This window comes from Vidua macroura, chromosome 18 (assembly GCF_024509145.1).
Source record: "Vidua macroura isolate BioBank_ID:100142 chromosome 18, ASM2450914v1, whole genome shotgun sequence".
Lineage (NCBI taxonomy): Eukaryota > Metazoa > Chordata > Aves > Passeriformes > Viduidae > Vidua > Vidua macroura.
This window is the reverse complement of record NC_071588.1, coordinates 12587560-12702561: the sequence shown is the minus strand read 5'-3', so window position 1 is coordinate 12702561 and position 115002 is coordinate 12587560. Positions and strand designations below refer to the sequence as shown.

The 115002-nt window shown below is 61.1% G+C and overlaps 9 protein-coding genes and 1 non-coding gene across 28 annotated transcripts in view; 5 read left to right on the top strand and 5 right to left on the bottom strand.

Moving 5' to 3' along the window:
* Positions 1 to 2578: 2578 nt before the first annotated feature.
* On the top strand, positions 2579 to 26619 carry AP1B1 (adaptor related protein complex 1 subunit beta 1). Of its 4 annotated transcripts, XM_053994130.1 has the most exons (24): positions 2579 to 2629; positions 7555 to 7672; positions 8809 to 8871; positions 9720 to 9825; positions 12296 to 12431; positions 13807 to 14052; positions 14798 to 14988; positions 15415 to 15636; positions 16632 to 16752; positions 16974 to 17069; positions 17783 to 17898; positions 18535 to 18700; positions 19552 to 19650; positions 20430 to 20689; positions 21078 to 21279; positions 22108 to 22128; positions 22389 to 22418; positions 22537 to 22686; positions 22833 to 22978; positions 23466 to 23595; positions 23882 to 23966; positions 24209 to 24295; positions 24559 to 24713; positions 25707 to 26619. In XM_053994130.1, exons 3-24 carry the CDS (start codon positions 8835 to 8837, stop codon positions 25779 to 25781), a joined length of 2877 nt encoding a protein of 958 aa, XP_053850105.1. In that variant the 5' UTR covers positions 2579 to 2629; positions 7555 to 7672; positions 8809 to 8834; the 3' UTR covers positions 25782 to 26619. The 4 variants fall into 4 exon arrangements, with proteins under 4 accessions (XP_053850105.1, XP_053850104.1, XP_053850106.1 ...); XM_053994129.1 differs by lacking the exon at positions 2579 to 2629 and having other exon boundaries at positions 7513 to 7672; XM_053994131.1 differs by lacking the exons at positions 2579 to 2629; positions 22108 to 22128 and having other exon boundaries at positions 7513 to 7672.
* On the top strand, positions 23073 to 23177 carry LOC128816603 (small nucleolar RNA SNORD125). The gene has a single exon (XR_008439966.1). It is a non-coding gene; the product is annotated as a small nucleolar RNA SNORD125 (small nucleolar RNA).
* An 819-nt stretch (positions 26620 to 27438) lies between the features above and the next one.
* Positions 27439 to 37499, bottom strand: GAS2L1 (growth arrest specific 2 like 1). 4 transcript variants are annotated; one of them, XM_053994134.1, is made up of 6 exons: positions 37194 to 37499; positions 34618 to 35308; positions 31976 to 32083; positions 31685 to 31781; positions 30610 to 30886; positions 27439 to 29248 (listed from the first exon to the last, which is right to left on the bottom strand). In XM_053994134.1, exons 2-6 carry the CDS (start codon positions 35296 to 35298, stop codon positions 28234 to 28236), a joined length of 2178 nt encoding a protein of 725 aa, XP_053850109.1. In that variant the 5' UTR covers positions 35299 to 35308; positions 37194 to 37499; the 3' UTR covers positions 27439 to 28233. The 4 variants fall into 4 exon arrangements, with proteins under 4 accessions (XP_053850109.1, XP_053850111.1, XP_053850110.1 ...); XM_053994136.1 differs by having other exon boundaries at positions 34654 to 35308; XM_053994135.1 differs by lacking the exon at positions 37194 to 37499 and adding an exon at positions 36576 to 36652.
* Positions 37406 to 58887, bottom strand: EWSR1 (EWS RNA binding protein 1). 5 transcript variants are annotated; one of them, XM_053994138.1, is made up of 18 exons: positions 58804 to 58887; positions 55798 to 55834; positions 55529 to 55580; positions 55024 to 55077; positions 53670 to 53793; positions 48264 to 48450; positions 45593 to 45760; positions 44759 to 44973; positions 43986 to 44166; positions 41262 to 41299; positions 40587 to 40619; positions 39843 to 39961; positions 39395 to 39524; positions 39149 to 39271; positions 38895 to 39072; positions 38477 to 38574; positions 37849 to 38122; positions 37406 to 37622 (listed from the first exon to the last, which is right to left on the bottom strand). In XM_053994138.1, exons 1-18 carry the CDS (start codon positions 58868 to 58870, stop codon positions 37583 to 37585), a joined length of 2118 nt encoding a protein of 705 aa, XP_053850113.1. In that variant the 5' UTR covers positions 58871 to 58887; the 3' UTR covers positions 37406 to 37582. The 5 variants fall into 5 exon arrangements, with proteins under 5 accessions (XP_053850113.1, XP_053850114.1, XP_053850115.1 ...); XM_053994139.1 differs by having other exon boundaries at positions 41262 to 41296; XM_053994140.1 differs by lacking the exon at positions 55024 to 55077.
* Positions 58888 to 60619: 1732 nt separating this feature from the next.
* On the bottom strand, positions 60620 to 71229 carry EMID1 (EMI domain containing 1). 6 transcript variants are annotated; one of them, XM_053994248.1, is made up of 15 exons: positions 71051 to 71228; positions 68667 to 68780; positions 68476 to 68579; positions 66253 to 66393; positions 66103 to 66164; positions 65855 to 65981; positions 65512 to 65610; positions 65174 to 65344; positions 64626 to 64712; positions 64486 to 64538; positions 64349 to 64402; positions 63766 to 63810; positions 63642 to 63686; positions 63071 to 63155; positions 60620 to 60842 (listed from the first exon to the last, which is right to left on the bottom strand). In XM_053994248.1, exons 1-15 carry the CDS (start codon positions 71182 to 71184, stop codon positions 60712 to 60714), a joined length of 1452 nt encoding a protein of 483 aa, XP_053850223.1. In that variant the 5' UTR covers positions 71185 to 71228; the 3' UTR covers positions 60620 to 60711. The 6 variants fall into 6 exon arrangements, with proteins under 6 accessions (XP_053850223.1, XP_053850224.1, XP_053850227.1 ...); XM_053994249.1 differs by having other exon boundaries at positions 65207 to 65344; XM_053994252.1 differs by having other exon boundaries at positions 66253 to 66339.
* A 2900-nt stretch (positions 71230 to 74129) lies between these two features.
* DTX1 (deltex E3 ubiquitin ligase 1) lies at positions 74130 to 85388 on the top strand. Its single transcript, XM_053994128.1, is given in 11 exon segments — positions 74130 to 74217; positions 75510 to 76275; positions 80229 to 80533; positions 80535 to 80890; positions 82889 to 82950; positions 83074 to 83235; positions 83447 to 83508; positions 83603 to 83761; positions 84259 to 84420; positions 84519 to 84608; positions 84966 to 85388. Coding segments are annotated over 10 exon segments (1842 nt in total). The 5' UTR covers positions 74130 to 74217; positions 75510 to 76016; the 3' UTR covers positions 85191 to 85388.
* On the bottom strand, positions 85361 to 94981 carry RASAL1 (RAS protein activator like 1). Of its 3 annotated transcripts, XM_053994125.1 has the most exons (21): positions 93932 to 94981; positions 92688 to 92744; positions 92486 to 92599; positions 92332 to 92393; positions 92122 to 92251; positions 91301 to 91382; positions 91034 to 91171; positions 90732 to 90820; positions 90508 to 90625; positions 90272 to 90425; positions 90024 to 90088; positions 89831 to 89943; positions 89479 to 89671; positions 89241 to 89378; positions 88212 to 88344; positions 87895 to 88070; positions 87420 to 87557; positions 86848 to 86983; positions 86666 to 86765; positions 86161 to 86225; positions 85422 to 85740 (listed from the first exon to the last, which is right to left on the bottom strand). In XM_053994125.1, the coding sequence occupies exons 1-21, from the start codon at positions 94504 to 94506 to the stop codon at positions 85508 to 85510; spliced, it is 3009 nt and encodes a 1002-aa protein (XP_053850100.1). In that variant the 5' UTR covers positions 94507 to 94981; the 3' UTR covers positions 85422 to 85507. The 3 variants fall into 3 exon arrangements, with proteins under 3 accessions (XP_053850101.1, XP_053850100.1, XP_053850102.1); XM_053994126.1 differs by lacking the exon at positions 86161 to 86225 and having other exon boundaries at positions 85361 to 85740; XM_053994127.1 differs by lacking the exon at positions 86161 to 86225 and having other exon boundaries at positions 86848 to 87030.
* A 654-nt stretch (positions 94982 to 95635) lies between these two features.
* On the top strand, positions 95636 to 99688 carry WSB2 (WD repeat and SOCS box containing 2). Its single transcript, XM_053994254.1, has 9 exons — positions 95636 to 95737; positions 95833 to 96004; positions 96757 to 96992; positions 97166 to 97297; positions 97581 to 97681; positions 97871 to 98043; positions 98258 to 98371; positions 98747 to 98854; positions 99053 to 99688. The coding sequence occupies exons 1-9, from the start codon at positions 95722 to 95724 to the stop codon at positions 99213 to 99215; spliced, it is 1215 nt and encodes a 404-aa protein (XP_053850229.1). The 5' UTR covers positions 95636 to 95721; the 3' UTR covers positions 99216 to 99688.
* A 408-nt stretch (positions 99689 to 100096) lies between these two features.
* RFC5 (replication factor C subunit 5) lies at positions 100097 to 102496 on the bottom strand. 2 transcript variants are annotated; one of them, XM_053994061.1, is made up of 11 exons: positions 102437 to 102496; positions 102277 to 102341; positions 102041 to 102177; positions 101881 to 101960; positions 101590 to 101663; positions 101294 to 101453; positions 101108 to 101189; positions 100899 to 101028; positions 100646 to 100723; positions 100507 to 100561; positions 100097 to 100369 (listed from the first exon to the last, which is right to left on the bottom strand). In XM_053994061.1, the coding sequence occupies exons 1-11, from the start codon at positions 102466 to 102468 to the stop codon at positions 100273 to 100275; spliced, it is 990 nt and encodes a 329-aa protein (XP_053850036.1). In that variant the 5' UTR covers positions 102469 to 102496; the 3' UTR covers positions 100097 to 100272. The 2 variants fall into 2 exon arrangements, with proteins under 2 accessions (XP_053850036.1, XP_053850035.1); XM_053994060.1 differs by having other exon boundaries at positions 100507 to 100723.
* A 4452-nt stretch (positions 102497 to 106948) lies between these two features.
* Positions 106949 to 115002, top strand: part of KSR2 (kinase suppressor of ras 2) — a 76155-nt gene continuing 68101 nt past the window's right edge. The window contains 3 exon segments of the mRNA XM_053994059.1: positions 106949 to 107125; positions 113345 to 113485; positions 114179 to 114329. Of these exon segments, the coding sequence (XP_053850034.1) occupies positions 106949 to 107125; positions 113345 to 113485; positions 114179 to 114329 (469 nt within the window).

Here is a 115002-nt window from a genome sequence, read left to right as displayed (position 1 = left end):
GGGATCCCTGGGAAGGGAGGAGGGAGCTCCTCAAGGGAGAACACATCCCCCGGGCAGGGAGCAGGACCACTGGGAATAAAGAACGGGAGCCCCGGGAAAGGAGCACGGACACTCCAGGACAGAGTGAGGACCCCGTGGGAACTGGAGAGCCCCTGAAGCGAAAAGGGACCCTCCGAGCAGAGAGCGGGATAAGAGGAATAGAGGGTGGGACCTTCAGAAAGGGAGGTGGGACCCTCAAGGACCCCATGGAGAGGGAGTGGGGACCTCTTGATGTGACTGTGAGCCCCCTGGGCAGAGAGAGGAACACTTGGGAATAGAGTGGGCTCCCCACGAACAGAGAGTGGGACCCTGGGGAGGGAGCTGGGACCACCCAGTACAGAGCAGGAACCCACCCCGGTGTGAAGGAGAATGGGGAACCCCGGGTGGCACAGACAGCTCCTCCAAGGGTGGGGCAGCGACCCTGGGGTGGGGCCGTCACTTGGTGTCCCCCCGGATCAGGCAGTGACTGGGGCTGGGGGAGGTGGGCTCCTGCTGGCTCTGGGGGGTGCCGGGAGGGTCCCCCGGGGGGGCAGTGGACACCCCTGCGGGATGCCGGGGAGCTCCCGGCAGGGAGGGATGGGAGGGCCATGTCTGCCATCCCGGCTGGGATGGGGATGGGGAAGGGGATGGAGACAGGGATGGGGTGGGGGGGATGTGACCCCCAAAACCTGCCCTTGGGACCGGGGCATGCACGGGCCACCCAGCCAATCAGCACCTGGGTACCACCCAGCCAATCAGCACCTGGGTACCACCCAGCCAATCAGCACCTGGGTACCACCCAGCCAATCAGCACTGGGGTACCACCCAGCCAATCAGCACTTGGGTACCACCCAGCCAATCAGCACCTGGGTACCACCCAGCCAATCAGCACTTGGGCACCATCCAGCCAATCAGCACTTGGGTACCACCCAGCCAATCAGCACCTGGGTACCACCCAGCCAATCAGCATTCACAGACAGCTCGGCCAGTCAGCCCATATGGGCCAGTGGCCAATCAGCAGTCACAGACCATCCAGCCAATCAGCATAGCTGCTGCCCAGCCAATCAGCACACACAGACCTCAAGATGTAGGCAGGCACTGAGAGCTCAGCCAATCAGCAGCCAGGCCTGGAGAGCCCAGCCAATCAACACACAGGTCCCTAGATCCCAGCCAATCAGCTACCAGGCCCATGGGCATTACCCCAGTCAATCAGCAGGCAGGAGCACAGATCCCAGCCAATCAGCAGGCAGCTCCATAGATCCCAGCCAATCAGCAGGCAGGAGCACAGATCCCAGCCAATCAGCAGGCAGCTCCATGGCTCCCAGGAGCAGCCCTGGTGTCCCCGCTGTCCCGGGTGGGAGCAGGGTCCCGCCCCGTCCCTTATCCCACCAAAGCCATGGAAGCAGGGCCGGGAGCAGCCAGGATGCGCCAGCACGGAGCACGCCCAGCCTCGGCCGGGCCGCTGGTGGCACATCCCGGGAGGTGCTGGGGGCACGGGGCCAGCCGGCACTGGCCACCCCTGAGCCCGCCCTGCTCCCGCGGGCCACCGCCGGTGACCCGCTCCCGGCCGTTCGCCACCAGCCTGCGGCCACGGGGGACCCACGGGCCGGGAGCCAGAGGGTCCTTCCCACGCTGGGGCCAGCCGGCTGAGCCAGGGGGACGCAGCCTGTGCAGGGTGTCACCCTGTCCCCCGCACCCCGTGTGACCCCCGATCCCAAGCCCTGTATCCAAGCCCTTTTCCTCCCGTTTCCATCCCAACCCCCGTCCCCGTATCTCTTTGCTCCATCCCACGCTCCCATCCCATGTGTCCAGCCTGTCTCTAACCCTGTCCCTATCCTGTGTCCCCATCCATGTCCCCATCCCATGTCCCCACCCCTATCTCCATTCCCTGTCCCCATCCCTATCCCCTGTTCCTATTCCCTGTCCCCCTCCCCTATCCCCATCACATGTCCTAATCCCCTATCCCCCTTTCCCATCCCATGTACCTGTCCCATGTCCTCATCCCATGTCCCTATCCCCATCCCTGCCCCCTGTTCCCATTCCCTGTTCCCATCCCTATCCCCCGTTCCCATTCCCTGTTCCCGTTCCCTATCCCCCGTTCCCATTCCCTGATCCCGTTCCCTATCCCCCGTTCCCATTCCCTGTTCCCGTTCCCTATCCCCCGTTCCCATTCCCTGATCCCGTTCCCTATCCCCCATTCCCATTCCCTGATCCCGTTCCCTATCCCCCGTTCCCATTCCCTGTTCCCGTTCCCTATCCCCCGTTCCCATTCCCTGATCCCGTTCCCTATCCCCCGTTCCCATTCCCTGTTCCCGTTCCCTATCCCCCGTTCCCATTCCCTGATCCCGTTCCCTATCCCCCATTCCCATTCCCTGTTCCCGTTCCCTATCCCCCGTTCCCATTCCCTGTTCCCGTTCCCTATCCCCCATTCCCATTCCCTGTTCCCGTTCCCTATCCCCATTCCCTGTCCCCATCCCGGTTCCCCCATTCCCGCTCCCGCCCCGCCCACCGTGACCCCGCCCATTTCCCCGCCCACCCGCGGAGGCCCCGCCCCGCCCCGGAAGCGCTCCCCGCTCCTCAGTTCCGGTGGCGGCGGCGGCGGCGGCAGCAGGTACGGACCGGGCCGGGCCGGGCCGGGCAGGGCAGGTACGGACCGGGCCGGGGCAGAGCCGCGTCCCGCAGCCGGTCCTGCCCCGGGCGCTTCCCCCGAGCTCTGCCCGTGCGCCCCCGGGACGGGCTCCCCGCCGGGGCTCGGGCCCCTCCTGCCCCCCGACCTGAGCTGTGCCCCTCTGGGACCGGCGGTGTCCCCGCTGTGACCCCGCTGTGTCCCCTGGCTCGGCCTCCGCCTCGCCCCGGGCCGTGTTCCCGGGCTGTGTCTCTGTTCTGACCCCGTGTCCCGAACTGTGTCCCCACGGTCCCCGCCTCATTCCGGGCTGTGTCCCCACGGTCCCCCCCTCATTCCGGGCCGTGTCCCCACGGTCCCCGCCTCATTCCGGGCCGTGTCCCCACGGTCCCCGCCTCATTCCGGGCTGTGTCCCCCTCCCCCGCCCGGCTGGGGCACACGGGGGTCCCCCCAGCCCCCAGCCCGCCCCGGGCCGTGTCCCGTGTCCCGCCTGTCCCCGCGCCCCGCGGCAGCTCCGTGTCCCAGCGCTGCCCTCCCGGCTCCATCCCGCAGGGATCGCCCCGGGCACCGCGTCCTGGCCGCGGCCAGAGCCCCGACGGGCACCGCGCTGGGGACAGGGCCCCTGGAAGGGCTGGGGGACGCGGGGTGAGCCCTTCACCCCCTCGGGTCGTGGCACATCTGTAGGGAAAGGCCTTGGCTCCGCATGGAATATGCTGGGAACTGGGCTTGGAGCAGACAGGGAGGCAGCTGGGCTGGTATCCTGTGCCCGCTGCCTCCTCCATGGAGATTTTGGGGGGGAAAAGCCCCAGAGTGGGTAAAAAGGAGCTGTGAGACAGCTCCAGCCTGAAGGAGCCGTGTTGGAGGTGTTGCTGTTGTTGTTGCAGGTGTTTTGTGTGGAGTTTTGGCACCTGTCAGGGGTCCCATCCCTGCAGCACTGGGGGCTCAGGGGGGTTCTGCGTCTGCTCTCTCCTGGGGTGACAGAAAATGGGATAAGCCTTGGATGAGCAGCTGGACTGATGTGGTTTGTGGCTCCCACACCCATTTGTGGGGTCAGACCGCCAGGCTGAACAGGCTTTGGCACCCCAAGGGGCTTTCCAGAGGTGTTGGGCCTTGCTTGGATCAAGCCAGGCTGGGAATTCCATGGCAGGAGGTGTCCACCCTGCAGAACCTGGCTTTCCCAGGAGGAGAACATCCCCTCTGCCACGGGAACCTGATGCTGCGGCCAGGACAAAGTCCTTGGTGTCCCTGAGGACGCTCAGCTGGAGTTTGGGGGGAGCCCCTGTGGGTGCCATCCCTGTTCAAGGTGATTAAAAATGCTCCCAGCTCACAGAGCATGGTGCTTTGGGCTCTGTGGCCGTGGGATCCTGGCAGTGTGTGCTGCAGGGGACGCCTCAGCATTGTCCTTTTTGCTTTTTCCTTGAGTTTATTCCCCAATTATTGGTTGGTGGGATGTATTGCTTGCTGGTGCCACTGCTTTGGATCTGCCAAGGGTTTTTTGGGTTTGCTTTGGGCACCTGCTGATGGCACAGTGAGTTTGGCTCCTACCCCTGAGTTATTCGAGTTATCCCTTGTTTGATGGGGATGGAGCCTTTTGGGATGCCCATGGGTTGGTCAGAAGCAGATTGGTGAGAGGATGTGGATGGTCCTGGGTGGGATGCAGCAGAATCACAGCCCTGAGCTGGAGCAAAGACTGGCTCCAGTTAGGCCAGAGAGAGGAAAAATATCTTACTGGGAAAGTGTGAGGGGCAGCTGGGAGGGTTTGTGGCAGAGGTGGGATGGGCACAGGGATGGGAGCTGTGGGATGGGCACAGGGATGGGAGCTGTGGGATGTGGGATGGGCACAGGGGTGGGAGCTGGGCCCATGGCTGTAGGATGGGAAACACTGCTGTGAGTAAGGAGGGAAAGAACAGGGGTCAGCACGAGGCTCTGGAGCTGCTGGGCTGTGTATCCTCCACCTCTGGTTCTCTTCTTGCACCCTGGGGTGTTTCTCTCCCTTGGCTAGTGCTTGTGGCAGCTCCTGGGGTTTGTCCATGGGGCAGGGATGTGCTCAGAGCTGTGTTGGTGTGCTTATTTTAATTTTCTTTTTCATTCATGGGGCTATTGGTGTGCATTTCATGAGTTTTATTTGTAGTATTAGCTTTATTACATGGTTGAGACAATAGGAAGATGGTAAAGCTTATGTGCAGCTAGTAGCAGCTGAAGATTTCTTTGTTGCAGAATATTTAAAAAACTTTTAGCTAATAGCATACTGCTAAAGTTTATAGATAATTATTCTAGCTAATTACTAAAAGTACACATATACTTGTTTCACACAGTGTTTGCTTGTCTTCTTTCTATTGATAATACACAGGACATTATTATTAAGTCTAAAACCTTCTGCTATCTTGCTAAGCATATTTTCTTGTAGACTTAAGGTCTATCTTAGCCAAGCTTAAGACTTAAGCTATTGTTTCATGCCCTTGCTTGCTGTTCTATTATAACTTTTCTCCTTTCAGACTTTGTAACTACAACTTAGCTCTAAGTTTTTTGTTCTTTCTGTTTCTGGGGGCTGCTTTTACAGCTTTCTGGAAGCCTTCTTGCCTTTACTAATTCCCACAGGGTGCCTTCACCACCTCACCCCTGCCTGGCCTCTGCAGTGCCCTGGAGCTGCCTCACACCAGCAGGGAACAGTTGCATGATTCCCCATGGCTCCAGTTACCCATTAATTTTTTAGTTTTCCTTAATTTCCCTAATTGTGCCACCTTGGCCCTCAGGTGCTTCATGCCAGCTGAGGTGTTTGCTTGTGGGAGTTGCCTTTCCCCACTAACCTCCAGCTGCCCCTCTGTTTTCCAGGTGAGCCCTTTCCTAGGAGCTTGTCCTTGGAGTTCTGCTCCTTTCTGCTCTCCCTGGCTTTGGGTGCCAGCCTGTCCCCCCTGAGCAGCAGGAATGTGTGTGCAGGGATGAACTTTCCCTTTCCCTTTCCCTTTCCCTTTCCCTTTCCCTTTCCCTTTCCCTTTCCTCCATCCCCTCCAAGACCTGGGGCAGGCTGGGCAGATCAGAGAATTCCTGGGCTGGGCTGGGCTGTCAGAGGGTCACGAAGGACCTGGGAGCTGTGGTGGGCTGGGATAAGCAGGGATTTGGGATGTCTTGGGCACAGGTTAAGGGCTGCATCCCAGCCCTGGGTCTGTGCTGGTGGAAGCTGAAAGTGAGACCAGAGGAGGCATCAGAGATGCTCCAAGGGCAGGAGCCAGGCTGGGAGAGCTGGGGATGCTCACCTGGAGAGGAGAAGGCTCCAGGGAGAGCTCAGAGCCCCTTGCAGGGCCTAAAGGGGCTCCAGGAGAGCTAGAGAGGGACTGGGGACAAGGGATGGAGGGACAGGAGACAGGGAATGGCTTCCCAGTGCCAGAGGGCAGGGATGGATGGGAGATTGGGAGGGAATTGTTCCCTGGGAGAGAGGTGAGGGTCTGGGATGGAATTTCTAGAGCAGCTGTGGCTGCCCCTGGATCCCTGGCAGTGCCCAAGATGTCCCTGTCCTGGCAGGGGATGGGGCTGGATGGGCTTTAAGGTCCCTTCCCAGCCAAACCATTCCATGGTGAAAGTCTTTGGTCAGCAGCATCTCAGCCTTCAAGGATGGAGGAATTATCCTAAAACAGGGTAGTAAAAGTAGCAGAAGAAATGAATTTTCCTGCACTCTCCATAAGTAGAAATGAGTGGCACCAGCAATGGCTCATTTGGCATTAGTGTCATTCCCAGGACCCCCCTGGCAGCACTCGGTGGGAAGCCCAGTGATGTCTTTGTTGTTGTATTTTGGGTTTAGGAGCCTCTTGTTTTCCCAAGGTAGCTGAATTTGGGAGGTGCTGGCTTGGCAATGGGAAAAATGGGGTGGCTGAGCTCTGCCATGTCCCTGAGCTGGGGGCTTGAGAGGCTCAGTAGAGCAGCAGTGCTCTGGTGTGTGTGGAGCTGTGGATTTGAGTCCCCTGGAGTGAATAAAATCGGGGATAAAAGGCTTTGGGTTTGTGCCACTGCCAAAACCTGTCCCAAAACCAGTCCTGAGGAGCCCAAACTGGTTATGGGGGGGCTCTGGGTGCTCCTCTCCAGCAGCTTCCAAATCCTTAGGGACACTTAACTCCTTGAATCCTGTTTGCCAGACCAGCTTAAAACAAGTTTGGTGTGAAGATGGGGCAAAATCTGAGCCACCACAAGGTCAGGGGTGGTCGGTACCCTTTGCTTTGCTGCTTGCTTTTTGTGAGTGGGGAGCTGCTCCACTCAGCCTCTCACTGGGACATCAGTGTGGAAAGGAGCTGGGTGGGAATTGCTGGAGCTGAGGGAGCAAACACCTTCTCCCAGCTCTGCATCCTTAAAAGCAGAGCCAGGCAGCAGCGCTGGCCCCTGCCCAAGGGCTGAGCTGTGGGAATTCACCTGCGGCTGGCAGCCAGCCCTGCCTTGTCACCCTGGCACAGCCTGGGGGACACACAGGGTGCAGGGTGCTGAGCACTGGGGTTTGGGTCCCCTCATCACCCTGCTCCGGGCCCTGGGGTGCCTCCTGCCCTGGGGAAGGTTGTGTTGGAGTGAGGAGCGAGGGCTGTGCCTTCATTCCTGAGCTGGAGGAGCTGCTTTCTTTCTTGGGGTTGCTGCAGGGCTTAAAGGAGTGGGGGAATGGGTGGATGTCTCAGCCTCTGAAATCAGTGGGGTTTTTTTCAGTGGGGTTGTGGATGGGAAGGCCACAGGCTGTGCTTTCCCTGGCTCCGGGGGAGCAGGGAGCTGCAGGGAAGCGGCCAGTGTGATTCATGTCTGCGAGCTGCCTGCACAAATTCCCTGCTCAGCTTCAGGTTTGCTTTCCAGGCACTTCTGCAGAGCAGGGCTGAGTGTGAGCCAGGTCCTGGAATCGGAGGGACTGCAGCGAATCCTTGCCTTCCTTCCTTCCTTCCTCCCAGTCTGGCAGGACGGGATCTGCAGTGAGGTGCAGAGAGCTGTGGCGCAGCCCGGAGCTCCCGCTGTTCCCTGGAGAGCCATCGACTTAGTGGGATAAAAAAGGCTCTGAATCAATCCCAGGTAACTGAGGCAGGGAGGAGCGTCCTGTCTCACGAGGGGCAGGGCTGTGGGAGTGTGGTGCCAGGCTTCTCCCTCTGGAATAGCACCAGGATCATGCTGCCAGCCCCCAGAGCAGCCCCAAACCCACGCAAACTCCTTCCCTCTCCTTCTCTGCCAAGCTGTGTGCTCTGCCCAGCGTGCTCAACCCCCAGATTTCATCCAGATTTTCTTTTTATCCCTGCTGGGGATCCCTCTCCTGCTTGGACAGGGAACAGAGGACACAGTTCCTCTGTGCTCCTGCTGCGTTTGGCTTTCAAGATGCTCATTTGCATTTTAAACCCATCCGCAAGCTCTTTTTTTAATCTCTCTCTTTTTTTTTTTTTTTTCACTTGGCTTTGCTTCCTGTATTCCTGCCCCTCCAAAACAGCAAGGCCACTGCAGGCTTTCAAGGACAAGCCTCTTGGTTCTTTCCCTGTTGAAGGAAAGATGGGAAAACCAGCAATAAAAGCCATATCCCCACTGACCTTTCTGAAGGGCTGCACATCTCCTTCCTCAGCCTGCCAAGCCCTAAATCTGCCCTAAACTGCCTGAATTGTATAATGGAGCCTCAAGTGCTGGCCTGAAACCTCACACTCTTGGAATCTAAAGCAGCCCTGCTGGAGCAGGGCTGGTTTGTGGAAGAGGCTCCCTTTGATCTGGCAGATCTGTGCCCCTGGGCCGTGCTGTCCCGTTGGGTTTGGCTCAGTTCCTGTCCCCAGCCCAGAGCTGCTCCCAGTAGGTGAGAGGGAGGGCTGGGTGTGAGTTTTCCTTAAGAAAGCATTTTTTGGTTGAGGAGAGGCTAATCCAGGGGAGATCACTGAGCCCCTTCTGCCTGGCTCTGTGCAGGATGGGATGAGCAAAGTCAGGGCTGCAGCCCTGGAATCTTCAGTGATTCCTTTCCTCCTCCACATCCTCTTTGGAGAACCACCTGATTCCCCATCATCACAGAGCTGCGAGGTGCTCACCCTCCCTTAGGGATTGGGCTTCTCCTTGTGACTCTTCCCATGAGATCCCAAACTCTCTCCCTCTCCTGGTGTTTTTCCTTTCTGGAGCTCTCCATAACAATCCCTGCAAGGAAATTATCAGCCCTGAACCTCTGTGCTCTGCCTCTCCTCCAGGGCCGTGCTGCTGGCTGGAGACCACCATGACGGACTCCAAGTACTTCACCACCACCAAGAAAGGTAAGGGAAGAAGCAGGAATATCACAGTTCATCCCAAAATCACCAGCTGGTTCTTACTCCTGTATAAACCAGGTGGGGAGGGTTGGGAAGCTCCTGTGGGAATGCCCTGAGTCCATGTGAGATGCTGTTGCTGACACCCCACCCTGCTCCTCGCTCTGGAGCAGCTCCTGGGCTGCTGTGGGGTCAGGACACCTTCTCCCCAGCCCCCTGACCCCAGCCAGGGCTGGTGGCAGCTGGTGATCGGCTTTAGCAGCTCAGGAGCTCCCCTGGGCAGCGCTCGGGGCCTTAAGCACTCTCCAGACCAAGGAATTAATGTGGAGAGAAGCCATGTGGCATCTTCCTCTTCAATCTGCCAGCCCAGAGGGGAGTAAGGAGCTCAGCGTGGCTTCAGGAGGGCACGAGGTGGTGCCCTGGGCTGGGGGGGATTTGGGAGCCACCCTTCTTCGTACAGCCTCGAGGAGCAGTGCCCAAAATCCACCTGCCATCATCCCTGGGAAGGGTAGGGCCTCATGGGGCTGTGATAACCCCCCCACAGCCAGAAATAGCCTCTGGATGACCCCATCCAGTGCCCCTGGGGTGCTTCTGGCTCCTGCAGCATCTCCCATCACTGTGGGGCTGGAGGAGCTGCAAGGATTCAGCAGGAGGTGAATATTTTCCATTCCCATGGGTGAGAGCTGAGCCCCCAGAGCAGCCCCAGCCTCGGGGAGGTGTTTGGGAAGGTAAATCCCTCTTTTCAGGGGTGGCAAAGGAACCCTGTCACACAGCAGGAGGGAGCTGTGCTCACCCAGCAGAGGGGTGGGGGACCCCTTCCACTAATCTCTGAGCTGCCACTTTTCCCATTTTTCCAGGGGAGATATTTGAGCTGAAGGCTGAGCTGAACAGTGACAAGAAGGAGAAGAAGAAGGAGGCTGTGAAGAAGGTGATCGCGTCCATGACTGTGGGCAAGGACGTCAGGTGTGTGCTGGGGCTGCAGCCTGGAATGTCCTGAGTGGGAAGGGACCCACAGGATCACCCAGCCCAGCCCCTGTCCCTGCCCAGACCCCCAACAACCCCACCCTGGGCATCCCTGGCAGCGCTGTCCAAAGGCTCCTGGAGCTTTGGCGGCCTCGGGGCCGTGCCCATTCCCTGGGGAGCCTGGGCAGTGCCAGCACCCTCTGGGGAAGAACCTTTTCCTGAAATTTACCCTTAACTTCTCCTTCATGCTGTTCTCCCTTGTGCCCAAGCCAAACCCAGCTGGATTTTGGGTTCTCTTTTCCCCCTGTTGCTTCCAAGGGGGTTTCCATGCTGCTTTCCCCTCGGGATTCACCCTGGTACACTCCTGGCTGCAGCTCTACCTCCTGGAGTGCAGTTTGTGTCCACGTGGCCACCTGGCAGGTGGGGGCTCTCCTGGCTTTTGCTGTAATCTGGCTAAAAGAGGATTGGTCTGGCTGCCAGATCAGTTTGTTGGGATTATTCCCACTTCCTTTGTGTGTTACTAAAAACAAGCAGGACCCCCTCGGAGGGTTGGTGGCGGTGCCTGGATGCTGATAAACCCTTTGCAGCCTCCCCAGTCCAAAAGGTCAACAGCTGCTGCTGTTCCTGCTTCCCTTTTTCCATCTGGCTGAGCTGCACGTGGCTCCTTCCGTGCCTTTTCCTGCATGGACCTGTCCCAGCACAGGCAGCATCAGCAATTTGATTTTCATGGTGCATTTGAGAGTAAATGGAGGGAAAACACATTCGGGGTTGGGAGAACTGGGGCATCCCTGGCTCCCAGAGCAGCAGGGAGTGTCTGTCTTGGGACCACTGTGGAAATCACATGGGAATGGCAGGGGCTTCCAGTACTTGAAGAGGCTTAAAAAAAGAGGGAGCACAGCTTTTTACAGGCCAAAGGAGAATGGCTTTAAACTAAAAGGGATTTAGATGGGATATTGGGCAGGAATTGTTCCATGGGAGGGTGGGCAGGCCCTGGCACAGGGTGCCCAGAGCAGCTGTGGCTGCCCCTGGATCCCTGGCAGTGCCCAAGGCCAGATTGGGACAGGGCTTGGAGCAGCCTGGGACAGTAGAAGGTGTCCCTGCCCATAGCAGGGGGTGGAACTTGATAAGCTTAAAGATTCCATGATTCCCAACCCATTCCATGATCCTGTGGCTGTGTCAGCCCATTTTTTTTGGTGTGTGCCTGTTTCAGGCTGCAGGGAAGCAGTTTGCTGAGTTCACTGCTCCCCAGGAGGTGCCAGCAAAGCCCAAAAGGTTTAGCCAGGGGTGAGACCAGTCCAGGTGGGGATCAACTTTGCAAAACCCAGTTCCCTGGATTTAGGGGGCTCTGGGTTTGATCCTGTCAGGGCTGGCTGGGTTTGAGGAGGTGGAGAAGCTTCCAGGAGCCTTGGGACATCTGTCAGGGTGGAATAACCTCTGTGTTAGGCCTGGGATCTTGATTGCCTCCCCTGAGGTGGTTTAATTGTCTAATTGGTCTGTCTTTGGATGAAACAGCATCTCTGGTACCCCACTGCTCATCCCAGGATGTTCGGGAAGGGGAAGCCCCAGCTCTGTGCAGGCAGATCCCACTGCATTGCCCTCCATCCCAGCAGAGTATCCTGGTGCTCCAGACTCACCCAGGGCAGTGGGGCTCTTCCTTTTGGCACCATCCTGTGATGCTGCATAAAATCCTGGAATATCCTGAGTTGAAAGAGATCCACAAGAGTCATCCAGTCCAGCTCCTGGTCCTGCAGAGGACACCTCAACAACCCCACCCTGTGCCTGAGAGAATTGTCCAGCACCTTCTCCCAGGGCAGTGGATGTGCCCTGGAGCAGGGATGCAGCAGAGCCATGTGGGAAAGCTCAATTTTGATCCATCAAGGACTGGTTTTGATACAGATCCATTAAAAAAATCCACTGGGGGTGGGCATTTCAGCCATGTCTGCTGCAGGGTGGGCTCAGGTCATGGAATCATTGAATCATGGAATGGTTTGGGTGGGAAAAGGTCCTTAAAGCCCACCTAATCCAACCCCCCTGCCATAGCAGGGACACCTTCCACTGTCCCAGGCTGCTCCCAGCCCTGTCCAGCCTGGCCTTGGGCACTGCCAGGGATCCAGGGGCAGCCACAGCTGCTCTGGGCACCCTGTGCCAGGGCCTGCCCACCCTGCCAGGGAACAATTCCTTCCCTATATCCCATCCATCCCTGCCCTCTGGCAGTGGGAAGCCATTCCCTGTGTCCTGTCCCTCCATCCCTTGTCTCCAGTCCCTCTCCAGCTCTCCTGGAGCCCCTTTAGGCCCTGCAAGGGGCTCTGAGCTCTCCCTGGAGCCTTCTCCTCTCCAGGTGAGCACCCCTAGCCTTTCCTCCTAGGAGAGAGCTGCGTTCTCCTGGCTTTGGGGGCAGGTTATCCGTGGGAAGGGGGTCCCGTGGGCAGCGTGGCCGTGTCCTGCCTTCACTGAGCTCTCTGTGTTCCAGCGCTCTCTTCCCGGACGTGGTGAACTGCATGCAGACAGACAACCTGGAGCTGAAGAAGCTGGTCTACCTCTACCTGATGAACTATGCCAAGAGCCAGCCAGACATGGCCATCATGGCTGTGAACACCTTTGTGAAGGTGAGGGGACAGGGCTCCTTGTCCCGGGGCCACAGGGGACACCACGTGCCACCTCACGGCGCCGAGCTGCACATCAGGGAGCGTGGGCAGCTTTCCAAAGCCTCTCCCTTCTGGAGGAGGGGCTCTTCAAGCTCTAGAAAACTGATTGAATTTGTCCAGTAATGCAGAAACTCAGTTTTTGGCAGCTGTCCTGTGCCACTTGCTCTGTCAGGGGTGTGGGCAGCTCCCGTGATCGAGAGCTGCCATGTGACTTTATGGGCTGAGAAATCCCTCGTGATCTTCCCGTTGGAGCTGGGAACTGAAGAGTGTGTTAGGAACCAGGATATTGCCAAATCACTCAGTGAAAAGGCCTGGTGGGCCTTAGAGGGAGTTCGGGCTTTTCAGGGAGGATAAACCCATGTAATAATGTCAATATGCATTTCCAACATCAGATTGGTTTAGGTACCTGGTGTAAGTGATGAGGACATGAGATTCCTGGATGGATTGAGGAGTTCTGGGCATGAGAATTGGTGGTGTTGGAACTCAGTGAGTGCAGGACAAGAGAGAAGCTTCTCTTGGGTGACTTGTTCTCAAGAACAGAACATGAAAACCTCCAGATTTTAACCCAAATCCTCCTGGAGGACCTGAAGCCCTGATTTATTAAAGAAATGTGGATATTGATCTAGTACCGATATCCAACTGTGACGGACAAAAACTCTCTAACAGTTTAAAGTTAGAAAGTGTATGTTCATTGCGACGCCGGGCAGCGTGTGGGATAGCTCCCAAATACACACTGCACCTTTCAAATGATTACAGAGTCCTTTTATCCACACAAGGATTGAATACCCAAAATACAAATACATATTCATCATCTTGGTACATCCCATTCCTCGCTTCCTATGCTAATCATTCCCAAAGCTGTTAAGCATGCGCAGTTTGTTCCTTGAAATGGGTCGGTGGTCCCTTTCATGGGGAGGGGTCCCAAAATGAGGAAGTAAATGAAGCCTTCCTCATTCTGCCCTTTCTACCTTTTCAATGCAAATAGGAGAAATGAACCTTGGTAGAACTCCCATTCCTTGTCTTCAATTGGTTTCAGAACAGAGGAGACCCACAATTGTCTTATGTTCCTAAAAGCCATTTGTCAGTTTCTATATTCCTCATTACAAACCCAGCTAACTAACATTGTGTTGACAAGCAATCAATTATTAGTTAACTACTAACTCTTAACTTCATCAAGGACTACTCATTTATTTTAATTAACTCTAGTAAGGCTTATCTCTAACTAAAATCTTAGCTCCTCTAAAATCTCTAAATCCCTTAAAGTTTATGTTTCACCCCCTGGAGATACCTGAGGAGCCCAGGATATCCAACCTCTCCTCTCCTCTCCTCCCTGCAGGACTGTGAGGACCCGAACCCGCTGATCCGGGCTCTGGCTGTGCGGACCATGGGCTGCATCCGCGTGGACAAGATCACGGAGTACCTGTGCGAGCCCCTGCGCAAGTGCCTCAAGGACGAGGACCCCTACGTGCGCAAGACGGCCGCCGTCTGCGTGGCCAAGCTGCACGACATCAACGCCCAGCTGGTGGAGGACCAGGGCTTCCTGGACACCCTCAAGGATCTCATCTCAGATTCCAACCCCATGGTGATTGCTTTTTGCCTTCTTCACCTCCTCTTCATCCAAATGGCAGTCACTGCTCTCCCATCATGTTCGCGCCCAACTCCTTTCCTCCCACATTCTCTTCTTGGTGTTAATGAACCATTTTTGGGGAGTTTTTGCTTCTCGGGACTGCAGGCTGTGTTCCCTGCCCCATAACACTGTCTCCTGGACAGAAGGTTTCTCCTATCCCGTGGCTGTGTGTTATTCCTCTGTTCCCAGTGGGAAGGAGGCTGCTCCATCTGGCTCAGGGCAGAGGGAAGCTGCTGCTTGGTTCTGGTACCACAGAGCAGTGGCTTTTGCCTCTGGTTTTCCTGGCAGCTGGGCTTTGGCTTCCCTCCTTTTCCGCAGGCATGGGGAACTTTAAAACTGCCTTTCCCCAGGGTTTCTCTTCCCACAGCCTTTCCTGCTTTTCCAGTCTTACCCTGGGTGTAGAGTTGAGCCCAGGAGCTGTGTGGAAAGCTCTGGGGCTCCTGGGAGCTGCCTGGGGAAGGGAACTGGGCAGGAAGCCAAGGCTGATTCCATGGAACACGTGGGAGCCATTGGAGACGTGATGTGGGCGGTGGGAGCGTGCTGGTGGGGATGGCTTATCCATCCCCCTCAGATCTGCTGTGGGGAGGGAGAAGCTGGAGCCCAGATGTAGGTGGGATGTGAGGGGTTCGCAGCGAGGAGGCAGCTCCTCCCCTCACACCACATTTGGTGTCACCAATCCGTGTCCTGTCCCCCCTGGCAGGTGGTGGCCAATGCGGTGGCGGCGCTGTCGGAAATAGCGGAGTCTCATCCCAGCAGCAACCTCCTGGACCTCAACCCCCAGTCCATCAACAAGCTGCTCACGGCCCTCAACGAGTGCACTGAGTGGGGCCAGATCTTCATCCTGGACTGCCTGGCAAACTACATGCCCAAGGATGACCGGGAAGCACAGAGGTGAGGGGACAGGCACGGCTTGGCACTGCCCCTTCTCCTCTGAGGAGAGTCTTCATCCTCCTGACCCTGCTGCAGGAGGTGGGACAGCGGGCATCTGCTGGACCTGTGCCTTGGGCATGGCCATCTGGAGCCTGCCCTGGTCCCGTAGCGAGCCCTGGCACCGGGATTGAGCTCCTTGAGCTGCTTAAAATGTGGCTGCAGGTGACAATGGGAACCGGGGAGCACCAAAATGGGGTCATTGCCAGAGGGTTCTGCAGGGCCTGGGGAATAACCTTCACTGGGGCATTCAGGAGCCAGCTCAGCCTCTTTGGGAAGGTCCCAAGCACCGCTCAGCTTTCCTGCAAGTCCTTCCTCCATGCTGGCAGGAGTTTTTCAGCAGGAGGAAGGGCTGGGATCATTTCCTTTCCTTCCTCCTCGCCCCGGCAGCATCTGCGAGCGGGTGACACCGCGGCTGTCCCACGCCAACTCTGCCGTGGTGCTGTCGGCTGTCAAGGTGCTGATGAAGTTCATGGAGATGCTGTCCAAGGACCTGGATTATTATGGCACTCTCCTGAAGAAGCTGGCCCCACCACTGGTCACTCTGCTGTCTGCAGAGCCCGAGCTGCAGTACGTGGCCCTCCGCAACATCAACCTCATCGTGCAGAAGAGGTGGGTGTCCAGGTGTCCCCTCTTAGCCACGGGTGCTTCATCCCTCTGACTGCAGCAGTGCCACAGCACATCCTGTAGGGTCTTTTCTTCTCTGTTATTTAAAATCCAAGGAGAGTCATGGAATTATGGAATGGTTTGGTTGGGAGGGATCTTAAAGCTCATTTAGTGGATGCCTTCCACGAGACCAGGTTGCTCCAAGGCTTGTCCAGCCTGGCCTTGAATCAGTTAGGTGAGGGAATGAGCAGGGAGCTAAGCTGGGATCTCCAGTTTAATGTATCCTTTAGTTTAATTTATTCTTTATTTGGGGCAGCAAAGGATGGCAAAGCCAAAAGCTTTGAGACTTTGGAGTAGTCACTCCGTGTCTAAGGAAGGATTTTTGTGCTGCCAGCTGCTTTCTCCACAGTTGTCCTCTTTGAACAAGTGCTCAGAGTCCTTTTGTCCCTTTGCTGATCTAAAATCCTGGAGGTGGCTGAGGCCCCACACGTGTGCCTGGAGCAGGAGTGGCAGCTGGAGAGCCCCAGCCCAGTCAGATGATTTGTTCTCCTCCCAGTCAGCACCATGGTTGCCTCTTAAAAATAGCAGCAATTTCTGGGAGAAGTGGAAAGCAATTAGTGTCCCTGGGAGTGGGAATGTGGAAGGCAGCTTGGAGCTGGACCTGGCCTAGCTCTTTCTCAGCTTTGAGAGAGGGTGAGCTGGTGAGAAAGGTCCAGCCTAGCCCTGGGGTCTGGATTTGTGTCCCTGCTCCCACTAAAACGTCCCTTCCAGCCTTGGCAGGACAAACGTCCCCCGTTGCCTCACGTCTGGCCTGTGCTTGTAACAAGGTTGTGCTCTGTCCCCTACCTGCCAGCAAAGGGGAGCCAAGGGACAGAATCCTGGGGGATAACCACGGTGACTTGGACTCCTTGGCATCGAATAGGCCCCCAAAACTTTGGGATTGGGGTGGAAGTGAGTGCCTGTCCCCCCTAACGCTGTCTCTTGCTGTATCTTGCTCCCAGGCCCGAGATCCTGAAGCACGAGATGAAGGTGTTCTTTGTCAAGTACAACGACCCCATCTATGTCAAACTGGAGAAACTGGACATCATGATCCGCCTGGCCTCCCAGGCCAACATAGCTCAGGTCAGGAGCTGGGCTGGGCCACCCAGGGCTACCCCGGTGCCAGCCCCAGCTCTGCGGGATGCGGCCGGGAGCGGCTGTCCCACCCTGCCTGCTCGTGCTGGGTCACTGCCCCGCTCTCCTGGTGCCTGTGCCTTGCTGCCAGGCTCTCACTGTGCTGTGCCCCCTTCTCCTGGTGTCTGTGCCTTGCTGCCAGGCTCTCACTGTGCTGTGCCACCCCTCAGGTGCTGGCAGAGCTGAAGGAGTACGCCACAGAGGTGGATGTGGATTTTGTCAGGAAGGCGGTGAGAGCCATCGGCCGCTGTGCCATCAAGGTGGAGGTGAGGGCTGGGACACGGCGGGGCCTTGTGGCACCGGTGGGTGGGCAGGGTGGCACTTTCCAGCACATTATGACCATCTCATCCCAGGAATTTGCAAGTTGGAGCCTTCCCAGGCGTGGGGATGAGCCATGGTTGTTCCACAGGGATCAGTGGGGTGCCAGGAGGGTTTTCCATCCCTTTATCCTTTGCAACTGGAGCTGCTTTGGGATCCCTGCCTAGAACAGGGCCAGGAATGCAGTGGGTGATACCAGTGGCTTGTTGGGGACCAGAGTGGGACAGCAAGGGAGCTGATCCCCTCCCTGAGGGGCTGAGAGGGAGCTGATCCCTTCCTGGGGGCTGGGAGGGTCCCAGTCATTTTGCAAGAGGCTGGCAAGGAGCCAATCCCTTCCTGAGGGGCTGGAAGGGAATCCATCCCTTCTTGAGGGGCTACTCGAAGGCTTTGCTTCCCTGTGGGGATAATTTTCCAAAGGGGATTATTAAAACCTTCCCTGGAAAGGTGTCTCTGCATGGTTGGAACACTTCCCATGGCGAGAGAGGAGCCTGTGGGAATGTGCAGAGAGGATGAGGAGGAGCCACACCAGGATGTGAAGGGCAGACCACACTCAGTGTCCCCCCTTCTGCTGTGGGTTAGATCTGGGGGGGGATAAGAGGCAGTGGTGGGTTTGGGATGTGAGGGGGGGGGCTGTCCCTGTGTGACCGAGTCCCTCCGGCAGCAATCGGCCGAGCGCTGTGTCAGCACCCTGCTGGACCTCATCCAGACCAAGGTCAACTACGTGGTGCAGGAGGCCATCGTGGTCATCAAGGACATCTTCCGCAAGTACCCCAACAAGTGCGTGGGGATTCCCTGGGATGCGGCTCCTCCGGGATGCTCCCGACCCTACATGAGCTCTTCCCTTCACTCTGTGCTTGGGGGGCCACAAACTCTTGGTGGGATGAAGCCCCCGGAGCCTCTCCCCAGCACAGGTGGCTTTGGGGTTTTTTGTCCCCAGTGCCAGGATGGTGGCAGTCCCAGATCCAGGCACTGAAATGGAGAGGAGCTGCCAGGGATGTGCAGGTCCCTTGTGTCAGCAGAAACTGTTCCTGGCTCTCAGTCCAGCTCCTGATGCTGGAACAAGGGCAGCAGGAGGAGAGGGGAGGGGAGGGAATGTTCCAGCTGAGCCAGGATGAATAGGCAACTCTGTAATCAGGAAGTCGGGGACTAATAGTGGTAATAAATACTAATGAACTGAATAGGTAACGAGCAGAGCTCTGCAGGAATAGCTCCGGGTTCATTCAGGAGCAGGGAATGTGCTCTAGGATCAGTGTGGGCACTGCCCATGGGGCCAGGGGCCAGCCCCAGGCAGGGTGCCCTCGGCCACAGCTCTGCTGTGGGCAGTGGGACGTGCTCTGGAGTTTGGGTGGATCAGGATTTGGGTCTCCTGCTCTTGGTGAGCTTTCTCCTGCTCTTTGTCCTCCCCTCGGGAAGGTACGAGAGCGTGATCGCCACGCTCTGCGAGAACCTGGATTCCCTGGATGAGCCCGAGGCCAGGGCTGCCATGATCTGGATCGTGGGGGAATACGCCGAGCGCATCGACAACGCCGACGAGCTGCTGGAGAGCTTCCTGGAGGGCTTCCATGATGAGAGCACCCAGGTGTGCCAGGGGGACCTGCTGGCTCAGGGTGACACTGCCACAGAGCTCCTGCTAGGTGGAGCAGGGGACAATCTGCTCTGAAGGGATTGCTCGTGCAGGTGCTTGGGGCAGGTTTGGGTGTAGGATGTGGTCCAGGCTTGGGGTAACCTGGCAGAGTGGAAAGTGCTCCTGCCCAGGGCAAAAGGGGGAATGAGATGGGATTTGAGGTCCCTTCCAGCCCAAGCTGTTCCATGGTTCTGTGAAGTGCCACCATGGCGTTGTCCCAAGTGCCTTCCCTATTTCATGGTTGGCACCAGGCAGTGACCTGGTTATCCCACTGTGCCAGCACAGGATCCCTTTGGAGCTAGAAAATGAGCAGAGGGAGCAGTGCCTGCCCTGTTGCCCAGGGCAACTGAGGCCAGAGGGTTTGCCTGTGGAATTTTGGAGAGTTTCCAACTCTGGAAAACTCTGCAAAACACCCTGTAACCAAGTGACAGTGAACAGGGCAAAGTCTACAAATGCTTAGTAGCAAAGCCAGAGATCCAGACTCCCTGAGAGGCTGGGAGGGGAATTCCTGCTGCTTATCCATGTGGAAGTCAGAGGATGCTCTGGCCTGTGCCCTGTGGGGCCATGTAACCTGCTCCCAAGATCCTGCCCCATAATGTTGGGGTCAGCCTGTGTCTGAGGGTGTGGAGATGGGCTGGGAAGGGGCCAGGTGAGGTGCCCTGACAGGTGTCACTGCCACTGACATGGCCACCGTGCCTTTGGTCCCTTGAAAGGCAGGTTTGGGTTAGGTCCCGGGGGAAATCCATGTGTTCCTGTAAAAACCCAGTGTGACCTGTCTATCTGTCTGTCCCTGTCTGCCCCCACAGGTCCAGCTGCAGCTGCTGACAGCCATTGTGAAGCTGTTCCTGAAGAAGCCCACGGAGACACAGGAGTTGGTGCAGCAGGTGCTGAGCTTGGCCACACAGGTGGGTCCCACCTGGGAGAGCTTCCCAGGGCTTCCCATCCCCCGGGAAGTGGGAATGTGACAGCAGATAATTGGAGCTTAGTTCAGAATGGTTGGGGTTGGGAGGAACCTTAAAGATCCTCTTGTTCCAGCTTTCAGGGACACCTTCCACTGTCCCAGGTTGCTCCAAGCCCCATCCAACCTGGCCTCGGGCACTACCAGGGATCCAGGGGCAGCCACAGCTGCTCTGGGCACCCTGTGCCAGGGCTGCCCACCCTGCCAGGGAACAATTCCTTCCCAATCTCCCATCCATCCCTTTCAAACACCAACAAACGACCCACCAGTTTTCTCAAATCCATAACTCCCCCTAACCATTTCAACAACACCCATAACTCCGCCTCTCAACCAATCAATCACCACAACGCTATTCCACAAAAATTCCTCAAAGACTTATTAACACAACTCAAAAGCACAGGGAGGCCATTCCCTCTGTCCTGTCCCTCCATCCCTTGTCCCAGGTCCCTCTGGGAATGCTGGCAGTTGAAAGCCTGGAGAGTGTGGACACTCACATGGCTCAGGAGGCACCTTGTGGCCTCTTTGATCCCTGTGATCCCTCCAGGCAAGGCTTAGATGGGGAAAGCAGCTCCGCAGTAACTGCAGTTGCTCCGAGCCGCTCTGTAGTAGCTGCAGTTGCTCTGAGTAGCTCCACAGTAGGTGCAGTTGCTCTGAGCAGCTCCATAGTAGCTGCAGTTGCTCCGAGCAGCTGCGTAGCAGCTGCAGCTTCCCAATGGCTTCCCAAAGGACTCGGACAACCCCGACCTGCGGGATCGTGGGTACATCTACTGGCGCCTGCTCTCCACGGACCCCGTGGCCGCCAAGGAGGTGGTGCTGGCCGAGAAGCCGCTGATCTCGGAGGAGACGGATCTGATCGAGCCCACGCTGCTGGACGAGCTCATCTGCTACATCGGGACCCTGGCCTCGGTGTACCACAAACCCCCCAGCGCCTTCGTGGAGGGCAGCAGGGGCGTCGTGCACAAGAGCTTGCCCCCACGGACAGGCTCGTGAGTATTCCCGTGCCCCCACCCCGTGCTGGGATTTCCAGGGCTGTGGATGGAGGGGTTGGATGTGGGGCTGCTGTGGGGCCGCTGGGCTCAGAGCTGAGCCCCCATCCCCAAGGGAGGTTCTGTAACAGCAGGGCTCTGTGGCTTCAACCCTGGCCTTAAAAAGCTGAAGGAGTGATCCCAGTGGAAGTGATCTCCACTGGGATTGTAGAGATTCTCAAGTGATTCCCAGTGATCTCTATGGGAATGTGTTGGGAGGGGGTCTTCTTTGCCATTGAAGTGTTGGGAGCCAGGATGGGATGGTGGGTTCAACTGGGCCAGTTCCTGTCTGCAGTGGGACCTCCTGTCCCAGCTGGAGCTCCTCACCCTCTCCCATCATTCCCTTCAGGAGTGAGAGTGCTGAGAGCCCGGACACAGCCCCGTCGGGGGGGCCATCAGCAGATCAGCCCTCTGTCATCCCCACCCAGGGGGACCTGCTGGGGGACCTGCTCAACCTGGACCTGGGCCCCCCAGTGAGCGGGCCACCCATGGCCACCTCCTCCGTGCAGATGGGCGCCGTGGACCTCCTCGGGGGTGGCTTGGACAGCCTGGTACGTCCCAGCTCCCTGATTCCAGGCTATCCCACTGGCATCCTGCTGGGCTTGATGCTGGCTCTGGTCTGGGCTGTCCTGGGATAGGACAGACTTGTCAGCCTGGGGACATCTGGGCTGGCCCTTTCCTGCAGTGGGTGAGGACAGAGGGCACGGCACCCTCATTTATCCTGCCATGATCCACTGGAGGGGTCCCACCCACCACTTCCCAGTGCCTTTTCTCTCCGTTGGTGTGGATGCTCCCCCTCCATGTGCTGTGCTGCAGGAGTGGCTGCTCTTGGGGACCCCTCTCTGACCCCCAAACTGCTGCAGAGCTGGGCCAGGATGTGGCCACTCCTGGCCTGTGGGGTGTCCCCTGTGCCAGGAGATGTGGAGGTGACAGCGTGCCCTCCTGGGAATGCAGGTCAAGCAGTGGCTTGGCCTCGGGGTGAGGTGGGATGGAAACCTCTCCCTGTGTGGGAAACCTGCCCTGTGGGTGCTGGAGATGGGCCAGGCTCCCTGAAGGAACAGAGTTTGGAGTTCCCTCCATGACTCATGAAATCCAGCAGGTTCATCCCAAGGGGAGGCAGCATCGTTGCCTTTCCTGTTTTGTGACTCTGCAAGTGCTGCTCTGGCACCTTGTGGCTCCCGGGGATTGGTGATGGGCTGGGAATGAGGTCTGGCTCTGTCCCCTGGCTCCAGGACAGCCATGGACAGACGGACAGATGTGTCAGGACTAACCTCTGTCCTCTCCTCCCCTTCTCTTCTCTCTCTTTTTGTCTCTTCTCTCCTGGCTTCTCTCTGCATGTGGCTGGCTCTTCTCTCCACCTTGCCTGCTTCTGCTTGGAGATGGGGGACGAGTCGGAAGGGGTATGGATCACCCTCTGCCCAGCCCCGTGCCCACCCCTCGCTGCCCCTGCTCCCCCCAAGCCCCAGTGACACCTCACTTCCCTCTGGGGACAGCCATGGCCCCTCACAGCTCCTGGTCTGGGACCACTGGAGCATCCTGACTCCAGGCCCTTGCTGCCCCACACTGCTGCTTCCAGGGAGTGTCCAGAGGGGACATTCTGGGGACCCCTGTCCCCTGCCCTCAGCCCTGTCCCTGCTGATGCCCCTTTCTTCTCTTGCAGCTGCGCAGCGATGTGGGAGGCAGCCCTGCTGTGAGTGTGCCCTCACACCCAAACCCTCTCATTCTCTGCATCCTCCTCCTCTTCCTCCTCTTCCTCCTCCTGTCCCCCTCCCCGTGGTGCCCCCGTAACCCCTCCCTTGTCCCCGCAGATGGGTGGCGGCGGTGGCAGCTTCACACCAGCTCCCAGCACCACGGCGCCCACAAATGTGGGGGCACCCCTTGGCAGCGGCCTGGGCGACCTCTTCGACCTCACCGGTGGGGTGGGGACCCTCTCAGGATCCTATGTGGCCCCCAAAACGGTGAGTGGGGCAGCCAAGCTCGGGGTTAAGGGGGGCACAGACCCCCATGCCCACCCCCCACAGCAGAGCCCCTCTGGAGGAGGTGGGGGAGCACCAGAGGCTCTGCTTTGGGTGACACCCCAAGGGTTTCTTGTCTCCTGGCCCAGGTCTGGCTCCCTGCCATGAAAGCCAAGGGGCTGGAGATCTCTGGCACCTTCAGCCGCCAGGTGGGCTCCATCTCCATGGACCTCGTGCTGACCAACAAAGCCCTGCAGGTCATGTCTGACTTTGCCATCCAGTTCAACCGCAACAGGTGAGTCCCACCTGGGCTGGGTCACCTGGGACCCATGGGGACGCTGCCCAGAGCAGTTTTGTGTGGAAAAGGGCGTGAGGAAGGAGCTCTAAGGGCTGGGAACAGCCTCTGGTGATGACTCTTCTCTCTCTGATGGCAGTGGTGGTGATGAGCACCAAACCAAAGCCTCTAAGAAGTTGGCTGAAGAGGCTGTTCCTCAGGGTCTGACCATTGTCCTCTTGGTTGTCCTGAGGAACCGATGCTTCCTTTTCCCTCAGAGGCACTGAGGCAATGCTGCACACGGGTGGAGGAGGAAGGGGGAGATTTGGGGTTACCCCAGGGTGGGCAGGGCAGGAACCAGCCCCGTCCTGGACAGTGCAGGGGCAGCAAGGTGATTCCTGGGATGCCTGTGGAGGAAGGCAGGGAGCGCCAGGCTTGGATGGACAGCGCCTTGTGCCATCCCCTGCTGTCCCCACCCTGACTCCCTGCCCTCCCTGGTGTCCCCCAGCTTCGGCCTGGCCCCAGCCGCTCCTCTGCAGGTGCATGCACCTCTGGCTCCCAACCAGTCCGTGGAGATCTCCCTGCCCCTCAACACCGTGGGCTCCGTCATGAAGATGGAGCCCCTCAACAACCTCCAGGTGGGGAACATGGGGCTGTCCCTTCCTGGGGAGCTGGGGACGGGGCAGGTCCCTTGGAGAAATCCAGAGGGAGGTGTGACAGCAGGAGCCAGGTGCTTGTTGCAGTGACACCTGGCTCCAGGGGGAGGGGGATGGGGATGGAATAGGACACTTCGGGATGGGATGGGTGGGACATTTTGGGATGGGATGGAGCATGATGGGATGGGACATTTTGGGATGGGATGGGACATTTTGGAAGCCTGCTGTGGGTCGGAGGTGTTGAAATCCCTGTGTCCTTTCACCCCAGGTGGCAGTGAAGAACAACATTGATGTCTTCTACTTCAGCACCCTGTACCCCCTGCACATCCTGTTCGTGGAGGACGGCAAGATGGGTGAGTTGGGTGACCATGGCTTCAGCAAGGTGTGCTCTGTCACCTGTCCCTAGGTGCCATCCCAGCCCCTGGAACCTTCTTGATCGCACTGGGTGAGCCCCCAAAAGCAGGTGGCTGCCCTGAGCCTGCTGGAGCAGGTGTCAGGGTGACATGCCTTGGCTGCCATGTCACCCCTGCTGTGTCACCCTTGGTGGTGGCCACTCTGGCAGCTCCCTCAGTGCTGGTGTCCTCCCTCCCTGCAGAGAGGCAGATGTTCCTGGCCACTTGGAAGGACATTCCCAACGAGAACGAGACCCAGTTCCAGATCAAAGACTGTTCCCTCGGCGCAGGTGGGTCCCACCCCCTCGGAAGGACCTGGCTTGGGTCACGCTTAACTAACCCTGTCCCCAGGTGCCACATCCACATGGCTGTTAAATCCCTCCAGCACTGCCCTGGGCAGCTGTGCCATCCTTTCCATGAAGAAATTTCCCCTAATTCCCTAATATCCAATCTAAGCCTCCTCCATGACAAGGAGGGGAGGAGATGGGGCAGGAGCAGGTCCAAGGGGAGCAGGGGGTCAGCCCAGCCCCTCAGCCTCTCTCTCCCATCCCAGATGCTGTGAGCAGCAAACTCCAAGGCAGCAACATCTTCACCATTGCCAAGAGGAACGTGGAGGGGCAGGACATGCTCTACCAGTCCCTGAAGCTCACCAACGGCATCTGGGTGCTGGCAGAGCTGCGGATCCAGCCCAGCAATCCCAGCTTCACGGTACATCCCATCCCCTGCCTGCTCCCAACCCCCCGGGGCTGGGGGGCACATCCCTGCTGTGGGACCTCCCCGGCTGCTGGTGGCTCTGGTGCCAGCCCCGCTGTCCCTCTCTCGTGGGGAGGGTGACACTGCCTCTGTGGGGACAGCTGAAGGACACAGAGGGGTCCCAACCCAGCCAGCTCCATGAAACCCTGTCCTCGGAGCATTCCCTGAGCAGGGATCTATCCACACCTCATCCATGAGCCGTCCCGATGTCCTGCTCCCCCTGTCCCCTCCCCACCTCCCTGGCAGCCTTTGGGGTGGGACGAGCTGTGTCACCCTGACTCCTCTCTCTGTGTCTCCGTCCCCGCCGCCCGCCCTCGCCGGCCTGCCCGCTCTTGCAGGATTTGGAGGTTAGAGATTGGTTTTTCCCTGGCTTTGGGCTCTCCCTGGCTGCTGCCTGGATATTCCTCCCTCCCCCGATGTTTTTCCCTGCCCTGCCAGCCTCCTGGTGCCTCCTGCCTCTCCTTCCCAGCAGGGCTGGCACAAGGAGGGGGACGTTTCGGAGGGTTGAGATGTCCCCATCGCCCTCCTAGTTTCACTGGGGATGAGGATAGCTGAAAATCCTTATCCCAGAGGATTCTCCATGAGCTTTCCCTGCTTGAGGAGCTAATTGATTTGGAATGATGTAATATTTAAGCAAACACCTGAAGGGGCTCGTTCCTCTTTAGAGAGGAGGATGTTTTTGGGGAACCCTTCACCCTGGAGCGCCAGGCTCTGAATCCAATCCCGAAAGCTGCAGTGTTGCCCCTGCCTGTTCCCTGCCTGTGCTGCATGTGGCTGGCTCTGCCCTGGGAGGGCTTGCAGGGGTGTAATAACCTTTTTTCAGCTGAAATCAGGAGCTGGACTGCCCCGTGGGAGGGTGCTGCAGCATGCAGGGCTCTGCTTTGGGGCTGGTGGCTCTCCAGCGTGGGGTGGGATACCATGACCCGGCTCTTCCCTCTCTCCCCACAGTTATCCCTGAAATGCCGAGCACCAGAGGTGTCCCAGTACATCTACCAAGCCTACGAGACCATCCTGAAGAACTGAGGTGCTGCTGCAGCCCCTCCTCCTCCTCCTCCTCCTCCTCCTCCTCTCCCCTCCCTTTCCCGCCCGAGGGAGCAGGGCCGGATCCGTGTGCATGTCCCCTTTCCTTCCTGCCCGGGACCCAGCCCCTGGGATTCTCCCTGTCCTGGCGGGGTTGGGGGGAGCAGAGGGGGCAGGGGGGCTGTCCCCAGTCCCTGCATCCCTGCAGCAATCCATGTGTGAGTGATGCTGTGTCCTCCTCGCTGGTGCTGCTCCCTCCAGATCCCAGTTTCACTCTGTGGCTCCCAAAAGCCCCAGCTCCTGCTCCTGGCTCTCATGGAGCGCTGTCTGGTGGTGGGTTCAGCATTCCAAACCCTGGGAATAGTGGCTGGGGGGGCCCAGAGTGCCGTGGGATTAGGTGGCTCTGGCTCCAGATCCCCCTGGAGCCCTGGGATTTGGGGCTGGAGCAGGTGGGAAACAGCTTTGGCTCTCCCTGATTTTGTGCCCTGGTTCAGCAGAGCTGTGGGTGAGCCCTTCACAGAGGATCTCCTTCTCATGGGAGCCCTTCCCAAAGCTCCCAGAAGGGCTGGAGGATCCCAGATTTGAGGCTGTACTTAAGGTGCAGGTTAAAAAGGGCTTTTCCAGCCCCCTCCAGCCCCTGCCACGGGGCCAGGAGGGCTCTGAGCGTCCCCTCTCCCCCAGCCCAGCCCCACGGCTCCCTCTGCTCCCCCCCTGCACCCTTGAGTGCTCCCCTGGGGGGGTCCCACTGCTCCTTTTCCCCCCAGATCAAGCCATGGGTCCCCCCCCTCCCTCGAAGCAGGAAATCTCTAATATATGAAAGATAAATATATTGTAATGTTCACTGGTTTGAAGGAAATGTTGAATAAAGGTGACACCAGCCCACGGGGACGCTGCCGGGGAGGCCATGGCCCGGTGACCCCGAGGGAAGCAGGATCCTGGGAGCTTCCTGCCAGCACTGCAGGGCCAGATAAGCCCTCGCTGGGGCCAGTGGCCCCCTGGCCTCTGGCACGGCAAGGCCTGACACAGCAGATGGGCAGGGCTGGGCCTGGGACCAGGGACACGGGGCCAGTCACCCCCTGGGGACAGGATGGGCCTGGAGAGCTCATGGCTCCGCTCCTGGAGCCTCTCAGGGATCCATGGTGCCCAGTCTGGGTGCCCCGAGCCACTCCTGGGGCTGGGGACAAGCGTGGGGTCCCCAGAGGTGCTGCTGGTCCCTGTGGGGTGGGTGATGAGCAGCAGCACCGAGCCCTGCTCTGTGACAAGGCACAAATCACTGGTGCTGCTCTGGGACACCCCAAGGGCCACCAGCACCACACTGCCAGAGCAGGTGTCCAGGGACCACAGTGCACACCCTGCTTTGGAACCCCGAGTCACGGCAGCGTGGTCACCACCAGCAGGTCTGGACCTTCCTGGTGCCCCACAACCTGCCGTGTCCCCCTGGGCCAGCAGCCCTGAGGTGCAGGTCCCTGGCCACGGGGCACTTTGGGCTCCAGGGTCACCCTCTGGAGGGCTCCCAGTGGCTGTAATGGGGTACAGGACATTGGGACTCGGCCTCAGCCCAGCTCTTCACTGCTCCCACCCCTCCTGGGACCCCCAGAGCCTCCCTCCCTTGGGCCTGGGGGTCTCAATCCCCCTGCACAGATGACCAGACATGGTGGGCTCAGCTCCGTTGGTCTTTACTGGCTGGAGAGGACATGCAGGGGTGGGGGCACAGCCCTGTCCCACCCTGGGGACATCAACACGAGCTGTGAGCAGTGCTGTGGCCAGCTGGGGGCTGGAGAGGGAAGAGTGACCTCCTCTTGCCCTGAAATGGGGCTTGTGACAAACTGCATGTGCCCAAGTCCTCTCAGGGGTGGAGAGAAGAGAGACTGGAGAGGAGAGATGAGAAAGTGGCCAAGGAGGTGATGATGATGAGGCCAAGAAGAAAAGAGGGGAAGGTCAAGAAGAGAAGATGATGAGGGAAAAGGATGTGAAGGCCAAGAGGAGGAAAGACAAGGAGAAGGCAGCCCAAAGGAAGAGAGGAGAGAGAAGATGAGGAGGAGGATGACAAGAATAGCAAGAGGAGGAGGAGAAGACGAGAAGGTCAAGATAAGGAGAACAAGTGGAGAAGAATGAGGAGAGATGAAGAGCCCAGGAAGAGAAGAACTGGCTGCTCTCCAGCCCCACTGCCAGCTCTGCTCTGGCCACCACTGCCCTGACCGCACGCCGGCCCCTCCTGTGGAGCTGCTCCCCAGGGCATGGGGACACCCTGGCACCCTTTGGGCCCAGCTGGGGCTGGGGGCTCCTTGCAGGGCCCACCCCAATGCCAACAGTCACCACGTGAAGAGGTCCTGGCCCCCCCAGCTCTGTGGCCATCAGCGGGCCGGGCGTCTCCACTCAGGTGCCGCCTCCACCCTCCCCAGCAGCTCGGGGGCGTCCCCAGGGGCTGCCAGGAGCTGCCATGGCCATCGGCCCCTCACGGCCACGCGTTCTCCTCCAGCCCCTCGCGCTCCCGCGGGGCCCAGGGGGGCTCCAGGAGGGAGGAGGGGACGCTCTGCAGAGCCCCCCAGGCCCTGGGGCTGCCGTTCGGGGCCCGGTGGGCGCCCGCCCCGTACCCCCGGGGCGTGGGGATCCGGGAGGGCGCCTTGTGGGGCTGCGTGTCCAGCCGGGGCTTGGCCCAGGGCCGCGGCGGGGGCGCGGGGACCCCCGGCCCGGGGCTCTCCTCCATCTCTATCAGCTCGTCGTCGCCGGTGGCCCAGTCGGTGTCGGAGCCGGGGTTCCCCGCGCTCTCCCGGTTGTCCCAGGAGGCCGGGAAGCAGCAGCTCTCGTCGGAGGAGCTGGAGAAGGTGGAGCGGCGCCTCGCATCTGCCAGGGTGGGGTTGGCCGGCAGCGGGGGGCACCCGCCGTTGTTCCCGTTGTTGTTCCCATCGCTGCTCCCGCCCCGCCGCCCGTCCTCGGCGGGCAGCCCGTGCTTGGCGAAGACGTTCAGGGAGGAAGACGAGGATGACGAGGAGCAATAGGCCGAGTCAGCGGTGGCGGGGGGCGCGGGGGGGGGGCTCTCCGTGTCCCCCAGCTGCTCCAGCAGCCGCGTGTTGGCCAGGAATTCCTCCTCCAGCCGCTGGAACAGCCGCTGCTCCTGCCCGGGCTCCAGCCAGCGCGGGGCCCGCAGCCTCCGCGCCAGCTCCTCGGGGTCCCCGGGGCCGGGCCGGGGGTCGCGCCGTCCCCCGGGGCTCCCCGCGGGACCGGCCCCGGCCGCGGGGGACTCAGCCCGTGCCCACGAGTGCTGCCCGTCGGGCCGGCGGCGGATGAGCAGCAGCGGCGCGGGGCCGCGCCCGGGGCTGCGGGAGGCGCGGGGGGTGCGGGGGGAGCCCGGAGCGGGGGGGTCCGCGGGGTCCCGGCGGGCCGGGGGGCGGCGGGGGCCGCTCTGCGCGTTGGCGGCCGAGGAGTCGCTGTCGCCCGAGCAGCGCCGGGAGCGAGCGGGAGCGCGCGGCCTGGGGGGCGGCGGGGGAGAGAGGGGGGGAATGAGCACCCTGGTGTCCCTCCCCAGGGCACCCCCCAATGCAAAGCCTCCATGAACCCCCCCACTGATGCTCCCATTGCACCCCTCCTCACTGAACCCTGCCCATTCTCCCCTATGGCACCCCAAGTTCTTTCCATTGCACCCCATTTCCCTCCCCATTGCACCCGTTCATTTTTCCCCCTTTACCCCAATTCCATCTCACTGCACCCCACATTCCCCCCTTAAACCCCATTTCCATCCTCACTGCACCCCGCCGAACCCCACATTCCCACTATTGAACCCCATTTCCCTTCCCCTTGCCCCCCCATTTAACCCCCCCACTGAACCCCCCATTCAACCCCTTCACTGCCCATTCCTCCTCACCGCACTCCCCAGAACCCCATTTCCCTCCCCACTGTCCCCCACTGATTCCTCCCATTCCACCCCCACTGCCAATCCCATCCCCCTCCATTTCACACCCCACTGGACCCCCATTTCCCCTACTGCCCCTTCATTCCACCCCCCATTCCCCCTTGTTCCCCCATTGCACCCCAGTGAACCCCTATTGCCCCCCATTGCTCCCCTCCACTGAACCCCCACGAAATCCCACATCCCCCACCACACACCCCATTTCCCCCTTGCAGCCCCCCTTCCCTCCCCCTGCTGTCCCCACTATTCCCCTCCATTGATCCCCCAATGCTTTCCCCATCTCCCCCCATTTATCCCCTCCCACTGCCCCCCCTTCCCCCACCCATCACCTCCCAGTGCCCCACTGTCTGTCCCCACAGCCCCCCATGTCCCCACACCGAACCCCCATTTTCATCCTGCATTTCTCCTCCCCTGCCTTCCCTAACTGCACCCCAATTCCTCCATTCTTTCCTACTGCACCCCCATTTCACCCCAAATTCGCCCCCACTGCCCCCTCCACTGCCCCCTCAGTACCGCTCACTGTCCCCCCATGATTTCCCCACAGAGCCCCGTTCCTGCATTGCACCCCCCAGTGCACCCCCAATTCACCCTCTAGTACCTCCCACTGCCCCAATGATTCCCCATTTGCTCCTCCTTTCACCCCCCCACTGCCACCCCAATGATCCCATTTCCCCCTCACTGCCCCCCACTGTCCCCCACGATCTCCCCAGTGCTCCCCATTGCATCCCCCAATTCAGCCCAGTTACCCCATTGCACCCCAGTACCTCCCACTGTTCCCCTGCTGCCCCCAATGTCCCCCCCATCGCCCCCCCGTGTTTTCCCCGTTAATGCCCCCGTTCTCCCCGTCCCCTCCGTGGGGCTGAGCCCTTGCCGCGGGGTCTCGGCGCAGTTTTGGGGTCCCCCCAGCCGCCGGGGGGGCCGTACCTGAGCGTCCCCGCTCCCCGCGGCTCCGCGGGGCTCCTGGAGGGGCTGCCGGAGCGGGGGGGGGCACCCCCGCGGGGGGGCAAACCCTCCTGCCTGGGGGGCTTCGGGGGGTCCCCCCGGGGCTGGGGGCCCCGCTCCCGCTCCGCCCCGGCCGGGGGGGGCCCGGCGGGCCGGGGGCGCCGGGGGGTGCTGGGGCTGGAGGCGCGGGACGAGGAGGTGCCGGGAGCTGCTTTTTGGGGGGACATGCCCGGGATGCGGGGCTGGGGCAGGCGGTGAGCTGGAAGGGACAGGGGGGAGGTCAGCGGGGACAGCGCTCAGCACCCCCCTCTCCTCCCAGCACCCCGATTTTCCAGCCGGGCTACTCCCGGAGGTGGTGAACACCTCGGGAATCTGGGGAAAACCCCTCCTTTTTCCCCCTTCCAGATCAGTGCCCTGAGGAGCCCAGCCCCAGGGAAGGGAGCCCCACGGAAAATCAGGAACTGAAACCCTACAGAGAGACAGCAGATGGAGCCCCATGGGGAACCAGGGAATGGAACCTATGGGGAAACAGGGAACAGAACCCCACAGAAAATCAGGGAATGGAGCCCCATGGAAAATCAGCAAGTGTTCCAAGGAGAGCCAGGGAATGGAACCCCACAGATCAGGGAACAAAGCCCCATGGAGAACCAGGGAATGGAACCCCACAGATCAGGGAACAAAGCCCCATGGAGAACCAGGGAAAGGGGCCCCAGGGAGAATCCAGGAACGGAACCTATGGAGAACCAGGGAATGGAGCCCCATGGAGAATCTGGGAACAGAACCCATGGAGAACCAGGGAACAGAACCTCAAGAGAAAATCAGGGAACAAAACCCCATAGAGAACCAGGGTCTGGAACCCTATGGAGAACCAGGGAATGGAACCTCAGAGAAGATCAGGGAACAAAACCCCATAGAGAACCAGGCAAAGGGACCCCACAGAGAACCAGGGAAGGGGGCCCCAGGGAGAATCCAGGGACAGAACCCTTGGAGAGGCAGGGAATGGAAGCCCACAAGAAGCCCTGAGCCAGGAGCGTGCCGAGGCGGGGGTGACACTCACAGAGGGCAGCACAGCGACACGGGTCGTGCTTGTCCAGGTAATGTTCCAGTGTGTCCCAGCCGCCGCCCACGCGCACCATGACGTGGCTCCGCAGCACCTGCGGGCAGCGCTGTCACCCTGCCGGCTCCCAAAGGGCCACCAAAGCCACCCCAGGCCCCCGGCGTGGGCAGGAAATCCGGCTCTGGACCCCACCCACCTTCCCTGGGAGCGAGGGAAGGAGGAGGGTGGAGGGTCCCGGTGTAATGGGGGGACAGTGGGGTCGGGGGGGGACAATGGGGTGGCGGCTCTTACTCGGACGAAGATGAGCGTGTTGGAGTCGCCCACTTTGTACTTCCCCTCCGAGACCTTGACCATGGGGAACTGCGAGGGGCAGGAGCAGCAGCCCAGGATCTCCCGCACCTGCCGGCACAGAGGGGAGCGGTCAGCGGGGCGTGGACGCCCTGCTATAGGGTCGGTGGCGTCCAGAACTCGCCTATAGGGCCGGTGGGGCATAGACCCCCATTACAGAGCTGCTGGGGCAGCACAGACCCCCCATTACAGGGCCAGCAGGGCATAGACCCCCCATTATAGGGCCGGTGGGCATAGAACCCCCCCATAGGGTCGGAGGGGCACAGACCCCCTGTTATAGGATCAGTAGGTGCACACCCCCTGCTATAGGGCCAGTGGGGCCCCCAGTTATAGGGCTGGTGGGCACAGATGCCCCACTACAGGGTCAGTGAGCATAAACCCTGTTATAGGGCTGGTGGGGCATGGACCCTCCACTGTAGGGCTGGTGGGCACAGAAACCCCTGCTGTAGGGTCGGTGGGGCACAAAACCCCGTTACAGGGCTGGTGAGTCATGGACCCTCCATTATAGGACCAGTGGGTCACAACCCCCCCCCGTAGGGTCAATGTGGGACCCATTATAGGGGCAGCCCCTCAGACTGGCACACATGGAGGGGCTCTGTGTGCCCCCCATGCTGGCAGCTCTCCTCCTCCACGGGGAGCAGCTGGGTGGGCTCGGGTGCAGCGGGGCCGGGGTCTCCTCCCATGGCTGGGCACCGCCGGCAGGCTGAGAACGGGCACAACTCTCTTTATTTGGGGTCCACCCGCCCCGGGACCCCCGGGTGTGGGCACAAAACATCCCCCACCCCACTAATGCTGAACCACGGGGGATCCGCCCCTAAATCCCCACCATGGGGCAGGACCTACATCCATCCACAGAAATGGGGTAAATCCCGGGGTTTTTTTTGCCTCCCTCTTAAACTTGAAGGTCTGGCACAGGGAGAAGTGGAGCGGGAGGATTTGGGGGCCGGCCAGGGGACCCCCAGGGCTGTGGGGTGGCCGGGCAGTGCCGCGGTCCCCTGGCTGCCAGCTGCCGGCTCTATCTCCCGGGCTGACGTCAGGGATTAAACCGGGAGCCACGGGGGGACGCGGGGACGCGGCCGCATCCTGCCCCGGCCCGGGGCTGGGGGGGGACACGGCGCCGCCTCGCCCCGAAATTTGGGGTTTCTTCAATAATCCCGCGATTTTTGGGGGGGGTCTTCCTGCAGCTGTGCCCATCACAGCGGTGAGAGGAAGGAAGGATGTGGTCGCTCCGGTTCCCATCCGGGTGACACGGATAGCCCCAGCTGGGGAAACTGAGTCACGGAGTGGGGGGTAGGGAGGGGGCTGCAGTGTGTGTGTGTGTGTGGGGGGGTCGTGACCCTGCTGCCACCCTGGGGGGGCACCTGGGGATGAGGGGGGCCGGATCTTGCTCTGCCAGGCTCCTCCCCGGCGCTGGCGCTGCCCATAAAAGCCGATGGCGAGGAATTACGCAGCCCGGAAAAATGCAGCCGGGGCTGGCAGCGCCCGGCCAGGGGGGCTTGGGGGGGCAGCAGCCACGGGGGGGCCCCCCTGAAGCGGCCCGGGGCGGAGGGGGGGGGGTCAGGATGCTCTTTAATGAGGGACTTAATGAGGAATTGGGGTTTCAATTAAAAAAAGGCTTAGGGAGTCAGGGGAGGGCAGAGCCCCCCTGTCCCCCCCCGTGTCCCCCCCGTCCCGGATTAATCCGCTGCCTCACCGCGGGACGGATCCCGCACCCAGCTTTAATCCGTCCTGAGCTCCCGGCCCGGGGGGGTCCCTGCACCCCCTTCTGACACCCCAAATTGTGGCTGCGAGCAGCCGGGATGTTCCCACGTCCGTCCCTGGGGACAGCAGCCCCGAGGAGGGGAGGAGGAGTCCTGGGGTGGGGACCACTGCGAGTCACCCCCTCGCGGGGAGCAGGTGGCAGGGCGCAGGTGACACCTGTGTCCCCGCTGTGATTCTGGTCACAGCCACCGAAATAACCCCCCTGGAGTCAGGAGGCTCCACGCGAGCCTGGGTGGGTGGAGAGGAGCTCCCGTAGCCATGGAGAGCTGGGATGGGCGGGTGGAGCACATCCTATGGACCATAGGGTGGGCAGAAGGACCTCCCAGGGGTCACAGGGACACGTGGGACCTCCCCTGGACCACAGAGTGCCCTGTTGGATGGCCAGGAAGGACTTCCTGGGGGTCACAGGGACAGGTGGGACCTGCCAGGGACCACAGAATGCCTTGCTGCGTGGACTGGTGGGAGCTCCCACGGATCATGGAGCACCCCATGGGGGACACAGACAGGACCTCCCAGGGGCCACAGACACAGAGAGGACTCCTGGGAGCCAAAGAGATGGGTGGGACCCCCCCATGGACCTCGGTGGGTGGACAGAGACAGGTGGGACCTCCTAGTGACCTCGGAGTGACCACTGGGTGGACAGACAGGACCTCCCAGGAGACAGAAGGCACCCTGTTGGGTGGACAGAGGGGATCTCCCATGAACCACGGAGCTCCCCGTTGGGTGGATGGGCAGGACCTCCCACAGACCACCGAGTGCCCGCTGGGTGGCCAGCGAGGCCCTGGCCGCGGCCCAGCGCGCTGGGTGGCCGGCGGGGCCCTCACCCAGGCACAGGGCTCCCAGGGGAGCGCGTGTCTCACCAGCTCGTCCAGGTTCTTGAGGTCGCACAGGGTGATGGGCCGGGCCCGGCTGGGGTAGGCGCCCGCCTGGGGGTCCCGGCTCTCCCGGCGCGAGCCCAGCGCGCCGTCGGCCATTTGGTCCCTCATCTCCTCCTCGATCTCCTCCTCCATTTGGATCAGCATGGGGGCCAGCATCCCAAACTTGGAGCCCCTCCTGGCCACCTCCAGCAGGCAGAGGACAAAGTTCTTCTCGTTCTTTTTCAGCACCAAGTCGTTGGTCTCGAACATGAGCACGTCCTGGATGCCCAGGTCCTGCCGGCACCACTGGATGAAGTTGGAGACGTTATCCCGGGCGATGAAGGAGCCGGGCACCACGTTCTTGGCCTGGAAGACCACCTCGTTCTGGGGCACCCGCATGCGCGCGGCCGCCTCGGGGTGCCGCTCCTGGAAGTCCAGGGCGGTGCGGTTGACGTTGTTGGCATGGCGGCAGAGGTGACATCCCGTCTCCAGGCTCTCCAGGAAGGTGTCCACCTGGATGTCCAGGTCGTAGAGGGTGTTGAACCACTCGGCCAGATCCTCCTTCATGGCCTCCAGGTACTCCTCGCTGGAGCGGAAGGGGCGGATGCTCTTGGAGGCGGCCGACTGGATGTGGCTGGGGTCGGCCATGGCAAGCTGCCTGTGGGGGGACAAGGGGGGCTGCTATGGGCAGGAAACCCCCCAAAGCCCCCCCAAACCACCCACCAACCTCGGTGACTCCTCCGTGCCTCAGTTTCCTCCACACGTTGCCTATGGGCAGGAGTGGTGACCCACTGCCACCACCACCCCTCTGGGACCTGCCTGATCCCTGCCAGGACCTGCAGCACCCCCACTCCCCGTCCCTCCACCTCACGTGTCCCCCCCCCACAGCCCATGTCCCCTCACCTCATGGCCCTCCGCCATGTGTGTCCCCATCCTCCATGCCCCCCACTCCGTGTCCCCTCATCCTGTGACCCCTCCGCCCCCCCAGGTTAAAGAGTCCCTTGTCACCCGTGCCCACCCCTCGGTGGGGCTGTGGCTGAGAGGGGACATCCCTCCCCAACCCCGCCCTAAAAGCTGCCCAGTCATGGTGTTGTCCTCACCGCGGTGTCCCCACCCTGGGAGCAGGTGACACCCCGAGGGATGGCAGTGCCAGGGGCAGGGAGCCCCCCTTTACCCTGGTGGGGGTCAGCCCTGAGGGGCTGCACGGGGTGGGGGGATTGGGGGATTGGGGTCTCCAGCATTCAGCCATAGGGTGGGGGCTGCACCTGGGGGAGGCCCCCCGGCTGCCCCTGACCTGGGGTGGGGGTACAGGAGCCAGCGATGGCTCAGCAGAGGAGTCACCCCCTCCCGGGGGCCCCCGTGACCTCCACTGCCACCCCCAGCCCAGCCCCACACCCTGGGAGGGGGATCCTGCCCCCGGGGTGTCCCTGCTGCTGAGGGGGTGTCCCCCACCCTGGGGAGGGTCCCCTCACCTTGGGGGGGGGGCACTGCTACCCTCGGGGATGGGGGGACTCTGTTGGGGGGTGGTCCCCATCCCTCACGAGTGGGGGATCCTGTTGGGGGGTGTCCCTTTCCCCCGGGGAGGGGGTGTCCCTGTCGCGGGGTGTCCTTCCCTCGGGGATGGAGGGTCCCTTCCCCGCGGGGGGGGGTGTCTCTGCCGGGGGGGTCCCTACCCTCGGAGGGGGGGGTCCGTGCTCAGGGGTGTCCGTATCGGGGGTCCCCCTGTCCCCTGGGGGGCGGCTGTCCATCTCTGGGGGTGTCTCTGTCTCGGCCTGGGGGTCCCTCTGGGCGGTGGGGTCCCTATTGCGGGGCGATCCACCGGGGGCGGCGGGAGGGGATCCGCACCTGCGGGGACACGGTGCGGGGGGGGGGGGGGGGGGACACAGGGCCCAGGGCCACCCGCCGACCCCCCCGGCCGCACTCACCGCCGCCGCTCCGCGCTCCGCTACGGCCGGGCCGGGCCCGCTCCCCGCTGCGGGCCGGGCCGCGGCTCCCAGCGCCGGGGGGGCCCCGCCGCGGCCCCCGCCGCCATCGGCCGCCGGCAGCGGCCCGGGGGGCGGCCGGGGGGGCCCGGGGGGCGCCCGACGAGGCTCGGCCGCCGCAGCCCCGCGGAGCCGCCGCCGCCGCCGCCGCGCCCCGGCCGGGAAGTTGGAGGCGGCCCAGAAAGGGCCGGGACGGGGGCGGCGGCGGCGGCGGGCGGGGACGGGCGCGGGGGGGACACGGACACGGACACGGGGGGGGGGGGGACACAGGGGCATGGCCCGGAAGGGGGGGACACAGACACGGCCGGGGGGAGGAGCACAGGCAAACACGGCCGGGGGGCACGGCCGGGGGGCGGCACGGAGACGGGGGAGGCACGGGGGTGACACATAGCGACACTCGATGACATCCCCCCACGCCCGCCCGGGTGTGGCTCCCCGCTTCCATTGATCTGCCTCCTCCTCCCCCCACCCTCCCTTCCCCGGAATTCACACCCTGTGGGGAAACTGAGGCACAGCGGGATGCACCGGGCGGCTCCGTCCCTCCCCTCCATCCCATCCTACCCCGGCCCGGGCCCGGGGGCCGCGCCCCCCCGGCTCCCAGGGGTGCTCTCAAGAAAGGCCAGCAATGGTGCGGTTACAAACAGCGGGAATTTTATTTAAAAAAACAACCGTCACAACCGTTCACAGCGTTACAGGCGGGGAGGGGGGGCGGGGGCGCGTTAAACAACCGGTTTTATTTTCGGGGAAGGGGGGGAAGAAAGAATTCATCACGCTACCGTTGAACTTGGTTTTAATGTTTCTCCACAAACGGTGAAAAATACTAAAGTACAGACAAGGAGGACTCATAATGTTGTGGCCAACATTATAAATATGGAATTATAAATTTAAAACATTTTTTTTCTGGTTTAAAAAATAAATCTGGTAGTAAATGCGGCTCTGGGGGGGCGGCGTTAGTAGGGCCGGTCTCGGCGATCCTGGCGGTGTTCGCCCCTGTGGGCCGGGGGGACAGAGGTCAGTCGTGGGGTCCAGGAGCCCTCCCTGGGTTAACCCCCCACCCAGACAACCTGCCACCCATCCCACCCACTCCCCCACCATTCACCCCCTTGCCCCTCCACCCATCTGTCCCACCCCAGCTGCCCCCCACCTTGTCCCCATCAGGGTCTCCCCCTCTCCAGTGTCCCCTCCCATCACTCTCTGCCCCACCCTCCATCCATACTTGTCCATCTTTCCCGGCCCTCCGCGTCGTCCTCTGCCTCCTCCTCCCATCTGCTCCATCAGGGGTCCGGGGGGTCCCCCGGGGCCGCCTCCTCCTCCTCCTCTCCGGCCGCCTCCTCCGTAGCCGCCCCGGTCCATGCCCCGGCCGCCTCGGAATCCCCCTCGGTCTCCGCCGCGGCCGCCTCGGAACATCCCGCCGGGCCCCCCTCGGTCCATGAGGCCCCCGCCGCGCCCGCCTCGCATCCCCCCGGGGCCGCCTCGGCCGCGGTCACCGCCTGTGCAGGAGGAGAGACCCTGGCAGTGACCCCAAGGAGCACATCCCGCTGCCGTGTTCCCCGCCCCACGGTCCCAGCTCTGGCAGGAGCAGCAGGAGAAAGGCTGGGAGCTGCTGGGTGCCCGAGGGGATTCGGGGTTCCTTAAGGTTGAAGCAGTGCCCTGGGGAGCTGAGGTGCTGCTGACAGCCCCCTGAATCCAGGAAGCACAGGAGAAATCCCAGTCTCCGTGTCATGGCTCACGGAGGGATGAAGGCCTGGCAGCTCCTGGAGCTGGCCCAGCCATTCCCCAAGGAGCCTGAGGCCAGGCCTGGGGTGTCCCGCTGGGAAGTGGGGCTGTGAACCCCAAAAACGTACCTGGAGGAGGGAAGGGGGGTGGGAGGAACCCCTCCGGTTTGGGCGCCTTGCACTGGTTGCACTCTGTTCTCCAGGCAAAGTTCTGGTTTCCACAGCCCCTGGGTACAAATTCCAGTTAGCCCAGAGTGGGACAGCATTCCAGCTGGGGTGACATTGGGAAGCACGAGCAGGAGAGCATGTGAAAGGGGACACGAGGGCAGGACCTGGGGCACAGCTCCCGCAGTGGGGTGGGGGTCTGGCTGCCCACAGGAGCTGTGGTTCACCCGCAGCCCCCAGGAATGACCCCCCCCTCCCTCTGTGCCAGCTGGAAGCTGCTTCCTGGGAAGGCCCAGCAAGTGATTTTGGGAAAGGCCTCGCTGCTGGGGCCAGCTGCTGGGATGCCCGATGCCCCCGTGGCACAGGGGTGTGGGGTACTCACGGGTTGGGGCACTGCCAGTCTCCGGCGCGGTGCTGGACGCTCCCTCCGGACGGGTTTCCCCGGGATCCCCGCGGTCCTCTCGAGGAGAAGCCACCCCTGTCTCCACCTCTTCCCCCCATCCGGCCCATGGGGCCGCTGGGCCCGCTGGGGCCCCCTGGGCCGCCGGGTCCCCCTGGACCTGCGGGAAGGAGCCCCATTAGTGCTGGGAGCCACGGGAATGTCGGCAAGGCAGCTCTGGGGGGGCTGCACGGTACCTCCACGGAGGGGTGGGGGCATTCCCCGCTGCTCCCGGGGGGGCATCCCGCCCCTCAGGCTGTTCATCGGGCCCTTCTTCCGTGCCAGGGACACCTTCAGCTTGCTGCCCTGGAAATCCTTCCCTGGGAGGGACACAATGGCAGGAGCACCGGTGAATCATGGCCCTGCTTCACACACTTGCACCCAGGTGCTTCCCACACTTGGAATTTTTGAAGTTCCACCCCGAAATGTCCCGCAGCACTCACCATCAAACCACTCCACGGCTGTTTTGGCAGTGGACGGGTCATCGTAGGACACGGTGGCATCGCCCTTGGGCTTGCCCGTTTCCTTGTCGATGTAGAGGTTTATCATGGGCTGCCCCGTCCTCTTGTTCATCTAAGGGACAGTGGAATGTCACCCCAGTTCTGTGTCCCCACAGCCCAGCGGGGATTTATTCTGCTTTCCAGCAGAAGCTCATTCCAGGGACTCCAGGACAGAAGAAAGGGGCCCCAGGCCTACCACGGATGACAGCAACTGCCCAGACACCCCAAAAATGAAGGGACAGGCCCTAAACAGCACTGCCAGGCCTCTCCCAGAGCCAGACATGAGGGGCCAGAAGGATGTGAGCAATGGGCATGGAGGAAGAGGAGAAAGAGGACGAGGTGGGTGATCCTTTTCCCTCTGCCAGTGGGGGGGTCACTGGTGTCCCCTCACCTTGACAACACCACACTGTTTGAAGAAATCTGCCAGATCCTCCAGGGTCACATTATCATTGAGTCCCTGCACATAGACTGCAGTGCTGTCCGAGTCCTCCTCTGAGTCCATAGGGGGGCCTAGGAGACAATTCCCGGGGTCAGTGCAGGCAGAGGAAGGGCAGGGATACCCCAGGGCCGAGTTGTTTCCATCCCCTCATCCCCGCCAGGGCTGCAGCTTCGCTCTCTGGGAGTGACAGGAAACCCCGGGCCCAAGGGAGGGGACTGTCCTCCCCTTCACCTCCAGAGTGCCACGGCCAGACAGAGCCCACGCCCACCCACGTGGGAAGAACCCCCAGGTTATTTCAGGACACATCCCAGAGGAGAGATGAGGAAGACCTTCGTGCCCCTGGGCTCCCACACAGGGACATCCACCCCCCTTTTCCGATGCTGGAAAGCTGACGCAGAACTTCCAGACACGCCTGCGTGACAGGAAGGGACAAGCCACGGATGAAGCTCTGGGGGTGCTGCAGGCTCCCTGGAAGAGCTCCAGAGCAGCCCCCAACCCCCCTAATTACTGCAGAGAAGGGGGAGCATCTCCCAACCACGTGCGGTGGTTTTCCAGCTGTTTGGGAATGAAGAATTGATGGGAACAGCCAGAAAGGCTGGAAGTGGCGGTGGGGTGACACCGTGCTGGCCGCAGCCCCCAGAACGAGGACGCAAATGTCTGATTCACAACCTTGGGAAGGAGTTTGGTGGGAATTACCTAAATCCAGGTCGGGTCCTTCCTCCATGTGTCCTGCCAGGCGGGAGAGAAGCATAGGGAAGGGTGTTAGTGCGGGCCCTGCGGGCTGGAGAACCGACACACACAACACTAGCTACGACCTGCGCCGCACAAGCAGCGGCACTGCACCTTACTGGGCCATCAGGTGGCTCTTTTAGCACTTTTTCCAACCAAAAACCACTATTACACTGGTTTTAAGCATTTTTTTCCAACCAAAAACCACTATTACACTGATTTTTTTAGCAGCTTTCAAACCGTTAACCACTATTACACTGATTTTTTTTTAGCAGGTTTCAAACTGTTAACCACTATTAACGCTGATTTTTTAAAAGGTTTTACCGAGCCAATCAGTTTTTAAGTTCATTAATAAAAGTTACTTAATATATCTATATATATTAAAAAAAAAAAAAAAGATTTATTACATCCAAACCATTTCTTTTCCCCAAAATTACAGGAGTGGTTGCTCAACTCTTCCACTGTGTCCGCATACCCCTGGGCATCGCCGGCAGTACCCATTACAGTCTGGTTGCATATTGTCATTTTTAAACCACTTAAATGAATAAAAAATTACACTTCGTGCTAAAAAAAAAAAACTGACTGCAATTCTTTTTTTTTTTTTTTTTTTAACACTATCCATTGTAATGCTCAAAAACTTACCACCAGGCTTATTGAAGCCACCTCGCTCTCCAGCGCTGCTGGGGGGATAAACGAAGAAATGAAGGCCTTTCCCTTTACAAAGCCAGCACCGCTCTGAGCCTCTGCGGCTCACAGGGGAGAAGGGCACTGGCTAAACATCTCCAAACATCTCTCTGTCTCTCTCTCATCTCGGCACTAGGCCTTTCTTCAGGGCAGCTTGCTCAAATTTTCTTTACATATAAAGCAACCTTGGTGTGGTTTGAGGCACCGCTTTGCTGTCGGTGCCCTGGCGTTATTACTCGGGTATCATCAGTGCAATACTTGGCTGAGAAATGGGAGGTTGTTTGTAATCAAAGTGGGGTTTTTTTGTTGTTGTTGAAGAGCAATTTGGGGGGTGTTTCAGTGGTCAACTCCCTCCCCTCGGTGTGTCCACCAAGGTGCACCCTCAGCCTGTGGCAGCGCGGGCCCGCGGGTCCCTGACATTTAACAGCGTAAAAGGAGACAAACCACACGCGAGACCTACAACACAGTTCAGCTGACATCGCCCCTAAAACCCTCAAAATAAAGCCATACATTCAGGTCACTACTGAATTTAACAACTCTCTGGAGGGAGAACTTACAGAGTACAGCGGGGGCTCCAAGGCCTGGGGTGCAGCTTTGTGGACACACTCACTTTTCGGCAGGTGCCAATGCAAACAGGGCCACAGCTTTCACCAAAAGCTTTGGCTGAAGCATTCACAGCTAAAACTGCTTTGGAGCGTGGTGGTGAAGTAGGAAAATGCCACCTTGAGAAAGAATTTGGGCTGTTTCTTGCTCTTTTTTTGGGTGAGCCAGCAAGCTGTTTGGAAGGAGCCGAGCGGAGGAGGGAGAGCACCGTGAATTTTTCTAGCAAGTATTGCACCTCTAATACTGGGAGAAAAAAAGTCAATACAGAATTTTGAGCTGTTGCATGCAGCTTTGCCTCCTCTCGTTAAAGTACACACCATTTACGTAATGTCTTCTCTTTTTAAACATAAGATTTTTACACTTTTTTTTTTTTTCTTTAACGTTACACAATTCTAAAGTAGTAGTATACCCTCCTCTGGTTTTATTACCAAACAACAAGTATGCAGTTACCAAAGTTACAGAAGGATTCCGTTTATACAATCAATACATTGGGTTAAAAATATTCTATGTATATTTTTCCTCTCCATATGGACACCGTGTCTAGTCCCACTTTTCATTATGCTGCCGGCTGAGTACTGAGTACGGGTACTTTTTAAGTATTGAGGTGTTTACAAGGCTCTCACTTTGTAACCTGTAGCATATAAATGCGACAAAGCATGTTAAAAAGTTTTCCATTTTCATAAAAATATCAAATCATCGAGGCAATGAAAAAGGGCACGTTAATAACATCGAGCTCCTTACCTGCTGGAGACACTGAAATCCATCACCACAGCATGCTAAGGTGGGCCGAGTTCCCCTACCTGCCCTGGGTGTCCCCTGAAGCCACCTGTTCTATGGACATCACAAACTCTACGTCCATAAGGCTGGGGCAGGGGGGGACCCTTTGTAAGGGCCTGGCCAGGTGGGAAATCGTTCGGGAGGCAAATTTGAGCTGGGATTAAGGTGTGAGATCAGAGACAGGTGACAAATCTTTGGCAATGAGAAGCTTGGAAGGGGCTAGAAATTTGAAGATGTGATGATAGACATTTCAGGTGTCTACATCTACTTTCATCGTTAAGAGATCAATACAGCACGGCTGAAATCTTTATGCAGATCCCTGGAACTCTGTTCCACCCGTGCCAATTCCAAGCTGGAAGTGTTCCCACACAAACCAGCCCTTTCCATTCTTTCTTGGATTTCTCTGATAAAGATTTCATGCCACGTCAATGGGCTGCAACAGAGCTATGCAGAATGGAGCCATCCACTGCCAAACTGGGCTTGTCAGCGGGCTGTGCCACGGGAAGAAGTGGCCTCTGGAAGGCAGCTGCCATCACAGCCCCCCTGCCAGCACCGGGGTGGGCACGGCATGTCCTGTGCCACACCTGGGGACACTCTGCATAGCTCTGAGCAACGGGGTGAGGGGATGGAACACACACAAAGCTGTGAATTCTCTGAGGAGCCTTTGGGATTAGTTCTCCTCCCTCACCTCTATCAGAACGACCTCCACGGATGGGGACACACCTGAAGGCACAGGTGGCACCAAGCCAGGTTGTGCCATCAGGTGAAATGGCCAAACTGATTCAGAGCACCTGAATGCTCCGAGGGGGAGCAGGCCGGGGAGCCAAAGCACTTCTTCCTCTCTGGTCTCGGGCTCCTCCTCCACGTGGCACTCTGAGCTCGCAGGCTCCGCGGGAGGAGGCTGACACAAGGCTCCTGCCCTGCCAAAATCCCTGCTCCTGAGGCCCAGGGAGCATCCCCTGGAGCTGGTGGGAGGTTTGTGTGTGTTCCACCCAGAGTTACTGTTAAACCCCACAGAGGATTCCACCTCTGGGCGACCATGAAGGGAGCTGAAAGTGCCAGGGCCAGCATTACCCCCAGTTTCCCCCTCCCTGGGTGCCCAACCAGCTGCAGGACAAACCAACCATCCTGCTCCTGTTTCCCTTAGGATAATGTTTCCATGGATGACAAGCAATGCTGCTACACAGACATGTCCTCCATGGAAACACAGCTGGGAACGTCAACCTTTCAGTCCCTTCTTTTGCGTTTCAAATCCTATGGGTAAACCAGAATTAGAGAAAAGGAGAAAAGCTTTGCTCTTACCCCATTCCACCGCGTCCTCCTCCCCGCCCACCTCTGCTCATGCCTCCACGCTCATATCCCCCTCGTCCCCTGCCCCGGCTATCGGGGCCGCTCAGATTCCGGCTCTCTCCGGGGCCGGAGAAGCCTCCGGATTCCTGCCCGTACATGTTCATGCTGCTGGGATGGTCCTGGCGGAACGAGCCTGGGGAAGGGTGCAAACAGGTCAGGGAGAGGCAGCCCCTTCACCTGCCCTCAGCTCCAGCCACATTGCAGTTGTTCAGCTTGGGAAAATCCCCCTGAGGGTGTTGATTCCAGCTGTTTCTCCAGCCAAGGCCACCCCTGACCCATGTCCCCACGTGCCACATCCACATGACTCTTAAATCCCTCCAGGGATGGGGACTGCACCACTGCCCAGGGCCTGACCAACGACATGAAGAAATGTTCCCAATATCCAACCTGAGCCTCCCCTGGCCCAGCCTGAGGCTGCTCCCTCTCGTCCTGTCCCTGTTCCCTGGGAGCAGAGCCCGACCCCCCTCCCGCCTCCTGCTCTGAGCAGAGCCAGAAGGTCCCCCCTGAGCCTCCTTTTCTCCAGGCTGAGCCCCCTCAACTCCTCCCCACAAACATTTTGTGCCTCTGTGCTCCCACCTTTCCCCTGAGGGGATCATCCCAACCTACCACTGCCATTTTTCATCAACAAAGGCCAAACCCCAGCTCCAACCCCCTCTCCCTTCAACCCAGCTCCGAGTTTAAGATCCAAACCAAGGCCAGGGCTCCTTCCCAGGGCTCCCACTCACTCTGCTGACCGTAGCTGCTGCTCTGCTGGCTGTACTGGCTGGGGGCCTGGCTGTAGGATCCGGTGGGAGGTGGGTAACTGGTGGGAGGTGGCTGCTGGCCATAGCTGCTTTGCTGGCCATAACTGGTCTGCTGGCCATAGGAGCTCTGCTGCCCGTAGCTGCTCTGCTGGGAGTAAGTGCTCTGATCGTAACTGCTTGGCTGTGTGGAGGAATAGCTGGAAGAGAAAAGCGTTGGGAAAGGTGGGATGATGAGGCAATTCCCTGGCAGCGTGCATGGAGTGGCTCATGCTGGAAGGCAATGCAATTAGAGGCTGTATTTAGTGCAGTAAATCACTTTAAAAGCTGAAGTCATCCTATGGAGGCCAGTCTTGAGGGCTGTGAAAGCAAAAACCATGTGGCCAATCCCAATTTATTCACACCTCTAGGAAAAGGCACCAGTGCCAGGGCAAAACTCAGTGGTAAGGGAGGTAACAGGCCCTGGATAAAAGAAGCTCCTCTCATGCAGATGGGGCTTTAAGAATTTCAAAGTGTACGTTTTAGAAGTCACATTAAAGATCCTTGAAGGGAGAAGGGAGCTCCTGGGCCAAGCTGTATGTAGAAGGAGGCAGCAAAAGGTCACTCTAGGAAAACTCTTAAAAAAAAAAAAAAAAAAAAAAAAAAGTAGAAAATGTCTTAAACCCATTTGTAATCATGCAGAGACACTTCTACACTCAGCCACAGCCTCCCCATCCCCACCACAACAAGAAGCACAACTCCTCCTCCCAGACCACCAAAGGTCCTTTTCCATGAAATCCCCCTGGAAAGGCCCCTAAGCTGAGCATTGCCAAGCATTACCTGGTCGGAGGGTAGGAGGGAGGAGCAGTGACAGGCTGCATGGGGTAGCTGGCAGGCACCTGGGGGTAGCTGTAGTTGCTCTGCCCGTAGCCCAGGCTGGGCTGGCTGTAACCTGTCGTGCTGGACTGAGGCTGGCTGGTCTCTGCTGGTTTGCTGCCATCCTGGGGTCTGGGGAGAAATATGGAACAACACTGGTGCCCAGCCCCGCAGCTGGCAGCAGCAAAGGGCTCAGATCCCACAGCACTGAGGGTTGTGAGCTCTTTTTTGGGGTAGCATTAAAGCTGGCCTTGATTTGTGACAGCCACTCTGGCAGCAGCCAATAAATAGGTAATAAACACAATTTTAGCACTCGCTGCCTGGGTATTTGCACACTCCAGGAAAGGCCCAGGCAGTGTCCTGAACAGAGAGCATGGAACACCACAGCTCCTGTTCATCCCAAAGCCACAGGGTTCAGACCTGGGCTGTGGGGCTGAGTGGAGGATGTGGAATGCCAGCACGGCTGCTCCTGCAGAGCCCTGGGAAAGCAGGAGCTGAAGCAGGCAGCAGGGCAGGCAGTGAAATGCCCCATTGTTTGGTTCAGAATCCAGCTCAGGCAGATATTGCCTCATACACATTATCCCCCAATGATCCCATGGAAGAGAAAGGATGCTGGGCTTGGACTGGGTGACCTTTAAAGGTCCCCTCCAACCCAAACCACTCACAATTGTGTGTTTAGAATTAACTCTCAAGGCCTGAAATTTGAGAACCCTCTGCATGTGATTCACACATCCCCTTCTGTTTGTCCCAAAGTTTAAAAGCCGTGTGGATGTGGCACCTGGGGAGAGGGTTAGTGGTGGCCTCCATGATCTCAGAGGGCTTTTCTAACTCCAAGGATTCTATTAGTCTTTAATTTCTATTTGTTTCTCAGAGTGGAGCAAAAAGAGCTGCTTTTGCTGTAGAAGCTGGGAAAAATTATACACAATGTCAGGATTCATCCAGCAAATTTACATCTCTTTAAAGTGTAACCTGTCAGAGCTGTGCCAGGCTCTGCCTTCCCTTCCCACAGTGCTTGCTACAGACACCAGGTAAGGGAATAAATCAGCTTTTACTCACTTCCAAACAAGTTTCCATTATGTATTCTAAATTTTTCATATCCTCTTAGCAAACAATTCAACTCAATAGATGACAGGCAGTGCCCAGAGGGGTGAGATTTAGAGAGGAAATGTTTTGCAGCCTGTGCATCCACCCAGCATCCTGCCTGACCCCGTGACTCAGGAGCAGACAGGACTCAGCCCTGTGCTGGAGCCCAAGAGGCCAGAGCCTGATGTGGCTGCGCGGTGGCTCCCTGATCCCGCAGGAGCAGAACGGGAACGGCGCTGACTCACCGGGAGGGAGCACTCACCCAGCCCTCCCACGCTCGGGAGGAGGGGCTGCCACAGCCCTGCGACCTGCGGGGCTGGGGGACAAAGGGGAGGAGGAGGAGGAGCAGCAAGAAGAGAGGGAGGAGGAGGAGGAAGAGAAGGGGAATGAGGAGGAGGAAAAGGAGGAAAAGAGATGAAGAAGGAGAAGGAGGAGATGGAGGAAGAAGAGAAGAAGGAGAAGGAAGAAGAGAAGGAGACGGAGGAAGAAGAGAAGAAGAAAGAGGAAGAAGAGAAGGAGGAGGAGGAAGAGGAGTAATGGGAGATGGAGAAGGAACAGAAGGAGGAGGAGCAGGAGTATGAGGAACCAGAGGAGGAGAAGAAGGAAGAAGAAGAGGAGGAGAAAGAGAAGGATGAGGATAAAAAGGGGGGAAGGAGAAGGAAAAGGAGGAGGAACAAGAGAAGGATAAGAAGGAAGATGAGAAGGAGGAGGAAGAAAAAAGGAGGAGGAGGAAGAGAAGGATGAGGAGGAGGTGGAGGAGGATAAGAAGGAGGAAGAAGACGAGAAGGAAAAGGAGAAAGAAGAGATGGAGGAGGAGAAGGAAGAGGAGACAGAGGAGAAGAAGAAGGAAAAGGAGAATGAGGAAGACGGGGGAGGAGGATGATGAGGATGGTGACAAGGAGGAGGAGGACGAGAAGGAGAATGATGACATGGTGATGATGAGGAGAAGGAGGAGGAAGATGAGGAAGGGGTGGAGAAGAAGGATGATGAGAAGAAGGAAAAAGAGGGAGAAGAGACAGGAGGAGAAGAAAGAAGAGACAGAGGAGAAGGAGAAGAAGGAAAAGAAGGAGAAGAAGGAAGAGGAGGATGGTGATGATGAGGATGGTGATGAGGAGGAGGAGAATGGTGACAATGAGGAGGAGGAAGATGAGAAAGGGGTGGAAAAGAATGACGATGAGAAGAAGGAAGAAGAAGAGAAGGAAAAGGAGGAGGAAGAAAAGACAGGAGAAGGAGGAAAGAGAGGAGAAGGAGAAGAAGGAAAAGAAGAAGGAGGAGGAGGAAGATGAGGATGGTGATGATGAGGAGGATGCTGAGGAGGAGGATGAGGATGGTGACAATGAGGAGGAGGAAGATGAGGAAGGGATGGAGGAGGAGGAGGAAGAAGAGAAGGAAAAGGAGGAGGAAGAAAAGACGGAGGAGGAAGAGAGACAGAGGAAAAGAAGGAAAAGAAGGAAAAGTAGGAAAAGAAGGAGAAGAAGGAGGAAGAGGCAGAGGAGAAGAAGGAAAAGAAGGAGAAGGAGGAGGAAGAGGAGGATGGAGGAGGGGGCAGTACCTGGCGGGGGCGGCCGGGGCAGGCTGCTGCCCGTAGGCCGGGTAGGCGGGCTGGGTGCCGTAGGCGGCCGGGGCGGCGTACGAGCTCTGGCTGCTGGTGACCGTGGCCGTGTTGGTGTCGTAGGCGGCGCTGCCGTAGCCCTGCACGGGCTGGCTGTAGGCAGGGGGGGCGGTCGGGGCGCTGTAACCTGTAACACAGCACAGCTCAGCCCCACAGCTCTGCCAGGAACCGCCGAGTTCCAGCACGGGCCGGGGGGAGGGGAGCTTAAGGCTCATCTCTCTCCATGCCCCTGCCATGGGACGCCTTCCACCATCCCAGGCTGCTCCAAGCCCTGTCCAACCTGGCCTCGGACACTTCCAGGGGCAGCTACAGCTTCTCTGTGTCACCTCCCTCACCTCAGCTTCCCAGTATCCCATCTAACTCTGCTCTCTGTCCACATGAAGCCATTCCTGTCCCTCCAGACCCTTGTCCCATGTCCCTCTCCAGCATTCCCAAATATCTCAGACTCTGGTCCTTGTGGTACTCCTGGGACTCAACACAGACACAGTTTTACCACCACAAAACCACCTCATGCAACTCAAAAATCATCAATTACCCCACCCTGCCCCTTTGCCTTCCTCACAGAACCCCCCCCCCCACCTTGGGAAGCCTCAGCCTTCAGCCCCTCAGCATCCCAAAACCCCACTCCCAGGAGCTTTCTGGAAGCCACCCCTGGACCAGCACCCAGGATTGTTTACAGCAATCAGAGCTCAGGCAAGGCAAGCTGAGACATGGAGCATCTCCTCAGCAAAGGCAGGGTAACAAACCCCCCTGAGCTCCAAAGTAAAAGAAATCCAACTGATCTGGCAAGTACAGTCCCATCCTTTTAGCTTTTCTGAAAAAGAAAGGCACAAAACCTGGCCTGGGAAGTCTTTCAGAAGCATTTCTGAAGGCCTATTTTAAATCAGTAAAGCTGGAAACAAAAGAAAAGCACTTTCCATTTGCTTTCACATGAGAAAAAGGTCAAAAGAGACACATCAGGCAGCTCCTGATGTTTTATGTACCTTCCCTTTTCTCAGAATTTCAGTTCAGCTTAGGGAAAAGCTGTGAGCTCAGAGAGTTCCTTTTCAACAGTTTTACAATATCCAAGATTCCCAAACAGCTCCTGTATAATTTAGTGGCATTTGCCTTGTCACAAAGGTGAACTGGCATTAACACACCGGGTTTGTGCTCTTAACAACCTTTCTAGCAAGTTTTCAAATTAAGAATATGAGACTTAGATGAAAAAGCAGCAATAAAAATGCTGTTGAACATAAAAAGGGCAAAAAGAGCAGCCAAATGCTCTCATGGCTGGGATCAGTGAAGGCAACAGCTTCTCCATCACTTGTGATTTTTAATAAACACGGGAGGCTTGTGACACATTTCCTTTAGGCAAATTGGGCTGCAGCATTTTATTCCAACTGCCTCATTTGCAAAGCAAACAGCACTTCCAGCAGCAGAACACGCTGTGCCCTCGCAGAGCACCATGGCACTGCCACAGCTCCACTGCTGCCACCACACCAGGGCAGCAGGAAAGAGGAACAGGAGGAGGGAAGGAAGTCTGCACAGCAAATTCACTACAAACACCCCCAAAGTTCAGCTTTCTGGTGACCCTCAGGATCCTGGTGAAGACACAAGGCCAGCCTGGACTCTCTGCCCATACCTCTTCCTACCCCTGGCCCCCAACCCCATCCCAGGGTTGCCAAGCTGGGAATATGAACTGGATTCCCACTGGGAAATAACCTGTAGGAATCACTAGAAAAAAAACAGTTTTAATGATTATTATTCCTGTCTGCTGTTCTCTGAAAAGTGTTGCTGAGAAGGGTGTAGGGGATGATGCCCAATGGGAGGATTTTTAAAGCCTTGGACAAATTTGAGCAGCCCAAACACTTAAATATGAGGCTAGACAGCAATTCCACAGGGAGCACCAATCCCAGGAGTTAAATAAACCTTTATTTTAACTGCCAAAGCCTGACCACACACTAAAAAAGGCTAAGTACAGCCTGCAGCCCGTGTGCTGCAGCCACAGCCCTGCCCTGGGCTGCTCCCCTTGGATTTGGAGCCCCAGGGTGCTCCTCCCACAGCTGGGCCCCCTTTTCCCATTGCTCTTACTGGGAGCAAAAAGCTTTGTTGGCTCTGCACAGGCAGCAGGATAAAAGGGAGGGGAAAAAAAAAAAAAAAGGTTGAATTTTAAAGCTTCAGCTCTAGATGGAGCATTTCCCTCATGGAAGAGCGTGCTCAGCAGGAAGGGTTTGTCCCAAAGGAAAGGCAGTGATTTCCCATCCCACTGGTCTAAATCACAAATCAAGCCCAGTTTAGACACTCTGGGAACCCTCAAGAGCTGTTGTTTTGAGGGTGGCATTTCTATGAAATCACTTCTCTCTCCTCCCCTCCCAGTTAGGAAGATAAAAATTGACACAGCAGAAAAGCTGGTGAAAGAAAAAGGTAACAGAGGGAATAATAACCTGCTTGAAGTGCCTAAATTCCCCTCAAAGAAACCCCTTACTGAAGGCTAGGAATTCTTCAGGTGGTGGAGAAGCTTGCAGGATTTGGCCCACAGAGAATATCAACGGGAAAAGTCTGGATTCTGAGAGATTTCTTCTTTCCAGAAAGATTTATTCAGGAAGAGAGCTGTCTCCTGCTTGGATTTTCTCTATCCCACCAGTGAGGGGCTGGAGAAGGGATGCAGAGCTGACTCTCTCTCCAGCCTGTTTTGGGATATTTTGGGGTTGTTATGGCAGCTGTGTGTTCATTAATTCCAAATCCTTTACAAATTTCAATATCCATGCCCCAAATTTCCCAGGTAAAGGGAAGCAGGGGCTGGCTGGCTTTAGAGAGCAATTCCCACTTCCAAGAAATCCACACCTGGACACCAAAATGCTCTTTATTTATTTACTCCTGTAATCCCTGCTAAAACCCTGCACTGATTAATGAGCCACAGGTCTGAGGGTGCTCAGTGATCCCTAACCTGAGGGAACTGCTCCCAAATCCCTTTTTCTCTGGAACAAAGTGACTGGGTGGCTCCAAGACACCTTTTCCTACTGCCCCAGGGAGGGAAGGAGGGTGGTAACTCTTTCCTGGGGTGTCCTGGAGGCAGGGCAAGGAAAAATCCATCCCTGCCATTCCCACCCATCCTGAGAGGCTGCATCCACACACATCTTGGATTTCCTTAACCTCAACAACACTTCACCTAAACCCCAGGCTGTTCAGGCAAAAAAAATATAAAAAGCTCTAAGGAGCTGCAGTACAAAAAGGTGATTCTCAGGAAAACAGGATTGGGATTCAGCTGTAAGAACTGCACATGTCTCAGGGCATGACAGTGTCTGGCCCAGGGGTTTATTGAGCATGAAAGGCAGGGAGGGGAGAGAGAGAGGCTGCAGTCTCCTTTCCACAGCTCTGGCTCCTCAAGGAGAGGCAGGTGGAGGAAGGATAAATCCAACCTGGCTCCGTGCCCGGAGCTGCCACAGCCCAGCTCTGTGGGCTGATAGGATCTTTTGCTTGACCACTTTCTAAGTTGGTGTTTTTTTCATGGATTAAAAGAAAATTAAACTTTTTTTTTCCTACCAAAAAAAAGTTCAGCTGTGAAGAAAAAAGAAAAAAAAAAGCCTGATATTATTATTATTCTTCCAGCAAATCTCCTCTTAAGGGAGAAGGAAAAACATAAACAGAGCAGTTTCCTGTGACCCCTGTGGGACTGGAGCCCACAGGAGTCACAGGGATGTAAATATTTCTAAGAAAGGAATTTTGGAAGTTCACAAATCATTTTTTACTGCCAACTTTTCTCCAGGTAGTCTTAAATGAAAGGAAAAAGCCCTGTAGATAACCCCCAGTGACACTGACTAATGGATATGGATCTCACGAGCAGGAATTTTCCTGATCCATGTAAAGATGGTAAATATTTTCATTTTGGTTAATATTTTCTCTCCAGCTCCTCCCTGTGAAGAATTCCTCAATGGCCTCTACAGCCAGATATCCCCGTGTCTGTCTGTCCTGGAATTCCCTTGCTTTGGGAAGTGTTTAATTCCAACTGCAAAATGCTTATAATGTCTCTCCCAGGAATGTGCAGGACACGGCACCCAAGGAATCACTGGGAGGAAAATCTGCTTTCTAAAACTCCTGAATATTCAGCCCAAACATACATTAAATAAACATGAATATACATGAATTAAACATTGTCTCAATAGTTTTAAACATTTAGACACTCGTCTGGAGGAAATTCCAGCTCCAAGAACACGTTGTGAGAGTTTATGGAGCATTAATGAGCAAGTATGTGCTCTGGAAATCCAAAACCACCACGAGGCATGCAAAGGTGGAGGGCAGGATGCTGTTTATCCTTTAGGAAATGGGGTTGGAGTCACCTAAAAGGTCTCAGTGGTGAGGATTTTATCCATGAAGATGGCACTTGGGAGAGTTTGGAGATGGCAAAGAGCACTGCAGCCTTGCCAAGCCCTGCTGTCACTGCCTGTGTGAGCTCTGACATGTGAGGGTTTTGGCACTAAAACCAAGTGACACCTCAAGGATTCCCACCAAAGGGGACCTCGAGTTCTGACAGGATGAGACAGAATTTTCCATGCAAGAGTGAGCAGGACAGTCCAACCTGGACTGGCTCCTTCCACTGTGCGAAGTACAAGATGAGAAGGAGAAGGTACAGGATGAGAAGAGGCACATGTCACTGCCACTGACAGGACTGGCAGGGAAGGGAAGGGCTGAGGAGCAGCCAGGGACACTGTTCCCTTTGCTATGAGCACAGCACGTCCTGCTGGGTCCCACAGCACCCAAACCCTGCCCTGAAAACTCAACAGTGCATTTATTCCTGTTTAGGCGTGGCTGCCACAGCTCTGGAAGTGTCCAAGGCCAGGCTGGACCGGGCTTGGAGCACCCTAGGACAGTGGAAGGTGTCCCTGCCCATGGCACGGGGTGGCACTGGATGAGCTTTAAGGTCTCTCCCAGCCAAAACCATTCCATGAAGGATCTGGAGCTGCTGGAGCCAGTCCAGAGGAGGCCACGGAGGGCTGGAGCCAGGCTGGGAGAGCTGGGGGTGCTCACCTGGAGAGGAGAAGGCTCCAGGGACACGCTGCAGGGCCTAAAGGGGCTCCAGGAGAGCTGGAGAGGGACTGGGGACAAGGGATGGAGGGACAGGACACAGGGAATGGCTTCCCAGTGCCAGAGGGCAGGGATGGATGGGACATTGGGAAGGAATTGTTCCCTGGCAGGGTGGGCACATGGGTTACCCACAGCTGCGGCTGCTGCATCCCTGGAAGTGTCCGAGCTTGCCCAGGGCTTGCAGCAACCTGCGGGAGCTGTCCCTGCCCATGGCCTAGGTGACAGCAAGGCCTTTGCCAGGCCAAGCAGAGCTGCAGGCTGAGCCCAGCCCAGCAGGGCTCTCACCTGTGGGGGGCTGCCCGTAGGAGGTGGCGTAGGCCGTCTGCCCGTAGGTGGCCGTGGTCTGCGGCTGTGTGTAGCTGACATCGGTGGGCTGCCCGTAGGTCCCGTAGCTCTGCTGCCCGTAGGTCTGCTCCAAAAGGACACAGATTCAATCCATGAGCACAAGTGACCCCCCAGGAACTGCAGTTGCTGAGCACTCTCAAAGCCAAGGCTGCTGTGAAAGTTTAGGCGCCGCGGGAAATTCCGGGTCAGCTCTGCAAGGAGGTTATGGAGTGGTTTTTCCCTGCCAAGACTGAAGGAACAGGCTCTTGACATTGGCACCACACACCTCTGCTCTGTGGAAAGCAAACAGGAAAGCTCCCAGCTGCTCACAGCTACCACCAGCACCCACAGGCACCATGCCAGGGTTAACCTGGAATACGGGAATGGGAGCGCTCCAAGGGTGGAACTGCACGAAGGAAAAGCCACTTCAGTGTAAAACTGCTTTGGTGCTAAAAGAAACCTGTGGAAGGTTTCCATTAAATTATTTGGAGTATTTTCCATGCCCATCAGCCATTAATTTGAAAACTGGGAGTTGGTGCAGGCATGGAAGGATGGGATCCATGGGAACACCCAAAGTATCCCAGTGGTGCTGCTCCCATTCCGGTGCCTATGTGTTCAGTGAGGGATCAGCTCTCACCTCACCCATTCCCTGATTGTGTTTCCAAATCCAGCTTGAAAATCACTAAGGAAAGGAGAGGAGCAGCTGTGCCCAGCAGTGCCACCAGCTGCCCAAGCCATGCCCTACCAGCCCATGCTCCAGGCACCAGCAAGCTTGCAACAGCTCCTGGCTTAGGATAAAACTCTGGATTCAGCTCGAGGAGTGACATGGAGACAACTTTAACCTCCAGATTCTGCAAGAATTCAGATTCCTCTGGACTTTTTGGGATATTCAGCCTTCCTGAACTTAGGGCACAGGTCTGAACCAGGAGTAGGAAAGCCCTGAGCACGTGAACACATCCCTGTCCCTGGAAGTTCCCTCCACCAAGAGGCAGGGAACGCTGCAAACTCCCCATGGGCACGTGCCTACAGCTGAGATTAGCTGGTTAGGGGTTTAATTAGCTGGTTAGGTGTTTAAATAGCTGGTTAGGGGTTTAATTAGCTGGTTTTAGTTGCTGAGGCTTCCTGTTCCTACCCTTATCCTGCTCCCACCTTTCACCTCACCTACAACTGGGAGCAGCTCTTCCAGTTGTGGTCTCCAAAGACTTTTAATTTAAGTAAGTCACCATCACCTTCCTTTCAGCCCACACTGAGCCTGTCTTCCTCCTCTTGGGAAGGAAAATTAAGCCTACAGCACTTTTTGAGGACAAGAATTTACCTTTGGAAACATACTTGGAGTTTGCAGACAAATGTGGTTGTAGTAACTTGGATTCTAAAGGTTAAAAATAAGCATTAAGTTAATCTCTTAAAGACCATCATTATTTTGCAGTCCAGCCAACTGAGAGTATGAACAGTTATAGCAATAAAAACTCCAGGAAAAAGCAGATTCCCTCCTCTGTCCAATTCTGCCATTTCCCAAAAGGCAATTCCCCCCTTTTTTCCCCCCAGTTTTTTTCTCTCCTACACCTCTGATTACAACACCCACCAACGTGGTGGTGTCAAACACACACCAGGAATTTGGCTTTTCTGTCATCAGGATTGAATAAATTACCAAAAAAAGGGGGATTGTTGAGGTTATTTCCACTTTTAAAAAGCACTTTGGGCTGGTGGAGAAGCTCCAAGACAACTTTTAACCACGGATTTTGACGCTGCCACTCGGAGTTTCCAGTTTTCCTGGAGAACAGGTGACTGAGCAGGAATTCCACCCCCTCCCCATGTTTTACCTGGGTGGTCTGTGCATATCCTTGGGCTGGCTGAGGTGCATAGGCGCTGTAGCTGTGGAATGAATGTAAAGACATTTATAATCTTGCCCCAAATCTGCATCACCAGAGAAATTTTCATGCAGCCCAACGGTTTCTTGCTGAAATTCTATGGGAATACAAAGCTCCAGGAAAACCCTCAGGATTTCCAAACATACCTGAGTTAAGCCCAAACCATAATTATGATTTACTTTTATGACATCTTTTTAAAACAGGGAGGATAAGCTACTTACCCCTGCTGAGCTGCAGCTTGGCTATAGGTACTGTAATCTAAAAGAAAAGGAGAAGAAAAAGAATAAAAACGTTGATAAAGGCTTAATAAAATTAAAGAGTCCAAGAGCACAGCAGCTGGAATTTCCTCCTGCAGCTCGCTATAAACCACTGGAATTCCAGTTTCCCAAGGGTGGAAGGTAAATGCACATTTTCAGTCCTCCTTTTTGAGGGGAACAAAACCTCCCTTCCCCTCATTGTTCCTGCTGCTTGCAGCAGCCACTTTGATCTCAAATGACCCTGGTTCCATTTAACTGCCACCTTGGATGGATCCCAGGGGGCTGGCAGGGGGGGATTTGGGTTGGAACAAAGGAAAAGCAGGGATTTGAGCCTTACAAACCCACCACCCTGCTTTGAAAGGGCTGGGCTGGAAGGTTTCACCACCTTCACTCCTTCCCTTTCAAGGACACAGATAGCTGGAAAGCCACTTGTCCCCTGGAAGGGCTGGAGCTGGGAAGATGGGAGTGATTCCCTCCCCAGATCCTCAATCCATGTCAGCAACTGACTGGGAGGAGAACCAAAATCCTGAAAACCCCAGCAGCAAAGCCTGTGCTGAACTGATTTGTTGGCAGGGATGGAAAATGAATCCACATGGCAATTAGGAGGCTAAATTTGAAAGGACTGCAGCTCCCAGTGCCCTCACAGGCAGTAACAGCTCCAGCTCCCATCCCAAGGCCTGGAGCAGGGATGAATTCATCACTCCCAGCAGAGCTGGCCAGAGATCCCAGCTCTGCCAGGAGCACAGAAGGCCTGAGATCAGGAATGAGCCCAGAACCTCCTGGTGGAGGCCACAGCCAGGAGCTGGATCAGTGGAGCTGTGTGGGAAGAGTTCCCACCACTCCCATCACCATCACACCTTGGCCAGAAATCCAAATTTATCCCAAAATCGTGGAATATCCCGAGGTGGGAGAGACCCACACGGATCAAGCTCGACTCCTGCACTGGAGAACTTGAGGAAGCAAATTCTGCCTGGCTTTAATGCCACTATCCCACTACTCCCAAGGCCATGGAGCCCCAGGAATCACTTGGAAAACACAGCTTCCATCCAGCACAACCTCCTGGTCCTCAGCCTGTGCATCCATCCCTACTAAACCCTTCCTGCCCAGCCTCCAGGTGTGCTCCCAGCTTCTCCTCCTGCTCCCTGTGCAGGAGCAGAGCCCCTGGATCCCTGCTGGAGGCAGGAACAGCCCTGCTGTGATCCCAGCAGGAATCCCTGGCAGTTGTTCATTCCTTTGACCTTGCCCAGAACACCTCACATGGAGAAAGAAGACACTTGGAGTTCTCCAAAGGTTTCCCTGCTCCCAGGACACAAGGCACAAGTTGTTAAACTCCTCTGGCAGCATTCCCACTTCCCTCTCAGGTTGGCACATGGGATATTGGAACATTTTCCTTGTTCAGTTCAGGCTTCTGGGTTTGGGTTTTTTTTTTTTTTTTTTCATTCACTTTACACGTGGTTCTGCTAAATCCTGAGTGTTAATTAATGCCTGGTCCCCCTCATCCAGCTTCCCCTTCTTACCACTCCACTCTTTTCCCTGCTCACCCTCCAGCCACCAAAACCTCGTTTAATTCTCCATTTTCAGCCCCATTTTGGCCTCGAGCTCCAAGCAGAGGTATCAATTAACCCCTCTCCTCACAGCCCTCCCCCAGTCCCACCTAAACCAAACATTTCCCCCTCTGCAGGATTTAATTCCAGGTGTGGAATTTGCAGTTTGCCTGTGGTGATGTCTCTCTTTTAATTTGCTGGGATTTAGAGGAACACAGAACATTAATAAAAAATAATATTATGGTTCATTTAGTTAAACCCATCTCCTGGCTTTTATTTCCAGGGGGAAATTAATCTTCATCCTTTTATTTCACAAGGCTCAGGAGCACACCAGAGGCTGAAAATAGCAACTCCCAGGAGGAACAATTCCATGAATTAAGGGAAAACACAGCTGTGGTTTTAACCCCCATCCTGACAATTCCGTTGGCAGATGTTCCTTTACTGACTTTTCTTTTTCAAGCTCCCCAAGGTGCTGTTGATGATATTCCCTCACACTCCATGGCCTGGGAGATTTTCCTTGCTGGAAAAAAGGAAAATCCTCCTTCTTTTAAAGAGAGTCAGATCTTGGGCTGCTGGGCTTTAAAGTACTTTAAAGGTGTACTGAGCTGGGGAGTCTCAGTTTCCAACTATTTGTACCCAGCTGGAGCCCTCGTGGAAAAACATTTCATTGAGAGAAATCTGGAGCCATGGAGATGGTGGAACATCTTACCTCCCCATGGGAAAAGCTGGGAGAGGAGAAGGCTCCAGGGAGAGCTCAGAGCCCCTTGCAGGGCCTAAAGGGGCTCCAGGAGAGCTGGAGAGGGACTGGGGACAAGGGATGGAGGGACAGGACACAGGGAATGGCTTCCCAGCGCCAGAGGCAGGGATGGATGGGAGATTGGGAAGGAATTCCGGGCTGGGAGGCGCTGGAATGGAGATCCCAGAGGATGCTCCATGCCCGGCAGTGCCCAAGGCCAGGCTGGCCGGGCTTGGAGCACGCTGGGGCAGTGGAAGGTGTCGCTGCCCACGGATGAGCCTTGAGGCCCCTTCCCACGCACAGCACTCCCCGATCCCACACTCGCACCCAAACCCGCCCGGCCGAGCCCGGCAGGGCCGAAGGCGCGCAGGGAGCCCTGGCTCGGCGCTCGGCTCCTGGGAGCGCGGAGCTCCGGCAATCCCGCGGGGCCGCGGCACCGAGGGGCCGCAACTCACCCACCGGGAAACACCCGCGGGCACGGCGAGGCCCCGGCGGGCGGCGCGGGGGGGACACGGGGCGAGACGGGCCCTGCACGGCCCGACCCCAGCGGCCCCCGGGCGCGGCGCTACGGGCCGGCGGCTCCGTCCCGGCGCCCCTCCGGCCACTCCGCGGCGGGGGCGGTGGCGCTGCCGGGGGTCCCGTCCCGCCTCGCCCCCCGCCCCGGGCCCGGCCCGCCCCGGCCCCGCTCACCCGTCGACGCCATTTTCTCGCCTTCCTCCTCCGCGCTGCCCGCCCGGCCCCGCCCCGCGCCGCGCATGCGCCGCCCGGCCCCGCCGCGCGCACCACCCCGCGGCCGGGGGGGACCGCCGGGAGAACGCGCCCCGGGGGCTCGGCCCGCCCCGCTCCGCCGCCCGCCCGCCGCTTGTACCGTCCGCGGAGAGCGGGGACGGCCCCGCGGGCAGCGGCCGCCGCTCCGGAGCGCGGTTCTGCCGCCTCGCTGGGCGCTTCCCCCCCGCCGGGCGGCGGGATGGTACGGCCCGCGGCCGTTAGGGACCGTCGCGCAAGAGGCGCTCGGGCCGCGAGGCGGAGCGGGGAGCGCGGCGGGGGCGTGACGTCATGGTCGGCGTAGTGATGTCATTGCGGCGTAACGGGCGGCGCGGGGCCGCCGTGACGTCACACAGCGAGCCCTGGGTGTCCCGCGGTCGCCTGACGGCGCCTCCTGGCACGTGAGGTCACTCGGCGTCACCTGCCAGCGGGTGACGCCATGGGCTGTATGTGACGTCACCATGTGCCACAGGTCACGTGCCAAGAAGTGGCACCGCGGTGCTGGTTGTGGTCCCCATGCTGTGTTTGACATTGTACGCTGCCCACGTAGTGAGCATGGCAGAGTGACGTCACGGTGTGACATCGCTGTGTGGCGTTATCATGTCCCATGAGGACACGGGAGGGGGTGCAGGTACCGCGTGACCTGTGCGGACCTGGGGGGTGACCCGGCGTGTGGTGGCACAGCTGGGTGTCCCATGGGTGGTGGGACACGGGTGGGTGTCCCAGGGGTGACATTGCATGGATTGGTGTCACATCGCGGGTGGGTGTCCCATGGCACAGCCATGTGTCCCCTGGGTGCCCCTGAATGTCATCCCATCCCATCCCATCCCATCCCATCCCATCCCATCCCATCCCATCCCATCCCATCCCATCCCATCCCATCCCATCCCATCCCATCCCATCCCATGGATCCTGTCCCATCCCATCCCATCCCATCCCATCCCATCCCATCCCATCAATCCCATCCCATCCCATGGATCCTGTCCCATCCCATCCCATCCCATCCCATCAATCCCATCCCATCCCATGGATCCTGTCCCATCCCATCCCATCCCATCCCATCCCATCCCATCCCATCCCATCCTACTGATCCCATCCCATGCCATTGATCCCATCCCATCCCATGCCATTGATCCCATCCCATCCCATTGATCCCATCCCATCCCATCAATCCCATCCCATCCCATGGATCCTGTCCCATCCCATCCCATAGATCCCATCCCATAGATCCCATCCCACTGATCCCATCCCATCCCATCCCATCAATCCCATCCCATCCCATCCCATCCCATCCCACCCCATCCCATCCCATCAATCCCATCCCATCCCATCCCATCCCATCCCACCCCATCCCATCCCATCAATCCCATCCCATCCCATCCCATCCCATCCCATCCCATCCCACCCCATAGGTGCCCGTGTCACCTGGGATGTCCCTGGCGCACCAAGCGACCCCACAGGACAGGGATTTGGGGACATTTAATGACCTGGCAGTCCCAAAGCAGCGAAGCGCGCGGCGCAGCGGGGTCCCCGCCTGGGAGGTCCCCAGCGCCAGCCCCCCCCAATCCCCTCCCCCAGGCTGGGGTGCCCCGGGGGGGGTGGGATGAGACAGAGCCCATCCCCCCGGAGCTGCACCTTGGTGGGGGGGACAGAAATGGCCTTGGGGGCACCCCTGGCCCTCCCGGGGGCTCAAGCAGCGGCGATGGGGGCGAAGCGTCGTGGGGGGGGCGGTGCCGTGCCACCAGTAGCACCAAGAGGGGGGACGGGGGGTGAGCCCATCCTGCTCCCCAGGGTGGCACGGCGGGGGTGACCTGGGTGACGCCCCCGCCCCTGTCACAGCTCTGGGGGGGCGCGGCGGGGGGCGGTGACGATGCGGTAGGGGGGGTGGCCGCTGCCACGCTTGCCACGGGGCACCCCGGGCGTCGCCGTGCCGGGGGCACCGCTGCCCGAGCCGGGCTCTGGCTCTGCGGGAAGAGAGGAGAAAAGGGGTGTCAGGGGCTGGGATGTCACCCCCCCTGCTCCAAAAACTCCCAAATCAGCGCTGGGGGCTGTGCTGTGGGTGTTCTGCCCCGCAGAAATGGGGGTCATTGCCCCACTGTGGCTCTGGGTGTCCCCAACCCCTGGGGACACCCACCCGAGGACCCCCCCAGCTGGCACCCCTGCCTGGCACCCCCGGCTGGAGCCCTGTGGAAAAGCACAGCTGGAACGGGGAGCGGGGAGGGGGGGTGAGGGTGGGGGGCACACTGGCACGGGGGGGTTTGGCACCGGGGGATCCCTTGGGACAACGGGAGCTCTGGGAGCCGCTTCAGTCCGAGAGGGTCCCCGTGGCCTCCGGTGAGCCTGGGGGGCTCCGTGCTCCTCCCTTGGCTTGAGGGGGTCTCCATGGTCTCCCTTCTCCAAGGATTTCCTGGAGCCCTGGGGAGCTCCAGGGTTTCCCTTGGCCCAAGAGGGGCTCCGTGGTTGCCTCTCTCAATCCAAGAGAGGCTCCATGGTCTCCCGTGGTTCCAGAGGGCCTCTGGAGCTTCCCTTGGCCTTGGGGGACCTCCATGGGGTCCCCTTGATCCAAGAGGGGTCTCCACGGTCTCCTTTGGAATGAGAGAGTCTCTCCATGGGCTCCCTTGAACCCTAAAGAGCTCCAGGGTTCCTCTTGGTCCAAGAGGGGTCTCCATGGTCTCCTTTGGAGTGAGAGAGTCTCTCCATGGGCTCCCTTAAACCTTGGTGAGCTCCAGAGTTTCCATTGGCCCACAAGGATCTCCATGGTCACCTCTCAATCCAGGAGATCTCCATGGTCACCTCTCAATCCAGGAGATCTCCATGGTCTCCTCTCAATCCAGGAGATCTCCATGGTCACCTCTCAATCCAGGAGATCTCCATGGTCTCCTCTCAATCCAGGAGGATCTCCATGGTCACCTCTCAATCCAGGAGATCTCCATGGTCACCTCTCAGTCCAGGAGGATCTCCATGGTCTCCTCTCAATCCAAGAACTCTCCATGGTTGCCCCTCTCAATCCAGGCAGTCTCCGAGCTCTCCCGTGGCCCCGGAGCTCTCCGGTGCCCCGTTGTGGTGGCTCCAGCCCCCCGTGCTCCACGCCCGCTCCCGGGGGGTGCCGCGGCGCTCCAGGCTCATGCAGGGCGGGGTGGGGGGTGGTTACCTGGCCAGATGATGGCTTCCAGCAAGGTGACCCTTCTAGCCAGGACCTCCAGCCGGGCCTGCTGCTGCAGGAGGGTTTGGAAGCTACTGGCCTGGGGGAGAGGGAGAGAGCAGAGCAGAGCAGAGCAGAGCGCGTTGGCCCCGCGGCGGGCACGGGGACACGGGGTGGGGACACGGCGTGGGGACACGGGGTGGGGACACGGCACGGCAGGGGTGGCACAGCGTGGCGGGGGGCACGGCAGGGGTGTGGCCCCAGCGGGATGGGGGTGCTGGAGCACGAGGAGGGGGTGCCAGGTCTCCTAGGAGGGTCTTTCCTGTCACAGAAGGGTGCCGGGGGCTCCCCCATCCCTGCGGGTCCATAGCGACAAGGGAGGCCCCTTGTGCTGCCTTGATGTCCCTGGCAGGGCCCTGATGGGGACACTGATGTCCCTGACCTGGGGGTGCTCCCTCTGCCATCCCCCAGCACGCTGAGCCCCCTGACATTTGGGGGGACACATCCACAGCCTGTCCAGGGGGACACTGGTGTCCCCAGCTGGGGGTGCTCCCTCTGCCACCCCCAGCACGCTGAGCTCTCCAAAATGTGGGGGGACATGTCCCCAACCTTCTCAGAGGGCCACTGGCTTGTCCCCAACACTGAGACTGTCACAGGTGTCCCTGCCCGAGGGGGGCAGTGCCTGGGGGGGCTCTGGGGTGCCCAGCTGGGGGTGAGGGTGGGAGGACCCTGGTGGCCCTTCCTTTGAGTGGTCCCCAGTGCTGGCCATGATGCCACCATGTGGGTGATGAAATCATGCATGGCTGATGTCACGATGGCCAAGGGCCACCTTGATGTCATGGGGGCCTGGTGACCTCCCGGCAGGGATGGGGGTCACCCCCTGCAGGGGGTGGACCTGCTGTCCCTGTCCCCCCATGGCACGAGGAGGGGCTGCCGAGGGTGCCCTCCCTGCAGCTCCATGCCATCAGTGAGCCAAGGGCCACCGTGACGTCACGGGGACCCGGTGGCAGGGCTGGGGGTCACCCCGGGGGTCCCCGTCCCCCTACTCACCGTAGAGCCCAATCATTGTTTCCAAGATTAAAACCCTCTCCGCTAAAATCTTCAGCGCCTCGCGGAGCTGGTGCAAACCCTCCCCCTGGAGAAGAGAGGCACGGGCTCAGGGGGGGCTGCACCCCAAATGGCCCCAGGCCACCCCCGGGGGACCCCCCGACTCACAACGACACCAGGGAAAGGAGAGGGGGAACCCCCGAGGGGGTCTGAGCCCACCCTGTGCCCCACCACCCAGTTCAGGTGACATTGGCACTGGGTGACATTGGCCGGGGACCCCCAGAGCCACCTTTGGGGTGCTGGGGACACCCAGGACATCACTGGGGTGCCGTGGATCAGGTGGGTGACAGAGGAGCAGAACTGGGGACGCCCAGGACATCACTGGGGACCCAGGGACAAGCTGTGGGGCAGTGGGAACAAGTGGGGACCCTGAGGACATCATTGGGGTCCCAGAGATGCAGAGGACCCAGTCGGGTGTCGGGGTCCTCCCGTGCCCGTCCCCCCCCCCCCCCCAGCCCAACCCCTGTCAGTGCCTCGTGTCCCTCCCGTCCCCGGTGTCCCCTGTGCCACTCACCCAAGTGCCCCTGTCGCCCGGCTCGCCCCGGGGGCCCGGCTCGCCCTGAAACACAGAGAGGAGAGGGCCTGGCAGGGGGGGCACGGGGGGCTGTGGCCGGGGGGGGCCCGACCCACCCACGTACCTGCGCCCCGTCCTGCCCGCGGCTGCCCGGGTGGCCCTGGGGACCCTGCGGGGGGACAGAGCCCATCAGCACCCTGATAGGGGGGGGCACGGCCACACCCCCACCAAAGGGGGTGCTGGCAGAGCCCATGGCTGAGACCCCACACCAACCCCCCATTACCGCACACCAACCCCCCCACCCCTCCATGACCCCACACCGGACCCCCCAACCCCCATGGCCCCCAGCCCCATTCCGGGGGTGGCTTTGCGGGGGCGGGGGGGGGCACAATCCTGGGGCCACTGCCCACATCCACACCCCACGGCAGGGTCCCAGCTCCCTGTCCCCGCAGAGGGACCCTGGGGACAGCAGCCTGGGGCCACCCAGCAGGACAGGGGTGTCTGAGCAGAGGTGGCCCCCAAACCACACCCCTGCGTTGCCGCCCCACCCTGACACGGCCACCACAGGGGACCCCAGCAGCTGCCCGGGTGGCCCTGGGGACCCTACGGCGGGGACACAGAGGCTGTCAGAACCCCCGGGGGGCACGGCCAGCCCCCCCGGCTGACACCCCCAGCTGGTGTCACAGTGCGGGGCTGGGGACACTCACCCTGTCCCCCTTCTCGCCGGGGGGCCCGGCAGCTCCGGGCGCTCCCGCTCTGCCCTGTGCCAGGACAAGAGGGGGACATCAGCCCTGGGGGGACACGGGGGCTCAGCCCTCCCCGTGCCCCCCAGCCCAGCACTTACATCGGCTCCTGGGGGCCCGGGGGGACCAACGGGACCTGGGGGGCCGGGGGGACCTGCAAGGACAGGGGACACGGCTCAGCCCCGCACTGGGGCGCCCGAAAGTGTCGGGGGGTGACAGAGGAGGGGGGGGACACCCTCACCCATTGGCCCCACAGGTCCGGGGGGTCCCATGGGACCCACGATGCTCCTGGTGGCTTCGGTGAAGGTGTTGGAGAGGACGGGGTCCCCTGGGGGGAGAATGGAGGGGGTGTTTGGGTCAGGGTGCCCGTGGGGGGGACACAGGGGGGACCACATTCCCCCTCCCCTGCTCTCCCCTGTGTCTTTTCCCTGTCACCCCAATGATGGCAGGAGGTCCCCAGCTCTTCCCAGCACCCCACGCCTCATTGCTGGGACCCCAATGTTGGCAGGGGGTGCCCTGCAGTGCCCGGTGCCCCCCACCTCATGCCTGGAGTCCTGGGGGTGTCAGGGGTCCCCAGTGCTGCCCAGTGCCCCGCATCTCATCCTGGGACCCCAATGATGGCCTGGGAATCCCCAGTGCTGTGCCCAGTGCCCCACATCTCATCCTGGGACCCCAGTGACAACCAGGAGCTCCCCACACCATCCCTAGCCCAGGTGAGGCTCAGACCCCCCCCCCCAGCCCGGCCCTGCCCCAGCCCAGCCCCCAACTCCGTCCCGTTCTTGGGCTCACACTGGGAGGGGACCCCAGCCCAGCCCCCCTTACTGGGCTCGGCCAGTCGGGGAATCGCTGGCCCCACAGGGGCAGGGGGGCCCGGGGGGCCGGGGGGCCCGGGGGACCCCTTCTCTCCGGGGAGCCCCGTGGCTCCATCCCGGCCGGGTGGTCCTGGGGGGCCGGGGGGACCTGCAGGGAGGAAGAGGAGGGTGAAGATTGGGGCTGTGCAGGGCTGGAGCCCTTCCGAGCCCCCAAACTGCTGCATGGATCCCCCCCCCAAATCTGCCCACCAGGAAAAGAGGGGCTCGGCTGGGCCAGGCACCAGGCTGGGGTCCCCCCACACTGTCCCCCCTTACCTGGTGGCCCCACCGGACCCTTCAGTCCAGGAATTCCCGAGGGTCCCCGTCCTCCCGCGTCGCCCTTGGGCCCGGGGGGTCCCCTCCAGCCGGGTCTCCCTGCGGCACAGCAGCACCCTGAGGGGGGGACCCCGGGGACAGCCCCTCAGGGGTGTCCCCCACCCCTCCCCAGAGCTGGCCTGTCCCCGCGGGTGGCTCAGTGTCACAAATGGGGACAGCTGGGTGGCTTTTCCCCTAAAGTGAGGGGTCCTTCCCTCCCAAATATTGACAACACCCAGGTGTGTTCCCTGCCCTGTGGGCGCTGCCAGGTGGCACTGTCACTGTCACTGTCACCCCGCCTTACCGTCATCCCCGGGGCTCCCGCGGGCGGCCGGGGACCCCCAGAGCTGCCCGGCCTCGGGCCCCCTGCCCGGGCTGCCACCTTTGGGTGCTGCTGCCATGGGGGGCTCGGCCACCGCCAGCCGGGCCACCTGCCAAAGACACGGGGGGGGGGGTGGGTGACAGCAGGGGGCACAAGGTGAGCCCCCCCAGGGCTCTTGTGCCCCTCGGGGGGTGCAGGGGGAGGTGGCCAGACCCCAGACTGGGACTTGCCTGTGCCTCGAGGGTGGCGAGCCGGGCTGTCAGCTCCCCGACACGGCTGCAGTTCAGGCACCCTGCGGGGGGAAATTGGGGGGCACAGGCGGTGGGGTGGGGGGCAGCCGGCCCTCTGTGCCCACCCCAGCGGGTTTGGGGGGGACCCACCTGAGAAAGCCGTGGGGTGCAGGGGGGGCCGGCGGGGGGCGGAGCTGGGGCGCCCGGGGTCCCGCCCCGTGAGGGGGGTGTGAGCCTCTGCCGAGGAAAGGGGGGTCAGCACGGGGGGACCCCCCCGTGGGGCACCGCCTTCTGTGGGAGACCTTCCTGTTGTACTTCCCTCCAACACGCTGCGGGGTGCAGGGCCCCATCCTGGCTCTGGGTGAGCCTCAGACCCCAAATCCCACCCACAACCCTGAATCAGGATCCCCCAGATGCACCCATGGTCTTAAACCAGAACCCCAAAACCCTCCATGACCACACGCCAGGTGCCCCCAACCCATAACCTCCAAACCCACCCACGGTCCTTAACCAGACACCCCAAATCTCCTCATGATCACCCCCCCCCCCCAATCTCAGCCCCAAACCCAGCCCCCTCAGCCCTGAACCCCATCTCCCCAAACACCCCCACGGCCCTCAGCCCCATTGCGGGGGTGGCTTTGGAGGGGGGGCACAATGCTGGGGACATTGCCCGCATCCACCCCCCACGGGTGGGGTCCCAGTCCCCTGTCGCCACTGAGGGATCCTGGGGACAGCGGTTTGGGGCCACCCAGCACGGCAGGAAAGGGGTGTCTGGAGCAGAGGTGGCCCCCAGAGCCCCCCCACGCTGTCACACCCCCCGCCCCCAGCACGGCCACCGCCGTGCTGCAGGGGACAGCCCTAAGTGGGGCCAGATGTGGGGCAGGCGGCCAAGCACGCAGGGAGGAGGAGGAGGAGGAGGAGGAGAAAGAGGAGGAGGAAGAGGAGGAGGAAGAACCCCCTGCCTCCCCCAGCTCTGTTCCCACCCAGCTGCCTCCGGAACCCCCCGTGTCACCCGCTGCCCTGCAGACCCTCGGTGCCACCCCAGGGTGTCCCCACCCCTGGGTGCCACCCACTGCCATCACAGCCCCGGATCCCACGGAGCTGGAGCCGGGCTGGGACCCGCAGTGCGGTCCTGGGGGATAGGGAGGAGGAGGAGGAGGATGTGGTGACAATGGGGACAAAGACCCCCCTGTCAGAGCTGGCAGCGCCCGTCCCCCCACACACGGCACAGCCTCGCACCCATTCATTCACTGCCCACCTGCCCCCGGCCACGCGTGCCTGGGGGGCTGCACCCCCCCGTGGGCACTGCCATGCTGAGGAATGTCCATCTGTCCATCCACCCACACCCCATCCATCGGCTGTTTCATTTCCCCACCCCAGGCACATCCCGTTGCCCACCCACTCCTGTCCCCCTGCCTGACCACCCACCGCCCCAGCCAGGGATCTCTCTCCATCCATCCACACACAGGGACACCCCCCACCCGCACGGGAAGTTCTGTCCAGCCACCTGTCCACTCATCCATCCATCCATTCATCCACAGGGACATCCACACACTTGCCCACCCATGGGAGAATCCTTCCGTCCATCCATCCATCCATCCATCATCCATCCATCCATCCATCATCCATCATCCATTATCCACCATCCATCCATCCATCATCCATCCATCCATCCATCCATCATCCATCATCCATCATCCATCATCCATCCATCCATCCGTCCGTCCATCCGTCCATCCATCATCCATCCATCATCCATCCATCCATCATCCATCCATCCATCCATCCATCATCCATCCATCCATCATCCATCCATCCATCCATCCATCATCCATCCATCCATCATCCATCCATCCATCCATCCATCATCCATCATCCATCCATCATCCATCATCCATCCATCCATCCATCCATCATCCATCATCCATCCATCATCCATCATCCACCATCCATCCATCATCCATCCATCCATCCATCCATCCATCCATCCATCCATCATCCATCCATCCACCATCCATCATCCATCCATCATCCATCCATCCATCCATCCATCCATCCATCCATCATCCATCCATCATCCATCCATCCATCCATCCATCCATCCATCCATCCATCATCCATCCATCCATCCATCCATCATCCATCCATCCATCCATCCATCCATCCATCCATCATCCATCCATCCATCCATCCATCCATCCATCCATCCATCCATCATCCATCATCCATCCATCCATCATCCATCCATCATCCCACCTACCCGCAGGTCCTTCTCCTCACCCACCCCTACCAGTGCCACCGAAGGCCGTGTCCCACAGCCCCTGGGTGCCACCTCTCCGCCCTGCTCAGGTCCCCATCCATGCTGGCTCCCACCTTCCTCGCAGTTGGCGCCGGCGTGTCCGGGGCAGCAGCGCCATTCCAGCGCCGTCAGTGTCCTGTAGGTCACCCTGTAGAGGGGCCGCACCACGGCGCGGTAGCTGCGGCACAGAGGGGCAGCGCTCACACCCGTCCTGGGGACATCCCCGCTGTCCCTGCTCCCAGGGCACCCCGGTGGCCCCGCTCACCTGCCCCCGCTGCAGGCCAGGGGCCAGCGGCAGCTCTGGAAGACCCTCTGGAGGAAGGTCCCGTTCTGGACGTGGCACGACACCGTCCGTGTCACCGTGTAGGAGCACCAGTTGCTGGAAGGGAAACCACCGATGTCACCAGCCCTTCTGCAGGGACACCATGGGGGTGCTGCCACCCTGGGAGATGCCCAGCCCCGGTTATTGGGGTGCCCATGGGGAGTCCTGCTCTGGCACGTGGGGCCGCACATTCCTGCTGCATTCCCGGCAGCGCCAGCGCCGGCCGGCCTGCAGCGGGCCCGGAGCTCCCCCGCGCCCCCAGCCCACCCCACACAAAGGCTCCTTTCTTCTGCCCCGCATGCCAGGCTCTGCCCACCCCCTCTCTGGGCACCCCAGCCTCAGTTTCCCCCTGCAGAGGGGGATACACCAGTGCCACGATGCCGAGTGTTCCCGTCCCTGCGGTGGGAAGGACTTGCCGTACCCTCGGCAGCTCCAAACTCAAAGGCTGCACAATTTGGGTCAAAAAATGAGCTTTTCGGGACCGCTGCAGTGCTGCAGGGAGGGAGGCGGTGGCAGCAGGGACAAGCGGGCGCCGCGGGGGGGACAATTGTCTGGGAGGTGCCGGAGGCGGGGGGGACAGCGGGGTGGCACAGGGCTTTCCGGCTGGGCAGCGTCCCAGGCGGGCACCGTGCCAGGGCTGTGGAAGCACAGAGCCCGCCGGAGCTGTCGCCACGCTCCTGCTGCCACCCTGCCATGCCAAGGGGGTCCCGGCTGGCATCATCCCCCTTGGAGGGGCACCCAGCTGCTGGGCGGTGCCAGCTCCAGCTGTGGAAATGCCTGTTGGGATGGGATGGGATGGGATGGGATGGGGATGGGTCCCGGCTCGTTTCCCAAGGGGAATGCCCTCCCAGGAGCGGGGCAGGAGCTGGCAGGCTTTGGCATGTGAGAGCCCGCATGGCCCGGCGTGACCTCGGCCCACTGGCACCGAGGGGGTCCGGGCTCTGCTGCCAGGGCTTCTGCCCACTCGGGGCAAAGCCTACACCAGGTTTGGCTCCGAATCCCACTCCCATTCCCAAAACCAGCCGCTTGGCTTTATGCCCTCGGCTTGGGCACGTGGGATCCCAGTGGTGCATCAGGGAGGGATGGGGTGGGATGGGGTGGGATGGGGTGGGATGGGGTGGGGGCTTGTGGGTGCTTGGGTGCTGGCCTGGGGGGCCCGGGGGCACACGGCAGGGTTGTGCCAAGGCGCCGGGGGCTTCCTGGGCTTGGCCGGGAGGGGAAGGGGAAATGAGGCGGCTTCTGCCCGTCGCCTCACCGAGCCGAGCGGAACCGGGAGGTCCCGGCAATCCGGTGCTGGAGACAGGGCCAGAGCCAAGGGTTTCCTGTAAACAACCCCCCCCCCCGCCGGCACCCCCTGCCGCTGTGGCGGGATAGGGACCACAGCCCCCCACAGCACCCACAGACCCCCGGACTGGGCCACCCCCAAGGGACAGGTGGGACCCTGGGGCTGGGGACATTCACATTTCACCGACTCCAGCACTCCCAGTAGCCCCAGAATGAGAAGGCAGCCCCAGCATCCCCAGTATGCCCAGGGAACCCCACCATGCCCAGCGTTCCCAGTAGTCCCAGCATGCCAAGGCAGCGCCAGTATCCCAATATGCCCAGGCAAACCCAATAGCCTCAGCATGTCCCTGTATGCCCAGGCAGCCCCAGTGGTGCCAGTGTGCCCAGGAGCCCCAATAGTCCATCCCAGTAGTCTCAGGAGTGCCAGCAGCCCCAGTAGTGCCAGTATGCCCAGGCAGCCCCAGTAGCCCCAGCACCTCCCAGCACCCTGCTGAGCCTGGCAGCTCTGATACCCCCAGTAAGTCCTGCTGGCCCCAATAACCTCCCAGTAAGTCCTGCTGGCCCCAGCCCCAGCAAGTCCAGCTAGCCCCAGTACCTCCCAGTGCCCCCAGCCTCCCCCACCCAGCAGCCCCAGCATCACGGCCCACACAGCCCCTCCCCGGAGTGCCCAGCTGCTGGTGCCCCCCGGTCCGTGGTGCCCCCACGCCTGGTACAGAGCCTCCCAGTACCCACAGAACCCCGATGCCCCCATGGCCGTTACTTTGGACCCCTGGTAGCCACAGAACCCCGGAGCCTCCCAGGTGCCCACACCCCTAAGCCCTCGGTGTCCCCCGTGCCCGGAGCTCCCGGGTCCCTGACGCCCCTGGTGCCAAGCACTCCGCACCCAGTACCCGCAGCTACCGGTGCCTGGTGCCCCCCGGTACCCGGTACCTGCAGCCCATGGTGCCTCCCGGCACCCGGTACCCGCAGCCTCCGGTACCCCGCAGCAGGCGATGCTGCCCCGGTGCCCGGCTCCCGCATCCCCGTGTCCCCGGTGCCGGTACCTGCGGGCGGCGGGCGGCAGCAGGGCCGGGCTCCAGGCGGCGGCGGGCAGCGGCAGCAGCAGGCAGAGGGACAGGCAGAGCCCCGGGGCTGCGGGCAGGGCCGGGCGGCGGCGGCACCCCCGGCCCCCGGCCATGCCGCTCGGCGGGGCTCGGCACTGCCCGGCCACCGGCACCGGCACCGAGCGGACGGCGGGGGAGGGGAGGAGGAAGGAGGAGGGATGGAGGAGGAGAAGGAGGAGGAGGGATGGAGGAGGGACCCCCCGCCTGCCCCCCCGCCTGCTCCCCCGCCTTCCGCCCCGCCGGCACAGGGGTCCCGCTGGCGGGGCAGACACGGGGTCCGGGGGGGCAATTTGGGAGCTTGGGGGGGCAAACCGGCCCGGGGGGGGCAGGAAGCGGGGGCAGGGGAAGGTGGGGGCCGGGGAAGGCTCAGCGCGGGGAGGGGTCGCGATGCGGGGCTGGGCCCGGCTGCGGGACACCGGTCCCCGTGGGAGCGACTGGGGACACACACGTGTGCGGGAGCCTGCGTGTGCATCCCTGTGCGTGCGCGTGGATTTACACACGCGTGTGCGCACAAAATTCGCATTTGTCCGTTGCTTAACACACTTTTACACACACAGAATCCACGCGTGTGCGTGCCCGTGGATTCACACACGCGTGCGCGCACCCAGGTGTGTTTGTGCCTGCGTGTGTGTGCACGGCCCGGGCGTGTGCTCACCCACCACCCACCCTCCCGTCTGTGTGTCTGCCTTCCTCTTTGTCCGTCCGTCTGTCTGTCTGTCTCCTGCTGTTCTTCCAGCTGCCTCTGCCATGTGTGTGTGCGTGTGTGTGGTCCCCGCGTCGGGGCGTGCAAGGAGACCGCGCGTGTGTGTGTGTGTGTGTGTGTGTGCATGGGTGTGCGCGGGTGGTCCCCGCCGGGGGGCCCTACAGACCGTCTGTCTGTCTGTCTGTCTGTCTGGGGACACATCCCTGCAGTGGCAGCACCCCGGGACCCCCCACCTTGTCCTCTGTGGGCTGTGGGTGGGGGGTCTCCCCAGCGCATCCCCCACCCTGCCCCAGTCACCCGCGGTGGGCACACAGGAGGACCCAGCGCTGGAGCGCTCCTCCCAGGGACCCCCACCCATGGGTGCCCCTTGGGTCCCCCCCACCCCTGCAGCCCTCCCGGGTGTCCTTGAGGCGGGGCCCCGGTGCTGTTTACCCTCGTGGGTGCCGCGGGAGCCGAAGGTCACCCACGCTCCTGCTCAGACTAAACACGGCTGCGGCAGCGCCCGGGGCCCGGGGGGCCCTGGGTGGGGACAGGGTGTTGGCACCAGGTGAGGCACGTGTGTGTCCCCACACGGATGCAGGGCCCAGCCTCGGCAGCACAGCGTCTTGTCCCCAAGGCCCCAAATGACACCCACCCGGCCCTGGGTTCACCCCCTGTCTGATGGCTTGAGCCCCTTCAGGGCTCCTTGCGGGGATTTCAGGTCCCTGTGCCACGGCCCTGTCCCACCTCTGTGTTCCCATCACAGCTTCGTGTCCCCTTATCAAGTCCCAGCTCCGTGTCCCTGCTCTGGCTCCAGGTCCCCATGGCATGGCCCTGCCCTGGATTTGTCCCCATGTCCCTGCCGTGTCCCCATGGCATGAGCCAGCTCTGTCCCCACGCTATGTCCCCGCCCCAATCCGGATCGCGGTCCGGTCTCCGTGTCCCCATCCCATCTCCATGTCCCCATGCCGTGTCCCTGCCCCGTGCCAGCCCAGCATGAGACCCGAGCACAGCTCACTGCCCCGGTGGCAGCGGGTGGCCCCTGCCTGTGCATGCTGGCAGGGAGCGAGTCCCCCACCGTGGGGACAGGAAGGGGGACGGGTGGGTGTCCCCATGCCCGACCTCGCTCCGCCGGGACCCCCCACGTGCCCGAAGCCACCAGGTGGCACTGCGAAGCCACCGCGGCCATCTCTGCCCGGCCCCCAATCGAACCCTAACCCAACCCAAACTCTGTCCCAAATCTGTCCCTTCCTAGGCACAGCCATTGTGACAACTCCCCCACTCCCAGATCTGTCCCCAAATCTGCCCCTCCATGGGCACAACCAGAGTGACAACTCTCCTGTCCCCAGATCTGTTCCCAAATGTCTTTCCATTGGTACAACCCCAGTATCAACCCCCCTGTCCCCAAATCTGTCCTGCCACGGGCACAGCCATGACAACTCCCCTGCCTCCAGATCTGTCCCTTCATGGTCTCAGCCAGAGTGACAGCTCCCATCCCCAGATCTGTCCTCAGATCTGTCCCTTGGCAGGCAGATCCACAAGCCCTTGGGCTGAAGGTGACAGATATTGGGGTGCCTTTGTGGCTCAGGGCCTCCTGACACCTCATGTGCCTCAGTTTCCCCACAAGGCTGTGGGAAACACCTGTCCTAAGGGAGGACAGTGTCCCCTCAAGCAGTGTGGTACTCCTGGGGGACAAACCCCCAGGGGGACATCCAGTGTGTGTCCCCAGTGGGGGCGCCTGGCCCCAGTGCAGATGTTCAGTCCCCAGTGTGTGCCCCTGGTCCCCCACGCGTGTGGCTGTCCCTGGTCCTGGTGTGTCCCCACTGTGGGTGCCCACACCCAGAACAGGTGCCCGGTGCAGATACCTGGCCCCCTACGTGTCCCAGGGGTGTCCCCACAGTGCCCAGCGTGGGTCCCCGGTGTGAGTGCCTGGCCCCGGTGTGGGTGCCCGATCCCCGTACGGGTTCCCGGTGCAGACACCCCAACCCCCGTGCGTGTCCCCAGTGCAGACACCCGGTCCCAGAGCGTGTCCCCGGTGCGTGTCCCGGCTCCCCCGACCGTGACCCCGGGTCCCGATGCGCGCCTCCGGTCCCGATGCCCGGTCCCTCGTGCGTATTCCCGATCCCGGTGCCGATGCCCGGTTTCCCATGTGTATTCCCGATCCCGGTGCCGATGCCCGGTTTCCCATGCGTATTCCCGATCCCGGTGCTGATGCCCGCTCCCCCGTGCGTGCCCCCCGCTCCCCGGCGCGCGTTCCCGGCGCGCGTTCCCGGCTCGGGTGCCCGCGGCCGTGCGCGCCGCCGGTGCCGGTGTCGGTGGCTGCCTGGCGCTGGCTGAGCGCTGCCGCCGCCCGGCCCCGCGCCCGCCGCCGCCGCCGCTGCTCCCGGTGCGGCTGCGGGTCCCGGTGCGGCCGCGGCCGCCGGAGGTAACGGGCGGGGGACGCGGCTGGGGCGGCGGCGGCCATGGCGGGCGGGGGGGCGGCTCGGGGGGGCGGCGGGACCGGGCACTGGCGGGCTGGGGGATGCCGTGCATGGCTGGGAACCGGGCGCCGGGGTGGGGGGCCGAGGCACCCGGGGGGCCGGGGCTGCCGTGCCTCGGGGGGACCGTGCGCCGGAGGGATGGGGGCTGCCGTGCATCGGGGGGGACCGTGCGCCGGGGGGGCACACAACAGGCACCGAGCGGGGAGAGCCTGCCGTGCTCGGGGATACCGTGCGCCGGGGGGGGCCGTGGCCGGCGGCCGGGGGGCTGCCGTGCATCGCGGGGGACCGGCCACCGGCGGGGGACCCTGCACCGGGGGGCTGCCGTGCGGCGGGGGAGGGCACCGTGCACGGGGGCCAGGCCTGGTCTTTCAACCCCCCCCTCCACGAAGAGCAGGCAGGCCCCGGTTTGGGGGGGCTGTTGGCCCCGGGGATCGTTGGCGCCGTCCCGGGGGGGGGCTCAGGGCTGGGGTGAGGGTCCCCCCCCTCCGCGGTGCTCGGGGTCACGGCGGGCGCGGGGCCGGGCACACACGCGTGTGGGGTGCGCGGTGCGTGTGTGCACAGCCGAGCGGAGCGGGTGGCCGTGCGTGTGTCCGCGGGGGGGGTTGTTGTGCTGCCGTGGCTCCCCGTGTCCGTCCGCGCGCCTCTGTCGGTCCCGCTGTCTGTCCGTGTCACCGGCTGTGCGTGTGCCAGCGCGTGTGCCCGTGTCTCTCCGTGTCAGTGTGTCTGTGTGTGCCCGGCCGTGTCTGTCCCTCTGTCTGCTGCCTGTTTGTGCAGCGAATCCCCCCTTGCGCGGGCCCCCCTCCCGCCGCCGTGGGGCTGGGGGCTGCCGTGGGCGGGATCGGGGCCGGCCGGGAGCGGGGGGCCGGGATCACCCCCAGCCCGATGCCTGCAGTGCAGATCATAAATCAGCGGCGGCTGGAGCGGGATCCAGGGCCCGCGGGCTCCCCGGCACCCAAAGCCCCGGCGCGGGGAGCGATGAGGCTTCCCGGGCTAGTGAGACCCCCAGCAGCCCCCCAGGGCCGTCAGCAGGGTGGCCCGTCCCCCCCTGTCCCCGTTGTCCCCTCTGTCATGCTGGAGGCCAGCAGCCGGCTGGGGTTGGCAAGCAGCCCACGCTGCCAGGGCTGCGGGCACCGCGGCCTCGCTGCCCTCCGGCTCCGCGGGGCGATGGGGACGGTCCCCCAGCTGCCACCCGCCTGGCGGTACCCGGGGTGACCCGCGCTGTGGCCCTGTTTTGCAGGTGACACCCCCCTCACTTGCCACCAGTGACGTGCTGGGCGGCGGGGACAGCCGTGGAGCCAGCGAGGACGTGGGCTGAGCAGCAGGACACGAGGAGGAAGAGGAGGAGTGGGTGTCTCGGGGACAGCACCGTGGCTGTGTGTCCCCGTCACCGTTCACAAACACCGCCATCCTCGATCCGACGCAGTCTGCGAGGTCCTGGTGGCTTTTTGGAGCCTGAGCCCTGCCAGCAGCACCGCCGGGAGGAGGAAGAGCCGGGGAAGACGTGCCGGGTGATGGATGGCCCCAGCCCCGCGCGGCGGCCTCGGGGGAGCGGGACCGGGCGGCTCGGGGACCTCGGGGACCTGGCTGGCAGCACCCGCCTCTGCAGAGCCCCGCAGCGCCGGCTCCGCTGAGCTCCGGAGCCCGCAGCCGGCGGCAGCCGGGAGGAGGATTTGGAGGGGCCCCGGGTGACCCCCGCGTCCCCGTGCCGGGGGGCGGCGCGGGGCTGAGCCGCCGTCCCCCGGGCATGGCACGGCAGGGCTCGGGGGCCATGCTGGCCTCGGGGGGCCTGGGGTTCCCCCCCCAAAACGTAGCCCGCGTGGTGGTGTGGGAGTGGCTGAACGAGCACGGGCGCTGGCGGCCCTACTCGGCCGCCGTGTGCCACCACATCGAGAACGTGCTGAAGGAGGATGCCCGTGGCAGCGTGGTGCTGGGACAGGTCGATGTCCAGCTGGCGCCCTACGTCATCGACCTCCAGTCCATGCATCAGTTCCGGCAGGACACGGGTAAGGGGTTGGCATCGAGCCAGGAGCATCCAGCCACCCGTCTGTCCTTCCATCTGTCTGTCCGTCCATGCAGCCATCCATCCACACAGCCTTCACTCCCCCTCTCTCTCCATCCATCCATCCATCCATCCATCCATCCATCCATCCATCCATCCATCCATCCTTCCACACACAGGTACATCCCTCCCTCCCTCCCTCTGTCCATCCATCCTTCCATCTTTCCCTCCTTCCTTCCATCCCTCCATCCTCCCATCTATCCCTTCATCCCTCCCCTGTCCCTGTGTGTATCTGTCTGTCTGTTGTTCCATTCGTCCATCTGTCACTGTTTTTCTGTCGTTCCATCCATCCATCCATCCATCCATCCATCCATCCATCCATCCATCCATCTTCCCCTTTCTCCTTATTCAATGTATCTCTACTTATTCATCCATCATTTCCTTCCTTCCTTCCTTCCTTCCTTCCTTCCTTCCTTCCTTCCTTCCTTCCTTCCTTCCTTCCTTCCTTCCTTCCTTCCTTCCTTCCTTCCTTCCTTCCTTCCTTCCTTCCTTCCTTCCTTCCTTCCTTCCTTCCTTCCTTCCTTCCTTCCTTCCTTCCTTCCTTCCTTCCTTCCTTCCTTCCTTCCTTCCTTCCTTCCTTCCTTCCTTCCTTCCTTCCTTCCTTCCTTCCTTCCTTCCTTCCTTCCTTCCTTCCTTCCTTCCTTCCTTCCTTCCTTCCTTCCTTCCTTCCTTCCTTCCTTCCTTCCTTCCTTCCTTCCTTCCTTCCTTCCTTCCTTCCTTCCCTGTGTATCTCTACTTGTCTGTCACTTCATTCCTGTATCCCTCCATCCCTCTGTCCATCCCTCCCTCCATCTGTCCATCCATCTGTTCCCTCTCTCCTCCTCTCACTCTCCAGTCCCCCCATGGGCCCCTCCAGGCTCCTCCATCCCTTTCCTTTCCCATCCACCGTGGACCCCCATCCCAGAGGGACATCCCTCTGGGATGTCCCCACATCCCTCCATGCCCCTGTCCCCTCCGTGGGTGCTGTGCTGTGTCCCATTATCCCACTATCACCTCATCTTCCCCTCCGAGCTGCTCCATGCCCAGGAAGTGGGAAGGCCCCAGTTTGGACACTGGGAGCAGTGGTGGGCACTGGGATGGTTGCAGCTGTGCCGGTTGGTGCTGCGGCAACGCATCCAGGCCACGCATCCTGTGGGAAATCAGAGCTGATCCCACACTGGGACCAAACCCAGACCCCATTAAACGTGTCCCCGTCACGGAGTGACCCATTAAACCAGCACGTGCCAGCTGTGCTGTGGGGGATGTGCCGTTCTGGGTGCATTCCTGCCCATCCCTGCATCCCTGCCCAGGGCAGAATCCGGTCCAGGCCAGGCAGAGCAGGCAGGGGACCTGCCACACCTCAGGTGACACCCCCTGGACGTGCCTGGGGACACCCCACAGCAGGACCCCCATGGTTGTGGCACCTCCACGTGGCCACTGATGCCACCACTCCTAGTCCCCGGTGATGCCAAATGACCCCGAGTGTGGATGTGGCTCCTGCCGTGGGCTGGGGACTCAGATGGGGACCAAAGCAGGGACGTGCCACCTGCCTCTGCCATCCAGCCTGGCTCCGAATCCATCTCCAGCCGGTCACGGACTTGGCAAAGGGCAGCTTGGCTCCTGCAGCCCTGAGTCAGCGAGGACACCGGCACGACCCGGAGGGTCCGCGCTGACTCAGAGCTGCGGGAGCCACCGGGACACCCTGGCTGTCCCCGTGCCACCTCCTGCCAGCTTTGGCCAAGACCCATCCTCTGACAGCAGCTGGCATCACATCCTGTGGCCACAGTGATGGGTATTCCTTGGGGACTTGTGCCCGTGATGGGGCCACAAATGGATTTGGGGTGACAAAACAACTCTTCCCAGGATGTCCCTGGGTACCACAATCCCTGTGCCAGCAGGACTTGGGGACAGGGATGCTGAGAGAGGGATCTTGGTGTCCCCAGGGGTGTCATGGCAGGGGACGTGACCACTGTCCTCAGCATTGTGGTCCCCGTGTGCCCCATCCCTGTGTCCACCTCTGTCCATCATCTCTTCCCAGGGGTGAGGCCCAGGGTTTGGAGGCTGTCACATGGCTCGTGGTGCTCGGGGACAAGAGGGGTCCCCTGAGCTGAGGGTGCTCCTGGTGCCTGCTGTGACATGGGGACACAGGGAAGGTTGGCAGGAGGCTGGGGGCTCAGGGGGCTTGGCCCACGCAGTGCCTGGGGACAGAGAAACCCAGTGACAAGCGAAACGAGGTGACCCCATTCCGAGAGCGGGGACGTGAGGCCCCTCCCGGTGGCCCTGGGGACACTGGCTTGGCCCTGTGGCTCTGGCACGGCTGGCAGAGGGGGGCAGGGGCTGGGGGCTGGGGACAGCTGGGGACAGCTGGTGGCCCTTGGGGACTGGAAGCTGTGTGTGCCAAGGGGAATGGGCTGGTCCTTCATCCTCTGGGGGATGCGGGATGTGAGGGGCATTTTGTGGGATTTGGGGTGGGGATGTGAGGAGCAGGGGGATGTGGGGTTTAGGATGGGGATGTGGGATTTGGGATGTGGGTTTGGGATGGGGGATGTGGGATTTGGGATGGGGATGTGAGGGGCAGGGGAATGTGGGATTTGGGATGGGGATATGAGGGGCAGGGGGATGTGAGGTTTGGGATGGGGATGTGGGATTTGTGATGGGGATGTGAGGGGCAGGGGATGGGGGTTTGGGATGGGGATGTGAGGGGCAAGGGATGTGGGATTTAGGATGGGGATGTGGGATTTGGGATGGGGATGTGAGGGGCAGGGGGATGTGGGATTTAGGATGGGGATGTGGGATTTGGGATGGGGATGTGAGGGGCAGGGGATGTGGGACGCATTTACAAGGACCGGGATCTGTTTATGGGCGGGATGTGGGATTTGGACAAGAATGAGCAGCGGGATGGGGAACATGGATGCAGGGCTGGGAACTGAGGTGGGGTACAGGACATGGATGTGAGGGAATGTGGATGGGAGTGGGCAGTGGGGTTGGAGGGGGTGGGCAGCAGGGTGTGGGTGGCCTGGAGCCAGCAGTGGGATTTGGGATGCGGGCAGGAGCGGGCTGCAGGGCCCCCCCGCTCCCTCCCGCGGCCCCGGCAGAGCTGCCTCAGCACAAGGCGGCAGCTGGGGCCTGGCTCTGCTGCCTGATGCGGCCGATGATTAATGGCCGTTAATTAGCGCCGTTAATCGAGCTGGGCAAACGGTGCCGGCGAGGGGATAGACAGGCCCCGTGCCGGGGGGGCACTCGAGGAGAGGGCTGCGATGCTCCCCCGCCTCGCGGAGCTCCGGAGGGGGGCTGCAGGACCCGGCTCCATCCCAAACAAGCGGTGAGGGGGCCGGGATTTGGCCGGGGACAATCCCTGGCTGTGTCACTGCCAGAGCCAGCAGCTGTCAGGAAACCTCTCCTGACCGGGAAATGCTTCCCCTGCCCCGGGATGGCCACGGGGAGGGGAGGGTGGGGAAGGGCTTGGACCAGAGGGATGGAAAAAAGCTGGGAAAAGCACGAGGGTTTGTTGGGTTATGCCCTTTTCTGACCCAGAGATGGGGTAACTGAGAGGTGTTTTTAAAAGCTTTTATTCTCTTTTTAGTCTAACGTGAAGGGTGAGAGAATTCTCTACAAGTTTTGAATTCTCTACAAATCCATTTCCCACATTGGCCGAGCAGCATCGCCCTTCCCAGGACAGCCGGGAGGATGATCCCGAGGGCTGGCAGTCCCAGCCACTGTCACCAAGGGCGGGTTGAGGGTTGGATTCATCCCCAGGAAAGCACTTTTGGGGTGCAATGGGGACTTCTGTGAAGGGGCAGGGCAGCTGTTGCACCCCAAAGCGCCTCTGTACCCCAGTCCCTGCGGGATGCCGGACACGGCGATGTCTGCAGGTGTGGGTCCCCCCACTGGTGTCACCCCGTGTCTCTGTCTCCCCAGGGACCATGCGCCCCGTCCGGAGGAACTTCTACGACCCCTCCTCAGCGCCGGGGAAGGGAATCGTGTGGGAGTGGGAGAACGACAACAACTCCTGGACTCCCTACGACATGGACATCTGCATCACCATCCAGAACGCCTACGAGAAGCAGCACCCCTGGCTGGACCTCTCCTCCCTGGGCTTCTGCTACCTCATCTACTTCAGCAGCATGTCCCAAATGAACCGGCAAACGCAGCGCAAGCGGCGGCTGCGGCGCCGCATGGACCTGGCCTATCCCCTCACCATGGGCTCCATCCCCAAATCGCAGGTCGTGGCCGGTGGGCGCCAGCACGGGCACCCCCTGCTCGTGCCCCCAGTGCCTGCTGGTCAACAGCACCCGCGCCGCCTCCAACGCCATCCTGGCGTCCCAGCGCCGCAAACTCTACCCCGGCGCCGTCCGCCAGAGCAGCACCTTCGCCGGGGGAACGCTGTGGCCGGCGGGGACCGGGGCGCCGGCGGTGGTGGCGGGGGGCGCGGCCAAGGGTGAAGGGCTGCGGGTGGCCGGCGCGGGGTTTGCCCCCGGGCAGGGCGTGCCCAGCGCGGCGCTGCCCGGCCTCAACAACCTCAACCGGCCCGGGACGCAGCGCGGGGCTGGACTGGGCGCCAGGGCCGCTGTCCCCCCCGGGTAAGCGGGGTGGGTGGGGAGGGGACAAGCGGGGTGTCACCGAGGTGGGGGGGATGCAGGGGGCAAAAGGGGTGATGGGGGTGGCTCGTCCCCTGCTGTCGCCTTGCAAGCAGCCCCAGCTCTTGTGGCACTGTGTCACCTCCAGCCCCGGGGTTCCCACCCCGGGTGGTGGGAGGGACGCCTGGGTGGTCCTGGTGTCCCTTGGACCCCTGCAGAGGGGACGTGGTGATCCGTGCAGTGCCGTGCCATGCTGTGCCGTGCCATGCTGTGCCAGGCCGTGCCACACTATCCATGGCAGCTGGAGCACATGGAGTGCCCGGTCCCACGGGAATGGTGTCCCCAAGGCCAGCATGGGCTGTGTGACCCAGCTCCTGGCCTGATGCCACCAGGCAGATCCCTGGGAGGGCACAGCTGAGGGGAGGGACCACAGCCCCAGTGTCCCTTCTGTGGTGGGAATGATTCACCAAGGGGGTCCAGGTGGGCAAGCAGAGCCCTGGAATTGTGTCCTGGTGGGTGTTGCTGTCCTGGCACCCACATCTCCACGGCTGTACCCCGTGGTGGCTTGGCCTGGTGTCCCCTCTTGGCCTGGTGTCCCCTCGGGGCTGTCAGCACTAGGCTGGGGGGACAGGTGGCTTCTCTGAGCCCCCAGCAGCTCCTGGCACATTTCCTTCCCCTGCTGACGTCCTGCTTTTGCTTCTGTGTGCTGGGCTGAGCAGTCCTTGTCCCTGTCCCCATTGCTGTCCCGGTCCTGGCACATACCTGTGGACAGGTAGGAGGGGGCCGGGTCCCCATTGCTGCCCTGGCCTTGGTGCGGGTAGAGGAGCTTTGGGAATGAAGGAAAACGCCCTCGTGTGGGGCTGAGCACTGCTGAACTCATCACTGCGATGGCTGGCGTGGGAGGGGATTTTGGGATCAGGGAGGGGGGTGATGCCATTGCTGGGGGCTGTTCCCAGGCTGCTGAGCTGAGCAGCCCCCAGGGCAGGAGCACTCAGGCCGCCTTCCCTTCCCTTCCCTTCCCTTCCCTTCCCTTCCCTTCCCTTCCCTTCCCTTCCCTTCCCTTCCCTTCCCTTCCCTTCCCTTCCCTTCCCTTCCCTTCCCTTCCCTTCCCTTCCCTTCCCTTCCCTTCCTTCCCTTCCCTTCCCTTCCCTTCCCTTCCCTTCCCTTCCCTTCCCTTCCCTTCCCTTCCCTTCCCTTCCCTTCCCTTCCCTTCCCCTTCCCTTCCCTTCCCTTCCCTTCCCTTCCCTTCCCTTCCCTTCCCTTCCCTTCCCTTCCCTTCCCTTCCTTCCCTCTGTCCATCCCACCCCTATGGACACGTCCCCTTCCAGCCCTGTCCCTGACACGCCAGTCCCCTGCCCCCACACGCTGCCCTGGGCATGGTGCCACCAGTGCCACCTGCTGCTGGCAGCCCCAGCAAGGTGGCGGTCCCTGGGGAGCACCACGAGTGGTGGCATGTCCCCCGCGGGGGTGTGGACACGGGCGTCACTGTCGGGATACCCTGACAAGGCCCCCACCCTGGGTCGAGGAGGACGTGATGCCACCACTGCCACTGGGTGCCCAGAGATGGACAGGTGGCACTGGGTGACCGTCCCCTGGGATGGGATAGCAGCCCTCCAAGCTGGTTAGGGGACACTGCCCTGTGTCCTGTGGGGAGGACACTGCCTGGGGACAGTGCCATCAGCCCCAGGGGACACTGCCCTGTGTCCCATGGGCAGGACACTGCCTGGGGACAGTGCCATCAGCCCCAGGGGACACTGCCCTGTGTCCCATGGGCAGGACACTGCCTGGGGGACAGTGGCCAGCAGCCCCCAGGGGACACTGCCTGGGGACAGTGCCAGCAGCCCCAGAGGACACTGCCTGGGGACAGTGCCAGCAGCCCCCAGAGGACACTGCCCTGTGTCCCGTGGGGATGCTACTGCTCTGGGGCCATGCCATGCGGGGAGGGGACAGTGCCAGCCCTGCCAGCCCGGCTGAGCCCCTTCCTCTCCAATCTCCGTGCAGGGTCCCAGCGCTCCCGGTCAAGAACCTGAACGGCACCGGCCCCGTCCATCCCGCCCTCGCAGGTAAGCGGGCTCCGGCCAGCGCTGCGTGTCACCGCGGGGTGACACCGCGGGCGGGGAGCGGGGGACACTGCCAGGGGGTGGGAAGGACGGACAGACGGACAGACAGGCGCTCTCCCGGCGCAGGGATGACGGGGATCCTCATGTGCGCCGCCGGGCTGCCCGTGTGCCTGACCCGCGCCCCCAAACCCATCCTGCACCCCCCGCCCGTCAGCAAGAGCGACATCAAACCTGTCCCCGGCGTCAACGGCATCTGCAGGAAAACCAAAAAGAAGCAGCTCAAGAAGAGTAAGGAGCCACCAATGTCCCAGCGGGGTCAGGGACGGAGGGGGCACACGGAGGGGAAGTGAGAGACCCCCGGGGTTTGCGTGGGGTGACGCCCGTCGCTGCTTTGTGCCACGCGTGTCCCTCCCGTGCTGGCAGGGGGTGGCAGGGCTGTCCCCGTCCTGTGACAGGGGGGTGTGGCACCGCGGGCAGGCTCTGATGGCATTCCCCTCAGGTAAGACCCCCGAGGACGTGGTGCGCCGCTACATCCAGAAGGTGAAGAACCCCCCGGATGAGGTGAGTGGGGGGGCTTGGGGGGCTCCGGGAGGCTCAGGCAGAGCGCCAGGGGTGACCCCTCATCCCCCCTGGATGCTGATCCCGTTCTCGGCAGGATTGCACCATCTGCATGGAGCGGCTGGGCACCTCCTCCGGCTACGAGGGCGTGCTGAGCCCCAGGGGCATCAAGCCGGAGCTGGTGGGCAAGCTGGGCAAGTGCGGGCACATGTACCACCTGCTGTGCCTGCTCGCCATGTACAACAACGGCAACAAGGTCAGGGCACCCCGGGGCTGGCTGCGTCGGGCTGGGTGCTGGGGGGTGCTGGGTGGGTGTGAGGGCTTCTGGGTGGGTGCTGGGGAGTTCTGGAATGTTCCAGGTAGGTGCTGGCTGGGTGCTAGGTGGGTTTGGGGGGTTGAGTGGGTGTTGGAGTGGGTGTGGGCATTGGAAGGGTGATGAGTAGGTGTTGGGTGGGTGCTGGGTGGGGTCCAGGCGGGTGCAGGGGTGGGTGCTGGAGGGGGCTGGGGGGTAGTTGGGTGATTGCTGGGGAGTGTTGGGTGGGTACTGGGTGTTGGGGAGTGCTAGGGGGTTCCAGGTGGGTACTGGGTGTTGGGTGGGTACTGGGTGGGTGCTGGGTGGGTACTGGGTGTTGGGGAATGCTAGGGGGTTCCAGGTGGGTACTGGGTGGGTACTGGGGGTCCAGGTGGGTGCCGGGTGGGTGCTGGGTGGATGTCGGGTGGGTGCCACCCCTGAGGCCCCTGCGGTGCCCCCAGGACGGGAGCCTGCAGTGCCCCACCTGTAAGGCCATTTATGGGGAGAAGACGGGCACGCAGCCCCCCGGGAAGATGGAATTCCACCTCATCCCCCACTCCCTCCCGGGATACACCGACTCCAAAACCATACGGATCGTCTACGATATCCCCACCGGCATCCAGGTGAGGGAGGACACCCCTGCAGGCTGGTGACCCCGCCCCGTGAGGCTGGTGACCCCGCCCCGTGTCCCCGCTCACCCCCTGTCCCCACACCCACCCAGGGCCCGGAGCATCCCAATCCTGGGAAGAAATTCACGGCACGAGGCTTCCCACGGCACTGCTACCTGCCCGACAACGAGAAGGGCAGGAAGGTGAGACCCCGACCGGGTGGGATGGGATGGGATGGGATGGGATGGGATGGGATGGGATGGGATGGGATGGGGTGGGATGGGATGGGATGGGATGGGATGGGATGGGATGGGATGGGATGGGATGGGGTGGGATGGGATGGGATGGGATGGGGTGGGATGGGGTGGGAGGGGGAGGCTGCAGCTGCACTGGGATGGAGTGGGGGGCACCACAAGGAAGGGTGGCATCCTGTGGGCACCGTGCTGGGGCTGAATCCCAGCCTGGGGGGGCTGAGGCTGTGCTGTGCCAGGGGTGCTGGGTGTCTGTGCCAGGCTGGGTGGGGGTGCCGGGTGGGCGAGCCATGGCCGTGCCTGCCGCAGGTGCTGAAGCTGCTGATCGTGGCCTGGGACCGGCGGCTCATCTTCACCATCGGCACCTCCAACACCACGGGCGAGTCGGACACGGTGGTGTGGAACGAGATCCACCACAAGACCGAGTTCGGCTCCAACCTGACGGGGCACGGCTACCCCGACCCCAACTACCTGGACAACGTCCTGGCCGAGCTGCTGGCCCAGGGCGTGTCCGAGGCCACCCTGAAGGACTGAGGCCGGGCTCAGGGCTCCCCTCGCCCCCGTGGCCCGGCCCGTGCCACCGCCGCCTGCGCCGCTTCACCGCAGCCCCGCCCGGTGGGCTTGTCCCCTGTCCCGGGCCACCCGGTGCCACCCACCGCGTGTCCCCGTGTGCGTCTGTCTGTCGCCCCGTCCCGTCCCGGTTCGCCCCGCTCTCGTGGCGATAGCGTCGTGGTCTTTTTCTACCCGTGGCCTCTTTGCGCGTCTGTGCCACCCGTGTCACCCGTGTCACCCGTGTCACCCGCCGCTGCCCCAGGGAGCCGCGCACAGCCGGTGCCATGTACATCTCTGTGTTACAGAATACACCCCGTGCCGGGCTGCTGGCCCCGCGTCCCCTCTGTGGCTCCGCTGGCGTCCCTGCCCCTCCCGGGGTGAGCTGAGGGGGGGAGGCTGGGAGGTGCCGGAGGTCTTGGGGCAGGGAGGGGACTTGGGGCTGGCTCTGGGGTCTCGTCGCGGTGGGTGAAGGCGTCGTGGGCGATGTCCAGGTCTCGCAGCACCTCCTGCAGCCTGTCCCCAGCGGGTCCCCCTGCACCCCAGGGTGGGTTCAGTGCCCGGCACCCACATGTGGCACCCACCCGCGCTCCCCACCCCCCTGCCAGTCCCCCGGCACCCACCCGCGGACATTTTCCCCCACAGCCCCGCATCCATCCCCAACACCCACCCGTGGTGTCCCTCCAGCCCCCACACCCGTCCCCTACCGCTCCCGGTCCCCCCGTCCCATCGCATCCCACCCAGTGCTGCCACCACCCGCCAGCCCCGCGGCCTGCGTGTGTCCCCATGTCCCCGTGTCCCCGCGTCCCCTGTCGCGTGTATCTGCTGTCCCCTCGTGGAGGGAGCCAGAGCAGTGCCGTGTGGTGCCCGCAGGGGTCTGCGGGCGCTCCCTGCCTGCGCCAGCCCCCATCCCCGGGTCCCCATGGCCCCCCGTGCTCCGCGGGGCTCCCCATACCTGCCTGGCCCGGGCAGGGGGGCCCGGCCACCGCGCTGCCCACGGGACCCCCGGCCAGCGCTGCCCTGCAGGACAGGGACCCTCAGGACAACCCCCCCTGCCCTCCAACACCCAAAGGACCCCGGGACCCCCAGCTCCCACCGTCCTGGGGGACCGGGACCTCAGGAGACTCCCACCCTGCCCTCCAGCACCTAAATGCCCCCTGGACCCCTGCGCCACCCTCTGGTCGCCACCACCCTGCAGGAAGGGACCCACAGCAGGGTCTCACCATGCCTGGCAGCACCCAAAGGACCCCGTGACCTCCAACTCCCACTGTCCTTGGGGACAAGCACCCTCCACATGCTGCCACCCTGCCCACCACCCCCTCAAAGACCCTCAGGTCCCCATATTCGCCCTCAGGACCCCCAATCCCCGCCAGCCTGTGGAACAGGGGCCCTCAGCAGCTTCCCACCCTGCCCACCAGCACCCACAAGTCCCCCGGGCCCCCCCTGTCCCCCGGGCTCACCGCAGGTGCCCGTAGAGGCTCTGTGCTGCCACCGCGGGGTCCCCAAGGTCGCTCCACTCCCCCAGCGCCACCGCGCCGTGGGTACGGCTGCACCCGGGCACTGCCAACGACAGCAGTGGGGACACGGCGACACCGACACTCCCCTCCCGGGCACCCCGAGCCCAGGGGACCCCCAGTCCTACCGGCACGGGAGGGCTGCAGGCAGCAGGTCCAGCGGCCGGCGCGGAAGGTGCCGGGGTGGCACGTGGGCAGCATGTCGTGGTTGGCACTGGTGGCCTGGCGCAGCGCCCACAGCCACTGCCACAGCTCCGGGGCGCTCTGCGGGGACACCAGGGACAGGGGCACTCCCAGGGGCACTGCCAGTTCTGGGGGGAGGAGGAGGAGGGAGGAGGAAGGGATGGGCACCAGGGCTGGGGGACAGGAGTGACAGTTTGGTGGCAAAGCTGCCCAGTAGGAAGTGAGGGGAGATGGGGCTGCAGGAGCCAGGGTACCCCAGTGTCCCCAGTACAAACAGGGTTGGTACCCCAGTGACCCCAGTACAGCCAGGGAAGGACACCCCAACTTCCCCAGTATACCCAGTTAGCCCCTTTACTCAGTATTCCCTGTGCTCCCAGTACAGAGGGTGCCTGGCCACAGCTGGATTTGGGGCCATTCCCATTGTCCCATGGCTGGTGCTGAGGAGGGGGGGTCCCAGGGTGCTGTGGTGGGGCGTTCCTGGGGTTTTTGGGGTGCTGGGCAGGGTGGGGTCACCCACCTTGCACTGGAGGTAGGTGGTGTGGAGCTGCCCGGTGCCATCCTGTGCCACCACCTGCAGGACGTGGGGGTGCTGGAAGGTGCCCTTGTCCACCTGCTCCACTGCCCGGATCTGCTCCACTGGGATGGAGCCAAGCACCTGGGGACCCCCAAACACCCCCAAATCTGTACCCACATCCATATCCATTACCCATACCCATGGAATACGTGGGGAACCCCAAACACCCCAAAACATCTGCACCCACATCCACATCCCCCACCTGTTCCCCTGGGATGGAGCAGCTCACCTGGAAACCCCAAAACACCCCAAAATCTGTGCCCACACCTGTATCCCCCACCTGCTACACCACCCACGTGCAGGCACAGGGATGCAGCAGCACAGCTGGGGACCCCCAAACCACCCAAAAGATGTGCCCACGTCCTTCCCCCCACCCCTGGGCACCCAGCACAGGGTGGGGGTCCGGGGCAGCACCCACCTGCCCCTGGGGCACCTTGGCATAGGCCAGGGCCTGGGTGCTGAGCCTGAAGTGCCTCTTCTTGAAGGTGAAGCGGGGCAGCAGTGCCACGCCCCGCTCTGGGCAGGTGTGCAGGGGACCCTCCTTGATGGTGGCCGAGGGCTGGGAATGTCCCCATGGCACTGGCACCTCGTCCACTGTGGCCGTGGCAGGGAGGGAACAGTGTCACCCCAAATGCCACCACCTCCCACAGCCTGAGGGTGCTCCTGGCCACACCAGGATGATGCCACTGAGCCGGCACCAGCAATGTCCCCTCTCTGCCCTCTGTCCCCGCTCACCCACGGTGACCAGGGCATCCAGGAAGGCCCGGACACGGGTGACACTGGGCAGGAGGACGATGTTCAGTGGGGCCATCCACGGCTCCTTGCCCTGCCCCAGCTGCAGCCCCAGGTTCCCGATGGCCTGCAGAGCCTGTCCCATGCAGGGAAGGGGTCACGCTGCTGTGTCCCTTCTGGAGTGAACCCCTGGACCCCGAGGGCTCAGGGGTTGGGGTGGGAAAAGTGGAGCAGCTGGAGGGGTGATGGGACCCAAATTCTGCCCCTGTGCTGTGCCCAGCTTGTGGTGGCATGGCCTGGGGATGGGCAGGACTGGCCTCAAGTGGCACAGGAAGGAGCCAGCCCATGGTGTGTGGCACAGGGGCAGGAATGGCTCTGTCCTGCTTGGGGTCCCTGTCATTCCCTGGGGTTTCTGTCCCTCTCCAGGGTCTCCTGCCTTTCTGGCCTCCCCATTCCTTGTGGGTTCCCATCTCTCGCAGGGTCCACATCCCTCACAGAATTCTCCGTCCTTTCTGGGGCTTCTCTCTGAAGTGCCAAACCCTCCCTGGGCTCCCCAGCCCTCCCCACAATCCTTGTCTCTCCCAGTGGTCCCCTTCCCTCTGCAGGTCCCCTCACCCACCCCAATGGTGCCCATTAACCCCCAAGGATCCCCATCCCTCTCCAAGGGTTCCCATCCCTCCCTGGAGTTCTCATCCCTCCTCAAGATCCCTGTCCATCCCCAAGGATCCGCATCCCTCCCCAGGATTCCCACCCTCCCTAAGGATCCCCATCCTTCCCCAGGCTCCCCAACCCTCCCCTGTGGTTCTCATCCCTCCCCAGGTCCTCCACCCTTCCCAGGGTGCTTATCCATTCCCAGGCTTCCTATTCCTCCCCAAGGTCCTCATCCCTCCCTAGGTCCCCTACCCTCCCCAAGGTCCTCCCCCATTCCTCCCAAAGGTCCCCACCCCTCTCTGGTGTCCCCATCCCTCCCCAGTGTCCCCATCCCTCTCCAAGGTCCCCACCCCTCCCCGGTGTCCCCATGCTGTCCCCCACCTTGGCGAGCAGCAGGAGCGTGCGGCCGGTGCAGGGCTCCGCGTGCTGCTCCCGGAGCCCAAAGAGCTTCGGGGTGAGGACAGCGGGAGCGAAGAAGCGAAGGAAGAGGAACCCACTGATGGAGAAGTACCGGACCTCCTTGATGGGGACAGGGGCAGGGATGGGGACAGGGACAGCTCAGGGCTTGGGGGGGTGGTCCTGGAGCTGTGCAGACCCCCAGCCACGCCGTGGGCCCCACCTCATGCTGTGCCAAGGGGAATCGCTCCTCCACCCGCCTGCGGAGCTGCTTGAAGGCCACCCTCATGGGGAGGGGACACTTGTCCACCGAGCCCACGATGGCATCGACGATGTCCCCCAGGTAGCCCTTCAGCAGCTCCAGGCTGCTCTCCCGCACCTGTGCCTCCGACAGGGACCCCTTGAATGAGATCCTCCTGTGGGGACACCTCCGGGTCAGGGACACCGGGAACGGGGGCACTGAGTTGGCCAAAAGTGACCCATGGGCTCAGCAGCAATAGGTGACCCCTTCCTGCAGGGGACACAGGGACATGCCAGGTGTCCTGTGCCCCTCCCAGACATCCACCTGTGCCCACCTGCCCCGGCTCAGCTCCATCTTGCTGGGGTCCAGCTCCACATATTTCTTCTCCTCAAAGATGCGGTTCACCACCGGCTTCAGGACCTCGTGCAGGTAGGGCAGCCCCACCACCTGCAAGGGGTGGGAAGGCACTGTCCTTGTCCCCAGATGCCCCACTGGGACATCATGGAGGTGTCCCTTCCCATGCTCACCTTCATGAACTGCTCCATGGATTTGGAGGCCAGCGAGTTGGAGCGGAAGAGGGTGTTGGGATCAGCTGGAAGAGCACAGAGGCTGTGGCAAGGCGGGCACAGGGTGACGTCCCAGCTGTCCCTGGTGTGCCCAACCCCAGGGACATGTGGCATCTTTCCTGCCTCTCCCTTGGTGTCCTCAGTCTTTCTCCATGGGGATCTGGAGCGACCCTGGCTTGGGGTTTCTTGGGGTGGCCCTGGGCACTTACTGGTCCTGGCCAGCTCACGGGTGGCGAGGTAGTCCAGGAGGGGCACAGCCAGCCCTTGGCCCAGGAAGATCTTCACCAACTTGGTGGCCACGTCCTGCCGGCTCTCCCCTGAGGTCACCTCCTCCAGGACAGCCAGGGCTGTGCCCTCGGGGGACTGTGGGGAGGGCAGGGTGGGCACAGTGGGGCCTCCACACTGGGGTGATCACCCCAAAGTTCCCTGCAGCCCCAGCACCCACCTGGGCCGGGCAGAGGATGGGCTCGGTGAGGAGCTGGATGAGGGGCTGGTAGTGGTGGGGGGGCAGGACTGTGTCCTCCAGCAGCCTCACTGTCAGCCTCAGGGCACCCAGCTGTCCCCTGCAATGACACGGGGGCTCACATGGCTCCTGTGTCCTCCATGGGGGTCACCTCGTGCTGCCCTGGTCACAACCCTGGTCCCCTGGTCCCCTCTACCTGCACTCACCCGTGGTCCTCGGTGGTGCTGGGGAAGGGCAGGAGCTGGAACCAGCCCCTGGTGGGGCCCGGGCAGAGGGTGTCCAAGAAGAACTCGACCTGGGGGACAGGGGCAGGGTTAGATGGGGGGGACAGGTGCCAGTCCCCTGTGCTGCACCCCTCTTGGGGGACAGCCCAGGACATGCAGCGCCTGGCTGTGGCACTTCCCCCATCCTGGTGGGTCCTACCCTGTGGTCACCCAGACCCCACACAGGAGGGTGCAGAGGTGCCCCCAGGACTCTGCCCCATTCGGGTGTGCCCCGAGGTCCTCACCCGCCCCAGGAAGTCGTTCTTGCCCACGATGTCCCAGTCCCAAACCTCCACACTCAGCACAGCCTCTCCCAGCTCCCCTTCCGGTAGCTCAAATTCCAGCACCTCATCCCAGCACGGGAACCGGGTTTTCTTCACCACCTGCGGGGCACCGGGACTGGTGGCCGAGGGGACAAGGTGCCCGAGGGTGCCCGAGGTACCTGAGGCTGCCCGAGCCTCCTGGGTCCGTAGGGGACCGGGTGCCACACCCAGCACCCAGCAGTGACTCACGGCTGTCTCCAACGTGTGCCCGCAGCACGACACCCGGCCAAAGGGGTCCGAGGTGCCCGAGGGGTCCCGGGGGGCCAGGTCCCTGTGGGGACATGGGGCTCAGCAGGGTTTGTCCCCACCATCACGGTCCCTGCAGCCCCACGGCTCCGCTTTGTGCCAGCTCGCCTGGGCATATGGGGCAGCCGGCAGGCGCCAGGGGATTCTGGGGAGATCGTGCCCCCATTTCCAGGGCAGCTCTTCCTCCTCCAGTCCCTAGTGGGGGTGCTGCCGTCCCTCCTGGCTGTCCCCATGGCCACCTTATCCCCATGGCCATCCTGTTGCCTTGGTAGCCGCTTTAGTTGCCATGGCAGCGGGATGCTGCCTCTGCTGGCTGCTCCATCTGTCAGCTCTGCGTGTGTGTGTGTGACCGTGTGTGTGTCCCTGTGCACGCTCACACGCGTGCACACACTTGTACACACATCTGCACCCCCAAATCCAGATGGACAGCCTGGGCAGTGCCTCAGTTTCCCCAAATTTTGAAACCAAAGGGCAAAAACACGGTGTGAGAGCCAACCATTCTGCTAGGGACAAACCCTGGTGCTCCTGTGCCCCTGTCCCCAAGCAGGGATGGCAGCACATTTCCTACTGAGCCCCCATGGCGTCGTCTCACGCGGGTTGGCACCACTGATGTTCCCAACCTGGTGCACTGAGGATCCTTCCAAGTATGAAAAGGGGAGGATGAGCCCTGTGCAACCACTGTCCCTATCACCCCCTCTCCTCCCTCCTGCCAAAAATAAGACCCCGTGGTGGTGGCAGCCCCCCAGATCTGCTAGCCCCCCAACCTGGCCTGGATGAGGTGGCAGCGCAGCACCCGCGGGTGGCCCCGCTCGGGGACTCGCAGCTCCAGGTGGATCTCGCCCTGCACCTCCTGGTCGGGGTTCACGGGTGCCAGGCTGAGCCAGCTGTCAATGCCTGCCGAGGGGGACAGCGTGGGCACCCCATGGTGCCAGGATGGGTCCCGCTGTCCCCCACCCCACTGTGCCCCCCCTCACCCTGCGGCTCGGCCGAGATCTGCTGGTGGCTGAGCGAGACCTTGCCAATGACATCGTCCTGCCTGTGAGGGAACAGACACAGCAGGACACTGCTGGGGACCTGCCACCCCTCGGGGGGTCCCCAGTGCCCACCCTGCCCATGTTGTCCCCCTACCCAATGGTGTCTTCATCCAGCACATAGATGGTGAGGCTGTGGAATCCACGGGGCAGAAGCAGCGTGATTTCCTCACCCCAAAAAGGGTTCAGGCTCTTCCACACCGTGGCTGTCCTGCCGGGATGGCAGAGGTGGCTGTCCCCCCAGGGAGGATCCCCCACTCTTGCGTGTCCCCTCCCAGTGTGGGACAGTGTCCCCGTACCTGGCCACCACCTCGTTGTCCACCTTGACCACGCAGTAGGGATCGCTGGAGCCGGACCTGGGCAGGGGATGGAGGTGCCCAGGGTCAGCCCCCACTCGGGAATCCCCCCCATCCTGGGGGGCCTCAAACCCCAGCAGTGAGGCACCAGCCCCGGGGGTGAGATGAGCTGCCCAGTCTCAGCCTGGCCCTGCAGCTGGCACCGGGATGGGGACATCCCCTTTTCCCCTTCAGCTGAGGGACCTGCTGTGGGTCACCCTGAGCCATTGCCACGTGTCCCTGTGCCACCCACCCGCGGGTACCACTGTCTGCCCAGCAGCACAGCCCAGCCCGAGTCTCTGTGACAACCCACGGTGCCAGAGTGACACCGGTCTGGCCCTTTCCACCGGGAGAACAGGATGGAGGGATGAGGAACAGATCCAGGGACCATCCACCCGCTCCCTGCAAAGCCCCTTTCTGCTGGATTATGGCAACTGGAGCAGCACTGAGGGGTGCCGGCCCTGGGGCGCTGCTGGAGCCCCAAATCCCCAGGAGGTGCTTCTGCAAGGATTGGGACTCCGAGCTAGATGAGGGAGGTGACCCCAGTCTCTGTCCCTGCCACAGGACGGGAAGTGGGAGCAGCTCACTCCGACCTCCTCTGCAGCCCCATGACAGCCCCAAGCTGGGTTTGGGGGCACTGGGAACCCCATCATTGTCCAGATCGCCCGCTCTGCCCAGACCCCCGCAGCGGGACGCCCCCCTGGGGCAGAACCTGAGGCAGGGACACGGCACCGATCCCGGCTGCCCGGCCATGGGAGCGGCCGGCGGTGCCAAGTTGGCACATCCGGAGGTACCCGGGACTGCCAGCTCGGCTGAGACGTGTCCCCGGGGCAGGAGCGGGTGGGGGTCTCCCTGCACCCCCCGCTCACCACCCCACCCCCCCAAAGGGGTGGGGGTGCAGGGGCTGTGCCCCCCCAGTGTCACCCGCAGGCTTGGGGGGATCCTCTGTGCCCACCCTGCTGGGGGGCACGAAAGGGATGCTAAAGGGGTTGGGGGGCTCATACACCCCTGGGGGAGGGGGGGGGGGCTGGCAGTCCCTGCACACCCCAGACCCCCACTTTGGGGGTAATGGGTGCAAGCAGAGACCCCCAAAACTGTACGGAGAGAACAACCAGGGAGGGCAGAGCACGCAGCACCCCCTCCCCGCCACTTCTCCCGGGGTGGGTCTGGGGGAGATACGGGGGCCCTGAGCCCCCCAAGCCACTCACACGTCCTTGGTGGGCAGGTCCTTCCCCTCCAGCACCCGGCAGCGCAGCGAGGTAGTTTTGGCCATGCCGGCGAACTTCAAACTTCGGGGTGGGATGGGGGGCTGCGGTGGGCGCCCGGGGGTGCCCTGAGCCCCCGCAAAGCGCCGGCGGGGCTGCCAGCACCGGCCTCCTCCTCCTCCTCCTCCGCCGCCGCCGCCGCCGCTTCTCACCGGCGCTTCTTCCTCTTTCCTCTTCTCGGTTGTTTTTGTTGCCGCTTCGCTCCCACCTGCGCCAGGCGGGCACAGGGCGGAGGGGGAGCGCGGCTGAGGTGGCACCGTGCTCACCGTGGAGGTCCCATCGCGGGCCGGCGACCAGAGAGCAAAGCCACCCTCCGTCCTAGAGGCAGGGAAACTGAGGCACGGGGGCATGGCCGAGCGGTGGCATCTGTGGTGAGGGGCTTCTGTCATGTCACAGCTGAAGGGCACAAGGGGTGCGTAGCCCCCAGGGTGGGGGGCTCGGTCTGGACCCCAAAGTGCCAAAGTAGGGGGGAATGGGTGAACACTGGACTTGGGGATGAGGGGAGGAAGGAGGTGCATGGGACCCCCCAAGGGGCCTCCGGGTGACCCCAGCCCTCAGAGGGACACGCTGAGCCCAACCGGGGGGACTCCAGCGGGTCTTGGGGTGTCTGTGGGTGCAGCACCCCAATCCCACCGCTCCCTGCACCCCGGCCTCGCTGTACCAGAGCCAGAGAGGATGGGGGGCACTGGGGGGGCGAGGGGGGACATCCCTGCCCTGGTGAGGCATAGCGGGGGTTTGGGGGGCTGCGGAATTCGGGGTGCTGGCCAGCTGTCTCCTGCCGTGACTCACGGCTGGCATTGCCAGGGTGGGAGTCACCCAGGGGGTGCTGGAGGGGCTCAAAGGAGGGGTGCTGCTTCTTGGGGGGCTGATGATGGGGTGCTGGTTCTTGGGGGGACAATGTGGGGCATGGGATGATCGGGTTGCTGCTAAAGGGCGGCTCAGTGAGATCCTTGGGGGCTGCTGGGGGGGATGAATATGGGGGTGCTGATCTTCTGGGGGCTGCTGAATGGGAGGAGTCATCCAGCGGGTGCTGGGTCCTGGGAGTGTCAGTGCCGGGAGGTGTCCCGGTGTGGGTGCCGGGTCTGAGGGTGTCAGTGCCGGGAGGTGCCCCGGTGTGGGTGCCGGGTCTCTGAGGGGGTCGTTGCCGGGAGGTGTCCCGGTGTGGGTGCCGGGTCTGAGGGTGTCACTGCTGGGAGGTGTCCCGGTGTGGGTGCCGGGTCTGAGGGTGTCACTGCTGGGAGGTGTCCCGGTGTGGGTGCCGGGTCTCTGAGGGTGTCAGTGCCGGGAGGTGTCCCGGTGTGGGTGCCGGGTCTGAGGGTGTCAGTGCCGGGAGGTGTCCCGGTGTGGGTGTCAGGTCTGAGGGTGTCAGTGCCGGGAGGTGTCCCGGTGTGGGTGCCGGGTCTGAGGGTGTCAGTGCCGGGAGGTGTCCCGGTGTGGGTGTCAGGTCTGAGGGTGTCGCTGCCGGGAGGTGTCCCGGTGTGGGTGCCGGGTCTCTGAGGGTGTCGCTGCCCCCGGGCCCGGCGGGCGGGGGCAGGCCCGGTTCCCGCCCTTTCCCCCTCACGGGGGCCGTTCCTGGCCCTCTCCCGCCCCATCGCGGTCGCGGGGCGGTGCCGGCGGCGGGGCCGGAGGAGGCGGCTCCAGGTCCCCTCCCCGCGCCGCCGCTTCCGCCGCCGCCGCCGCCGCCGCCCTGGGCCGGGCGGGCCCGGCGGGGCCGAGCGGGCGGCGGGGCCACCATGAAGCCGAGCGGAGGTGAGCGGGAGCCGGGTGGGGACACGGAGGGGCTCGGGGTGTGAGGGTGACGGGGGTTTTGGGGGCTCGGGGGTAACGGGGCCGTCCCGCCGCAGAGGAGCCGGTGCTGCTGGCGGAGCTGAAGCCGGGCCGGCCCCAGCGCTACGATTGGAAATCCAGCTGCGAGACCTGGAGCGTCGCCTTCTCCCCCGACGGGGCCTGGTTCGCCTGGTCCCAGGGACACTGCGTGGTCAAGCTGATCCCGTGGCCCCTGGGAGAGGCCGAGCTGTGAGTCATGGAATGGGTTGGGTTAAAAGGGGCCCTAAAACTCATCTAGTCCCACTCCCTGCCATGGGCAGGGACACCTTCCACTGTCCCAGGCTGCTCCAAACCCCAATGTCCATCCTGGCCTTGGGCACTGCCAGGGATCCAGGGGCAGCCACAGCTGCTCTGGGCACCCTGTGTCAGGGCCTGCCCACCCTGCCAGGGAACAATTCCTGCCCAATATCCCATCCATCCCTGCCCTCTGGCAGTGGGAAGCCATTCCCTGTGTCCTGTCCCTCCATCCCTTGTCCCCAGTCCCTCTCCAGCTCTCCTGGAGTCCCTTTAGACCCTGCAAGGGGCTCTGAGCTCTTCCTGGAGCCTTCTCCTCTCCAGGTGAGCACCCCCAGCTCTCCCAGCCTGGCTCCAGAGCAGAGGAGCTCCAGCCCTTGGAGCATCTCCTCCTGTTGGTCCCCTCTCAGCTCCACATCCTTCTGATGTTGGGAACCCCAGGGCTGGGGCAGCTCTGCAGGTGGTGTCTCACATGAGCGGGGCAGAGGGGCAGAATTCCCCCTCCTTTCCTACTGCCCGTGTTGGGGGATCAGCCCAGGTAGTTTCAGCCCTCACCCACCAGCATCAAAGTCCTCCCAGTGCTGCTGTCCATCCATTCATTCCCCAGCTTGGATTGATCCCAGGGGTTGCCTAGTGTGGGGTGAAGATGGGTGCACGGAGCTGGGGGTCTCAGGGTGAACACTCCACCCATCCCTGCCTCCCTCCAGCGGCTGCAAAACCTCGGAGCACAAGAGCCGGGGCGGCAAAGCAGAGACCTGGAGCCGTGGGACAGCCAAGGAGAAGACTCTGGAGTGTGGGCAGATCGTGTGGGGCCTGGCCTTCAGTGCCTGGCCAGCAGCTGAGGATGGGGACACAGATCCTGCCTGTGCCATGGGGCTTCCCTGCCTGGTCCTGGCCACCGGGCTCAATGATGGGCAAATCAAGGTGTGGGAGGTGCAGACAGGTGAGCAGCCCTCACTGTTGTGGCTTCAGGCTGGCTGTCCCCTTGTTCCCCTGTGGAAGGAGATCCCATCTCCCTCCCTCCCCAATACCTGCCCAGTCCCAAGCGGGGCTGCACGAGGGGCTCTGTCTCATTCCCCGTGGATGGATGGCACTGAACCTGACTCCTCTCTGCAGGGCACCTCCTCTTCAGCCTCTTGGGACACCAGGATGTCGTCAGGGACCTGAGCTTCGCTCCCAATGGAAGCCCCATCCTCGTGTCGGCCTCGCGGGACAAGACCTTGCGCGTGTGGGACCTGAGCAGGGATGGTAGGAACATGCAGGGATATCCCTGTGCTGGGTCAGGGAAGGGGGAGAAATCCACCTCGGGAGGGAAGGTGGTGGGAGAGGACCTTTGGGGACAATATTTGAGGCAGAAGGGGACAGCCCTGTGACTGGGAGCAGAGCGTAACCTGGGAGACACAGGAGGGCATTGCCTTGGGATTTACCCAGGGAATCCCCAGCCCAATGTGACTTCCCTCTGCGGAAAGGGAGGGAGAGTAGGGACAAGGAGTCCTGTTCCCCTCTGGTGACACATTTCTGCTGTCCCCAGGGCAGCAGGTCCAGGTGCTGTCGGGCCACGTGCAGTGGGTCTACTGCTGCTCCATCTCCCCAGACTGCAGCATGCTCTGCTCCGCCGCCGGCGAGAAGTCGGTGAGTCCTGCAGGATGGGAGCCATCCCTGTGCCTGCTGAATCCAGCCCTCTGTGTCCCCAGAAACCCCCCTGGGAAAAGGACCAGGCCATCTTGCTCTGGCTCCTCAGGAGCTGCAAGTTGGGAGCAGAGCCCATGTGGTTTAAACCTTGGGACGCTCCCAGCCTGATCCCCTGCCCAAATCCCGCAGGCACTGCTGTGGAGCATGAGATCCTACACCCTCATCCGGAGGCTGGAGGGCCACCAGAGCAGCGTGGTGTCCTGTGACTTCTCCCCGGACTCTGCGCTCCTTGTCACCGCTTCCTACGACGCCTGTGTCATCATGTGGGACCCCTACACCGGGGAGCAGCTCAGGACGCTGCGGTACGGACCTGGGAGGGGACACAGCAATGCCAGGGAGGTTTTTAGGGCTGGATGTGGCTTTCCCTTCTCACTGGGCACAGCCATCACCGCTCCTCTGCTTCCAGAGGCAGGATGGGGGTCTGGCTTGCCAAGTTTGGTGGCCCTGTCAGCCTCAGCTGGGGAAGGGGCTGGTGGCAGCTCAGAGCTGACACTGGGATCTTGTCCCCACCCACAGCCACGTCCCATTGCACTCCACGCTGGATTCCAGCAGTGAAATCCACACCAGCTCCCTGCGCTCTGTCTGCTTCTCCCCCGAGGGGCTCTACCTGGCCACGGTGGCAGATGACAGGTGAGTGAACCCCTGTGGGGACCCAGAGAGGGGCTCAGGAGGAGACCAGAATGAGCCAGGAGCTCAGGAGGTGAGGAATAAATGTGCCAGGTCCCCATCAATTCCTGGAATAAGGGGAAAGATCAGGCCTGTGGGAACACCATGGCTTGGCTGTGACAAGGGGTGGCAAGGTCAGGGCCCCGTCACCCTGAGCTGAGGTCCATGTCCTCCTGGGTGCTGTGCCACCCTCAGCACGTCACTCGCTCAGCAGGGAACATTCCTCCCTGGAACACTCCTATGGGAAGCAAATCCTTCTGGTTTCTGTGTCTTCAGGTGGTCCCAGAGGCTTTATTTTGGCAGCAGGCACTGCACTGTGTCCTCTCCCTTTCTCCACAGGCTCCTGAGGATCTGGGCCTTGGAGTTGCGGTCTCCAGTGGCCTTTGCCCCCATGACCAACGGTCTGTGCTGCATGTACTTCCCACACGGAGGATTCATTGCCACAGGGTGAGTAAACAGGAGAAGAGGGTGGAGAAACACAGGGTTGATCCTTCCTCCTGCAGCTCAGCAAATTCTGGGCTTCCCTGGGGAGTTTTCCTGAGGTGGGGAACACATACTCCTGGCAAGATTGGGAATATTTTGGGACAGTTGGAATCCCTCGTGTCCCTCTGCCCTATGCTCAGGGTTGTTTGGATCCCATTGCAGGACCAGGGATGGCCACGTCCAGTTCTGGACAGCCCCGAGGGTCCTCTCGTCGCTCAAGCACTTGTGCCGCAAAGCCCTGCGCACCTTCCTCACAACCTACCAGGTGCTGGCGCTGCCCATTCCCAGGAAGCTGAAGGAATTCCTCACTTACCGGACTTTTTAAGGCAGCAGGGAGAGCAGAGGCATGGAGGTGAGCCCTGGGGCTTGGCCCGGGCCGGCAGCGCCACAGGAACGCTGAGCTGTGAGCCAGGAGCGTTGCTGCTCCCGTGGTTTTGGGGCTGTGGAGGGCTTTTTTGGTGTCATAATACAGAAACCCAGCAAAATCCCACGCAGAGAGCTGCGGTGCCCCCGCAGGGGACATGGGTGGGACACAGGTCCCCCTGTCCCCTGCTGCCTGCTGGGTTGGGTCAGGTACTTCTGCTTCTGAGTGCAATGGTGTGGGATGATGGTGGAACAGCTGCTGTGGGAGCAGAGCTGTTGTCACCTGCACAAATATGGGGCTAAACCCCCCCCAGAACACCCACCAGGGAATGTCCCTCCATCCTGGTGGAGCGCGGGCTCTGCCGCTCTCCCGGCGTGGGCAGGAGCGGGGCAAGCCCGAGCAGGTCTCAATAAATACAAATTGATTCCTCATGATTTCCCTCCTGGCTTGCTCAGGTGACCTGGGAGTGCCTGGCACCGCCCTGGCTGCCAGGGACGGGTGGCAGAGGTGTCCATCTGTGGGAAGAGGTGGCTTCACTCCACCCCCTGCTCCCATTCCTCTGTTGTTTTCTCTCCGTGCTGGAGTGTGGCACTCAATCAGCCAAATTCCCAGACATGCTGAGCATGCAGCAGTGTTCTGTTTGTCCCCATCCTCCAGTTTAGCTGGTGGCTGGAGCAACAGCACGTTCCCTGTGTGCTGGCAGGCTTTGTGGCAGGCTTAATTCTCCTCCAAACATCACCAGGATGTTGTTTTTCCCTTGGGAAGCTGATCACAGAAAGCTGGTGCACCCCTAACCCCCCACCTCCCTTCAGGAGGGAAAAGCAAAGACCAGTGCGACCTGCTGGGCTTTGGAGGCACCTGTATTTTCCCATTGGGAATAATGCTACCTTTTAACAACCTTTTTACCCTGACTGTGCACTCAAGGCTTCCAAAAAGGATCTGGGAAGCTGTAGGGAGCAGCTCCAGGCATGGGGCTGATGGTCCTTCCCAAATCCAGCAGCAGATCCACCCGGCAGGATCAGGCTTCGGCCACCACCAGGTCCCTGGTGACCTGGAAGGCGGCGATGAGGGAGCTCAGCTGGATCTTCTCGCTGGTGCCAGCAGCCAGGCGGTACCTAGAGAGGGGCCAAGGGCAGCTTTGGGGGCTTCCACCACTGTGGGTGCCCCTCAAAGCTGCGGGCTGTGTGCCAGCAGTGCCCAGTGACCACCAGGAGCCACCCCAGGGTCCCCACACTGGGGGAGTGACACTTACTCGATGTCTGCCAGCTTGATCAGCAGCTGGATGCGGATGGAGGGGGGGAAGTCGACTGTGGAGAGAAGGAAACGCTCAGTGAGGGGCAGGGGGAAGTTTGGCCTCTCCAGGATCATCCGGAGCCGGACCCTTTCCTCACCTCTGTGCACGAAGAGATGGATCTCAGTGAGGATGTCCTGCAGGGCCAGGCCCTTCAGCGTCTTCAGCTCCATGATTTCTGAGATGAGAGCGAGTCAAGGCCTTACTTCCAGGCATTTCCCTGCCAGATCTGCTATGAGGAATATCCCCGAGGGGCCTCCCCAGTGAGCAGCACCCACCCCAGAGGCCACAGAGATCCCTGGGAAAGAGCAGGATTTATCCCAGCTGGGAATAACCCCCAGGGTAGAGGATACTGCGGTAGGCAGTGGAAAAATCCTGGTTCAGCATCCAGTCGAGGATGTTGGCGATGTCAGACTTGAGGGGATGTCCTGTGCAGGTGTAAACGTTCTCCTCTGTCACCTTCCCAAAGGCCATGGAGGTGCTCTGAGGAGGAGGAGGGAACAGGAAGGATGAAGAGGCCCCTCCAGCTCAGCTGGCCAGGGGCTGATGGCCACACTCCCACCTGCAAGATGTTGAGGGCCCTGCGCATGTCCCCGCTCGAGAGGGTCACCAGAGCCTTCATCCCGTCCTCGCTCACATCCACCCTGGAAAACAACACCCGGGGAAGTGGAACCGTGGGAATCCAGCCTGCTGCTCCTCCCTGGCAGGGAATGGGGGCAGAGGGGGCATGGGGGGATCCCCCACTCACCCCTCCTCCTGGATGACGTGCTGGAGCCGCGGCACCATCAGCTCCGGGGTCAGGGGGCCGAAGCGGAAGCGGGTGCAGCGGGATTGCAGGGCGGGAATGATCTTGGAGAGGTAGTTGCAGATGAGGCAGAACCGGGTGTTTTCTGTGAACTTCTCGATCACTGCAAAAAGGACGGAGGGGAGGACGGTCCTCGGCTGCTGCCTCGTCCTGATTCCCACCCTGTGCCGGGCCGGATGAGGCAGATGGCTGCCCACAGTGTGGGATTCCTGCGGTGTGGGATTCCCAGTGCCCCTCACCTCTCCTCAGGGCGTTCTGAGCATCCTGGGTCATGGCATCGGCTTCATCCAGGATGACGAGCTTGAAGCCTTTCCTAGGAAAAGGGGGGGTTGGTGCTGGAGAAGGGGGAGCTGGGATGTTTGTTCCCAGCCTGACTCCTGGGAAGCCCTTCTTGCATCCTCACCCTCCCTGCTTGCTGGGCACATTCCCACCCACCCCGGGACCTCCCAAATCCCCTTCCCAATCCAAGTGCCAGGCAGGAGGGTACCAAAAAGATGGGGAGCTTTGGGAAGCACAGACCCACCACGTACTTAAAGATGGTCCTGGTGCTGGCGAAGCTCAGGATGGGCCCTCGGACGATGTCGATGCCCCGGTCATCGGAGGCGTTGAGCTGGAAGGGAATGGTGTGGATCTGTATCCCTGCATCCCATCCCATCCCTTCCCACCCCATCCCACCGTGTTCCCGCTCACCTCCAGCACCATGGAGCCGAACTCCCGCTCCCGGTAGAGCTGCCGGGCACAGGCCAGGATGGTGGATGTCTTCCCGGTACCGGGTGGCCCATAGAGGAGCAGATGGGGGAGCCGGTCCTCGCTGATGAAGCGTTGCACTGCGGGATAATGGGAAAATGGGATAACAGCGGGATAACGGGGCTGGGGGACAGCCGGGACCGGAGCGGGGGGTCACCGCGGGGAGAAGGATTAATTACCGGTGCTGAGGATGTCCCGGTGAGACACCAGCTCGGACAGCGCCTGCGGACGGTACTTCTCCACCCTGCAGCGTGGAAAGAAAGGAGCGGGGAGTGAGCCCCGGGGCAGCTCCCGCCGCGCTATCCCGGTATCCCGGTATCCGCCCGCTCCCCGCCGTACCACGGCAGGTTCGCGCTGCCCGCCGGCGCCATGTTGGGAAGTCTCGCGAGAGCGCCGCCAAGCGCGCGAGAGCGGCGGGGCGGGGCCGGCCTGAGGGGACGGGCGGGTCCCGCCGGACCGGGGAAATCCCGGCTCCTTCCAGCCATTCCGGGGGTCCAGGGGCAGCCGCGGCTGCGCTGGGAATGCCATCCCAGCCCTTCCCCACCCTGCCAGGGAACAATTCCTTCCCAATAGCCCATCCATCCCTGCCCTCTGGCACTGGGAAGCCATTCCCTGTGTCCTGTCCCTCCATCCCTTGTCCCCAGTCCCTCTCCAGCTCTCCTGGGGCCCCTTTAGGCCCTGCAAGGGGCTCTGAGGTGTCCCTGGAGCCTTCTCCTCTCCAGGTGAGCACCCCCAGCTCTCCCAGCCCGGCTCCAGAGCTGAGGGGCTCCAGCCCTTGGAGCAGCTCCTCCTCTGGTCTCACTCCAGCAGCTCCAGGTCCTCCCTGTGCTGGCCCCAGGGCTGGGCACAGCGTTCCCACTGGGATCTCACCTGAGTGGAGAGGGAGAATCTCCTCATCCTGCTGTCCCTGCTCATGGCAGGGGCTGGAATGAGGTGACCATTAAGGTCCCTTCCAACCCGTTCCATGATTCTGTGATTGTGGGAAGAGCACGGTGAGTGTTCACCAGAGCAGGATGGTGCTGGTGATCCTGGGGAAATCACGGCAGCAGGAATTGCTGGATCAAGGTTTTGGGAAAGCATTGCACCTGCCCTCGGAAAGCCGATGGGATGAGAGGGACACCTTTGGGTGCAGGGACACCTGAGGAGAGCAGATCTGGGATCCTCCCAGTGCGACAGGAGCAGCAAACGCCAGAGGTGGCTGCCAGCACAAAACACCTTTAACTTTTATCCCTGTCCCTACTGCTTCCCAATGCCTCTGGAAAACCCCTGGAGCCTCCTTTAGGGAAGGAGCTTAGAGGGCAGAATCAGCCCAAGCTGCTGGAGCAATGCTCTGGTGCTGTTCTGATCCCAGAAAGGAAAGCAGGCAGGAGTGAGAGGCACTGCCTTGGAAAACGCAGGCTGAGTGAGGATGGGAAGAAATCCATTGGGAAGTAGAGGTACAGGGCAGGCAAAAAAAATCCCTAGAAAAATGCCGTTGCTGACAAGGGAAGTGAAAACATCAAGAGCTCCAGGCTGGATCCTATAAAAACACAAAAATCTGCTGGAGGGCACCTTCTTTCCTGGGTTTTTTCTCCCTTTTTTTCCTCTGCAGCCCCATAAAGGAAAACAGGAGCTGGAAGCTGAGGTCAGCAACCTCAGCTGTCCCTTTGGGCACGTGACAGCCGTGACAGATGGCCCTTCCCTTCGGAGCCTCCAGGTCCTTCCCGGGCACCTGGGAACAGCCGGGAGCTGGGATTTTCCTGCACATCCTGGATCCAGAGCTGCTGCTCTCCCCCTGGATCTGCCTTCACCTGGGGCAGCTCTTTTCCTCCTACATGGATTTTTCCAGGTGTTTCCCCATCATTAACAAATCCCGGGCTCCAGAGCAGGGGAAATCTTTGGGGTGTTGTTTAATGGGGTTAAACTGATGAGTGCATGCCCCTGGGATGGCTCTGATGGCTCTTGGGTGGAGGTGTGGGGACAGAGGTGATGGGATGGAGATGATGGGATAGGGAAGATGAGACAGGCATGATGGTGACAGAGGTGGTGACAGTGTTGATGGGACAGGGATGATGGGACAGAGATGATGGGGACAGGGATGATGGGACAGGGGGACAGTGACAGGTATGATGGTGATGGAGATGAGGAGACAGATGATGGGGCAGGCGTGATGGTGACAGAGGTGGTGACAGGGATGATAGGACAGAGATGATGGTGACAGAGATGATGACAGGGGTGATGGTGACATAGGTGATGGGGCAGGATGGTGCTGACAGAGATGATGGTGAGATGGATGATGGTGACAGGGCTGAAGGGACAGAGGGGATGGGACAGAGGTGATGGGATGGAGGTGATGGGACAGAGGTGATGGGAACAGGGTTGAAGGGACAGGGATGATGGTGACAGGGCTGAAGGGACAGGGATGATGGGACAGAGGTGATGGGACAGAGGTGATGGGACAGAGGTGATGATAACAGAGATGCTCTTCCACAGAGGATTAAACAGGTGCTCCTTAAGAGCTGAAATCCAAGGGATCCCCCCACCCCATGTGGAGCTGAAGAAGTTCTTTGCCATATTAATAACCAAGAAATCCCAATGCCGATATCCAAAGGCTCCTGTGGAGCAGCTCACCCTAAGCTGGAGCAATGAACCCTCGTGGGGTGATTTTGAGGGAATTAGGTGGGAAAGCCCTGGTGTGGTACAGGGGTGTTGGTTTCCCAGGGTGGAGTGGCCATGCCAAGGCATTCCCTCTCCCTTCCCAGAAGGATGTTGTGCCTGGAAGAGCACCTTTGGCACTGAGGGAACATTAACCCAGTTTAGAGACTCTGAGTCACTCCAAATTCTTTTCTCATGGAGAAAACCAACAGAAGTCAATTAAAATATTACCAGATATTTTTATATGGACTGATTGGGCCATTCCTGCTGCCTGGAATGTCCATCCACCTCTCAGACCATGGCCAGCTCCAAGCATGGGAGCTATCCCACAGGCTGCTGTAGGGTTTTTTGGGAAGCATGAAGTTTGGTGAACACCTAAAATCCCTGCAGCTCTGCTGCTGAAGGCTTTTGGGATGGGTGCTTTTAAACCAATGGAATCTCCCTGCTTGCAATTTATTTTATATTTCCCTTCCCTTCCCTTCCCTTCCCTTCCCTTCCCTTCCCTTCCCTGGCAGTTCTTGATGTCATTTCCCACCCCGGGGGTCCCTCTGAGCTCTCCTCACAGCCAGCCTTGGGGACAGGACAGAAAAGGGACATCCCAGCTTGGAGATGAGCCTGGAAATTAAAACTCCTGATTTAAAAATTAAAAAAAAAAAAAAAAAAAAAAAAAAAAAGGCAGATTTCCAGCTTTTGTAGCCATATCCCAACTCACAGAGAGCTGACCACTGCGAGCATGGATAAAGCCATTGGGAATTTGGCTTGTACTCTCCCAGAGCTGAGAGGGACTGGGATGGGGATGCCAGCTGGGAATGAAGTCGCATATCCAGGGGCAGGGAGGTCACAGCTGTGAGGACGCTGTGCCTGGAGCAGGTGAAGGCTCGGGGAGCACCATCCTGGCTCCGTCTCTCCAGAATAATTCCCGAGTGTTGGCCAGGGTTGGCCACCATTGCCCAAAACCAGGAATCCCCATTGCCCCAGACCCTCCAATGCCCCTCCCAATGCTCTAGACACCCCCCAGTGCCCCCCCAGTGCCCCAGACTTTCCCATTTCCCCAGAGCCCCCATTTCCATTCTCCATCTCTGCCCCAGTGCCCACGATGCCCCAGCCCCCCCATTATCCTCCCAATATCCCCACCCTGCATTTCCAGCCCCCCTCATTTCCGCAGGTGCCCCTATTGCACCAGCCCCCCAATGTCCAAGCCCCCCCTTCCTCACTGACTCCCCATTACCCCAGATCCCCTTTTTCATCCCCCCATTGCCCCAGATCCCCATTTATCCCCACCTCATTCTCCCTGCCCCCTTCCCCCCCCCAGTGCCGCATCCCCCCCTTCACCCCTGGTGCTCCCCTCCTGTCCCATTTCCGGGGGTCAGAGGGAATGGGATGCGCATGGAAGGGGCTGGGGATGGGGGAGAAGGGCAGGGGAATGGGGATGGGGGGGATGGGATGGGAATGGGGGAATTCTTATGAGGATGGGGAGGTGTGGAGATAGGGGGATGGGGATGGGGGGTGGTGATGAGGATACAGAGATGGGGGGGGTTTGTGGCATGGGATGGATGGGCACAGGGATGGGTGGTGATGAGAATGGGGGGTGCTGATGAGGATGAGGAGATGTGGGGATGGGGGTGGATAGGGATGGTGGAAAAGTGCTGGGGCTGGGAGGGGGCTGGGGGTGATGAGGATGGGGGTGTTGATAAGGTAGGGGGGTGTTGATGAGGAGGCCGGTGTGGGTGAGGAGGGCATGGGGTGATGGGGTTGGGTGTGATGAGGGTCAGGGATGTTGATAAGGTTGGGGGGTGTGTTGATGACGACGGGGGTGTTGATAAGGTTGGGGGGGTGCTGAAGATGATGTGGGGGTGATGATGAGGATGCTGATGTGTGGGTGTGGGGGCGATGCGGACGCCGCGGAGCTGCCGGGGCCGGGGGTGCCGGGCCGGGGGTGTGCGGGGGTTCCCGCGCGGAGCGGCGCGCAGCGAGCGCGGCCCCGCGGAGCCGGAGCGCGCCGCCCCCGCCCCCGCCCCGCCGCGCCCGGGGGGGGGGGGGGTAGCGGCGGCGGCGCCGCGCTGACGGCTCGGTGGGCACCGCGATGCTGCGGGCCGCGGCCGAGCGGGGCTGAGCGGCGGCGGGGGCCGGCGAGCGGAGCCGAGGGAAGGGGGGGCCGCGGCGGCGGCGGGCGGAGGGGAGGGCGGGCGGGCGGGGGGGGGGGGGGGGCGGCGAGCGATGGATGAGGACAACATGACGAGGAGCGAGGAGCAGGAGCTGAGTCTGCAGAAGGCGCTGCAGCAGTGCGAGCTGGTCCAGAACATGATCGACATCAGCATCTCCAACCTGGAGGGGCTCCGCACCAAGTGCGCCGCCTCCAACGACCTCACGCAGAAGGAGATCCGCACCCTGGAGGTACGGGCCCGCCGACCCCCCCAGCATCAACACCCCCCCATCAGTCTTCCCCCCACCCCCCCGGGCCGCGGCGGGTTCCCCCGCGGCGCTGCGGTGCGCCCGAGTGAGGCTGCGCGCTCTGCAGGTGGCCCCGAGGTGGGTCCGGGACCACCGAACCCTCCTGCCGGGACCCACCGGGGGCGCCCGGCCCCGGCCGCAACCCCCCGGTATCTTCCCGGTACCCCCCCGGCATCCCCCGGCCCGCCTGCGTCCCTCCCCCGGCTTCCACCGCCCGGCAGGCGGCATCCCCTGGCCCACCTGCATTCCCCGGCCCACCTGCATCCCTTCCCCCTTCCTGCATCCCCCGGCCCGGCCGCATCCCTTCGTCCAGGCTCCTGCTCCAGCCGGGCTGCATCCCTTTCACCGGGCTGCATCCCATCGGCCCACCTGCACCCCTGCTGCCCGCCTCCATCCCCCCAGCCTGCCTGCATCCCTTTCCTTGGACTGCATCCCTTCGGCCCGCCTGCATTCCTTGTGGCAGGCTGCATCCCACGGGCCTGGCTGCATCCCTTCCACCAGGCAGCATCCCCTCAGCCCACCTGCATTCCTTCCATGGGGCTGCATCCCCTGGGCCTGGCTGAATCCCCTTCCCTGAGCTGCATCCCCTCAGCCCACCTGAATCCCTTGGGATCCAGCAGGCTCCAGCTCTCCCAGCTGGCTGCATCCCCTGGACCACCTGCATCCCTCCCTCCAGGCAGCAGCCCCTGGCCCGGCTGCCTTCCCCCCTCCCCACTCCTGCCTCCCAGAGGATGAGGCTCCCCTTGGAGCGTGCTGAGCCCCCGCTGGCTGGGGTGAATTTGTGGTTCAGTAGGAGGTCGGTGGGCTGGGAACAGCCAGGGATTCCCAGGGCTGAGTGGGATCTCTGCAGCTGGCACGGAGCGAGGAGTAGCGAGGCCGTGACCCTGGGGAGACGCCAGCGGGGCTGTGCTGGTGCTGTGGGGGCGGCTGGCGCGGAGCTGGGGCTGTGGGTGGGGGGATTTCAGAGCTGGATCCGACTCAGGCCTTTCAGCTGGTCCTGCAGCCCCTCTGTTGGCTCAGGACCATGACTGGAGCACCCTGTCCTGCTGCTTTTGCTCCCCAAGTTCCTGAGTGCTGTGGGAAGAACTGGGGCACCACCACATCACTGCTGTGCCACTTGTGGGGAGACCCCAGGTTTGGGGTGCAGCTCCCTGCTCTGTATTCCAACTTGTGCTCATTCCCACTCCCATCCTGCTGTCACCTCCCCTTGATCCAAGCCCTGTCTCATCCCAGTTCTCCGTGTGAAGGGCTGGGAGCTGTTGGTCCTGGAGCAACCTCAGGAGAGGGATAACAGCGGTTTTGGGGTGTGCTGGAGACTTTTTGGGATGCAGGCAGGCTTCAAATCCCCAGGAGAATTTTCCAGGAGGTGCAGGACTCCAGGAGCTCATCCCACATGGAGTGATTGGCCTCATTGAGGTCAGCACTAGAGGATTCCTTGTCTGTCCCATGGACATGGAGGGGAGTAGGGGAGTGTGGTGGAGTCATCCTGGTGGGATGCTCCTTCCCAGTATCCCAGTGCCACTGGGGCAGCCCAGCTGGGGCTGGATGAAGGGTCAGGAGCATGTTATCCTACAAATGCTCACAGGGAAGCACCTCTCCAGCCCCTATGGATCACTCAGTGCCAGCCACAGGGAGCCCTGGCATTGCCATCCCTAAAACACCCCCAAACCGGGAGCTTGGGATGTTCCAGCCAAGGACATCCCTGCTGACACTCTCTGGTTGTTTTTCACCTCAAACCCAGGGTGATTCCCACAAGGGGAGTGAATCCAGGGCCAGATTCCCGATGCCAGCCCTGGGCTGGCTCCTGGCATTGTCCTGGGTTGCCACCAGCGTCAACGGGAGCGGAGCTTGGCCCTGAGTCCCCAAGTGCCCGAGTCTCTGTGTCCCTGAGTCCCTGCTGCCACCACCACGTCCCAAGGACGTGACACAGACTCCGAGGCCTCGCTCTGTGCCTCTTCCCTTCCCATCTGGTGGCAGCAGAGCCGGGCCAGGCAGTGCCATGGCAAAGGGAATGGTGACCTGGGATGTGGCACTGGAGACAGTGCCCAGCCCTTGTGTCACCACGAGCCTGGAATAAAACGGGAGAATCCGTGGTGTTTTGGTTAATCTTCATAGGCTAAACATTGATTTTGCTGGATTAATAGAAGTTTTCCCCTTTTTTTTTTTTTTTTTTTTTTTTTTTTTTTTTTTTTTTTTTTTTTTTTTGTTTTTTGTTTTAAGCCACCTTAAGGTATGTGTGAGCTCTCATCCTCCTGCATCCTGCCCTGCAGTGTTTTTGGGATGGGTACCACGGCTGCAGCCTGGTTCCAGGGGCAATCCTTGGAGCTGGGAGGCTTTTTGGGTCTTGCTTATGCCTTGGGACAGGTTCCAGTCGGAACCAAGGCAGCATCTGGGACAAAACACCTGGAGCGGGAATCGAGACTGGCTTGCTTGCTATGGGGCGGCATCCAGAAGGAGCTGAGTGTTCATCCCTCAGCCCTGCCTGGGCTGTGGGGGTTTATCCCTGTCCAAGCATGGCAGTTGGGCTTTATGGCTCTAAATTTGGGGTTGGGGTGTAAATATGGATATGGGGTGCTGCGTTCGGTGGAATTTGGGAACAGCAGACGGAAAATTTCCTCAGAGCTGGGTGATATTCCTGAATGTCCCACAGCACCATTCTGTCTGTGGGGTTAAACCCCATCCCAATGTCAAAATGTCGGTCAGGGCTCCCAGGAACCGGGATGGCTCCAAGGATAGCCCCAGGATCGACATTTCCCTCTCCCTGGGCTGCCAGGCTCCTGCCAGGAACAGAGAAATCTCCCAGGATACTTTTGGCTGCTGTGTGGTGAGGACGGGAAGGGGCTCTGAGGAAAGAGCTGTGGCCATTCCCAAAGCTCCACAGGCTGTGGAGATGCTGTTCCAGCACTGGGATTTGCCCAGGGAAGCCGCGGCTGCCCCTGGATCTCTGGAAGTGTCCAAGGCCAGGTTGGATGGGGCTTGGAGCAGCCTGGGATAGTGAAAGCTGTCCCTGCCCATGAGGTGGAACTGGAGGAGCTTTAAGCTCCTTCCAATCCAAACCATTCCATGATTTTGTGATTTTTGCTGCCTGAATGTGTGGATTCTCTGGTGTCTCATACCATGGGTGAGCACAGTGCACTTCTCCCAGAGCTGGATCCTCCCAGGATGCTGGATGGAGACATTGTGGCTCCTGTATTCCCAGCAAAACCCCCCGGGACCATTTAGCATCTCCTGAAATAAAGGATGAGGAGAGCCAGAGACATCTGACAAGCCCAACAGGACCTTGGGAGAGCCCTGAGAGAGAAAATAGAGCCCTGGCAAGGAATTCCCCAGCCCCAGGCTGCTCCAGGTGCCTCTGGAATAACGAGCCCCTTGGAGGGAGCCGCTCTGGTTGTGTTTCTTGTCATGGAAAAGGATTTTTAGGGGTGCAGAAGAGCCTCCCACTTCATGGCATGAAGGCATCCCACATGGAAGTGCTGATCCAGCTGGGATGGGATGGGATGGGATGGGATGGGATGGGATGGGATGGGATGGGATGGGCATTCCCCACAGCTCACCGGGTGCCAGATGAATGAACTTTCCCCTCCTGGATTTTCCACCGCCTGTCCTGGTCTCCAGGCAGGGCCGGTGCCGTCGCCAGCCGGGCTGACGTCAAGGATCCCATTCCAGGGGGGAACAGCTGCCCTCTCGCTCCTTGGAGACCGGCTCGGAACCTGCCGGGGCTGGGGGGAGCAGCCGCTTGCGGCCGTGCTGGATTTGGGATGAGCCCAGGGAAATTCCCGCTCGGAGTGATGGAAAGGGCTGGGATTGGGAAATCCGGCTCCAGCCCCGGGTGATCCCGGCCCCTCGCCTTGCTGGGGTCACCCAAGCTCCTGTGGAGTGACGTGGAGCAGGGACATCGCTCCTGTGCCCGCACCCGCCCCCGGCTCAGCAGGGACGCTGTTTTCCAAGGAGCTGGGGGTTCCAGGGGCTGCTGGATGCTCCAAAGAGAAGGAAATCCTGGCGGTTTCACTCCTTCATCCCAGAGCATCACTCCTGCCCTTCCCCCCGGGCAGAGCTGCAGCAGGGAGCGGCGCTGGGAAGGTGGGAAAACAACCCCAGCTCCACAGGAAAAGCTTTGGATCCCCAGCTGGACCAGCCGCAAATTCCACCAGCAGGAAGCGGGGGGGGGGCGGAATCCGCGGGATTCCCACCCCTCTGCTTGTGCCCCCTGCCCGCTTCCAAGTGGGGAAACTGAGGCACGGAAGCAGTGGGAGGTTGTGCCACAGCAGGAACGAAGCATTTCCCAAATTTGCTCCGTGCCGGGATGAGCGGGAGGCAGAGCAGCTCCGCGGCCACGGGATGGGGCATTCCCCGCGGGATGGGGCAGGGAATTCCCTCCCCTTTCCATCCCCAGCAAACACCGAGAGCCTCTGGATTTTACAGAGGGGTTTCTGGGGCTTCTTTTTCCCTGGCTGGGGCAAATCCATGGACCAGAGCCCCTGGGGGTCCCAGCGGGGTCCTCTTTTGGGTTAAAAATTACCCTTCCTGTCACTCAAGGGCTCTGTGGGGGTGAGTTCCCCCAGCTGGAAATCAAATTTCCTCAATTTCCCCCACTCTTTCCCCATTCCCATCTCACCTCTGCATGATGGTGGTGGGACTGCCCTGTCCCCAGCTCCATTCCCACCCCAGGACTCTGATTTTGGCACTGGTGATGCCGTGGTGGCTCAGAAATCACCTTTATTCCCTTCGGGATCCCACCTGGAGAGGCAGAATGGAGAACAGGCTGGGGGCAGGATGTGGATCTTTTAGGAATTTCTTTTCCTGGTGTTTTGCAGTCGTGTCCATGCAAAGGCATTTTTTGGAAGACAGGAGCTGCCTCTGGGTGTGTTCAAAGTGCCTGGGGCTGCTTCAGTTCCAAAAGCCTGGAGCGTGTTTGGGATGTGAGTTCCAGGCTGATCCTTAAACCTTTGATTGTCCGTTTTGGGGGTGTTTTTCCTTAAAAATCAGCCCTGGAAGTGGGGCAGGGCTCTGCAGAGCTGAGGGCTCCCTGCAGCCCCTCAGGTCCAATTTTGCTGTTCCTGCCTCATGTTTGGGAGTTAATTTTCAGGAATTAATCTCTGGTAGCCAGGCTAAGGATGGAGAGAAACTGCCAGGGGGGTGACAACCCTGTCCCCAGCTCCTGGCAGGGCCCTTACCCAGCTGGAGGGTGATTTTGGGCGTGATGCCGACCCCTGTGGGCATCACCAGTGGGTACCACGAGGGAAAGGACAGGGAGAGATGGGAAAACTCCCAAATCCCACAGCGGGGTTCTCCCCTCATCTCTGTATCCCAAACCACCCCGTGTTTACCTGTCTATTTTTGGGGTGTGCAGGAGCAGAGGCACAGCACCATCTAGTGCTGCGGGCGCCGGGGAATCACCCAGCTGGAAAAGCAGGAGCAGGAAATCCCAGCAGCTTCCCAGCACTGCTCTATATTCCCGGGAAAGGAGGGCAGCTTTATTTTGGGAGCTGCCAGGCTGCGCCTGGGAACGGCTCCGGCCTCAGGGTGGGAGAGTTTGGGGGATTTGGGGGATGATCCGAGCAGGGATGGGGCTACAAAGGAGGAGAGAGGGGGGATGGCTCTGGAGAGAGGAAGATTTGGGTTGGTGAGGGGGGAATGAGGAGAAAATGCCACATTCCAGCCTTGGGATGTGATGCTGCAGTTGATCCCCTTGTAGGGTTTTTGCGGGGGGTAAAAAAGGAGAGTGTGGCTTTTGAGGGATGTTTGGGGGGGTTCTTGGCATCAAACCTGGGTGTAAGAGAGGAGACTGTGTCCTTTAGGGGTCCTTTGGCCCTGAGGCTGGGAATAGAAGTGGGAAAAGTGTCCTGTGGGGGCTGAGCAGGACTGGGATGGGGCAGCGTTTGTGGGAAGAGTGGTGCCTGTCCCCCCTGTCCCACTCACACCCCCAGGGAGTGCCAAGGGCTGCCCACCCCCCGAATGAGACCCCAGCACTGGGTTGGGGATGAAGGAGCTGATAAAGGGATTTTTTTTTGGAGGGAAATTCCCTCTTGCACACCAAACCTCGATGCTCTTGGCTGAAGGAGTGTTTTGGGGCAGAAATTTGAGCCTTGAGATGGGGCAGAGTGAGAGCTGAGCCCCAGCTGCCACTGGGGGATCCCATGAGGGCTTTCCCTTCTTTTCCAGAGCAAACTGGTGAAGTATTTCAGCCGGCAGCTGTCCTGCAAGAGGAAGGTGGCCTTGCAGGAGCGCAATGCCAAACTGGAGGGCTTCCCCCAGCTCCTGCACTGGTTCCGCATCGTCGACATCCGGAAGGAGGTGATGGAGGTAAGGGCTGGGCATTCCCACCTGGAAAAGGGAGGGGCCTTTCCTTTCCTTTCCTTTCCTTTCCTTTCCTTTCCTTTCCTTTCCTTTCCTTTCCTTTCCTTTCCTTTCCTTTCCTTTCCTTTCCTTTCCTTTCCTTTCCTTTCCTTTCCTTTCCTTTCCTTTCCCTTTCCCCTTTCCCCTTTCCCCTTTCCCCTTTCCCCTTTCCCCTTTCCCCTTTCCCCTTTCCCCTTTCCCCTTTCCCCTTTCCCCTTTCCCCTTTCCCCTTTCCCCTTTCCCCTTTCCCCTTTCCCCTTTCCCCTTTCCCCTTTCCCCTTTCCCCTTTCCCCTTTCCCCTTTCCCCTTTCCCCTTTCCCCTTTCCCCTTTCCCCTTTCCCCTTTTCCCCATTTCCCTTTTCCTTTTCTCCTTTCTCCTTTCTTTCTCCTTTCTCCGTTCCCCTTCCCCTTCCACATTCCCAGTCAGGCCTGGGTTTTTCTGGTGCTCCCAGAGGTTGAGCTGGGTCTGGATATACCTAAAACTGTAGAAAAACTGGAGATTAAACTTCAGTTCCTCCAGGATTTCTTGGAGGTGGAAATGGATGGGTTTGGGTCCATGACCTGGAGAGAATGGATTCTCCCTGGTGTTCCCCGAGGTGCAGAGGATGCTCCAGGGTGATTGGTTCCTCCTCCCTTATTCCTGACCCATTCATCCCTCAGGAAATCGCCCCTGGGCAGCTGAGCCTGGAGGATCTGCTGGACATGACTGATGACCAGGTCTGTGCCACCGTGGAGAAGTTTGGGGCCAACAGCGAGGAGTGTGCCCGGCTGAACGCGTCCCTGTCCTGCCTCCGCAGCGTCCACAAGTCCGGTGAGCGACCTCTGTCCCCTCGGGCTGCCCGGCTGGGTGGCACCGTCCTGCTGTGGTGGCACCGGCAGTGTGGCTTTAATGTTGGCAGAGCTCCTGCATCCCTGGGGCTGCCTGGGATTCATTTCCTGCAGGGAACATCTGGGAGCTGTGCTGGGAAAGGGGTGTTGGGGGTTGAGAGCTGGGACCCCAAACCCCCCCTGCCCTGGGCTGAGCCCCCAGCAGGGGCAGCAGGAAAGGAGGGGGAGATTCTGCCCCTCTGCCCTGCTCAGGTGAGACCCCACCTGCAGAGCTGCCCCTGGCTGTGGGGTCCCCAACATGAGAAGGATCTGGAGCTGCTGGAATGAGACCAGAGGAGGCCATGGAGCATGGAGACACCTCCACCCCTGGCAAATTCCTCTCGGTGTGGTGAGGCTCCACAGAGGGATCTCCAGAGCAGCTGTGGCTGCTCCTGGATCCCTGGCAGTGCCCAAGGCCAGGTTGGACAGGGCTTGGAGAAGCCTGGGATAGTGGGAGGTGTCCCTGCTCATGGCAGGGGTGGCACTGGGTGATCGTCTGGGAATCTCTGTGATCTTCAGACCACCCATCCCTCTGCTCTGGAGCCAGGCTGGGAGAGCTGGGGGTGCTCACCTGGAGAGGAGAAGGCTCCAGGGAGAGCTCAGAGCCCCTTGCAGGG

Coding starts and splice junctions, on each gene's coding strand:
- AP1B1 (XM_053994130.1), top strand. CDS start 8,835: ATGACGGACTCCAAGTACTTCACCACCACCAAGAAAG. Junction 8,872..9,719: donor CTTCACCACCACCAAGAAAG/GTAAGGGAAGAA, acceptor CCATTTTTCCAG/GGGAGATATTTGAGCTGAAG. Junction 16,753..16,973: donor CCCAGGCCAACATAGCTCAG/GTCAGGAGCTGG, acceptor GCCACCCCTCAG/GTGCTGGCAGAGCTGAAGGA.
- GAS2L1 (XM_053994134.1), bottom strand. CDS start 35,298: ATGGCCGACCCCAGCCACATCCAGTCGGCCGCCTCCAAGAGCATCCGC. Junction 31,782..31,975: donor ACACGCTCATCTTCGTCCGA/GTAAGAGCCGCC, acceptor CGCTGCCCGCAG/GTGCTGCGGAGCCACGTCAT. Junction 29,249..30,609: donor CGGGGAGCGGGGACGCTCAG/GTACGGCCCCCC, acceptor GCCGCCCCCCAG/GCCGCGCGCTCCCGCTCGCT.
- EWSR1 (XM_053994138.1), bottom strand. CDS start 58,870: ATGCGCGGCGCGGGGCGGGGCCGGGCGGGCAGCGCGGAGGAGGAAGGC. Junction 44,974..45,592: donor CCCTCCTACCCTCCGACCAG/GTAATGCTTGGC, acceptor TTTCTCTTCCAG/CTATTCCTCCACACAGCCAA. Junction 39,073..39,148: donor GCCCCCACCCCTCCGTGGAG/GTACCGTGCAGC, acceptor TCCTTCCCGCAG/GTCCAGGGGGACCCGGCGGC.
- EMID1 (XM_053994248.1), bottom strand. CDS start 71,184: ATGGCCGGGGGCCGGGGGTGCCGCCGCCGCCCGGCCCTGCCCGCAGCC. Junction 65,982..66,102: donor TCGCCACCCTCGAGGCACAG/GCAAGTCCCAGT, acceptor TGTCTTTGGCAG/GTGGCCCGGCTGGCGGTGGC. Junction 63,156..63,641: donor CGGGCGACAGGGGCACTTGG/GTGAGTGGCACA, acceptor TCTCTTCTCCAG/GGGGAGGGTTTGCACCAGCT.
- RASAL1 (XM_053994125.1), bottom strand. CDS start 94,506: ATGCACCTCCTTCCTCCCCTCATCCCCAAGTCCAGTGTTCACCCATTC. Junction 92,394..92,485: donor CTGGATGAAGACACCATTGG/GTAGGGGGACAA, acceptor GTTCCCTCACAG/GCAGGACGATGTCATTGGCA. Junction 88,345..89,240: donor CGCTCCTGCTGCTCGCCAAG/GTGGGGGACAGC, acceptor TGCATGGGACAG/GCTCTGCAGGCCATCGGGAA.
- WSB2 (XM_053994254.1), top strand. Junction 97,298..97,580: donor GTGGGACCTGAGCAGGGATG/GTAGGAACATGC, acceptor TGCTGTCCCCAG/GGCAGCAGGTCCAGGTGCTG. Junction 97,682..97,870: donor CCGCCGCCGGCGAGAAGTCG/GTGAGTCCTGCA, acceptor CAAATCCCGCAG/GCACTGCTGTGGAGCATGAG.
- RFC5 (XM_053994060.1), bottom strand. CDS start 102,468: ATGGCGCCGGCGGGCAGCGCGAACCTGCCGTG. Junction 102,342..102,436: donor GGCAGCGCGAACCTGCCGTG/GTACGGCGGGGA, acceptor TCCACGCTGCAG/GGTGGAGAAGTACCGTCCGC. Junction 100,370..100,506: donor ATCAAGCTGGCAGACATCGA/GTAAGTGTCACT, acceptor GCCCCTCTCTAG/GTACCGCCTGGCTGCTGGCA.